The sequence below is a fragment of the Trachemys scripta genome, chromosome 7 (assembly GCF_013100865.1).
Source record: "Trachemys scripta elegans isolate TJP31775 chromosome 7, CAS_Tse_1.0, whole genome shotgun sequence".
Taxonomy (NCBI): domain Eukaryota; kingdom Metazoa; phylum Chordata; order Testudines; family Emydidae; genus Trachemys; species Trachemys scripta.
The window spans coordinates 83922518-84066696 of record NC_048304.1 but is presented as its reverse complement, the minus strand read 5'-3'; the positions used below and the strand labels follow the sequence as shown (position 1 = coordinate 84066696).

The following is a 144179-nucleotide window of genomic DNA, read 5'->3' as shown; positions in this document are numbered from 1 at the left end:
ATGGTGTCTGCTGGCTGCCTGCAGAGCTCAGTGTGGATACGAGGTTGCTGGGAAGTGACCCTCTCCCCTTTATTAACACTTTAGTTGGCTAAAATAAAATAAGACAAGGGAGGCAATATTTTCTTTAATTCCACAGACCCAACTTGACTTTACGTGTGTGGTTGAAACCCTTTCATGGCCAGAGCCTAAATTCACTGGTGACAATCAAGGGAGCTACATGCCCCAGAGCCCTACCAACTCCCACTTGAGAAGCCAATGCAAGGTCTTGCCTTTTTATCCTGATGTGAGTGCCTCATTTCTCACTGCTTGGTGCTAGCAAACCTCCTTTGGAAAATATCCTGACCCCCTTTTTCTCCCCCTCTCTCTCTTATAGGAGAATTTGTAATCTCTCCGGTGGAGGGGGAGCTGCGAGTTCGGAAGGACGCCGAGCTAGATCGAGAGAACATTGCATTCTATAATCTCACCATTGCTGCCAAGGATAGGGGGATACCTCCTCTCAGCTCCACGGTGAGTCCTGTTGGCAGGTCATGAGGCTGGGATCATAGTGGGGCCTTCCTGACATGTCTCACTCCCAGCATGCTTTGTACACCAAATGGGAAAAGTGAGGGGACGGAGAACAAAAAGGAATCCCTGATCCTCCCTCCTTCCTCCGCTCGCCTTTTCCATTCTTTTCCTGTCAGGTGACAACCACCAGCCTTTTCTTTTCCTCCACTAGGCCTCAAATTGAAGCTGGAAGAAGTTCTTCCTACTCGAACCTGTGTCACCTAAAAAAGTGCTGGCGTATACTGAAATTGGGCACAGGAAGCCCACTAGTTAGTGAACTAGAGGTTGTTGAGGCTTGTGATTCGGGGCATGCCAGTAGCTTCATAATTATGGCATCAGTCTGGTCATTGCATTGCAGGAGACCCCTCCTCCCACATCATAGGAGACATGTCCTGTCCCAAGCGGGGCTCAGGAGGCCACATTTATAGAGCTGGGCTCACCACTTGATTACTCTATTCCTATTTAGGTTTATCCTTTGGTGCTCTGCTGTTTCTGTTATTTATCATTAGGCCAAATCCCAGGCTCCTCAGGCACAGTCCAGGAGTATGTGAAGGAGATGAAGGAAGCTCTCAGGAGAGAAGCTTAGACAGAGTCTGGGATGGGATATTTTTGAAGGAGATAAGAGATGTTGGTGGGGCAGAGTTATGGATGCTTTGAAATGGATGAGAAGCAGATTTATCATTATTTATTGAATACCCTCCGTGTACTAGGCAAAAATAGATAAATACAGATGCTCCCCGGGTTATGCAAACCCGTCTTACGCAAATCCGCACTTACAGAAAAAGTTCTGTAAGTTTTTCTTTCGGTTTGGTTTGGTATTTTTGCGTAATTGTCGGGTACATGTTCCCAACTTAGGCAAGGCGTTCCGGAACAGAACGTTTTGCATAAGTCAGGGAGCGTCTGTATGCAGGCAGAGTTGCTGATCCGAAGAGCTTGCAATCTAACTAGCAAAAGGGCTAAGGGGATATGCTACCGCAATGACTGAGTGGTGGGGTTAGCATGTTCCTTGTAAATTCCATGATTTTTATTTAGAGGTTGATTTCTGTTTTATTTATTTGTGTATTCCATTTTCTCTCACTGTCCTTCTGTGTTAAGGAGTGACTTGAAGCAGGTGAGGGAGGAGATCATGGCAGGTCACGTAGCAAATTCCTGGCATATGAGGCTACATGGAAGGAAGCACAAAGCTTGAATGTAATATGGAAGAAGAGTGAGAGTCCATTCAGGAATTCAAAGAGTGAGGAGACATTGAAATGCAGTTGGTGTTTGCCTTGCTACCCAGAATCCTCTTCTCCATATTTCAGGTCATGGTGGGAGTGTGCGTTCTGGACATTAACGATAATGATCCTGAGCTCCTCAACCTGCCGATGAATCTCACACTCAGCGAGAACACCCCCATCTCCAGCTTTGTGACCCGCATTCTTGCCCACGATGCCGACAGTGGGCGGAATGGTCTCCTGACCTTTAACATAACAGCCGGCAATGCAGAAAACGTCTTTTACATCAATGGCACTGTAAGTCTCCTGGTTTCATTCCTTCTACACGTAGCAACTCACATGACTGTGTATAGGCCTTCCCACACTACGTGTATGGGTACAAAAATGCATTATGCAGAGGGCTTTATTCGCTACATACAGTGACAGGTGTTCCCACATGCTGTGTCATATGCCCTACACGCAGTGGTGCAAACATAACTGCATACAGAATAGAGATGCAGATGTGTTCTGCATGCAGATACTGCCATGCATTGGCTAGAGAACCACATACCAACCCAAACCATGCAGACCTACATGTTGCCTACATGACACACCAGCAGTTCATTCAGAGCTTGATTCTGCACAGCACGGGGTTTGAGTGTTGCATGTATGAGTGCAAGGCCAAAAGTGATTAGCAAGCAGGGTATGCAAGAGACCCAGATCCTACATTACTGAGAGTGACACTACTCATACATCAAGGAAGGTACTCCTTCCCAGTAGCAGCTGAGAGGCCTAGGAGGGGAGAGAATAGCTAAACAACTTATTTGCATGTCGAATATGGCACTTGCTCTAGTTTCTCTTCAGAAATGCTCATGTAACACTGACAGACCCCGGTTGTCAGGATCAAACCTGGGGCCTCTGGAGCTTAGTGCATGAGCCTCTACCATATGAGCTAAAGCCAACTGGCTGTTAGCTAAGGCTGTAGAGCAGACACATTAATTGCTCTTTAAGTCATCTTGGTGCCACTAGATGGGACAAGTATCAGAGGGGTAGCCATGTTAGTCTGGATTTGTAAAAAGCGACAAAGAGTCCTGTGGCACCTTATAGACTAACAGAAGTATTGGAGCATAAGCTTCTGTGGGTGAAAGAACACCACACCCAGAAGGTGTGTGGGTTACACTCACACCTGCTTCTTTTTTACCTTGACCTCTTGAAAGTAAGGGAGTTGGTGAGCAAAGGCTTGAGACTGACTTCCACTCAGTGCAGGGCACTGTGCACATTATCTGCACCAATTTGCACTGGAGCACAACAAACTGGTGCTTCCTGCTTTGCACTGCACAAGAATTGGCATGTTTTAAACATTAACAAGCTACAGATTACAGGCATAGTGTGCACTGCATGCCAGTCATCACATGCTGTGGCTGGAGAGAGAGACAACTCTTTGACACAAACCTCCATCTCTTAATTATTTATAACAAGAATATTTAAGGGGCATACCACATAATAATGCCTTCCAAAATGGGGAACTGACTGTTTCTCTAGACCAGTGATTCTCAACCTTTCCAGATTACTGTACCCCTTTCAGGAGTCTGATTTGCCTTGCGTACCCCAATTTTCACCTCACTTAAAAACTCAGACTTTGGCTTCAGTCCTATGCAGTGAGGCTTGGGCTTTGGATTTCTGTCCTGGGCCCTAGCGAGTCCAAAACTGGCTCTGGTGACCCCATTAAAATGAAATCACGGTTTGAGAACTACTGATATAGTATATAGAACAGTATAAACAGGTCATTGTCTGAATAAAATGTAAGGCCATGTCTACACTAGCACTTATGTCGGCAAAACTTTTGTCACTCAGGGGTGTGAAAAAACACACCCCTGAGTGGTATAAGCACTCATGTGCGCAGCGGCGGGAGACACTCTCCAGCTGACATAGCAATGACCGTTCGTTGAGCTGGTTTTATTATCTTGACAGGAAAGCTCTCTCCGGTGTCAGTATAGCTGTGCCGCTCTAAGCTTGTAAGTGTAGACGTGGCCTTCGTTTGTACTGACTTCGCTAGTGCTTTTTATGTGCCTGTTGTAAAACTAGGCAAATACCTGGATGAGTGGATGTACCCCCTGGAAGACCTCTGCGTACCCTCAGGGGTAAAAGTCCTCCTGGTTGAGGACCACTACTCTAGACCACACCCTGTCCTCCCTGCAGAAAAATTTCCCAAAAGAACCTCAGTATGGAAATGCCCAAAGGCGGGAGAGAAAGCATGTACCAACCATGGTAACAGTAACAACACACACAGTCGGGGCACAGCCTGACCACAGAGAAACTTACTGCATGAAAATTCAAACCTGGCATGGTCATTTAGGGCTAGGGTTGCCAACAGTCCCTTATTTCTTCATCTCTGTACAAAAAGATTGGGAGTTGCTGAGTGCTGCAAAAAGCAGCAAGAAATACCCCTGGCGAATGCAGGTGAGTACTGCTTATTATTAATAATAATGATTAATAATATCGAGAGGAGGAGTGGATCAGGGGTGCTAAGAAGAAAGTCCATTATTTTTTAAATACAATGTTGGCAACCCTATTTAGGGCCAAATTTTCCAAGCAGCCCATCATTCAGGATGCCCCAGTTGTTGGTCTTAATGCATGGTTTTCCCAAGGCAACAAGCATCCACAATTCTAGCTTCAGTCAGTTCAAGTGGTAGTGTTCAGTATCTCTGAGAATAAGGCTCTGTTGGGACCCAAAAGTCGAGTGTTTCATGAAAATGTTGGCCTTGTTACCATTCACACACATACAGTTCCACTTTTGCATGTGCATTATTTACAATGGGCCAGATTCCAACTAGTCTTGTCTGGGTGCACAAGCGGGGATAGACAGAGCAAAGAGCAGTTTTCCCTATCTCTTGCTGCTGCTCCAGTCACACTAGAGGGTGCAGGACAGTGTGATTGTCTAGCACCACTGCTGGCAGTAGATTGCTGCTCTTGAGAGGGGCCGTGGTGAAGCCATGGTATACCAAACCTCTGTGCACACTGGTCAGCACAGCTGGACTGGTATGGAGGGGACCGTGCATTGTGCCTTTTCAAAAGGTGACCTAGCTCCAGCTCTGGTGTGCACTCCTCTTGTGGAATTTCAACTGAGCCAGCCAGAATTCCTCTGGAGAGTCCCACTGACTGCTGTGGCCTGACCATGTGGCAAGTCACTTAGAGACTCAATGTGGCCCATGTACTGAACCTGTAGAGCTCCGCGTTGTCCGCTCCTCATCCATAGCTGGTTCTTCTCATCAGTTTGGCATGGGGAGACCCATCTCTATTTGATCTTTCTCCTTCCTTTTCTCTCACCAGACTGGCATCGTCTATGTAAGCCGTCCCTTGGATAGGGAGCAGGTGGCTGAGTACAGACTGACTGTCACAGTGAAGGACAATCCTGAGAACACGCGCAATGCCAGGCGGGTAATTATGGACAATGCTGGGGTTCTCCATTGAAGCAGCAGGGGTGAAGGCTTCTTATGTTATCAGGGGATGGGTGGACTATTCACTGAAAACACTTATATGACAAACTCCTCTCCCAAATTAACTTCTGAATTCCAGAGGCAAATGGCCCAAGCCCACGCATTTCTCTGTGATTTCCCACCTAGGTCAGAAAACCAGGCCAACATTTTTTCTTGCAGGATAGAATTTTCTTAATAGACCTTTACCCAGCCTTTACTTCAGTAATGGTGTCCCAGCGACAACTCGCTTCACCTGGCCTTTCTGAAATACAGTGAGATACAGCACAATGGCAGTACCAGAGAGAACTAGGTGCTAAGTTACTAGAAGAGATAATGCAGCAATTCTGTGCTATGAATTCCTGGGCATCATTCTGGAACATGATGCAGGTGATATACTAGCATGTGGCTCTGTAGTCTGTGGCTCTGTAGTTCCAGGATTCTGTGCTGTAACATACCGGGGGTTTTGCAATTGTGGCTGAGTAACATGGTTTACTGGACCCACTGTTGTGTTATAACAGAACAGACGTGGTATGGCCTGTGTGTCCAGGTTCTCCTGTAGAAGGTATCTTTAGGGTGGAGGCTTCTAGGGGGGCCAGCCCCCTCTCCTTTCTAGAAAGAAGGAGTGGAAACTGCAAGTGGCCTGCTGCCATCTCTGGAAGCAGCACATTCCTCCACCTGATTGACCTCACAATCTCCCAGTCTCCCTTAAAGGGGCACAATGTATAATTCTGCTCTTATTGTTTAAGTGGAGGAATATATTGTTACATAAGAGTATCTGTCTGAAGGTAGCAAGGCTATGGCTTTGCATTGCAGACTACGTTACACAGTACTGCAGTATGGCAGCAGTAATGGAGTCAGACCAAATGGAGTGGTATCATAGGATTGCAGATGGCATCTGTTTGCTGCCTGCAGAGTTCAGAGTGTGTACGAGGTTGCTGGGAGGTCACGCTTTCCCCTTTATTAACTCTTTAACTGCCTGAAATAAAATAGGACATAGGAGACAATATTTTCTTTAAATCCACAGACTCTGTGTATATGGTTTAAACCCTTTCATGGCGAGAGCATAAATTCCCTGGTGCAAAGCCTATATTCCAAATGGCATGGTATGATAGTAATGCAGAATCTGGGCTGGCCATGTTCAGCTATGGAACTGCATTTACAGAATGATACCATAGGATGTGTAATTCCCCTACCCTGCTGTCCCAGACCTCATATTGCTATATGATATTGGGAATGAAGCCCAGGCATCTGGGTAAAGGCATTACAGATCCTATGGTATGTTCTGGTGATGCGGTTCCATGGTTGCACATGGCTTAGGTTCTCCATGGTGCTGAATTGGAATAGGTGCTATGTGTCAGACACTGATGCAGGAAGTGAGTTGAGGATTGGGTAACGTAGTCACTGTCCCCTTTTCTTTGTTTTATTCATACACCCTTAGGATTTTGACCTGCTGGTGATTTCAATAGCAGATGAAAATGATAACCGGCCGCTTTTCACTCAGAGCTCTTATGAGGCAGAGGTGATGGAGAACTCTCCAGCAGGTGCGTTTGTCCTCCCTTTAATACATGATTCTAAACTTGCAGGAATTTTCTTTGATTCCCAACCCATCCCAGTTACCTCCAGCTAGATGAAGGGGATGGCCATTAGGGAAAAAAGTCCCTCCTTCAAGAGCTGTCCTATATAACATCGTTAACTGAACGCCAACAATGTCACTGAGCAGTGAAACATTTTAGATCACCCAGAGAGGGTATTGATGTGGGCTAGGATGTTGTTACAGGGTGATGAAGATAAACATGGAGAGAAGGCTGGGTCATAGAATCACAGAAGAATCATAGAAGATTAGGGATAGAAGAGACCTCAGGAGGTCATCTAGTCCAACCCCCTGCACAGAGCAGGACCAACACCAACTAAATCATCCCAGCCAGGGCTTTGTCAGGGTCAATTTATACAAGTGGATATTTTTCCCACCAAAGTAACACTTTGGTCAGCTGCTTGTCCCACAACAAGACAATGCCTTTAGAAATCATACGTCTGGGTGGCATTAGGCAAATGTGCTGTTCTGTTATCTAGCCGATGAACTCCATGTCCTGAAGTCACAGACTGTGGTGCAAAGCCTGCTGTGTGTTCTGAACTGAAGCTAATTGCCCTAGTACAACCAAACTGCCCAACTGTCTATTGTCATGTTTTGCTGAAATATGGCAGCATTTTGTTCTTGTTATTTCAGACTAAGTGAGTTCTGTCTGCCATAAAGTAGGAGAAGTCGAGCAGCTTTATGTTTCATTAGTGTAGGGAATAGCCTTCTGTAACCCTCGCTGCTGGAACTGTGTTTGCTCTTAGAGGTAGTCTAGTAAAATGTCTGGCTTCTGCAGTTTATACCAGATAACTATTTTGTTCATCTCCCCCAGTCGCTAGTAATATTCCCCCGTTTTCCCCTTAAAATAACTCCCACTCTGAGATCACAAGTGTCTTTGTTTGGCTTGGAACATAAACTCCTTCAAGGCTCTTGTACACTGGTAACAACTTGGCTGATCAGTGCATTTGCAAAAATACTCTTTGAGACTAACATGCATCCAAAATAGCTAGCAAACTCCAACAAGCCCCAATCCATGTCCCTGCCACACATGCTCACACACAGACATGTATATTAGGATGAGTTCAGGGACAAATCAAGTAAACAAGACCCTGCTGCAAAGCATGCTGGGAAGCACCTTTCAAATCACCGTGGTCGGTTCAAAGGGTCTGATGGCTTTGTTTGTTTGTTTTTAGCAGGGTGTTAGACTTCTCCCTACGGGCTTCTTGAGTCAGTCTGCCAAGGCTGCAACAGCCATTATTTCACTGTCTCATGTCGCCTCACTCTGTTTGCCTCATTCATTTGTTGCTATCAGTCACAAGTCACTGTGGGGGGGGGGGAGAGAGAGGAGGTGTCCATGAAGGGCTCGCCACCAGTTGCTAACACTTCTTGTTTGATTCAGGAACTCCCATCACAGTGCTCAATGGTCCAGTTCTAGCTTTGGACAATGATCAGGGCATCAATGCACTGGTGAGGTACCAGCTGCTGGGGATGCCAACGGACCTCTTCATTGTCAACAACAGAACAGGTAAGCTAGCCACGTGCACCCTGGTTATAAGGTGCCCTGTCAAAACAGGCTCTGTCTGAAATATAGAGCTACTGGGTAGCATTGTCAGTTCCAAGGCACAGATGTTTCCAGCGTGTGAAAGTTGTTGGATTACACCTGAGTCCAGTCTGCACCCTCTCTTGAAGTTGCCTCTTGGTGGTTGTTTTTTTCCTGGCTGACTTTTACTATCCTCCAGGTGTCATTTTGGTAAAACCTGGCAGAGTGATTGACAGGGAAGCTTTCCTGAACCCACGCCTTGAGCTCACACTGGTGGCAGAGGATGTTGGCAAGCTGAACAGCACTGCTAGGCTCACTGTGACCATACTGGATGATAATGACAACAGGCCATCATTTAACCCAGCGGTGGTGACAGTGCAACTGCAGGAAAACAGCCCCCCAGGTCAGACTGATACCACTGTGTGGGAAGGAAATGGGACAGAGATGGAGATGGGGACTGGGATGGAGAAACCAGCTGTGGGGACATCAAAAGGACAGAAGATATCAGGGCTGGGAGGATTCAGAGTTTCAGCCTGTGAGGGTGAAGGGATTTTGCATAAAGGGAGTTTGGGGACTTGTGGGCTATGTTAGCAGTGCCCCGCCAGTAGCATAACAGCTTACAGGTGAGGGGAGAAAGTCTCTTCTGTCCATAGTAATAATCATGGGCTACAAGACTTCAACTCCATCAAGGAGCTGACCTACCAGAGTGAAGCTCAATTTTATTTTTTTCAAGGGTTGCATGTTTCCTCATTTCATAATGTAGGTGTGATGTGTTTGCATTGTGCACAGTCTGACTGCACACTCCAGACCACTGATGTCACCATTGGCATAATGGGGTTATGCACAGTAGGGCACTTCTCCATACTTCCAGTGACACCGAGAACATGATGTTCCTGTTGCCATCTGACTAATGTGGATTTGTACAGATAGTTCTGGTACTGCATGTCAAATGTTTACATACATGTATCAGAGTAGCAGCCGTGTTAGTCTGTATCCGCAAAAAGAACAGGAGTACTTGTGGCACCTTAGAGTCTAACAAATTTATTTGAGCATAAGCTTTCATGGGCTACAGCCTACTTCATCAGATGCATAGAATGGAACATATAGTAAGAAGATACAACTTCCACCTTTTCATGTTCTCTGTATGTATATATATCTTCTTACTGTATGTTCCATTCTGTGCATCTGATGAAGTGGGCTGTAGCCCACGAAAGCTTATGCTCAAATAAATTTGTTAGTCTCTAAGGTGACACAAGTATTCCTGTTCTTTTTACAAACATGTATGTTGCTCAGTTTTCTCTCAATATCATGGGTCGGACCCAGTAAGGAGAATTTGCCAATCATCTTTACAAAGTTGTCCAAGTTTTTCTCTTGTTTGTATTACACCAGCAAACTGGGATTTCCCCTCTGCACTTTCCTCTGACACCTGATGAATAAGCCAGACACCAGTTTGATTTTATCTATGCCTTTATTTGCTTTCCTTGCAGCTGTCCCTTGGTTTTTATCTGTGTGCTTGCAAGGGCTATCACTCCTCATGCTTAGGGCATAGCTTAGGGAGGAGGAAATTTCCCTATATGGTAAAGCGTTACACAGTTAGTCTAGTTATAGAGGTACTAGAGCTTCATTTGCAGCCTCCAGCATTGGCCACTCACAGCGAGAGGATGGTGGACTAGATGAATCACTGGACTGTTCCAACCTGGTGGTTCACTTGCTGAAAATGACCTAGGGGAATGAAAAAGCCTCAAATGTCAGAGTATGGGTTTCCTCCCCCCCAGGTTTTTCTGTCCTTCAGGTAATGGCTACAGATGCAGACAGCGGCCTCAACCAGCAGTTGAGCTACCGGATCGAGGGTGGAGCTCAGGATAAGTTCCTGATCAATGCCAACTCCGGAATAATCCGAGTGGCCAACATCACCATAGATAGGGAAGAAAGGGACACCTACAGACTGACAGTGATGGCTGTGGATCGAGGCATGCCCCCTCTCTCTGGCACCGCCACCGTCAACATCCTTGTTGATGACGTCAATGATTATCGGCCGGAATTCATCAACCCGATCCAGACGGTCAGCGTGCTTGAGTCAGCAGTGCCTGGCACCATCATTGCTGAGGTCACAGCAATAGACAGAGATCTCAATCCCCGGCTAGAATATTACATCATTGAGATTCTGGCCAAGGATGACACCAATGCTCTAGTGCTGGGCCAGCAAGGAGCATTTGCCGTGGATTTTAAAACAGGTACAAGAACAAGAGAAACTGTTTGTATGGCTGTGCCTCTCTCTTCCCCCTTCTACTTCTTCCCATCCCCGTCTGCTCTCTCTCTCCCCCCTCCCCCCCTCATGCTTTCTCTCTCTTTTTGTCTTTCCTTAGCCCTTTCTTGCTCTTGCCACCCTTCTCTGCCTTTTTCTTCCTTTCTCTTAAGTCTTTCTCACTCTCCTTGTCCTCTCTCTCAGCTGCACTTTGACAGCACTGCACTGCCAACTAACTAACTAACTAAGCCTTTTCTTTTCCTTATGGCTCCCAGCCTGGCAGGTTTGAGCTCTCTGTTTGTGTGTCAATCTCAGTCAGTCCTCTGTCCGCTTCATCCATTGTCTCCCTTCCATCTCAGTCATAACCATGATCACTCTCATCACTGCCTGGGTGCTTGGCTGTCTCACGCTGTGAGGGAGCAGCCCTGACATATGCAGCTGACTGTTGTTTAGCCTTCGCAAACTGAACACAGACACCCCCTCAGCAGTGTCTTGCTGGTGGGTGGGGGGAATCTTTCGGGTAAGTGATCTCTTGCTTGCCATGTTTTGGTGTGTAGAGCGGTGGGCGTAAGGGACGTCTCACTTGCCGGTGAGACCGCAGTCCCAGATCGCACGCCTCCGGTCTCTTTGTGACGCAGGGCCTTGTGCTATGGAACAACAGGACTGACTCAGGTGTGGAAAGCTGACTCATAAAAAAGGCAGAAGAGACCTGCACGTCTCACCCCCATGGCCATGACGAGGGCTTTGAGTGAAATAAAGGGCTAGATCCCCATCAGTGTGAAGCAGTGTCACTCTGATGGCTTCAGTGGAGCTACACAATTGACACCAGCTGAAGATCTGGCCCCAAAGTTCAGAATTCACTTCCCGTCCCCAGCACAAACACACCAGTTGCTAAAACAGACTGATGTCTACTTAGCTCCATCCTGAGGCAGGGTGGTGTGGGGATGCTTTTAGCAGAGAGCTGGATTTTTGCCTGTTGACTTTTTTCCTTTTAATCTATAAATGACATAGGGAAAGGCAGGAGGCCACCACACAGGGGCAGAGAGGCTTGTGGGGTAATAGAAGGCGTCCTGGGGTTGGTGCTCTGTGCCCCTCTGCCTAGAGGAATCCGACAGGGCCGCTGCGGAGTTTACTATCTATATAAGTGGTGGTTTTCTTTCCTTTTCTGCTTTGCAGGAGCTGTGAAGGTTAAGTCCTCCCTAAACAGGGAGCTAGTGGCCACGTATGAAGTCACCATCTCTGTCCATGATAATGCCAGCGATGTCATTGACCGTTCCGTCAGCGTGCCAAATGGTAAGAGAACTCCTACTGCAGACAAGCCCAGCCAGCTCACACTCCAGTGTGAGAGTCGGGCTAGGCCGCAGTCAGTTCGGCATTGGCATTTTTTGGCTAAGGACCTAGCTTCAAACCCTGTTGGTGGTTATGCTAGAAGGAAGTGATGGATTCTCAGGCACGGCCCCCAATGGTTGTATTTCCACATTATCAAACCAGGCTGCAGTTTGGCATGATTGCAGCCTCTGCTAAAGGAGATCCCAGGAATAGAGTAAAAGTGGGTGTGCAGGCCAGGGCAAAGCGGGGACCCAGAACTAGAAAAGCAATGAATGCTGCATGAGGGAGATGATCTGATGGAGAGCAGGATTGAGGGACCAAAACCTGGAATAGCAGAGGATGCTTCCTCCATTTTATAGCTGCATTATTCCTCCTGCTGATCCCCGTGGGTTTATTTTTGTAATCTATTTTTTCACTAACAAAACAGCCCCCTGCTATATTGCAGGCCCCATGCTGAAAGAAAGCTCACATGTGCTATAACAGCAGTAGGTGTTTTGTGACTATGAGCAAAGTGCTGTTAGCCGGAAGGGTATATTGTGATCCGAGGGTATGCTTCATTGCGTCTCTATTTCTACAGGCTGCTGGGAGGTCTGCTATTGGTAAGATACATGCTTATAATTGATCAGGCTGGATATCCCACCCCATTCTAGCACTGCCTTAATCATGGCTTTCTTAGATTTTGAGTACGACTGAACTGGTATTTAATTTTGTATAAATAATGTACCACACCTAGTAACGCCCATTACTGAGGTCACTGGTCCTGAGTTCTTGGATGCCTTAATGACCTACTACCTGTTGGGTAGTAAGACTCAGGCTCACCAACAGGGGGGCGGCAAAGGGGGCAATTGCCAAGGGGCCTGGACGATTTAAAAAGGCCCGGGGGCCCCTGGCCACTGCCAACAGCGCAGTGGGATTAAGGCAGGCTTCCTGCCCACCCATGCGCTGCACCACTCCCAGAAGCAGCCAGCACAACACATCCCTGCAGCCCCTGGTGGGGGTCTCCGCATGCTGCATACGCCCCGAGCGCTGACTCTGCAGCTCCCATTGACCAGAAACTGTGACCAATGGGAGCTGCAGGGGCAGTGATGTGCAGAGACCCTCTGGCCCTCCCACCTAGGAACTGCTACTAGAGGGGTGTGCCAGTCACTTTCGGAGCCACCTGAGGTAAGCGCCAACCCTCTGACCACCTTCTGCACCCCAGCCTAGAGCCTGCACCCTGCACCCCCTCTCGCATCTCATCCCAGAGCCCGTTCCCTGCACCCAAACTCCTTCCCAGAGCCCAACCCCTCACCCCCTCCCACACCCAAACTCCCTCCCAGAGCTTGCACCCTCTCCCACACCCTAACCCCCTGCCCCAGCCTGGTGAAAATGAATGAGGGTGGGGGAGAGCGAGCAATAGAGGGAGGGGGGATGGAGTGAGCAGCGGCGGGGCCTTGGAGAAGTGGCAGAACAGGGGAGTGGCCTCAGGGCAGGGGCGGGGTAGAATCTTTGGGTTTTCACAATTAGACAGTTGGCAACCTTACCAGATGGGCATGTGGAAACCCTGGCCATACCGGCAGCTCACTGGGCAAAAACAGCGCAGCCAGCAGCTCGCTGGGCACCAGCCAACACAGGCGCAGCACCGTTCAAATATCAGACGGACCACATCCGCGCGGGCACTGCTTATGTGTGCTTGGGGGCCCATTGACTGTTCTGCCCTAGGGCCTGGAATTGCTGTCAGTGGGCCTGGGAAGCCTCCATTGTTCTGTCTAACAGTAGCTCTTTGAGAAAGCTGTCAGTGATGGCAGCATTGCAAAATTCTTACAAGAGTTTACCAGCCCAGGCCCAAGTGCCTTTACCAGGATCATGGTGATGGAAAAACTACTCCTCTTTCACTTTCCTATCAGAGAAAATTACTTGCCCTGTGGCATGTGAATGACTAGAATTTTTCAAGTCTGCTGTAGGGTCTTTGAATAAGTCAGGCCCATCTTATTTCTGGAAGCAGCTGGTGGAACTTCCCTTCCCTTCTCCCAGTAATGAGCTAGGCATCAAAAACAGGCAAAGCGAGGGCTTCAGGCTGTGGGTAGAACAGCTCCTGCAAAAGCCCGGAGCTCTCCATGAAGGAATGAATATTAAACTGAAACTTTCTGGCCAGGTCCTCAAATCAACTGAGCTCCGTTGACTATAGTGGAGCTGCATAATTACTTACCTTCCCTCCTTTCTTTCTCTCTCTCCCATTCTCCACTTGCTTCTCTTTCATCCTGTCTCTTTTTCATCTGGTCCCCATCCATCTACTCTCACCCCCCATCTCTGCCTCCCCTGCCCTCGCAGCTAAGCTGACAGTGAACGTGCTGGACGTCAATGACAACACTCCCCGATTCCGTCCATTTGGGGCCACCTATTTCACTGAGAGGATCGTGGAAGGAGCCACGCCGGGGACCACCCTGATTTCCTTGTCTGCGGTGGACCCAGACAAAGGTGCCAATGGACAGATCACCTATGAGTTGCTGAACCTTTCACCTGAAGGGTATGCCCGACTTGAAGACCTCTCAGCAGGTAGGTGGGAGTCCCTCTTCTCACCTGTGAGCCTCTAAATCTTATCAAAGGGACAGCAGGGAGGGGATGAATGCAGATGCTGAGGTGAATTCTAATCTGTCGGTAACTTTTTTACAATTCTGACACAGCCCATTTCACAGAGGACCAGATCACAGCCGTCCTTACTCACATTGCATGGTTCCTTATTTCACATGCCAAGAGATCACTGAAGGCATGACACTAATCACCAAGGCTGTCTCCTTACAGCTGTCAGCACCAGCATTGAACAGCTAGCACGTTCTTAGACCAACTCTCCCTGTTCTCCCCCACCCCCGGCCCCCACAGTGGCTCTGCTCAGAGAGTCTTGGTCAGCCTTGTTGACCCTGATCCCACCAGTGATGGTGAGGAAGTGATTGTCTCAAGCAGTGGAACCCATCCTATGCGAGTTTTTATGATCCATGCATATGTAGAACTATGGGAACGTCCTCTCCCTCCCTCCATAATGGACATTATAAAAATGAGATGACAGTTATCGGCCTCAAGTATCAGAGGGGTAGCCTTGTTAGTTTGAATCTGTAAAAAGTAACAGAGGGTCCTGTGGCACCTTTAAGACTAACAAAAGTATTGGGCGCATAAGCTTTCATGGTCTTGTATGGCCAGGCCAGCGGTGAAAGGGCTCAGAGGGGTTTTCATTTCAGAGTCTGTTCTCTCTAGGAAAGGTTATTGCAAATAGCACGGTGGACTATGAAGAGGTGCAATGGCTGAATTTCACTGTCCGGGCCTCAGACAACGGCTCTCCTCGGAGATCAGCTGAGATCCCGGTGTATCTCCAGATAGTGGATATCAATGACAATAATCCCATCTTCAGCCAGACGTCTTACCAGGTGAATGGGATTTAACAGTCAGAATGTGTGTATGTTGCTGGGGGGTGACAGGGTGGGAGGGGCACATACCTGGCCATTGTGGCAGGCTGGATGTTTGCAGGCCAAAATGTTGTGTACTACACAGTGCTTGCTAGTTAAAATCCCATGAGAACCATACACAGAGGAGAGCAAAACACTAATAAAACCAAGGGCAAAGCTGCTGATTAGACACTTCTTAAGGGGTCTTTGTGCAAATGACAATCAGACCCTGAATGTTTAGCTAAGATTCAATTGGCAGAATGTTAACTGTATGCTTCTGCTAAAATGGTAAGAAGTGAAGTAGATAATAATGTTGATATTTACCTTGTCATCATTAGGTTCCAGAGTGAGCACCTAGTGAGGTGTGTATTTCATTTCCCACCTATCTCAGGGCCATTATTTCAGGCTCTCTCTCTGCAGACCAGGATTAATAGGTGCTGCATTGAGTTCAGTTTTGGGGGGTTTGTTCCCATACAGAAGGGTTGAATGTTCATAGCATTTAAATGAAATCTTAAAATTTTAAATGAAAGCTTAAAATTTGCAGAATCTGGTGGTTAAAATTCGGAGAGCGTTTTAGACTCCACCCTCAAGCCCCAGAGCAGGAGCTCCCCTGCATAAAAAGAACAGAGGCCATTCACTCATCCTCCAAACACACTGATTTTTCTGAATGCTTTGCTGGTTTTAGTGGTGTGTGGGTGGGTCAAACCCTAACTCACCTGCCCTCACTCTCCTCTTCTTTCTGCACTTGCAGAAGCCAGTCTTTGAGGATGTCCCACTGGGTACGGTCATCCTGAGGGTCAGGGCCACTGATGCAGACTCCGGGCGCTTTGCCCTCATCCAGTACAACCTGGGAGATGGAGAGGGCAAGTTTGGGATAAACCCCAACACGGTAAGAGGTGAAGAATGGAGCTGTACTGCACTAACAACAGGGATATGGGACAGGAGCACTTTAAATGGGAGGGGACTGCTGCTGACAGAATGCCCTCTGGGGTCAAAATCTCATTATATATCGTGGGAAACTGGGGAGGAGGAACTCTTAAAGCCCCCCTCCCCTTTTAGGGAAGAGGAGTCAAGCCTGAAGAAGGGGATTCTCCCCCTCCCTTCTGTCCTTCTCCTATTTCTGTTAAACTAATCACCTGGTATTAACCAGCAGTCAACTTACCACAGAAATGGCATGCAAACAGCCACTCGCTTTCTGAAGGTCTGTGTATTGCAGGGTGATATCTATGTCCTGTCGGCCCTGGACCGAGAGAAGAAGGATCACTACACGCTGACTGCTGTAGCAAGGGACAACCCTGGGGACATTTCTAGTAACCGTCGAGAGAACTCTGTGCAGGTACTGCACCACAACACTGGGATGGGTTTAAGATGCATCTTTATGCCATAGGTTTGTGTGCATTCTTCGGACTGTAGAAAGGCCTTTGCAGAGTACAGAATATGGGAAAAGAGAGCAGCAAAGTGTGTGTGTAAGAGAGAGAAAGAGAGAGCGAGCGAGAGAGAGAGCATATGAGTCCAAGAAGGAAGTGGCAAAAGAAAAATCAGAGAGCAAGTGAATAAGGGAAATAGCACAGAAGCCCGAGGGGAAAAAAAACAGTATAAAAGAGGAAGCGCCCACAAGAAAGTGCCAGCAGTTCAAGATGGGATCTCTTGGTGTTACCTTGGGGCAGAGTCATTGGTATGTTATACTGTAAGGGGACAATGTAGCATTTGAAGTGGTTGCATGTCAGTGTCCAGACAAGCCCAGCAGTGCAGTTGTGATAAATGGATGCAGCTGTGATCATATCACATCTACTCTCTAGCAATATGACTTTGCAAGTTTACTGCAGTCTTTATTTTAAACAACCCCAGAAGATACAGTGTAGCCAAGAGATAGGAGCATGCAGAGTGCAGATCCCTCTGGGCTATGTAGTGAGTGTAGTAAGATACAGATCTCGGCTGTAATGAATATAAAGAGGGTTTTTTTTTTTTGACACAGTCAGACCCTGGACACAGACAGACCCTGTAGTTCTCTCAGGATCTCTAGCTCCCAGAACTGAATACAGCCAAAGCTGCCTAGAGTCACTGCACAGACTCTCTCTAAGTCCTGACCTTGGATCATGAAAGAGACTGCTGACCATGCTACAGGCTGCAGCTTCTTGGAAGTCAGGCATGGTAGAAAAGAAACTCAGCGGCTCTGAGCTCTCAGTTCTGCCCTTTCACGCCAGTGCCAGAGCACTTGCCACAATATCTGGAGCTAGCTCCTCTACCCTTTTCTGCTGACATAACTGCCTGCGAAGCAGTTATATGTGCAGCAGTTTCAGCTGGTTATAGGGACAAGGCAGTTTCTGAAGGGCCTGTAAGGAGCAATGGGTTTCAAGTTTTCTGGGCAGGGACTTCTGCCAAGGCCCCCTGCTTTTCTATTAACTAGTAAAATTATCTCGCCTGGTTGTCTCTGAGCAATAATTCACCACCTGACCCATCACTGGAGAAGTCTGTCGTGCCCCCTACACCATTGCGAAAGCACAGTTTTCCTTAGTGTGAGTAGAGAGGCTGCCTCTCAGCTTGGGGAGAAGCCCCTGATGAGGGGCTGGGCTGTCTGGTAACTAGCAGGCAGCTTCTGTTGAAGCAACTATTTCCCTTCCTGCTAGGTGTGGGCTGCTGTAATCATTGTTCCTAGTGGTGCTTGGAGACATGGCAATGGCCATTGTTATTGCTGGAGTCAGTCAGCATTTTGTTTAACAAAATTAAATAGACAGCAAGAAGGGGGATAAAAGTATTATGGAAGAGGAGGTATTATTGTCTGATAGGGTCACTGCAGGTTCTCTGCCCCTTTATGTGCCTTTATCCACATGACCAGTTTGCTTTCACTTAAGGTGTTGATTACGGTTCTGGACATCAATGACTTCAGGCCCCAGTTTGCCAAGCGACAGTTCAGCACCAGTATGTATGAAAATGAGCCAGCGGGGACGTCTGTGATCACCATGACAGCCACGGACCTCGATGAGGGTGACAATGGAGTGGTGACCTACAGCATCGAGGGTCCTGGAGTGGGTATGCAGCCCCACTAGCAAAACTAGGCATTTAGGGGATGGGAGAGGCACAAAGGATGTTTCCAGAGAGATATGGAAAATACAGAAACACAGAGTTAAAATTGGGGAGATCTAAGAGGACACAAAGACCAAATCATTTTTCCCATTTCACATGCTAATAAGTTAGCATTGGGGCCATATGCACACACAACAGCTGCACCACAGAATATTCTGTTCCCTTCGAGGTCGTGCATTGCAGCCCTGCAGACCTTTCCACTTCTGCTCAGTCTCCGATTCTCTCTTGTCCACCACACCCAAGGCTGCCACTTCCCAGACTTCCTAGTTACACAAATGTAAACTGTTTCCCGAGTTCCTGCTCCTGGAGTGGGCCCACTATACATCCTCTTACATAAATAAAAACCAGGAAAGGGTGGAGGGCAGGTTGTTTTTTTGAGGTGGATACTGACAGAGCATGAATTCCAGAGTATTAAGTATCACTGGGGGGTGGTAGGTACAAGGTCAAAGCCTGCATATGTATATAGCAAAGGGAGGGAAAACCCCACTTTTCTGAAACCTGTGAGTTCACCCCCAATTTGCCGCAGTATCAAGAGGGTTGCAAGTGAAATAGAGGAGAAATTGAAAATAACATGAGAACACCTATGAGCTTTAAATCTTTCAGTGAGATCAGCCACAGCCTCTCTGCGGCTTTAAGGGATTCTCTGAAACTCCAACATGCCACTAGGATGTCAGCACTTCAGAGCATATGTACTTGGAACAGGGATAGCAGTGGGAAGTGTTTGTGCTCCGTAAACAATATACTCATGGTTGTAGGGTCCTGAAGCCTACAGTGATTCACATTTAGTGGGTTGATATGACCGAGGGTGCTGCAGCCAATGATTTTCAACCAGTGAACTATGGTGTATTCAGCTGTCTGATAGAATCCTTTAGCGGGCTAAACTGCTTCATTCTCCCAGCCTGGTTCCTAATTTATACCATACAATAATTTATAATACTGTCTTTCCTGCAGAGAGCCCAGAGTGATAGATTTGTCTCTTCTGTCCCCAGAGGCCTTCAAGATTGATAAAAACTCCGGGCTCATCACATCCCGAAGACACCTGCAGTCTTATGAGAGGTTCAACCTGACAGTGGTGGCAACAGACAAAGGCAGGCCACCTCTGTGGGGAACCACCATGCTCCAGGTGGAGGTCATTGACATTAATGATAACCGGCCAGTGTTTGTCCGGCCACCCAATGGCACTATCCTGCATATTAAAGAGGTAAACTCTGCTAACATGGTGCAGTGGTGTAGATGCACTGGTGATTACTGGCACTATGTCATTAAGATGTCAACAGAGGGGCTTGTACTGGAAGATGCAAAACCAGGAGAAGCAACTGTGTCCCCACTAACTTGGACAGTAATGTCATTTAACAAACCAGATTTCCAAAGGAGCAATCCATTAGCTATTGTGGTCCTAGTTTTGACTGACTCTTTGATCAGATATCTCACTCCCTGGTTTGGCTAGCACTGGGCATGATGCCAAGGTAGCTCTCTAGCCCAGATGAGGCACTGGAAAGAAAATTGGAGAGAATCCCCTCACCTCCCTCAGCAACACCCCCAAAGGCTAATCAGTGCACAGCATACACAGGTTTTTAAGGAAGCCCTGCCCAGTCCTCCTTAGCCCAGAATTGGTGGCTATATCTGCATCTGTGACACTCCTGGATTGTACTTTTGAAAGTTGCTGTTTTGCACAATAGACAAAGGAGTGAGAGAGGGAGATAATGGCTACCAGCCTCAGGAAAAGAGGAGACTGAAAAGTCCCATTTGTCAACACCAGGATGCCTTTCTCTACCTCAGGTTGTTAGTCACTGCTGTGGGGGTGGCCTCATGCAAGAGCACCCAAAAGCACAGGAGCACTACCAAACCCTTCATTCTTACCCCTGGTGGACAGCTCGCGCTCACCTTAAGCAAAGGGGCTTCATCCTATAGTCAGAAGAAGTCCCCACTCAGCCATCTTGAGAGGCTCCACTGTTAAGGACCCAAATCTGCGGTTGGCCTCCACCTCCCCTAAAAATGAGGTCCTCCTTTCTCTAAAGACCTTTACTTGAAATATTGGAAAAATATATCACTGTAGCCTGCTAGAACCTGTCCCTATCACAGGGTCTCATGAGGGGTTCAAGGAGAGCAAATTAATGGGGACTCTCAGGGTAGCTTTAGAGAACTGAAACTTCAGGAGACAAGTAAAATAAAGAAACCACTGATCAGAGTGTGCCAAGTGTATTTATAAATGAGGTCTTCAATCTGGGGACTGAAACACTGATATTTTAAACAGTTTCTTGTCTACGTGAAGCTCTGCTTAGCTCATACAGAGCCCAGATAGACAATGAGGCTGTTTTTCAGGTGTAGAAAATGATGCCTTTGTTTGTGTTCCCGGACTCCTTTGGAAGCTGTCCCGTATACTCCTGCATGTCTGAAGCTGTAACAGCAGTCTTGGCCACCAGATAGAAGCATTGCAAACAGACAAGAGATCTAGGGATATTGTCAGCAGTGCAGCTGTACAGTGGAGATGTGCATGAATTTTACTGGTGTGATTTAAGCCAGCATTTTGTCCTGGATCACCTTACAGTTCATAGCAGGGACTCTCTTGAAATGTTTGTGGGTGCTTACAGAAACGGACAGGGTTCCCATTAAGTAGTTTGCAGGCCACTCTTCTTGTCATGGTCTGTAGAGAGGGGAGTTGAGATTTATTGGTGTGTGTTCCCCCTGTACATGGATTGATATTCTGCTTGTGTGTGTGAATAGGAAATACCTCTCCGGTCCAATGTGTATGAAGTCTATGCCACAGATAAGGATGAGGGTCTCAATGGAGCTGTACAGTACAACTTATTGAAAACTGGAGCAGGGAATAAAGACTGGGAGTACTTCAGCATCGACTCCAGCAGTGGACTCATCCAGACAGCAAGGAGGCTCGACCGAGAAAAACAAGCAGTGTACAGTGTAAGTCTGGGAAAAGGAGTGGTGGCTGGGACATGGATTTAGTTCACATGCTTGTTTGTCCATATCACAAAACTGTTACCAAGTTTGGCCTTCTCTGTCTCAGACCTGGCATCACAGGGAATGAAACATATTATGATTGAGGGAGAGTTGTATGGAAGCTCAGGAGTGGTCATTCAGCAGAAAAGGACAGGGGTACACTGGCAGATCTGTGGGTGGAGACAGGACTGCGATAGCCGGGGTTGTTAGCAGGTCAGGATGGAAACCTTCCCCCGAGTGGTATGGGTGAGTCCTGCACAGTGTTTGATCTCACTGTGTTAGACTCTGTCTCTGTGCATTTCCCACTTTTACAATTAAAATCTCACCTCTCAAATAATAAAAATAGCAGGAAGCAGTAACTTAGAAACTGCAAGTCCTGATGATGAACTGTTTCTTTGACACTTTGGTGTATTCCTCCCAACCCTTGTCCTTGTCCAACTGCGGTCATGGGCTGCTGTGTGCCATTGCAACTCCCCCGCAAAGAAATCAGCTGCAATCCAGCTACCTTTAGGGTGATACGCATGCCGCACTCAGGCCTTCGGAGGGGGGCGTTAAATGTTGGGGCTGTACGTTTTTCAACTTGTAGTAATTTTAGGTCTACAGCTCACCCCAGGCTGCTGAGCACAAACCTCCCTAGTTTATCAAATGTATCAAAAGATTTACCAGCCTGACAGCTGAGGGGAACATGATATTAATACGTTCTCCGATACCACTCCGTTTGCTCCAAGACATAGGGTCACTGTTATCTTTCATTTGCTATACCTAGCCCAGAAAAAACCTCTTCTATCAGCCTTCACCTTTTTCTCAGTCCCTAACTGTCCCCATGCCTCAGTGGGTGACAGCCGAAAAAGCCAAATTCAGGACAAAGTGCTGAGAAATAGGGCAGACTCACCCCAAAGTGGTGGGTATTCTATCATTAGTTAGATTATACCAAGCCAGTAACAAAAGTGAACTTTTGTCTCACCACATTGGTTAGCAAGAAGCCAAAGATGCAGTCTCCTTAGGCAGGGCCGGTGCTTCCGCTAGGCGACCCTAGACGGTCGCCTAGGGCGGCAGGATTTGGGGGGTGGCATTTTGCCGTCCTCGGCGGAAATTCGGCGGCAGGGGGTCCTTCCGCTCCGGGTCTTCAGCGGAAATTCAGCGGCGGGTCCTTCACTCGCTCCGGGACCCGCCGCCGAATGCTCAGAGGAGGAGCACTGCCGCCTAGGGTGGCAAAAACCCTGGCACCGCTCCTGTCCTTAGGCATTCCAGCCCTTGTCTCACCACCCAGACACTGGACTCTATGATGATGGTTACTGAAAAGCAGTTTAATCACATACAGGGTCCTTCTAATCCCAAGAGATCAGCCACATAGACAGGTCAATATATAACTCAGATCTTACTCTATAATCACGCTAATGCCAATCCTTTTAGTAACTAAAACTAAAGGTTTAAAAGAAGAGAGTTAATAATGGCTAACAGATCATATACATACAAATAGTTGCAAAGTCCTGACATCAGGTTTGTAGCAGTGATGGAATAAACTGCTAACTTGTGAAGTCTCTCTGGTAATTTCCAGAAGATTGGAAGGTCCTCAGTCCATATTTCAAAATGATCCTTTTAGTTGTAAGTCCATAGTCCACAGAATCAGGGCAGGAAAGGGCAAAATGGAGATATCTCAGGGATCTTATATATCCTCTACCATGTGCCTGGAAATTTATTGTCTCAAGATGGAGTCCAGGGTCACCTGAGCATATCACATGTCCTTACAGGGCTTGATGATTCACAGGGTGTAGCCATTGCCCATATTCTTGCTGAGGCATCCACAGGAAGATCTATCTGGGCAGAATGAGGTTCTTCTATGGCCCATTGTGAGGGCCAAGTGTCTTTGATGGGCCATCAATACATTACTCTCTGGCCTTAATGTAAATTTTACCTGGTGGGTGTTACCCAGGAATACAATACATATGTATGATGTCACTACATAGCCAATATTCATAACTTCAGATACAAAAATGATACTTGCATATAGGATAATCATACTTAGTGAACCATAACTTTTCCATTGACACCTTACATGACATACTTTGTACAAGATTTGTTGCAATTGTCTAACAGTGATAATATCAATGATATAAATGTTCATATTCAATCATACAGCATCACGCTAACTTCTTGGCTTGCAGTAGGGCCCCCCCATTTGCTAGTGTTTTGCAAAGTCTTAAAAGGCAAGCGTGTGACTAAAGTTGCGTGTGTGTTTCTCCTGCAGCTGATCATCGTGGCATGTGACCAGGGCCAGCCCGCGTATGAGACCATGCAGCCTCTCCAGGTGGCACTGGATGACATTGATGACAATGAACCCATCTTTCTGAGACCACCTGTAAGCAGAGCTATCTTGTCCCCTTGCATTGGACAGTTCTAGGTGAAGGGATATGGACTATCCGAGTACGTCTACACAGAGATAAAAGACCATGGCTGGCCTGGATCAGCTGACTTGGGCTCGGGCTGCTGAGCTAAAAATTGCTGTGTAGATATTCAGGATCAGGCTGGAGCCCAAGCTCTAATACCCGCCACCTCCAAGGGTCCCAGAGCTTGGGCTCCAGCCCAAGCCCGAGCATCTACACAGCGGTTTTCACCCCCGGAGCTCAAGCCCCGCAAGCCCAAGTCAGCTGACTCAGGCCAGCCGTGTGTCGACATAGGACACGCTGAAGTTAGTGAGACAGCAGACAGTTAATGTGCTAAGTGAAAATGAACATTAGCCACAAAAACAGAAATTCTCATCTCAATCCAGCTGCCAATCCTGAGCCTTCCCTATGGTGCCTGGGGGGTGCAGTGTGTAGTATATGTGATAAGTAATGCGGTCCCTGGGGATTAACTGAGGAGCTTGGTGTTACTTGAATGAAGTTTATGATTTGTCTATTATTAGCATTTTAAGGCAAAGAGAGAAAAAGTCTCCAATCCGTGAGGTCAGAGTGAGCTCTATAACATCATGATCATTGTTTATTCTTACTACTCTACTGCCTTTCCCTGTAACGCTCCTTCTCTTCTCCCTGGGCCACGCTGGCAGAGAGGTAGACCTCAGTATCAAGCTCTGTCTGTTCCTGAACATTCCCGCCCTGGTACCATTGTGGGGAATGTCACTGGTGCTGTGGATGCAGATGAGGGCTCCAATGCTATCGTCTATTACTTCATAGCAGGTAGAGTTGCTTCCCTTCTCAGTTTCTCTGTGGGGTTGTTTGTTTTGTGCTGCTGCTTTAATTTTGGATGAATTAAGAGCTTGTCTACACTTAAAACGCCACCGTGGCACAGCTGCACCGCTGTAGCACTTCAGTGTAGATGCTACTTATGCCGATGGGAGGGGTTCTCCCATCGGCGCAGGTAATCCATCTCCCCAAGAGGCGATAGCTAGGTCAATGGAAGAATTGTTCTGCTGACCAACACTGCCTACACGGGGACTTAGGTCGGTTTAACAAGGCTGCTCAGGGGTGGGGATTTTTTACATCCCGACCGACATAGTTAAACTGACCTAATTTTCTAGTGTAGACCAGGCCTCAGTGTTGGTGAAGGTGCAGGACAGAGAGCAATACCTTGAGCCAGGTATAATCACAGCTGCTGTGCAAGCTTCCTCAACACCTCTCTGTCACAGCACCTACATCCTGACCTTCATCAGCCCCTGGCTATTCCAGCCTTGTGACTCCTAAACTCTGCTATTGCATCACAATCTTGGCTGGGAGCAAAGCTGCTATTCTAGCCCTTGGACCATCACACAGCCCTGAAGATACTCCTGGATCTTAACTTGCAACTCTGCTGCTATTCCAGGGGTGATTTAAAATAGCTTAAAATCGAGGTGACTGGGCAATCATGTCAACTCACTGCCTTTAGAAACTTGCAGCATGTGTGTCCAGGTTTCTACCTAGATCTCTTCAGATGGGCCCCACAGACTCCCCTCCTCCCCCATTTCCTGCTTCATGGGGGCTGTACTGTTATTTTAGCTATTGCAGAGGCAGAGGGCATCCATGGTCCTAAAATAAAATCCATAAGGTATTGCTTTGCCCTAGCATGAACACAACATTGCTTCTGTAAATGCAGTAGTGGCAGTGCCTGCTCTCCTTACCCTGTGAAAAATGCAGCTGTCACACAGAGCAGGTTGCTAGCGGCACAGTATCACATTCCATCTGGCAATGTGACACTCCGTATCAAGGACCCCAACACATCTTACCAGGCATATGGTATGAAGCTGCATCGCTAAGCCAGAGAAACACCATCCTGCTGTTTCATGGGTTAATTAGGAGCTGAAAAAAGGGGATGTCAGGAAAGTTGCTTGTAGCAGGGTGCCATAATAAGGCAACCGGTGCGTGTGTGTGTGTGTGTGCGCACGCGCATTGACAGCTGTTTAAACCTTTGGTAGGGAGATGTCAGACCTTACGTGAACTCAGTGATGTTTCACACAGTGACAGCCTATTCTGGTGAGCACTCTTCTTGGGGGATAGTTTTTAAACCTCTTTCATAAGATGAGAAACTCAGCTCATGAGTTGAATTAAAGAAAATGAAACAATTAAACTGAAAGGCCAGTTCAGCTGGGAGGAAGGAGAAGAAAGGGACAGGGAAAGTTGGGTGGGAGAAAGAGACAGACAGACATCTACTTTATAGGCTTGGCATTCATGGAATAGACACACACACACACACACACACACACACACACACACACACACAGAGACACAAACCTGCACAGCTTGTGAGCCCTTACCCCGCACCCTCCATGCCACACAGGAACATCCCAAGCGAGAGCTGTGATATCAGTTGTGTGGCCTTCATGTGTGCATCCATGGGGGACTTGTTGACCCCTCCCATCTGCTTTTTCCTAGCAGGTTTAGAGGTATTTATGCAGAGGACTATTCATACATAAGAGGCTATCCAAAGAGGGACATTACCAGTGGATGTGAGGTAGTGTGGTAAGGGGAACACGAGGAGCCATTGTCATGGCATCAGTGGGGCTAATTCTAGGAGATACAGAAATGGATCCAGAGTGTTCCATTTATATCCTGCATGTGTTAAAATATCATATGATTTCGTAAGAACTGGTGATGTTTTAGAGCTCAAGATTCCTTCGCGTTAGCAGAACCAGAATCAGGATTCATGAGCAGACTCAGTGAGCTGGTCAGGGCAGGGAATGTATCTTACTGGGTGTTTGTAAAAGATCTGTAAATGTATGGAACTAGATACATTATTTTGAAATGTTTTCCTCTGAGGACAAGGAGACCTGGACACCATTTCTGGGCCTGCCTGGAGTGGACCCAGTGTAATCCTGTGGGAAGGGAGGGCAATCTGGAGAAAGGCAGGGAAAGGCCAGGTTTAGGGTCTGAACTGGATTTCTGTGCCCATCTGTTCTCCTCATCTATGTACCAGATCCAAAAGGGAAGTTTTAGGGCACAGGTAAGACTGACCTGCATTCTGTTTACCCTTCCTAGCTGGTAACAAGGAGAACAATTTCAAGTTAAGCCAGGAGGGGAAGCTGCAGGTGCTACGAGACCTGGATCGAGAGACAGAGCCCTATTACTCCATCATTGTCAAAGCCTCCAGTAACAGGAACTGGACACCTCCTAGAGGTCACAGGGCAGCCAGAATCCAGGCCTTGGACCCCAGCACAGACACCACGCTGCAGGAAGTCCGGATCTTTCTGGATGATATTAATGATCAGCCTCCCCGATTCTCTAAGTCAGAATACACGGCAGGTAAGAGAGGTGGTGTTACGAGAAGATGGCCAGCTGGTTGGTTGACTGTTTTCCCTGGGGTAAAAACAGAGGTTGCCATTCCAGAATACAAGCTCAGGTCCTAAGCATCCTGGGCTGGTGAGGGCTGAGATCTCCATGGCCTGGGATGGGGACTATTGGAAGGAAAACTGTACAAGGGGAGAAACCCAAACTTCTCCAAGGAGATAGTGAAGGGGACCTGGATTAACCCACCAACCTAAGCTCCATTCCCAAAACCTGCCATACTGCACAGCCAATTACAATCTACCAGCAAAGCCCTGGACAGCAGCAGGCGGTTATACTGTCAGATGCAAGCTTCCCAGGGAGGTTCACTTGCTGATGAAGACTATTTGACACAAGAGTCTGGCTGTGCAGCTCCATAATAGCCCTGGTTCTTTCCCTCTTTGGGAGGGTTACTGGCAAAGCCAGGCAAACTGAATGGGGTCAGGGGTCAAATGGGCATATTGTCTACAGGACTGGTAAGGAAACTTCTTGGTGAGGGGTTATTTTGGTGGGCTGCAGGGGTGAGGGATCCCTCTTTGCCACGATGGCAATTGGCATTTTCAGGGGAAACTCTTCCTTACAGTACCTCCTCATTCCGGGGTGTGGCCCGAGATTCGTGTTACATACCCTACTCCATTTCCTTCTCTTCCTTTCTTGCCCCCCACCTCCAAAAGGGGTTGCGACAGATGCCAAGGTGGGTTCAGAGCTGATCAGGGTAGTGGCACTGGACTCCGATGTGGGGAACAATAGCCTGGTCTTGTACAACATCCTGGGAATCCGTTACATCAAGCAGCACTCCAATGACTCGGAGGAGGCGGCCAGCATCTTCAGTATTGGTAAGTACCCATTTGTCACCACAGGAGCCTCAAGCAGAGATGTTCTCACTAGACAGCACAGAGATCCATAGGTTCTCATTCCCCTCCCTCCCACCAATAAGCAGGGACCGAAATGACAGTTAGCTAGTCTGAGTGGGGAAGTTTAAGGGTGCCATATGTTTACAGCCAGACCTCCCATCTCAGATCTCTTTGGTCCCACGTGTGATCCTCCCACAGCAGTGGCTGAAATTGATGCACTGTTTCTGTGGCTCAGAGTGGGTACACAGTGCTGTCCATCACACAGATAGGGAGCACCTTTTTCTTTTTCTCATTTCTTCTGCTGTGGCTTCAACAGTCCCTTGCTGGGGAGCCATTTGAAGTAGGAGTAGGTTTACGTGAGGAGGCAACAGCCTTCAAGGCACAAGGAGAGGAATAACATTCACACTGGAGATGATGTTATGGGCCAGGTTGTCTGCTATGGATAAATCCCCACCCAGCCCAAAAAGCACAAAGGAAGCTGAGAGTCTATTTATTTACTGATGGTCATCTAAAATTATTGGGCTAATTCTTGACTTGGGATTGGCTCTCCCCAAAGGTAACTTGGATGGGATCCTGCGAACCTTTGACCTTTTCACAGCCTACAACCCTGGCTACTTTGTGGTGGACATCATGGCTTCAGACCTAGCAGGGCATAATGACACTGCCGTTGTCGGAATCTACATCTTGCGGGATGACCAGCGGGTGAAAATCATCATCAACGAGATCCCAGACAAGGTGCGGCAGTTTGAGGAAGAGTTCATCAGACTGTTGTCCAACATCACAGGAGCCATTGTCAACACGGATGATGTGCAGGTAATAACAGCTCCTGGGCTATGCATATACCCTGATGTGCCATAACATGGCTCACACTGCTCAGAATCTGGGACTAGATGATGGAGGATAGATCACTTGAAATTACCCTGTTCTGTTCATTCACTCTGAGGAATCTGGCCACTGTCGAAAGACAGGATACAGGGTTAGATGGACCATTGGTCTGACCCCCTGTGGCCATTTTTATGACTTACAACATAAATCCAGCCACAAAGTGATTGATCTACCACTGATGGTTCAAGAACCCCCCTTGTTTTATTTTTAACTGGTCTCTCCTGAAACAGGAGCAGAATATGTGCCTTGTTCCTCCACCACCCACCATCATGAACTCTAGTGGCAGCAGAGAGGGATCCAGTCTTCTGCAGCATTTTTGACTGACATCTAATGTCTGTGTTTAGAAGGTTAGCATGTTGGGATATAGCCAGACTGGGGACACTTGATCATTGTGATTTGTTAGAATGTATCAGCTCAGTGGGAACACTGCAGGATAGAGCTAACAAAAATATCAGTTTATCATTGTTCTGGAAAGAGGAGAGTGCTTATGTGAGAGGTTCCACGTCCCCACCACCACCATCACCACACACACACTTCTCTGCTGGTCTATTATATGAATAATTCTTAGCAGTTACATAAAGTATGGGCATCTTCAAAGTGCCTTACAGACTAATTCAATCTCTTAGCACGGCTGTATGGGAGGTAAGTAATATTGTCCCCATTTTACACATGGAGAAACTGATACGCAAAGGGGTTGTGACTAGTCCAAGCTCACACAAGAAGTCAGTAGAAGATCTGGGATTAGAGCTCAACAGCTCCTGGCTTCCTCCTCAACCTAAATGTCTGTGCTGCCCGTGCATGCAGGGGCAATGACAGCAGGCCTTTCTGGGACAGCAGTTCATGTCTTTGTGGAGCAGGAAAGGAGGCTTAACAGTTGAATAAAGGAAGAGGGCCTCAGCCATTTATTTCAAACCCAAAGTGGCCTTAGTTTGCTGGCTAATGGTATAGGACCTCCTGACTAAGGTGAATGGCCAAAGCAGTAGACGAGCAAATTGCAGAGATGGGCCCAAAATGAAAACTTTAAAAAGACTAATGGGGCATCGCAAGAAGCCCTGGCTTACAGTCTCCTATTAGTGAGATCTTTTCTGGGATGTGTTCTGAACTGGGGTTTCAGCCCCATCTCTGAATTCCTGACAAACTGTGCCATGAAAGAACCAATATGGGCATGGCCTGATAGCGTGCACAAAGCCCTTTGGTGCGCTAGAACCTGGGGTGGCTGCCCTAGAAGGTGACATGTTCCCTGTGGCTATACAATGAGCATCTGTTTTCTCTCTCTTAGTTCCACGTGGACAAAAAGGGCCGTGTGAACTCTGCCCAGACAGAGTTGCTGATCCACGTGGTGAATAGAGAAACCAATAGGATTCTGGATGTGGAGCGGTAAGCTATTGTCTCTCTGTATGCATAGATGGGAGAGGGAAGGAAGCAGGAGGAGGGGCATTCATGCTTTTGGAAACAATAAGGAAGTTTTATATCTCAGTTGCTTCATTTCAAAGCACTGGAAGGTTGATGCCAGTAACACTAGGTCGAATGCGTCTTTCTGTGTGGATGGGCTTGTCCTCCCAAAGAAATCTTACTGTGTTTAAACATGCATTAGTGGACCCAAGTCTGATCATGACTGACTGGTCGGTGTATACAAGGTGAAGTCATATTCGGCATTGTTTCCAACTTAGGCATCCTGTCCCCATCTCTAGAGCAGCGAAGACAATGAAATAACACCTGCACATACCCCACTTTGCCCCAACTGTTCTTGACGGCTGCCTTAGCTCCACCAGCAAAGTTTATTGCCAGCACCAGAACAAGTGGCTATCACATTCCAATACTGAATTTTTAAGAAACATCTGCTAGCCTTGAAATCTGGTTCGCTTGCTACACAGCCTTGCTGATCAAGTCATTTACAAAGACGCTTCTGGTACCATCCAAGCTGCCCAAAGCAATGTGCACTTCTGCCTCCCAATGCCATTGTGCCCTGGACTATCTGGAGGAGGGTTCAGGATCTCCTGGGCTAAACTCTTAAAAGGTATTTTTGGTGGTCAGGAAATGAAAGGAGCCCCTGTTCAAACATCCGCTCTCTTTCCTTTCTTCCTAGAGTGATCCAGATGATTGATGAGAATAAGGAGCAGCTGCGGAATCTCTTCAGGAATTACAATGTGTTGGACGTGCAGCCTGCCATCACTGCCAGGGCCCCAGATGACCTCTCAGCGCTGCAGGTAAAGGAGAGGGGCATCTTTTATTCCCTACCTGCCTGTGCCATCAACCCTTTCACTTCCCTGAGAATCACTTGGCATGGCTGTCCAGCCCACCCACTGGGTGACACTAAAGGAAAGTGCCTCTTGCATGATTGCCTCCAAGTGCCTTTTTTTAAAACAGGAAAGTGATATTTACAGCTGCTGACATGTAGCAGAAGGAATTATTTCTCCAGGAATCTACTGTTACCCAGTGGAGTGGGATGAGTTGACAGCAGGACATGTTAAACCTAGAGGCTAAGGATATGTCTACATTACCCGCCGGATTGGCGGGCAGCGATCGATCCAGCGGGAGTCGATTTATCATGTCTAGTCTAGATGCGATAAATCGACCCCCGAGCGCTCTCCTGTCGACTCCTGTACTCCACTGCCGCAAGAGGCGCAGGCATAGTCGACGGGGGAGCGGCAGCAGTCGACTCACCGCAGTGAAGACACCGCGCTGAGTAGGTCTAAGTACATCAACTTCAGCTATGTTATTCACGTAGCTGAAATTGCGTAACTTTGATCAATCCCTTCCCCTCCCCCATGTAGACAAGGCCTCAGCTGCTTTACTGCATCCACTAGCAGGTGATGGACTGTCCCTTCTCTACAGTATGTACTTTCTTCCTGTGGGCCCAGGCTTGTCTAAAACTTGGAAACGTTTCCTCTTGTTTGCTCTCCATCTACAGGTTTAAAAGTGCTCACATTTGTTACAAATAACTTGTTATCTTTTCTAGATGGCAATTATCATCTTGGCTATTCTCCTCTTCCTGGCTGCCATGCTCTTCATCCTCATGAACTGGTACTACAGAACAGTGTGAGTAGCCCTAAGCGCCTGGGACTGCAGGACAATGCAAGTATATGGATAAACCTAACTGTTTGGATATTATAGAGCAGAGTAAATGACAACAATAACCTGAAATGATAGAACATCATGAGTAACCCATGCAACCTGGGAACGATAAACCAGAATGGCTAATCTAAGATCCTGGGTACTGCAGAGTGAAATGATGGGCACCAATTTTAAATGCAGCTAGTCTTTCAATGGAATTCAGGCTCCCAGCTCACATATGCTGAAAATATTACCTAAGCGCCCAAGAAGCACAATCCTTTGAGTAGTCCTGACGTAAAGGATCTTTCTGCAGTGACTGGAATAATATACCTACAGCAAGAGACTTCAAATGTTAGAACTCGAGCCAAGAGAAGAAGGCACCACCTGAGCTAATAGATTGTTTTTGAGAATGTCCTGAAACCATAGGCCATGTCCTTGCTGTCTAGTGACCTATGACTGTACATGGGAAGAGATTTATTTGCAAGCACTGTCCCATTTCACATGATTGTTCCTCACACTCCTCACTTTAAGTCTTTCTTTCTTTCAATTGACTTAATTTTTTTCATTTTTTTCCCAGACACAAAAGGAAATTAAAAGCTATCGTGGCCGGCTCAACAGGTGGGAGACCTTGGTGGTTTTTTTTTTTTTTGTTGATATAACAATATGAGATTCTTCTTAAAGACATGCAGGCTAATAAATATGGGGGAAATAGTGTGGAACACAGATATTGGGCAGTGGGGAGAAACCCAGGAATCTGTTGAAAGAGATTTTGGGCTGCTAGTGGGCAATATATTAGAAATGAGTTTGCCTCGTTATTGGTAATAGATGCATAGATATGACATTGGGAGAATTTTGTTAGTTGTCAGAGCTTTGAGCTATCAGCCCCATAATATCCCCCCCCCCCATTGGCATTGCAGTTGTTTCCTTCAAGATCTAGGGTGCTGGGCTGTCCATTCCCGATCTCTCCCTCCAAATAGAAGTGTGGATTTGTGCCCACAGCCATGCTGTTGTCTGTTACTTAGCCTATATAAATGTCAGTCTAACCTACACCTGCTGCCTTCCGCAGGAAATCGAGGCTTCATGGACATCATGGACATGCCAAACACAAATAAATATTCCTTTGATGGGTGAGTTCACAATACTTTTTTTGCTTTTCACAGTTCATTCTACATGACACAGCAGGGGGAATCTCTGATATTCCATGGGCAGAACAAGTGTTTTAGCACCACCACTGGCTTCTGCTAGCACCTGCAACACAAATCATCTCTGTAGTCACTTGCCACTGAAAGCTAGGATTCCACAGCCTGGTAGTATCAGGAGACACCATAACATTACTTAGACCTGGACCTCTCTTGCAAGTCACCCTTCGTATTAATCCAGCACCTAAGCAGTGCAGACTTGTGGCACCTACTGATGAACGGCAGACACAACAGAACTTTGAAAATCACCTGCAGGTAGATGTTACAATTCTACAGTTTATCACCTATAGATTCTTACAGGAAGAATCTGGGTCTGGGCCAGGTAGTTTTTGCTTGAAGTTGTTGTTTAAATGCCTAATCCAGGCTTCTAGAATTAATCGTACAGAAATGCCTCTTAATTTAACTACAGCTTGAAGGCAAATGGAGGATTGAAGCAAATTCATATTTTGTTTGTGATGGAAGGAGGAGATACGACCTTGTCAGAGTCTGGTTTTTGGAAGGAGTGATTACAGTGCATAAATCCCTAGAGTAGAACAATGTGTTATTTTCAGAGAAGCAGCTATAGCGGGCCCCGTCTTACTGTCTCCCTTCATTCACTTCGGCCCTTTGTGTGTCTGTGTAGGGCTAACCCTGTGTGGCTAGATCCTTTCTGCAGGAATATGGAGCTAGCAGCGCAGGCAGAGCATGAAGATGACCTGCCTGAGAACCTGAGTGAAATCACAGACCTATGGAACAGCCCAGCCAGGACTCACGTGAGATACTGCCAACTTATTCTTACCTTGGGTGGGGGAAGTGACAGTTCAGTCAGGATTCAGATGGACTGAGTTCGCATCTCACTTATACCAGTGCAAATCAGGAGTAATTCCATTGTAGTTAATAGAGCTACCCCAGCCCAGCCCGCCCCTTCTGCCTGAAGCCCCGCCCCTTCTTCCCAAGGCCCTGCCCTTCCCACCCCTCTTCCCCCACCGGAGCCCGAGGGCGCACACACCCCTAGGCTGCCCAAGCATCCCTGGCCCCTGAGTGCACAGCGTGGCCCCCAGCCCCAGAGCACAGGGAGAGTGGGCAGCATGGCCCCCAGCGCCAGAGCTCAGGGAGGGTGGGTAGGTGGCACGAGTACAGCTCCAGGGCTCTGGGGGAAAAAGCCAGCCCGCAGCCCCGCAGAGCACCAGTGGGAAGCAGGAGGGGGCCTGAGGGCAGAGCATGGGCAGGACCACACAGGGCTGTTTGGGGAGGCACAACCTCCCCCAGCCTTTGATACCCGCCGCCCATGGTTCTGCCCCATTTTTGCTGAGGTTTTGTTTTCAGAAACTCCCGTCCATTGTAGGGAACATTTGGAAGAGAGCCCTCTGCTGCCAAACCCGACGATGACCGTTACCTGCGAGCAGCCATCCAGGAATATGACAACATTGCCAAACTAGGTCAGATCATGCGGGAAGGGCCCATCAAGGTGAGTGGAGCTGGCTTCCTCCATTTCTGTCCAATAGCCTTCACGTTTCGGTCCTACGCCATCTTAGTCATTGTCCTTCTTCGTGAAAGGAGCAGGAGAAGGCGAGGTTTCCAAATAGCTCCAGATTCACCGCAGCTGAGAAGAACATTGCCCTGACACAATCCAGTGCAGACTAGTCTTTGCTGTGTGTACCTATCGGAAACCTAACAGGAACACAGCTCTGAAATTCACCCAACTAGACACAGCACAATCTTTGAGCAGAAAACCAGCCTTGGCATCTAACCGTTGGGACAGCCATAGCAAATGCACTATGGCAAATTCCATGTTTAAAACGTGATGGCACTCGAGTGACGTGAAAGCACATAGTTTCTTTTGAGATCATTTTTTGTTTAGGGGAAAGTGTCTGCCTGGTTCCTCTTGGATGGGGTGAGCTTCACACCTGGACTCCCTCACTGAGGTAGTTTCAGAGTTTGGGGCTGGTGGGGAGAAGCCCCTGTATAATCTCTCCTGTTGCCCCCTCCATCCAGGGCTCTCTCTTGAAGGTGGTCTTGGACGATTACATGCGGCTGAAAAAACTGCTTGCCCAGAGGATGGTGCATAAAGCCACCACCAGTCAGGGGGACCAGTCCTCGGTTACCGAGGTAGAAAGCGTGTGCATGGACATGAGAGGAAATGCTTGCTGTGCCCTCTGGAATGGAGTGTCTGTTTCCATGCCTTTGACCTCTCTAAACTCTGCTGGGTGACCTTTTTGCCCCCTAAAGCTGTGTGAGCTGATGGCTGCCAGTTTAACCAGACACAGGGGAGGGGTCTCCCTCCACCTTTTACTGGAGGCCATACTCACAAAAACACTCTGACTTGGCACAAAGAGAGATTCCAGCCGTAGTCACATTCCTGGCCATCTCATCACCACGGTGCAGAATGGAAGGGTGCTGGAATACAGTGGAGTTGATGACATGCCACTCACCAGAGTATGTCTCCCCCAGGATGGGTCTGACAGCAAGATAGTGTCTTTCTTTCCTCTCTAAATGTCCACACTGACCCTTCTTTTCATCCCCCAATTAATGTGACATCCCACCATTCACCAGTTCTCCCTTTATCCTGTTTTGCTTGGACCATTTGCTCTTTGGAACAAGCCTTTAGAATATATCATTCCAATAATAATACACCTCTACCCCGATATAACGCTGTCTCGGGAATAAAAAAATCTTACCACTTTATAGGTGAAACCGCGTTATATCGAACTTGCTTTGATCCGCCGGAGTGCACACACACACACACACACACACCCCCCCCGGAGCACTGCTTTACCGCATTATATCCGAATTCGTGTTATATCGGGGTAGAGGTGTAGTTAGATGATCAGCCTTTCTGTTTCTCCATCGCTCTGTTCTCCTGGGTCTCCGACATAGCTGCCTGCTCATTCAGCATTTCATTTGGTTGCTCTCCTCCTCTTGGCCCCACACATGTTGGTGTGACTCAGAATTGTGTCCCCTTCTCTCGTGGCAGCGTCTTCGACTTTCTCCGCTTCTAGCTCTGTCTCTGTGAAGGATTCCCAGGCCTGCCTCTCTCTGGGTCTAGTCTCACATCTCCTCCTGCACTTCCAACCAAAATCTCAAACGGTCACTCCAAAGCACAGGTTTTTGTTTTTCCTCTCCATGCATGGCCATTTCATTTCCTATGCCCTCTATGCTCCCGTCTGCCAGGCTGGCCACCTCTCTCAGTCAGCTCCTCTTCTTCCGCCTTCAGGCCAGACTTCGACTCCTCCCTGGTGTTTGTTCGGTAGAATATTGTCAAATATCCATCCTTCCTCCTTTGTGCTCACAGCTAAACCATGGCCAGTGGCAGCTAATGCCTCCAGTTAATGGTGGGGTTGCAGGTAGCAAAGCCCACTCCAAAGCTTTTTTCTATCCCCTCACCATCCCCTCCACCATTGTAGGGTAAGCAGATTTTCAGAGTGGAAAAACTGAGACATGGTTGTGGGGGTTATGGGAAAGGGTTTGGGGGATGGGGGTTGATGGAGAGGTGAGAGGAAAAGAGGCCCCTCTTCTACCACCTTCCCCCTTTCAGAATGAAAATCTGAGAGCCCTCCTCTCCCTCCCCACAGACCCCCAGCTCAGAGCCAGTTCTTACTTTCCTAGCTCCCTTTAATCTCTTTTCCCACAACTCTGAACCCTCATTCACACACAGCACCATTTCCCTGACACAGCCCCATTCCCTCCACTCAGAATCCCACTCGCTTATACTCAGTCATGTTGGCAAACCCACCCCTCCCACGTAAGCCGCCTCCATTCCCAAAGTCCCCTCAGCTCCCTTCAACCCAACCCCGGATTGTGCAAAAAGCTCCTTCCTCCTGGCCTCCCCTGCCTTCGTTGGCCTTCGCTCCCCCGTCTGCCCCCAGCCCTGATACTCTAAAACTAGTGGAGTCTCTTTCAAGCTACTTAGAAGAAAAAAGTATCTGAAAATCTACTGTTGAAATCTCCCACTTGAACTCACCCCATTTGCACTCTCCACTGCACAGTATTTTGCTTCAAGACCAACACAGCTTAAAAACCAATTCCATGATCTTACTGTAATACAAAAAATAAATACTTCATAATTTACATTGCAGCTCCTTCTGGGCAGGGACTATCTCAGTCTATATTTCTGTACAGCCTCTAGCACAACTTAGCCTGGTCCCAGCTGAAGCCTCTGGGTGCCACTGAGGAGGAGTAGAAGAGTTCATAGTTACAGATTTTGTGTTAATGCTCATAGACCATGTAGGATCTACCTCAGATTCCAGTTTAGCTTTAAGATGTAACAAAGAAAATACTTCTGTGAAGCTGCCTACAAATATAACTAGTGGAACCTGCCCCTCATGCTGACCCCTGCTTCAGGAAAAGCTGTCTAGGGCCTTCAAGGGGACAGCTGGTAACCGGCAATGATGCTAAGGGAGGCAGGGGAGGGAAAGGGACACAGGTATTGGAACCCATGTTGTTGATTTGTGCTTGGGCTTCTTGCAGCTGATCCAGAATGACCTGGATGAAGAGGAGGAGCAAAGCCCAAGCCAGGGGAGCCTTCGGTTCCGGCACAAGCAACCTGTAGAGCTCAAAGGCCCAGATGGTATCCATGTGGTGCATGGCAGCACAGGCACTCTGCTAACTTCTGATATCAACAGCCTGCCGGAGGATGACCAGAAAGTGCTGGGTCGATCCCTGGAGACACTGAACTCAGACTGTGGAGGCTATAATGACCGCAATGCTCGCACCGAGTCTGCCAAATCCACCCCCATGCACAAGATGAGGGAGGTGATTATGGAGAGCCCACTGGAGATCACAGAGTTATGACTAGAAGTGGCGTCACTTGTCTAGCATTCCAAGAAAGTGTGGCCAAGCAGATAGTCACTGCAAAAAGAAAACACAGATTCGGGGCAAGAGGGTAGAAGAGAACCTGGTGGCCTAATCACAGCCCCAAAAACTAATCCTACAGAGATAGCCAACTGTTTTGTTTTGATACAGCAGCCTTGGGGAGCCTTACCTTGGTGGAAGGCTCTCAGGACTGTGCTTTCCTAGAAGCGCACATCATTTGATCATTAAATTCATATTTTTTTATTTTTTTAAAAAATATGAAAGATTCAAAGTTTCAAAACAGAAGAAGGGAAGCCCTGTGGAATCGAGACATGAACTACTAATGTTTAGGGTTGCAAAAAACCTGCACCACGTGGGTACAAAGACTCAAGACTTGCATATTTCCTGGCTCCTCAACTCGCCCGTGGCTGCATCAGTGCATCCTCCTACTGTGCATGGGACGGGAGCACATCACACCAGGGTGGGGGAAGGAGGTTCTGGGGCTGATGTGGCATTCCAGGAAGCCTATAAAGGGAGTCTGAATCTGTTTGGCATTAATCTGTGTCATCACCTTTACAGGAAGAGAAAACAAACCGAAGACATTTCTCCATTTTGCTGGCTTACCAAATCATATACGACGTCAACCAGAAACAGACTGGCATTAACTTGGGTTTTGAATGTAGAGTGTTCGTGTGTAATTTTTTTTGTTTGTTTGTTCCGTTTCTAATAGTAACTTGTTGAGAGTTTTGGGAATGGTCTGTTAAATGAACCAGAAATACAATATGGATTTGGTTAACCTGTCCATTGTTGTTTCTTTCTCACTACCAAGGGGCACTTCACTGGGGAAGATGTTGGGTTTACCTAGCTCTCAGTGTGCACTCATCCTTGCATACCCTGCTATATATCAGCAAAGAACTGTTGTGACTGAATGTCTTGTTGTGGATTAAACACAGAACAGTTTGTGGCCTCACTCAGTTCCTCTGCTCACCATTTCTATAGTGTCTGAATGCCCAATCTGCAACCCTACATGAAGTGGCAAGCATACTTTAATCTCTGCCCCCACAGAACCCTACCAATACTACCCAAAGAGGCGCCTTTCTAACAGACTTCTAGCAAAGGAATGTAATCCCTTGGGAAAAGTCAGTGTTATTCCCCAGTCCTGCAGGCATGCTGCTGACCAATACCGTGCAAACTGGAGCTATCGGTGTAGCATGGCATTGGCTTTGATGTGGGAATCACCTGGTGAAGTTCTATGGCCTATGTTATGCAGGAGGTCAGACTCGATTATCATAATGGTCCTTTCTGACTTTCAAAATCTCTGAACACATTAATCTGTAGGACACATGGTAAGATTCAGCTTTAGCTGAAGTCAGGCCATAACGGGGACATCTAGCAGAAGAACATGGTGATCACAATAGATGCAAGCCAGAAAGAACTTCTACTACTACTGCATATGACTTGGGGGGAAGGAAGCACAAAGCTTGTCCCTCTTGCAAGAAGTTTTTATTGGTAGAGAAGTTTTTTTTTGCAAAATCAAGAGACTGTAGAAAGCAACTGCATCTCCCTCCCCACTTCCCGGCCCCCATATCTAAAGCTGGGAAGCAGCTACTGGAAAAGACTGATCTTGAAGGGTCCTGACTTTTGAGTTAAAGTGCACCAGCTCACAAATAAGTTCTGAATCCACCTTATCTACACAGGTGCACCTCACTGTGGTATCTGAGTGCCACTGGTGTGGTATCCCTGGCACAAACCGGTACAAGAAGGCAGGAAAATTGAAACCTCCCCTCAGTATGATTCTGTCCAATCATAATGAAAAAAGACAATGGGGGAGAGGAGCAAAGCCTGATCCCTGTGAAGGCAATCATGAAACTGACTCACTTAAGGCATCAGGTTTCAGCCTATAGTCTATAAGATTTACTTTCTAGACAAATGTCATACACAACACTAGAGTTACTGGATGACAGATAAGGAAAGTTGGATGTTTTCTATACCTTTTCCCCCATGCCGCAAAGGCAAACCCCTCATGAGGCAGCCATTGCAGTCTCTGCCCAATGTGCAGAGAAAAACTGCAATTGCTTTGAACACAATCACTATTTTCTGTCCCAATTGATGTAAATACTAATGTAAATATCACCTAAATATCTAAGACACTAGAAAAAGTAACAAAACTAAGGAAAGCTACGCCTTAACCTGAATAAAGAGTTTGCATATGGCTAAATTGTATAAATGAAAATTACATTCTCCAGAAAAACAAATACACAAGACAACAGTCAATAGCAACTAATTCTGAATTAGCTGTGTCTTTAGATTCTCTGCACCTTGGTTATAATGTGAAGCAATTAAAAAATTAAGGTATTTGTGACGTGAGTGTCTTGGCAAGTTTAAGGCAAAACACTCTACCATCACCAGTTATCCTAAGGAAAACATTTAAATGTCCTCTTGGTTTTGAGCTTTTTAATTACTTTTTTTAAATATCAGATGCCAGGCTGTTTGTTCACATTGAAGAGGTGTGTGGGGGGAGAATATACATTTTGCCCTTTTCAATTTCACTGCCACTTCCCCTACATAATGATTTGTCATGCTCATGCTCAGAATCCACCACATAATTCAACTGCCAATCAAAAAGAGCTTTATGTCATGTCTCCACTGCAGACCAGATCCTCCAAGAGCAGCAACATTGCAACAGCAATTAAGCTAAAGGAACATTTGAGAAGACGACAGGGGAGAGACAATTCCCTTCTTTGATGTAGGCAACCTACCTTGAAATGCCAGAATATTCATAAAATCCACAGTCAGAAGGTTTTCTTCTAGTTCCACCAGAGGCTAAGAGTCTAGGAGACAGTAGAAGTGAGACTTTTATAGTAAGTCAGATGGCATCCTTTGTGACTTTCTGTGAGCAACTGGGAGTGCCAACTGCAGTCAGGATTTCAGATAATCAGCCCAAAGTATGACCAGTATCCAGAGATCCCTCTTGGTCTAATTTTGTGCCCTAAACTGATGCTCACTGAAGTTAATAGCAAAGCTCTCATTGACATCAATGGGGTAGGACCAGGCCTTTAATGAGCATCATCTGGTGCTTCACAAGACTATATTGGAACAGATGGACACACAAATGTAGGGACCTTGGTCTGAGTTATGGTCCTAAACCCCAAGTCTCCATTTTGGTTGGTATTGGGAGTGCTGCCAAGGATTGCAGCACCAAGGCAGGCTAGGAGGGAACAGTAATTCCTCCAGCTGTTTAATGGATGGCATTTAGTGACACCAAGAAGGCCCTGTGGTTGATTTGCATTGGCTTCTGGACTGATTTATACCTTAACAAAAATGCAATTATGGTAAATTGGCCTCCCCACAGTATCATGTTATATATTAGCATAGCTATATAATTGGTTATTTACTAATCTTTGTTGCATTAATCCCCTCAACTGGGGTTTGCTCTGTGAATCCTCTCCCTCCAAAGTGCTCTCTATTCAGTGCCAGATTCTCTATCACACCCCATGCTAACATGTCTTCCTTTATGATACAGCCCCCACACACACTTCAGTCTTGAGCTGTTGGACTCTCTTACCTCAGGACAGTGCTTTACATGGCCAAACCACGTGAGCCCACACTTCCTCGTTTCATGTATGGGTTAGGTCAGGCCCATGAAATCTGACAGGGAGGGGCAGGGCTGGGGGCACCCCACCCAGGACTCCTACCAGGCTCCGGCTGTTAACCCTGTGACACTGAGGAGAAATGGGACTTCCTCTTCTCCTGCAGGAGTTGCTCCTGGGGTCAAGTCAGCCCCACCTCCGGAACCTCCCCCCAGCCACAGGAAGCTCCACACCCCTGCTCCATTTCCTGTTCGCATCACTCCCCAGGCATGGGGGAGAGGTGTCACTGTACAGGGAGGTTCCTGGAGGTGGGTGTGCCCTGGCCCCTACAGGAGAAGAGGAAGTCCTAACCCAGCCTGGCCGGGACTAATAGCTGGAGCCCAGCGCACCATAAGAGCCCCCAGCAGGAGTGCGAGAACTAGGGGTGGGAGGGCCAAGGGTGTAGTTGTGGGGGTGGCATGGAAAACCAAACGTGGGCAATCAAAGGTTGATGGCCTTTACCAGAAAAAGCCCCATTTTCAGTAGGCTCAGTCACATGCTGTCCAAGTTCATGCAGCATCATTCAGCATTGTGGCTGAATTTGTCACTTGATAGAATGAAAGAGAAACTTATTTAACAGTTGATTATGCAACTGACATAGTTTTCTAGCTAGCCACTGAGCAGCTGGACTTCAAGCATCTGCAGCATTAGCTTGCCAAGCTGCCTCACACTATGTCCCAAGCCATGGAATTGCCTGCGTTGCATGGTGCTCATCCTTTTAGGCTACGCTTTTAACCAAAGTCTTCTGAATTAGCATTTGTGGGGTCCCTTACAAAAAAAGCTATTAGATATTACAGACCATTGGCATGGATTGGTCACAGCTGCCCAACCTCTCTCTCTTTTACACTGATTCTGCATTGTCATATGGCGCTCCTCTTCCCCAGCCTCTCTGCTAATACAGCGCCTCCTGACAGGAAGCAGGAGATGAGTTGTTAGCCCTAAAGGGATTGAGGCTGAGCCCACTAACTTTCACCCCGGGAAGCATGGAGACAGCATGCGCTTTGTTTCTCTGCATAAAAAAAGAATGAAAGTGAAGCAAGGACAGGAACACAGTGAAACCCTTAGAAAAGGACAGGAGAGTCTGCAAGCCTGGGGACAATTAGCTGCTTCATCTCAGGATATAGTTGCAAGGGTGGCATCAGCCTTGCTTTCCTGTCCATGTAGGACAAGTAGCTATCACTAGGTCTGTCTGTCTGGCCTCATGGGTTCCTCCTTGCCTCACAGTGGGGGCCCCTCTCTATGTATACACCTAGAGGCCTTCCTCCTTGACCCCCCCTCAGGGTATTGTCCTATTTTCCAGCCAGCCTTATGACCACTCAGGGACTGTGTTTCCTTTCAGGAGAGCATCATACATCTACTGGGCTTTTTTGTGTCCTGAGTGGACCTTGTCAGCACCTTCCTGTATGCCTACAGAGTATGGGCTGCTCGCCCAGGGACACTGGGTAGAGGCTGTTCTTTTTTGTGCAGGTTTCGCACACCTGGCGACTTCAGTACTTTTGGCCACGTGAGATTTCAGTCCCCAGAGTCCTACTCTCTTAAAGAACTACAGCCACTGCACCCTCTCATGAATTGCCTATATTTGCCATCAAACACCCAAGTAGCAAACCAAAGTAGCTAAGTTATTTGGAAAGCAGTGGTATGGTGTTGACGCAAAGTAGAAACTCAAGCCTTATAAGCTGATGACATTTTGACTGTTCCTGTGCTGGTCAGTCCACACCAACTGGTGAACCTGATAATTAGCTGCGAGGTTTCTGAGGTGACAGTTGAACATCACAGCTGCAAGTTGCCTGATGGGCACCAGCCCAATCATCATTAACAACATGAAATGTGTATTTCCTCATGGTGGCAACACAAACGTGGAAGCTCTTGTGAACGTAATCAGAAACAACAGTTCAACCAATGTGTACAAAGTGGGGAGAAGGGATGTAATCATCACACAAGCCACCACTGCTGTGAAAGTGGTAGGTATTGACCAGGGAATGAATCAATCAGCCCAACTCTGACCATGCTCTATGGGTGGCTGTAAAAACTACTTGCCCTTGACCAGGGTAAATGCCCTGGGACACCAGTTGCATCTCCCCCCGTGTCAGCAGAAGTAAATTACACCATCAATCAAACCCTCTTTAGGGCACCTTCCCCCCAGCCTTATAGCAGAACACCATAGGAAAATGTGTACTTAGGCTTGGTAGGTCATTTAGCCTTGCCACATAAATTATGAGCCAGTTTAGAAGCTATAGTCGAATTACAAGAGAAACTTGAGTCACCATTAAGTGGGGGAGCAGGATGGCCCTTAGGAATGATTCTGGATAAAAGCTGGTTACAGTAGCAGAGAGCCAGTGTCCTCATTGTAAACACAAGTCCAGTTAGAGTGCAACATTTGTCCTTTTGTTTTGTAAACTGACCATCACCAAAATGATGGAGAAGATGCAGGAGGCCCACGGGCCAGAGCAGCTGTTCATGGCAGTTGCCTTAGTAGGGCTGCAGCAGCTATGAAAGTGAAGTGGTGGGAGCACTGCTAAGGAGGCCTCAGCTTTGGCGCTGAAATAGTTCAGCTCACTGATGTGGGAGACTGAACCACAGGAGGGGGTTGGTGACAAACGGAACCATAGACTCAGGCGCACAGAGGCAGTGAGGAGGCCAAGAGCACAGCAACCAGTAGGAGTGGTGTGGCTGCTAGATACAAACTGAAATGAACAGCATTTGGAAACCTTCCCCAGGGACCACACCCAATCCCTAGGGTGCACTTTGTCTTGTTGCAACAGCCATGAGTAGTGTCCATCAACGATTGGGGACTGTGCTTAATAAATTCAAATAGCACCACCTGGCTGTCCAGGTGCCCTCACGGCTGCCAGGTCAGTCTCCATGTTTCTAGTGGGCCCACCTCGCCTTAAAAATCTGTGAATCAATCAGTTTGGCCACAGCCTATGATGGTACCTGCAGCTACAGTCGCAGGTAAAATTTGGCACAGTGACGAGCAGCAAACAACGCTCTAGAGCCAGAAGGAACCATTTTGACTCACCCCAGTGGCCAGAGCGGAACAGGCCTTGGTTCCAGAAACTGCCTGCTTATTTAGTTACTACCATGTTCAAAAGCAGTGTATTGCTTGTCGCTCTGACCCACATACACTGCGGGGGCTGAGCTTGTGCTTCATCTACAACACCAACAGAATGGCTAGGGGTGGGGGTTGGGGAGAATCCTGTGCGTGTGCTTTCTATTTAATTACATTTGTTCTGAGGAGACACCCTTTTGTTTGCTTGAGTAATTTTTTCATCTGTGCCTTAAAAACTGCTGCTACATGACCTTACCTGGTTGGTGCCCATTTAGAACGTAAGAATGGCCATACTGGGTCAGACCAAAGGTCCACCCAGCCCAGTATCCTGTCTGCCGACAGTGGCCAATGCCAGGTGCACCAGAGGGAGTGAATCTAACAGGTAACGATCAAGTGATCTCTCTCCTGCCATCCATCTCCACCCTCTGACACACAGCGTCTAGGGACACCATTTCTTACCCAGCCTGCCTAATAGCCATTAATGGACTTAACCTCCATGAATTTATCTAGTTCTCTTTTAAACCCTGTTATGGTCCTAGCCTTTACTACCTCCTCAGGCAAGGCGTTCCACAGGTTGACTGTGCGCTGTATGAAGAAAATGTCCTTTTATTTGTTTTAAACCTGCTGCCCATTCATTTCATTTGATGGCCCCTAGTTCTTATATTATGGGAACAAGTAAATAACTATTCCTTATTCACGGTCTCCACACCAATCATGATTTTATATACCTCTATCATATCCCCCCTTAGGGTACATCTTCACTACCCGCCGTATTGGCAGGTAGCAATCGATTTATCCGGGATCGATATATCGCGTCTCGTTAAGATGCAATATATCACTCCCCGAACACGCTCACCGTCGACTCCGGAACTCCACCAGAGCGAGCGATGGTAGCGCAGTCGACGGGAGAGCCGCGGCTGTCGATCCCGCGCCGTGAGGACCCCAGGTAATTCGATCTTAGATACTTCGACTTCAGCTACGCTATTCACGTAGCTGAAGTTGCGTATCTTAGATCGATCCCGCCCCAGTGTAGACCAGCCCTTAGTCTCCTCTTTTCCAAGCTGAAAAATCCTACCCTCTTTAATCTCTCCTCATATGGGACCCGTTCCAAACCCCTAATCATTTTAGTTGCCCTTCTCTGAACCTTTTATAATGCCAATATATCTTTTTTGAGATGGGCGACCACATCTGTATGCAGTATTCAAGATGTGGGCGTACCATGGATTTATATACGAGCAATAAGATATTCTCTGTCTTATGCTCTATCCCTTTTTTAATAATTCCTAACATCCTGATTGCTTTTTTGACTGCCACTGCACACAGCGTGGATGTCTTCAGAGACTCATCCACAATGATGCCAAGATCTCTTTCCTGATTAGTTGTAGCTAAATTAACCCTCTTCATATTGTATGTATAGTTGGGGTTATTTTTTCCAGTGTGCATTACTTTACATTTATCTACATTAAATTTCATTTGCCATTTTGTTGCCCAATCACTTAGTTTTGTGAGATCTTTTTGAAGTTCTTCGCAGTCTACTTTGGTCTTCAGCAGTTTAGTATCATCTGCAAACTTTGCCACCTCAGTGTTTACCCCTTTCTCCAGCTCATTTATGAAGAAGTTGAATAGGATTGGGCCTAGGACTGACCCTTGGGGAACACCACTAGTTACCCCTCTCCATTCTGAAAAGGTACCATGCATGCCTACCCTTTGTTCCCTGGCTTTTAACCAGTTCTCCATGAAAGGCTCGTCCCTCTTATCCCATGACAACTTAATTTATGTAAGAGCCTTTGATGAGGGACCTTGTCAAAGGCTTTTTGGAAATCTAAGTACAGTATGTCCACTGGATCACCCTTGTCCACATGTTTGTTGACCTCCTTCAAAGAACTCTAATAGATTAGTAAAATATGATTTCCTTTACAGAAACCATGTTGACTTTTTCCCAACAATTTATGTTCTTCTACATGTCTGACAATTTTATTCTTTACTATTGTTTCAACTAATTTGCCTGGTACTGACGTTACCAGTATGTAATTGCCAGGATCACCTCTAGAGGCCTTTTTAAATATTGGCATTACATTAGCTATCTTCAGGTCAATGGGTAGAGAGGCTGATTTAAAGGACAGGTTACAAACCATAGTTAACAGTTCCGCAATTTCACATTTGAGTTCTTTCAGAACTCTTGGGTGAATGCCATCTGGGCCCGGTGACTTGTTACTGTTAAGTTTATCAATTAATTCCAAAACCTCCTCTATTGACACTTCAATCTGTAACAATTCCTCAGATTTGTCACCTACAAAGGACGGCTCAGATTTGGGAATCTCCCTAACATCCTCAGCTGTAAAGACTGAAGCAAAGAATTAATTTAGTTACTCCGCAATTACTTTATCGTCTTTAAGCGCTCCTTTTGTATCTCGATCGTCCAGGGGCCCCACTGGTTGTTTAGCAGGCTTCCTGCTTCTGATGTACTTAAAAAACATTTTATTACCACCTTTTGAGTTTTTGGCTAGCTGTTCTTCAAACGTCTTTTGGGCTTTTCTTATTACATTTAGCCTCAGAACCTTTGTTTGCCTCAGGTGCTGCTGGTGCCTAAGTGTCACTCCCAATAGCAACTACACCTCTACCTCAATATAATGCTGTCCTCAGGAGCCAAAAAATCTTACCGCATTATAGGTGAAACCGCGTTATCTCGAACTTGCTTTGATCCGCCTGAGTGCGCAGCCTCCCTCCCCCCCCCCCCCCCCGGAGCACTGCTTTACCGCATTATTTCAGAATTCATGTTATTTTGGGTTGCGTTATGTCGGGGTAGAGGTGTAGTTTGAGCAACTGAGCTTGATCTTTCACTCTCTGCCGCATTGGGAGGAGCTGAGCCATAGCTCGTTGTAGTGCTATGTAATGTGTAGCCTGCCTTCTGGGGGTGGCATTGTAATGCTCGACACACCTTGCCTGGCCCTTTACAAATGGTCACATGTGCTTTCACTGTTAGCACTAGTGGCTTAGAGTGCAGCATTATAAATAGCCTCAGCCAGCACCTGGGGAAGAGCACCAGAGTCATCAGCGATGTCTTCAGCAATGCTCCCCACACAATGGCAAGGCTGCTGATCATCTAGATATCAAAGCTCTGAGGCAACCCAACTGCCCCTCTCCTACTTGACCAGCAAAGTAAACCAAGGCTAGCATACGAACTTGCCACGCCATCCATTTCCTCCTCTACCGGAGAAAATGCAGAAAAAGAGACTTGTCGTCTACGCTGCTCATTACTTGATGAGGATCTTACAGTCCCGACACCCCCATCTCTCTGTCTCCAGGTCAGGGACTTCAGCTGGCTGAACTCCTTTGGGAGTGTCAGCAAGGATAACAGTCCCATCTTCAAATGTGATTCAACCTTCCAGGGGTGCACTGGCCACTCCTGCATGACATGAGCATGCACATGCCTCCAGTCTCAGTGGTCACTGTAGAGCTGAGACACATTTATTAATCCTTACAGCCCTTTTAAAAATGGACACTGTAATATTGAAACATGAGTTATGTTCTCCTGAAGGCTGGGTGTGAACACTGCAGACACCTCATGGGTCAAGCAGAGAAGGGCATTAGACAGTAAAAGAGATGGGCGGGGGATGTCAAAGACATTCAGAGGGCTGAGTGTGAGAAGCTGAAAATACTGTGTTAAGCACTGGAGTAAAATTGTTCCATAAAGTGTGATTTGAGTGGTTAATCCTGGCTAAAGCCACTTATGACATGTTTAAGGTGAGCTCTGGAAGGCATAGCCACTGTTCTGGTTAAGTCTAATGAGCCGCCTTCTCTAACCTCTTGACTCCCTGATATACAGGAAGCACATATATGAGTCTTCTTTGTGACATGTATGATGGGTACATAGGGTATGGCCTGTTATTATCCAGTTGAATCAACACGTCTGGCATGGGTGCCAAGGTGAAGAACTCGGCCATGTGGATGGACGTGTGAACCACAGCTGAACCCAGTTACAGACTCCAAGACCCTGAAGTCATTTATATTATAAATAGAACTTGTCAAAAAAAAATGGGGTGTCCCTCTCACCCAAACAAGGTCAATTTTCAGCAAAAATTCAAATTCAGAAATATTAAGGCTGAAAAGCAAACTCATTTGATTTGGAAAGGCTGGTATGGTGGTGCCCCATGCTCCTAGGCTCTTCTGGAGGCAGGGCTCCCTAGTTGGATTACGTCTCATCGTCTCCTATGACGAAACATGATTTCCTCTGTTGGTGAGGGGATGCAGTTGACCAGGGGGAGACCCCTCGCCACAATGTGTTATGGGAGAACTAGTCCAACCAGGTTCCTCCACCCCATAGAGGAAAATGAGGCTACAAGATAACTGAATGACACCTCTCAAGGAACTGCAGCAGCCATGGTTTTGGCCAAAATATTTTGACCAAAAAATTGAATTGTTCCGTCGAAAGCAGATATTTTTGTGAAAAAAAATTAAATTAATCGAAAACCTCAATTCTCCATCGAAAAACAGCCTGGACTATAAACCTGTTGGGACGTCAGACCTCATGTGGGAGCGAGGCCACCACTCAGTAGGAATAACCTGCTTCAGCAGAATAAAGGCTGCAAGAGGAAATGGCCAACCACAGGTTTTCACTGTAATAAGGTAAGTGGGACAGCCCCTTCCCTACCACGGCCAGGCCCACAGAAGCTCCTTGAAATGGAACCCCCAAAAATGATTTTTTTCAAGTTGCAAGCCTATATCTAGGTTTTGCAGTGTCGGGGCCCTGAACACTAGCATTAGGGACATTGGCAAGATGCACCTCACCAGTGATATGCACCCTCATTCTCCAAAATGGAGGAAAATGAGGCTGAGAGGACTGTTTCTTTCCCCCAAAATAATGCTCACGAAAAGAGATATCCTTATTGTTAATGGAACACCTCCATGTTTCAATCTTTATCCTATTGGCTTTACTGTCCCATTGTCTTAGACCATGGCTCTGCTCCTCAAGCCTCGTAGAGTCCCTCAAAGCAGTGTCTGTGAGCCTCACCTCTTCACTGCACTGTCTCTTTAAACATGAGAATGGCCATACTGGGGCAGATCAATGGTCCATCTAGCCCAATATTCTGTCTTCTAACAGTGGCCAGTGCTCAATGCCTCATAGGGAATGAACAGACCAGGGCAATTATCAAGTGATCCATCCCCTGTCATCCACTCCCAGCTTCTGGCAGTCAGCGGTTCTGGCAGGCAGGGACACACACACCCCACCCCCCAGAGAATGAGGTTGCATCCTTGACCATCTTGGCTAATAGCCATTGATGGACCTATCCTCCATAAATGTATTTAATTCTTTTTTGAAACCAGCTATACATATGGCCTTCACAACAGCCCCTGGCGGATTGTTGACTGTTCAGAAAACTATTCACGATGACTCCCAGATCTTTTTTCTTCAGTGTTAACAGCTAATTTAGATCCCATCATTTGGTATGTATAGTCGGGATTATGTTTTCCAATGTGCATTACTTTGCACTTATCAACACTGAATTTCATCTGCCAACCTCATCTGTGCCTGTTATAGGAGGCAAGAGTGAGGGAGAGTCCACTAGTGCCTACATAGTTATGATTAGAAGTTCCAAGCAAATATGGTTCAAGCATACAGGCAGTACAATGGGAAAACACAGACTATTTGGATTTGTTCAGGGCAATCCCAAGCTGCCTTATTAGAGCAGAACAGTGCAATTCCATCCAAACACGCTAGGTCTACTGTTTAGTTTGTTTATTTAATACAAAGTTTTAACAGGGTTACAAATCCTTGCCAAGTAAATATCAGAATCGAAAAAAGAGTCATTACAACACTCGGCTTCTCTTTAGAGCAGGGGTCTCAAACTCCCAGCCCGCGGGCCATCTGCAGCCTGAGAACCTCCCCAATGTGGCCCGCGGGGCTCCAGCAATTTTGGGGCCGGGTCTCTCCCTTGGCCCCGCTGCGGCCTCCGGGCGCTCCCACAACCTGCATGTTGCCCGGGGGCCCTGCCCACCACCGGCAGCGCAGTGGAGCTGAGTGGCTTCCTGCACGCTCGCTCCAGTGGCTGCCAGCCCCTCCCTGCGGCCCCAGGGCAGGGCTGTGCCTCCACGTGCTGCCCCCACCCCAAGGGCCCCTGCAGGCAATAGGAAGCTGCGGGAGCGGTGCCTGTGGGCAGCAGCATGTGGAGGCCCCCTGGCCTGCCCCGCCTTGGATCCCCAGGTAATCGCCACAATCCCAGACCCTCTCCCAGAGCCTGAACCCCCACCCCCTTCCCACACACCCCCAGCTTTTTTTTGTTTCCTAATAGCCAAGATACCATCACTTCTATTCAAGTTAGCTTTTGGTACGAAACCAGTTTTTCTAGAAAGTTGAGAAACAATGCCTGACTTGAAAGTACTGGTACCATGTTAAGTTAAAGTTAGCTTTGATCTCTAAATAAATTAGAAAAGTTTCTTTACTGGATTGTTGGCCAACTGTATGTATTCAACAGTCTACACTTCTTTGAGCAACACCCTGGGGTCAGTGCTACCCTATGTTCATGCAGATTTGCTGCCAAGCAGTAGAAAACACACCCTTCATGTTCAAGCCACCTGTATAACACGTTCAGCCTTTAGGGGTTTATGGGATGGTTTGACTTTTATCTAAATTCAGATGATAATGAGGACTTGCAGCAGAAGAGTGTATAATGGATGGATCACCCACACATGAAAGCCAGTGAGAGACTTCAAGACTATGTACAAAGGAAAAGAGCACAAAGATGTCAGGTTTACAGGAAGTCTTTATTTTTAATTACAGAAACTTTCGTGCACCATTAAGACCATGTTCTATTGAAAGCAGCTGCACGTTTTCCCCTCACATCTATAGCCGGGCAGAAGGGAAGATCAGGAATTCTGCCTGCTGAGTTAAAATGGCTCCTCTCACAAATTTATACCGAGCTTGCCATAATAGAATCTGAATGACTTGAAGGAGCATCCTTGCCCAAGTTTTTTATGCCAATCATTCCTGACAAGAAGGAGGAACATTTTAAAAACTCACTGACTTCAGTGAGACCAGGATTGGGGCTTGGATCTAGTTTAATAGACATGCGGCTGCGCTATCAGGGTAAATGTCATGCAGCCAGTAATGCTAGGGGAAAGATGCTACAGCTAAGGAGAGCTGGATGTTCTCCCCACTGATGCACAGGGAAAAACCCCATATAAGGCAGATGCTTTGGTAGCCACTACAAACTTTCATCACATGGAGTGAAAAACTGCAGCTGCTTTGTATCTTTCTATGCTTTTTGAACACGAAGTACTTTCAGATCCTGCACTAATTCCAACAGAAAAGCTATACATCATGGTTTTGTATCTCATTCAACTTAAAAAAACCCAATATCGAGGCTGTACCACTGGAGAAAGTAATGGAAAGGTAAGAATTACAGTTAAATTTAATCAAGTTAGTTTCCTAAGATGTCTACCCAAAAGCACCCCCAACAAAACAGGAACATGTCCACATTGAGACAGCTTCTGCAGCTCTTGCCACACAAGCTGTGCTTTTAGATTGCCCTTTTCTTTGCTACGATGACGAGGGACTTAGGACCAGATCGTCAGCTGGTAAAAATCAACATCGCTCCACTGACTTCAGTTGAGCTATACCGATTTACACCAGATGAGGATCTGGCTCTTAAAAAACTTATTTCCAGTTGCAAGTAGAGTCAAACCCCAAGCCTTCCTTCTCTGGATTATACAAGAAACATTTCAAAAAGGCAGTTTTACTCTTCACTTACAAGTCAGTAAAATTTAGGGTGGGATGCTTAAATAAACCCAAGGGACTGAGGCGCCCAGGTCACATTCACTTGCAATCCCTAAATCTCTCAGACTGCTTTAAAAATCTGAGCCTTTATTGTCTTGCCCCAAGTAAGGGCAGAGTGCTCAAGAACACTGCAGGAAAGTCAAAACCAACCAACCATGGAATTTCAGTTTAGTAAGCCTATTCTGGTTTATTTATTTTACAATTAGACACAAGGCCGTTAATTCACAATAGAACAAACCCCACACTACACCACTCCCCACCCAACAACTCCTCTGCTCCAAATGCACAAAGAACGGTAGAGTTTTAAGGCTTTTGTTGAGTCAGCATTGCAGAGGAGTTCCCAGCAGCACTCCGAACAAACCTGAAGGCACAGGACCTTCAGAAGGGAGAGGAGAGACACAGTTCTTGAACCGACCTGGACCTCTCACCCGTCCCCACCCAAACAAATCCAGGATGCTTAATCAAAACCATGGCAAACATTTTCAGCTGGAAAGGTTTCTTCTAGTACCATATATGACGTGTGCAGTGCTCAACAGCCTAGGAGAAAGAGGAAGAGAGGTGTGAAAGAGAGGCCTGTATTGTCATATTATAACATAGACAGCGTCAATTTGCACAAATAGTTTGGAGCCCCAGCACCATTCAGGCTTTAAGGGCAAACTAATATTAAATTTGCAGCCTATATAGGCATCTGTATGCACCAGCAACCATTCTGGGACTGAAACAGTCATCCAGTATGAGGGAGGAGCTGGGAAAAGAGTAGAGACTTGATCATACAAATATTCAGTAACTGAGAGACTTTCTGTCTAGCTAGTGAAGAAGGGAGGCTCATGGAGCTGCAGCATTAACTTGTCATGCTACCTCATCCAGTACTCCCAACCCTGGTTAGGGCAGGGCAAAACTCTGCTCTCCATAAAACCTCCACCCTTGCTTTTTCCTGGGCAGAGCCAGACAATTGGCACAGGTCATGAAGATGCTTTATACTGTGGACTGTCCTTTAGACAAGTAAGAGTTCAAGTTCTAGAGGAAATGGCCAAGCCAGACATGGGCTAATCTAGCTCCTTCTATTTCATTTAGGGATGTGACCAACCTTCTTCCCAGCTGATCTCATTCCTTTTGGATGTATTTTTAGTCCCATAGTCAAAACTCTAATCTAACTCCTCTGATAAGATAAGATTAGCATGTGTGGATTTCTCCGAAATAATCTCAGTTTCCTGGCCTCCAAGGGGTTAAAAAGCATTCGAGTGGGCCGGTTACAGCTTCTGAGCCTCTCAGCTCAGAGTCAGCTCTTCGAAATTGCACCAGTGAATTGTTAACAGTGAAGCCTCAGGTTTTAGAGGCAGAAGAGTCCCATTAGGTCAATCTCACTGCCAGCACAGGATGGTCACTCCAGTAGAACATCTAATCCTTTGGCCAGCGTAATTGTAAGTGTTCTAGCAGTGGCACATTTACACTTCTTCTGAAAGGACCTGAGAGGTAAGCAAGAGCTGACAAGCCTCCATTCCCACCAGGTAAACCTCCCTTTCCCAACAACCGGCGGCCAGGCATTTGTAGTTCTTTCTCACAAAGGTGGCCTGATTCTCCTCTCATTTACGCCAACATTACAATGATGATAATTCACTTCATTTAATGGAGTTACTCCTCATTTAGGCCAGTGTAAGTGGAAGGAGAATCAGGTTCAATATTTGTAAAGCACTTTAGTTTGTTGCCCATTAATTTAATGGCATCTCAGACTCTCCCCTCTGGGGGAATCTTTGGTGACTTACATTGCACTGAGCTGCAGTCTCCATGTTCTTACACCAGTAGCTTGGGCCCCACACACATGGATCTTCACCCATGAGATCCTCTTTGGATGATACACAAGCTCCTATTTTCTGTGCAGTGAAAGAAGAGAGAGAACAAAAGGTGCAGTTATGTCTTCCTGATTACCATGGACATCAGTGAACTCACTTCTCCCTCCCCACCCACCCCCATGATTCAGTGCCTCCTGCACAGCAATGCCTATTTCCAGTGGGAGTTGGAGTGTGTAGACAAAGCAGAGGCAGTGCTGGGAGTTTCCAACACCACAGTGCTAGACTGCTATGGACAGTTGGGTCTATAGCTGAATGAACAGACTTGTGAGAAGTCCCTTGAGAGGACACCAAATTTCAGACTCTAGACAATTTCAGCTTCAATGCTGGCTGCAGATTTGTGGATCTAATATTGAAGATCCCATTTGAAGCAGGGACATGCACCTCACACTGCATTACACGACAGTTACATTTCCTGCATTTGAATCACAGGGCAGGGAGGAGAATAAAGATTTGCATGTTTAATCTTTGCAAAAAGGTAAATTCTGCAAATCTATTTCTTCTTTCCTGGCCAAAAACCCAATAGTCTATGAACAGCTTTCGTGAGACCATGCAATTGGACAGCTAAACTGATAGTATACTTCCACCATCGCATATGCCAGCAGAACTACTTACAGTGCACACAAAAGAAGGATCCATTATCTGTACCAGGAGTCGTAGGGCGTCTGGTTCATACTGCAGCACAATCTCATCACACTGTAACAAGAAGAGATGACATGAGACTGAATGCTCTGCTAGACCATCACAAGACGAAGACAAAGAACCTGATTCAAACAGGGGAACCCCAGACTGTCTTGTGCTTTATAGATGAACACATTTCCATTGAGATTGGGGAAGAGGTGGTGCTTGGGGAGAGTAGTTCAGTACTTCAGAAATGTGCAGTGCATTACTACAGATCAGGAAGATTGCCCAAGAAATATACGAGCTATCGCTTTCCCTCCTTCCCCACCACACACTCTGTATGCAGTGAGGCAGGTAGGAGAAGGGGAGGAAGCTCCTATGACCTTATGCTGAAACACAAAGACTTGCACTCCTGTGCAGGAGCTGGCCAAATGGTGGCTCTGCCCTGCACTCACATGCTATGAATGTGTCTCTCAGTTACTCTCAGCAGCAGTGCCAAAGTACTGAGGCAGCCAAATGCTCTTAGGCAGCTAGTCTGTAGTTCTGGTATGACTTTTCCCCCCAGAGGTAACACTGCGGCACCAAGGCTGCAGCCATGACAGGTTTTACCCAGACAGCAGACAGAAAAAGCATCCACAAACTCATATTGCTACATAAAGGTGGATTTTTAGACTGCTGACAGCTCAGGATGGGAAGGCGCTAACTCCTTTAACCCTCAAGAGAAGGGCTTGAAACTCCACCACACGTCCCTCTGACTGTTATTGCAAATGACCGAACAGCTCAGATACGGCACAGTGCCAATAAAGGACAGTATACGATACATTTCCAGGACATGACGACATACACCTGAGTTAGCACATGAGGCGTCTATCTCTAGAACAGTTCTGCTGTGAGGCTGGACTAGGTGGCTTTACACCTTTGTCCATTTTGTATTACGCTCTGATTCTGATTGAGAGGCAGCCTGCCACATATCCAGGGACAGGTGCCGCCATCTGATCTGCCAGAGATCAACTTGCTCTGTGCACATGCAGTTTATTTTGAACAAAAAGAAAGGCTATTTTATTTGGTGCTGAGTAAGAGGAGAGAAATCCCAGCAGGGACTTAGAACTAATACACATTCCAGAGTCTCAGCTGCACTGTGACCAGTTTCAAAGCAGAGTCACCAGCCCATGAACCTTCCCATGATTCACCTGCTGGAGATGGAGGCAATCAGCCATTTCAAGCACAGAAGCCACTGCAAAGACTCGGACATTAATGTCCAGCCTCAGTGCATGTGAATTTGTTCCCATTTGGATTTTAGAAAGGAAAATCTAAAATATGTAGGTCTAAAGCATTAAGGGTGGGGGGAAGCAGCAGATAGGTGACAGGCACTGTGGATGGGCACAACAGTGGTTCTCAACCAGCAGTACAAGTACCCTGAGATTAACGCAAAGCTCTTCCAGGGGACACACCAACTCATCTAGATATTTGCCTAGTTTACAATAGGCTACATAAAAAGCACTCGCAAAGTCAGTACAAACTAAAATTTCATACAGACAATGACATGTTTATACTGCTCTATGTTCTGTACACTGAAATGTAAGTACAATATTTATATTCCAATTGATCTATAATTATATGGCAAAAATGAGAAAGTCAGGAATTTTTCAGTAATAGTGTGCTGTGACACTTTTATATTTTTATGCCTGATTTTGTAAGCAGGTAGTTTTTAAGCAAGGTGAAACTTGGGGATACGCAAGACAAATAAGACTCCTGAAAGGGGTACAGTAGTCTGGAAAGGTTGAGAGCCACTGGGGCACAGGACATATGTTTTAGCCAGCTGGGTAGGGGACATCAGATCTTCCATCCCCACAATAACTACTTGCAGTTACCTTGTCTGTCAAGGGTTTTGGCAGTAAATGACAGCCTTTCACAAGCAGAGTCCCAATTTCAGCCTGTGTCTCGTTCTCCTCCAGCTCATTGTCAATATAAGTTACAACAATCTGACACACGTTGCAGAACTCGCCAGCATTTACTGGTAACGGCTCCAGAGCACTTCTCTCTAGCAGACACACAGAACATTGGAATGTTAGATATCCAGCTTTCTAGTGAGAGTTCTCAGTAGCTTAGTGTGCTCGAGTCCCAGACCTAGGAACCAGTGAAAGGCTCCTTTCCTCCAACCCCAGCAAGAGGCCTCAGGTGAATACTGCACTAGTGCCATATACAGTCATAGATTGGACTCTTCACAAGTAAACAAGCATGCATTGGACAGGATACTGGTCACCCAGTGCTTACCGGTGTGTGAAGGGCTACTCTTGGGGCAGCATTTCAGCATGATGCATACAACTTCGGGATTAGTTGCTTCCAACAACATGACAACGACAGCCTTGCCATAGGAGTCCACAAAGTCCTTACACTGCCCTAAGACACCATGAGGTAGCATGTAGCAGACCTTCTCCATGTCATGGACTATTTGCTCCTGGAAAACAAAAGCAGCAGGTGTCAGGAGAAGAGAGAATAAATCTATGCAATCTATCCTCGATAGTACCTCAGTAGGGGGCAGATAGATCTCAATCTTCTGTGCTATTCTTCCCTCTGCTGCAGACAAATGTTTTACTGTGTTAATTCACCCACTAACCCTAAAAAGTGTCTAAGCCAAGGCCTGTCCCCCACCAAGCCTTGGGAGGAGCTTGCAAGCAGCATTTAGCCATTTACAGAATTCCCTCTCCCCCTAACAACCCCTAAACGACGAAAATGAGAATACAGGGCACTATTAGGGCTATTGCCAGGGCTACATACCAACTTTCTTGCACCTAGGGTGACCAGATGTCCCAATTGTATAGGCACAGTCCTGATTTGGGGTCTTTTTCTTATGTAGGCTCCTATTACCCCCACCCCCATCCTGATTTTTCACATTTGCTGTCTGATCACCCTATTTGCACCCCCATAGCAGCAGCAGGACATGTTCCAAGCTGGGAGCTGCACTTGTAAATAGCCTATGCAAGCTCTGCATCACTGAACAAAAGGCCACATACCTCTGTCATGTTGTTGTTCAGCAGGCTCTCTGCTGCCTTTACCGCAATCTCACACATACCGCACAGGGAAGCTTTATTTTCTGGTCCCAGGTTTTCCTGCTTATTACAGCACAACAGAACGTTCATGTAAAACAATGATCATATGGGGTGGGAGATACCTTCATTTCTAGGGAACCCTATTGCTTTCATCCCTATTAAATTCTGTATGGTGTGTTCCCCAGAGATCTGAAAGACACTGCTTTTGCACTGAAATCTCTCAAATGATAAATTGGAGAATTGGTCTTGCATCAACAGGATGAAATTCAATACAGACAAGTGTAAAGTACTACACCTAGGAGGGAAAAATCAAATGTACAACTACAAAATGGGGAACAACTGGGTAGGTGATACAGCTGAAACGGATCTGGGGGTGACAGTTGATCACAAACTGAATATGATTCAACGACGTGATGCAGTTGTGAAAAAGGCTAATAGCACACTGGGGTGTGTTAACAGGAGTGTCATCTGTAAGACATGGGAGGTAATTGTCCCACTCTGCTCAGCACTAGTGAGGTCTCAGGGGGAGTACCGTGTCCAGTTTTGGACACCACAGTTTAGGAAAGATGGGGACAAATAGGTCAGAGTCCAGAGGAGAGCAACAAAAATGATAAAAGCTTTAGAAAACCTGTTCTATGAGGAAAGGTTAAAAAAACTGGGTACATTTAATCTAGAGATGAGAAGGCTCAGGAGATGTGATAACAGTCTTCAATTATGGCTGTTACAAGAGGACTGTGATCAATTGTTCTCCATGTCCACTGTGGGTAGAACAAGAAGTAATGGGCTTAATCTGCAGCAAGGGAGGTTAGATATTAGGGAAAACTTTCTAGCTATAAGGATAGTTAAGTACAGGAAGAGTCTTCCAAGGGAGGTTCTGGAATCTCCGTCATTGGGATGTCAGGGATGTTTTAAGTTACTTGGCCCTGCCTCAGTGCAGGGAGCTGGGCCAGATGACTTCTCAAGATTTCTTCCAGCCCTACTTTTCTATGATTCTAAAATATAAGCTGATCTGACTGAGTTATGTGCATATGAACACTGTACATTTACAAAAAGGTGCTTCTGGGGTTCTGACAACTGCAAACTCAGACTAAATTTCAATCTTACCAGAGATTAGCCCTTACTAAGGGCTAGTTCCTCTGATGATGGTGTAGAATTGTATATCACAGACAACGTTTGAAGCAGCTGAAAGTGATGTCCTGACTAGAGCTGGGGAAGTATGTGGGGGGAGGGGGGGTAAGAGAAAGCATTTTGGCAAAACAAATCAAAGATCAAAATTTGTAAAATTTGAAAGTTTTGATCAGTTCTAATCCTGACCAGGCCCTAGTTCTGTATTGCATTTCATACCACCTCTACAAAGAGAAGCTGTTTCGCAATCTAACCCCAGAACAGTGAGATCTCTACTTTATACCAGAGATTCAGGCTGTTCAGTACACATGGAAGTCTGTATTTATTACCTGAGTTTGATCCTTCCTCCAGTTTAGTGCTTCTCAAACTTTTGTATTGGTTATAAATGCTGGAGTTAAAGCAGGGTTTGGGGGAGGAGGCTGACATAATAACCTCGCAACCTCCTGAGGGGTCACGCCCCCCCCCTCCGCTCGAGAACCCCTGCTCCAGCTCATGTGGGTAATACGCAAGCCTTGATCTTTCTTCAGCAAAACAGTAGAGGGCGCTAAAGACTCATTTTACCTCCACAGGCTCCTTCATATTGGACATATGCATCACTTTAGCTGGTCCCAGAGACTGGAGGGGCACAGATTTCAGGGAAGGACAGAATCCAACTCTGCCACAAATATCCTTCGGTTGCTGGAGAGAGATACACAAATCAAGTAAGGACAAGCTCTATCCCGTTATACCGGCTCTATGAAGAATTCCCTAAAGAGGGAGGAGACAACCCAAATAAAGGTTTCAATAGACCTGGCAACTGTAGTTTCTATACACTCTTGGAGGAAATGGTGGTTGAAGGTAGGTTACCAGGCCAACGGTCTGATCAGATTTCCTTTGTAATATACTGTCAAGATGACACTGGATCTGTAGCTAGTCTGGATTTAAGGCTAGCTCTTAGGTACTATGTGCAGCTTTGCAAAATGTCTGTTTTCAGTCCCCACATCAGTGCACCAGCAGAGCTATGTAGTCCCTGCTGCATCCTCCCGATTAATATCTTATTTCTCAAAGTATAAGACATCCTTGTCATAGAGAAGCTTGTGCAACCCTCAGCTAAATAATAGGCAAGTTACCCAGACTCCATAGACGGTGCATAGAGAGAAGCAATACCTCCAAGATGTAGCCCAATTTCTGACTACATGGCCAAGCACTGTCTTTCCCTGGGTCACACAGTGGGATAAGCATTTCAAGAATTAATTCTGCAGCAGCAGCACCATGTCCCTGCAACATGATCCAATGCTGCACCATGACAGACACCCTGGTTTTGCCCCAGTGTAACCCCACTAAGTTCCATGGTGTTATTCTTCATTTACTCTTTGTAAGTGAGAGCAGAACAAGGCCAAGGGCTCCCAGGAAATTACTAGCTATAAAACAAAGGCACTGGGAAAGCTGGAACCTAAAGGCCCCATTTTTAATTCTCAATTCAGACTCTCACGCTACCCATATTATTGCTCTTAGCCATAAAGGTTACCCTAGAGGAGAGCCGGTCAAAGTTTTCAAACATGAAAGTGAAACAAAAATGTCAACTCCAATGTTATATATACCATCATGTGCCAGCAATGCCCCTCTGCTATGTACATTGGCCAAACTGGACAGTCACTACGCAAGAGGATAAATGGACACAAGTCAGATATCAGGAATGGCAATATATAAAAACCTGTAGGAGAACACTTCAACCTCCCTGGCCACACAATAGCAGATGTAAAGGTAGCCATCTTACAGCAAAAAAAACTTCAGGACCAGACTCCAAAGAGAAACTGCTGAGCTCCAGTTCATTTGCAAATTTGACACCATCAGATCAGGATTAAACAAAGACTGTGAATGGCTATCCAACTACAGAAGCAGTTTCTCCTCCCTTGGTGTTCACACCTCAACTGCTAGCAGAGCACCTCACCCTCCCTGATTGAACTAACCTCGTTATCTCCATACTGATTTATACCTGCCTCTGGAAATTTCCATTATTTGCATCTGAAGAAGTGAGGTTCTTACCGATGAAAGCTTATGCTCCCAATACTTCTGTTAGTCTTAAAGGTGCCACAGGACCCTCTGACACCTTTCTAGAGTGCTTTGAGATCTTGGGTGAAAAGTGCTGTGTAAGTGCAAAGTGCTACTTTGAACAATGATTTTCATCTCGCAGCGGACGGCAAGGCCTCACCATCACTGCCATGACGTGTTTCTCCTCTTTTCTCCATAACTTTCAATCCAACCCACACCACCCACAGTCAGATTTCAGCTGCCTCAAAGCCTCCAAGGCTGTGAAGTATTTTTGGGGATGTGCCACAGCAGCTCCATTTATCATTTGTTCCATTGGGAGGGACTTACTCAGGTACATGTGTAAAACTCTCTGTTTGCCTAGAGAGCTGAAAGTGTGTAAAATATAGGAGATGAAGTCTACAGAGTGGGAAATTTAAAAGCCACACTAGATGCAACTCTGACAACACAAGAAGGTGCATTCTGCACCCAGAGTGACGGAGCTACCTAGAATTGAGACCGTGGCAAAACTAGACTTTTTTTTTTTTTTTTTTTTTTAAGGCTGCTAAATAAAAAAACTTCAGTTGTTATTCTTTCCAAAATCCACAAGCATTCCTGCATGGCCTAAAAGGATCCGTAGGACATTTACCATGTAGTTTTCACACTACCTTAGGATTCCTCAAGGTTCATTCTGAAGGCTTAAAGGTAATAAGGTAACTTTTTCCAGAACAAGCTCTGATGAAGAACCAGCACCAAGAATAGAAAAGATCTAAAGAAGATGTATTTAACATCATATTCAGCTTACCATGTGCATCATAAACTGGATGGCAAACTCTGAGTATTCAGAAATATAGCTCTTGCACTGTGGGAGAGACAGACATCCCAGTAAATACCAACAAACCATTCTTGCCCACATCACTGTTAATGCCACATTAGGAAGGAGATTACATGTATGTGGGAAAATTCAAAACAATGGTTCCCACAGAAGCTAGCATGACCTCAAGGTGCATTTTGAATTTGAATGGTATTTTGAATTATTCTATGTGTTACCTTTCAAACCTTATCAGAAGTGTGCAGTGTGAAAGAGACACAGTCACAGGGCGGGGGGGGGGGGGGGGGTCAGAAATGAAGTGCCAAACTTCTGCATGTAATGTTGCATTTTTGGGCCTAGCTTCTGCAAGAATCCCTAGCATTACTTCACCTGGCTCTGGAATTAATTGCCACTCCCCTCTAAAATGTATCCAGCATTTTAGATGCTTTCCATGTAGAGCAATGACATAGGGGGGAGGGATAGCTCAGTGGTTTGAGCATTGGCCTACTAAACCCACAGTTGTAAGTTCAATCCTTGAGGGGGCCATTTAGGGAACTGGGGTAAAAGTCTGTCTGGGGATTGGTCCTGCTTTGAGCAGGGGGTTGGACTAGATGACCTCCTGAGGTCCCTTCCAACCCTGATATTCTATTATTCTAATGGCGATATTTTAGGAGTGGGGAGGGAGAAGGAAGAGGAAACTAAGACCTTTCAGAGCCTATGGGAATCAGGTGACCAATTCTGACAGTGCTGACCTCTTACCAAGGACCAAAGGAGTTGGGCACTAGCTCCCTCAGATGCCTTTGAAGATCCCAGTCTTAACCATTTAGAACCCAAAGCCTTGTGTCTGATAAGTTGGCTCAGTAAATAAAATGGTATCATGTTACAAATAAATAATAATACTGTTGAGAGTGTAGGTAGCATCAGTAGCATCTTGTGCAAAGCACTGTCCTCACACACGAAGACACAGCCTCTACCCCAGAGAGCCCCAATCTATGAACATAAGCAAGCAGGCAGGATGGTGGAGAGGGATAACACACCGTCAGTGTATACACAATTTCTTTAAAACCAATCATTTTCGTCTCTCCCCAGTTCGCCCTCAGCCTAGCTAATGTTAATTGGTTAACTTCTTGTCGGGGTCTCGGCAGAAGTGGGTGGAGGAAGGAATTGAAGGAGGAGAGGACAGAGGCCTTACAGATGTTTCATCAAGGACATTGTTCAGCATTTTCATTAAGGACAAATCCAGCCACAAACGTTCTGTCCACATGGAAGAGCAGGAAGGGAATGGATGCAGACTGTGAAGAAAGCAGGGCCGACTCCAGGTACCAGTTTGCCAAGCAGGTGCTTTGGGTGGCCACTCCGGAGAGGAGCGGCACGTCCAGCTATTCGGCGGCAATTCGGCGGACGGTCCCTCACTCCTGCTAGGAGCAAAGGACCTCCCACTGAATTGCCGCCGCAGATCGCGATCGCGGCTTTTTTTTTTTTTGGCGCCGCTTGGGGCAGCAAAAACCCTAGAGCCGGCTCTGGAAGAAAGACTCCAGAGCAGAGCACTTTTGGTCTCTACCAAGCAAACAGCTGCTCAGTACCACCCTGGACACCACTGGAGGCAGTTCAATTATCTTAGTGAAATCAAAATTCTGTTACCCCATCAGCCATGTTAGGTCCCAAGTGTTCACACAGTTGCTTGGCAGTAGCAACTAAGGACTCAGTGAAGAAAGGCCCGGTTCTCGCTTTCTCCTGAATGTCAGCAACCAGCTGAACACAGTCTCCACACAAGTGTCCTCCCTCCTGATGAAAGATAAGGGGAAAGCCAAAAATTAAAACACATGGCCATGCACTAGTGGCACTACTATATCCTCACTACTAACAGAGGAAGCATTCACTGCAGTTTTGTTGTCAACGCTATTTATAACATAGCTAATTTTCACAGCACTACAAGGAGGCGGGTATTATCCCATTTGACAAGTGATGAAAGGCAGAGAGGTTAAGTCATTTGCCCAGGAAACAGAGAGAGGCCAAGTCAGAGCATTAAGGCTGTGTCTACACTGCCACTTTCAGCGCTAAAACGTTAGTCGTTCAGAGGTGTGAAAAAACACACCCTCTAAGCGACAAATGAAAAGCGCCGATATAAACACTGCTTTATCGTCAGGAGCCACGCTCCCAGCAATAAAGCTACCATCCCTCGCTTGGGGTGGTTATTTTTTTTTTTTTATCACTGGGAGAGCTCTGGCTACACTGGAAAGCATGACTACACTGCCCACGTCACAACGCTGCCATGGCCACGCTGTAACGTGGCAGTGTAGACATACCCTAAAACTCAGCAATCCTACCTTCCACTCCTGTGCTCAACCCATGTATCTCTCCAAGGAACAGCCCCCTCAGAAGACTCAGGTAAGACACAGACTCTGCTCCCAGGCTTCCCTCCCGTCCAATTTAAATTCCACCGCTGCCTTGCCTGGGCACATACGGGGCATGCCAGCTGAGCCCTGACATTCCTGATTTTAACAAGCTGCTGACTTCCATCTAGCATTCTGTGCACAGGGTGGAATCTTACCTTTCACATGCTGCCTGCGTATTGCCCCTCACCCCAGTGGGAGCACTGAGAATTATACCTGACTAGATACTCTCATTTTTAGATAGCACAAATGATCATAACACTTGAGTGAATAGAATCATAAAAAATTGAGGCATGTGCAACACAAAAGAGCTAGTAAAAGGTACTGTGTAATTATACACTGGGAGGGAATAAGAGAGTCAGAGACAGAAAGCAGGGTACAAGTTCTAGGAGTGGAGGAGGAAGAGTAAAAAAACATTAGCATAAGCCAGGAATGGTCCCATATCTAATCAAACTAGCCCTTGTTACTTGCTAATCGGTACATTGTTACTGTTTAACATTGATATGGTGGCAGCATGTAGAAACCAACCATTGTGCTAGGCCTGTATAAACATATAGTAAATGACAATCCCTGCCCAAAAGAACATTACTCAAACAATCCAAATTATTGTATGACCAGCAATGTTGCTAATTTTCTCTATTACTGACACCACCTTAGCTGTTGATTTTATTTATTTTTAAATACCCACTAATGTGCATTTTAAAGTCTGTTTGTGGACAGTCACATACTCTACCATTGGCCACTGCAAAGGGAAGGGAAGAGACCCCATTAATTCAAAGGGCTGCCGTTCATTCTAAACCAAAATTGGAACAGTATTTCAGCCAGCGTCAATCAGTGTGGCTCCATTGCCTTCAGCGAGGCTATGCCAACGTACAGCAGCTCAGGAACTGGCCCAATATGTTTCTGAAGTCCAACTGGCAACTTGCAACCTAAGTGGGCTTCCTGCTCTCTTGCATTCTAAAGCCATGTGTTTGTGCTCCCAAGTGTAATCAGGTTGGTATGTGTTATTGAGAAGCACTGTGACACTGAAACAGAACACAGCATGCTTCCTTTGTGTGCAGCTGATTAACTGAGGAAGCTAATCTGTCCATATTGCATCCTCACCAAGGTCTCTTGCTGGGTTTTGTCCTGGGGGTAAAGGAGAAGAGGGACATTAGCAAGGAAGGGAGACACCATTTCAGGGAAGTCCATTACAGGTATCTCATTGGACTGCAGTGGCTTCTGAATCTTCAGAGCGTCCTCATGAGTCTCCATGGATTTGCACAAGGTGATGGCACGGCATACTACGTCAGGGTTGGACTAAAAAGAACAAAGGAAGGCCAAGTCATTGATCAGTACTAATCAAAGTTAGCCTTGCACCTTGGGGGAGGAGATAGATACAAATAAAAAGCAGCACCCATCCCTGCTACTTAGTCAGAGCAGCAAAAATCTAAGTGAACAAAGCAACAGTTGCTAAGATACCCAGCAAGGAAATTGTTTACAGAATGGAAAGGTTTATTTTCCCCTAGCAATCCTCACGCCCCACTTGTGTACACTGGAACCTGTTTCATTATTCCATTGTAGTCCTGGTGCAGTCCTATACAGCCCCCTGGCTTTCTTCTGTATAAAAAGTGACAACTAGAAGATATGCAGCCAGCCAAGCTAAGTGCTTTAAAGATGAATGGAAATGAAATTTTAAACACCATACAATGGGAAAAGGCTGGTGCAGGCATCAAATTGTTGTGCAGAAATAAACACTGGAGACAGAGGGAAAATTAAGTTAAAGACTTTTCACCACTAGACCCTGAGTCAGGACATCTGGTCTCTGTGTTGCTCTTGCAGTGGGCTGATAGAAATATGTTAAGTATTTTCTATGAAAAATTTTTAACCAAAAAATTGATTTCGTCTGAAATTTTACTAAATTTTCTGGTGGCTTTTTTTTAACTAAACAAAATAGATTTTTTTTGTTTCAGGGGTTTTTGTTTGGGGCTTTTTGTGGCGGGGCAGGCTGGAAAATAAAAACAAATAAAATTTTCAAATTGAAATTAAAGTAAATGAACATTTTTGTTTCACTGGAGAAAAAAAACTAAAGATGTCAAAGGAATCAGAAATGTCCTTTTCCTACAAAAGGGCATTTTTCATCACAAAACTTATTGACCAGCTGTAAAGATAAGTGACCTCACTAACACAAAGAAAACCTGCAAAGAGGGAAAGGAGGCATTTGTGCCCCTTTTTGTTTCATTATGATGTATGAAGAGGCCTGGGAAGTTTGTTTTTTTAATATTAGAAATGCTGGTGTTGTCTACCCTGGAAGTCTCCATGGTAGCTGGAGAACATAGTGACATCACAAGTACCGAGGACATGAAACCTGACTAACTGAGAGGGGGAGTTTCTTTAGACTGTTAAAAAACTTAAATGACTGAGAAGCACTTTGAGAAGGAAGTTTGGAAAATTCAACACCCCTCTTACCCTCCAGCTAAGGTCCAAGAAAGTTCTACATCTACATTCCTGAGACCTCCAATATGACTCTGCAAAATCAGAGAAGGCCTTGACACTCCTGATATTTCTAGTGTTAAAAACAAGCAGAAGTTATTTTGTTTTGTAAAAATCTTTTCAGAACCTCTGTATACATCTTAAGAAGCCAAAAATGGAGCAAACCTATGTTTTATTTTCCTTTGGAGGTCACTTTTAAGGCTCCATTCCTTAAGTAATTTAGGTTTTAATGGTGTCATCAATTGCTGCAGGTCAAATAGGATCCTGAATTCAAATCTTAGCAGGTAAGTGAAGAATTTGTTTATCAGCTATCTAAAGTTTTTGGTTTTTTATTACAGAAATTAATGTATTGGACTGGAATCTGCTTATATGCTCTCTCAGAAGCCTATTACCGTATTATTTATTATTATTGTCCTAAAAGGGACAAAAAATGCAGAAAGTCAACCTAGTAGTTTTACACCATAAATCTGTACCATTGTTTTTCCCCCAACCAATTACCAATACTTGTTTGCTCAGCTCTACGATCATTATCATGCCAGTGTCCACCATCTTCTTGCACTTGACTGACCAGTCCTGGAAAGGAAGGTACTGGCATGACTTCTCCAAGAAAGCACGGATCCTTTCCTAGGAGACAAGAGAAGAGGGGAGTGTTATGGGCTGTGTTCACATACACCATGGCAAAAAGCTTTGTACGTTCTTCACATTCTTAGGAGAGACTATAGAAAATCTGGGCAAATTCTTAAGCTCCACACTGGGGGAAGACAGACTTTCAGCAGAACTGGAGCATGGATGGATGAAATATGTTTATTTCTCCAATCTCAAATTTAAAAACAGACAATCCCAGATCTTCTGGTGCCGGAGTTGGCACCTACTACACTGTGGTAAGAGGAAGATTTCTTGCAAGACCTGTCACTATAAGAAAGAATTTCTATAGGTTTAAAGGCTTCATATGAAGCAAGCTCTCTAGCTTATAAAATACAATCCAGGAGATCCACTATCTGTTCTCTTTGTTTCATAGACACCCAAATTCCAACTAGAGATAAGAAAGGAGGCTAAAAAAAGCTGACTAGATGGATGGACTGCTGACCAGATAGAATGGCACTTGCATCAAAGGGAAAGAGGGGAGAGTGACACATAGCTGCTCCAAAATCCCCTTGTCACATCACACACCAGATCTTTGTGGCTTCTTCAGAGACTGCACAGTAACCCACCATCCTACCCAAAGCTAAATGAGTGCTCCAAGAGGATAAGGGAAGAAAGCACAAACATTCAAACAACAGTGTTTTACAGCAAGTCAGTGGCATATCAGGGGTAAGTAAGCCCTCTAAATTCCCAATGGGAGAGACAGGGAAAGGGACCCCCTTTGCTAGAGATGCTGAAGCCCAAACCCCCTCCCTGTATCCCATGATTCTCACCTTACACCAATTCCCTTTTTAGGCACCTTTCCTCTGCAGTGTAACCATTTGCACTGCCAGAGACAGCACAATGTAAAGGGGCCTTTACGTACATGACACTCTTGACCAACATCTGCATGGAAATTCCTGACTAGCAGGTAGGTAATAATAGGGTTAATCTACTTCCAACCCCCAAGTCATTCTCAGGTTTTGTGACCATCCTGATCATACACCAGACAGAAGATCTTACAGTGCTTTCCTTTTCCTCCCTCTGTGAAACTCAGGTAACAAAAAACACTCATGATATTCTTCCCCTTCCTTGCCCCTCCCTGGGTCACCACTATAGTTGTAAAGGCATCTAGTGCCCAAAGCCAAAAAGGTTGCTGGGTTCTTCAAGCTACTTACATCTGTGCGATTGTCCTGCAAGATCTTCCCAAGCATTGATACCACCACTTTACACATATGGCAAGGGATGCTTTTCTGAGGATAGAAAAGAGAAAAGAGTTACTTGAGAGGGACCTGCATGTTGGTATATAAATGAAAAATTTCCTTTCCCTTTCTTGTCTTTGTATCATATAGTGAGGGAGGAAACTAGTTTCACATAAACCCAAGTTTCAACCTCTGCTCCCCCAATTTCTAAAAAAAAAACCCTATTCCCCTGAAATCTCACATGCCCCATCTCATCCCAGGATAGAATTTTTCTGGGAAGGTTTGTTATGTAGGTTTTTGAGGAGAGGGGGGCAGAAAAGGAGTTTTAAAGCTACCATGCTTTCAAAAATTCCTGTTATCATTTAATCCAAGAAAGTTTTCTTAACATCTTTTTGTCCTCCCATCTCCAAACTCATGTTTACTTTGCCTGTTAGTGGGGTCTTTGGAGTAGGGGTCCAGTTGGGGGAATGACAAGAACTGGTTTTATCTCCATACAGAGATGAATGTTATACAACATGAACATTTGTAAATATAAAACCCTTTACAGTACACTGACCTGCTGCTGGCAGAGGTGGAAAGGCATAGGTGGGCATGGAGAGAGGTGTAAATAAGAAGGGGCAGGCGATTGGGTGGGGTAAAGAGATGGAGGCACCGAGAGGGGAGATTGGGGACTGGAGATAGAAGGGGTGGCACGTGGAGCCATGCTTCTCGGTCTCAGATGGGGTGTGGGCAGGGAAGAGGAGCTTCATGGAGAGGGGACAGAAGACTGAAAAGGGGGGAAATATAAAGGGGTATAAGGTACCTGGTGATGGGGCTAGGAGAGGGAGCATGAGACAGAGGCAGAAAACAAGTGGCATGGAGTGAGCCTAGGTGACTGCAGGAGACAAAGATGGAGTCTAACCCCGTTAAACACTTTGAATTCCTAGACATTTTAGATATAGAAAACTTCAAGCACTTAAGTTTTACAGAATGAATAACAGACTCCCCGTCTCATCTGCCATCCCCATGCCCCCAGCTTTCTACCACTCCCAGACCCCACCCAGGTGTCACCACCCCTCCTCCACATGACTTGCCTGGACTAGCTAACACCTGCAAGGGGGAGCCCAGCTCTGACGGGCCTTGTGAAATCTGTCAGAACAGGGATCCTGCCTGCAGACTTTATACACCAACCTAGCTTGCACTTCTGGTAATACAAAAAACCCCAACAACCCACAGAGAAACTCTGAATCAAAAAGGCTCATTATTTAAAAACAGCACAGGACAAAAGTGCACCTCAAAAGAAGCATGCTAACCCTCCAAAACGGTATCAGACTTCCTTTACTAAAGTCCTACACCTTCACAAAATACAGCCCAATATGTTAACAAGTCTAGCAATGACCAGGTAAGGCCTCCAGCCAGCGCTAACTGCTTCTATGGGAGAGTTTGGGGGTTTTAGTGCATTTCCCATTTAGGAAGGAGGTGGAAAAGAAACTGTCTCTTGGCCTGACTGACTGGTGTGCAATGTGACATTCAGCATGGAAAGAGGAAGGAGGGAATTAAACACAAGGTTCGGATGAGTCATAATGTTATAGAAAAGCAGATTTTCCCCACACCAGGCTGAGGGAAGAGAACAACTGGTGTGGGAGGGTCATCACTCTTTGCAAACCAGTTTTTATAGTTCAAAGTGACCTTTACACTTGTTGCCTGTTTCCCCACACTTAGCCAGATGGTGTCCCCCTTCTCTTTAACCAACTGATGTACACAGGGCCCAATTCCCAATTACACCAAGGCCTCTCGACACTACTCTAGCGGCAGAAAGAGACTTTAAAGGAGACTGACAGACAGGGGGTCCCTACTGACATAGAACTGGTCTAACGACTCTTTGCCAGCCCTGCTCCCAGCCCCCAGTATAGGGGAACTTTGGGGGCATGTCAGTGCAGGCCGGGGACATGACTGGAGTGTACTGCTTTTCAGCTAAACTTTGGGAGGCAGAGAAAAGGAGCCATGGGAAGCAGAGTGTAACTTAGAGCAGCCCCAAGGCTAACTCTAGCTTACACCAGAGACTGAGCAGTGCCCTGAACATCCCCACAATATGGAGGACATACAGGTAGCTTAAAAGACACCTTAACCATCCACCCTGTTCCTGCCCCAAGTGCAAGGATGTGGCAACTGAGAATCAGACCCTCACTCATTATGTGCACAGAAGCCAATACATTTTATTGACCATAGCAAGTTGCAGTTTTTCAGTACACACAGTGATAATTGTGTAGTTAGAGAGATCTAGGCTAGTCCAACAATTATCTTCAGTTTCTACAGAAAAGTTCCATACATGGGAACTCTTGGGAAAATGCATAGGCATCTGTACATACAAGCTTTTTATTTTTATTGGAAGGCCTGTAAATTCTCCAGCATACGTTTTACAGTGGCCTAATGTGATCTCTGGAATTATGCATTGTTTTGAACAGGTGAGAGAGTTACATGTTCATTCCTATAAACGTCAAAGAAATAGGGCTGTCTGTTAGATTGGTGGCAGCCTGTCGTAGAAAGGGTATGAACCATGCAGAGCAAAGCGACTGAAAGAGAGAAGTCAGCCAGTCACTCTCTCCCTTTAGTTCATTCACATTGTGCAGTCCTATTGGTATCAAAGAAAGACGTGATACAAAATTTTTGGAGGACACAAACTGTTACAGAAAAGTGCAATTCAGATGTCAGCTCATTCCTGTAAGTAGGGCCTGAACTGCATGTGGGAATACAAGGGCTCTGACAGAAGAGAACAAGCCTGTTCAGACTACACACTCACCACAGGAAGCTTGTTCCAAACAGTCTGCTGGCAGTGCTCCACAGCCCCACACCGCAAAGCCGTCTGCAAATCCTGACACCAGTTCTCAGGCCCCTCCGTGCACTCTTTCTGCCAGGAGAGGGGGCTCGCCACAGCTGCCAATGAGAGAGAGAGTCCATTTTCAAACTGCACAATTCAGAGGATATTCAACCTTTGAAGAAGAGTTACCACACACTGTCCCATATGGAGGCCTTGCCCATATGTCTCCATTCTAAGACATTTGTATTACATTTTATCCTGAGGTGTTAGACAGCAGTGTAGGCCAATTCAGCATGTCTGGATGTAGGCTGCCCCACGTAGCTCTGTAGGTCCTATTAAGCCCCAAGCCTCAAACACTGATTTGTTTCCTTCTCCAATTGCTAGATTAAATTATACCTCCAGCACACAAGAAACGCCTGGCTCTAATATGCTAAAAACCATGTAAGGCATCAACGAGATAAATTAGGTGAACTTTAGGAAGAGGATTCCAGAAACGTAAGCCCCAAAATTCCTCCATTAGATCTCAGTCTCCCAGGACTCCCTGCCACTGCCTTCCTTCACACAAAGGATGCCTTGAAAAGGAAGAATATTAAAGACTTTTCACTATTATTGAAGGGCTAACATTCCTGGCTGGTATGCATTTCAGCACTGAACTAGCTAACTAGAGTACTAGTACTAGAGTAACTTCAGGGAAGTTTCCCTGATATTTTCCTGTGCAATGTATCATTTTCTCATAAGGAGGGAATGAAACCAATGCAGGCTAGTTCATTTCAGGACAAAGAGTGCACATTGCATGTGGATAGCATCTGAACAGCAGCGTGGGAAACTCAGCCATTGTATAAGATACAAGCTTGAGCACTTGCCTTCAGAAACTGCTCTTTAACCTCTTTAGGGTTTATCCAAAGCCCATTAGCAACCAAACCCTACCAGACAGGACTTCCACTCCCTCAGGCTGACTTGAAATCAAGTTTTGCAGTGGGAAGCAGTTCAGGACTGTGGATAAGTGGATTAGCAGGAAGTTTCACATGAGTGATGAGCAATGAAACTGTGAAAAAAAATTCATTTAAATAGGCATCTTTAAGCTTCAGGGTGATCATTCTCTCGGAGCTCTTGGTTCAGACTTTCTGCAGACTCAGGAAGACATAACCAGAACAAAGGCCTCATTTACTGTTGTAAGATGTTTCCCCTGTACACAGAACATTAAACTCTGAGTCCAACTGGCTAAGGAAAACCCACACTTTGATGCCTCAAACCTACTTTTTACCTTCCCTTCTAGTTGAAAAACCCACCTCCTCTCACTCACAATTAGCACCTTAATGTGTTATTCACAAAAGGCTAGTGAGGAATGTTTATTAACAATTGGCCCCTTTAGGGTGTGTCTCATTAAGTCCGCTGAAGAATTACCAACCCAGTTTTAACACAAATACCAAAAGCGTGTGCCAAATGCTGTGGTGAGATCTCTGGGTCCTACGCACTCTGCTGCAGCACATTGGAAATTCTATTAAAGTTTCATTTTAAAAATGAGTTTTTTAATTAATTACATAAATAATGAGATCCAGGCCACGCTCCCTGAGTTATTCATTTGATTGCATCCGGCATACTTTATGCTCTCCAGACATTTTTGTATTGGCAACCTATAACTGCATTACAGAAGTTGTTGGGGAGAGACAGGAGATTTCTGCAGCTAGGTAGAGGACAGAACAGTTGGAGCTTTTTGCAGCCAAGACGCAGTGGGAAGCAGTTCAGGACAGTGGAATACGCATGTAAACTGGAAGTTTCGGATAAGTGATCAGCAGTGAAACCGTGAACAATTTTTCATTTAAATAGTCGCCTTTAAGCTTCGGGGTGATCACCTTCTCAGAGCTCTTGGTTCAGACTTTCTGCCAACACAGGAAGACATCACTGCATCCAGTTTTGCAAATTTTTACCTTAATCTCACTGTGCCTCAGGTCCCAATCTGTAAAATGAGAATAACAACTCCTAGCTCGCAGGAGCGTTGTGAAGATAAATCTATTAATGTTTATAAAGTATTCATATACAATGGTGATCAAACACCACAGAAAAGCCCATGAAGAAATTAGTAATTACATATTCAGTGTATACTGTGGATGGTGTCCAGTAAGTAACACATGGGGCCATTCATTGAATGAAGATAAAAGAAAATATTGAACTACCTCATTCTCTGAGCACTGAATGAGGCAGGGCTCCTGTAGAGAAAAATACTATATGATCATGAAGACTCTCTTATAAAGCATTACGGAAGGGGGCAGAACTAAGGTTATGTAGGCAACCACAAATCTGGCAATTCCTAACTTGAGTGATTGCCTTTCCAACCTTAAAAATGTTTTTTTAATATACTTTATTTGTATGGAACATGTGCATAGAACCATGTAAATGTTCAGTAGATGAGCTGTACTAAGTTGGTAGCATAGGCTTTGATCTAAAAGACTCCTGCCAAAGGCAAAGAACAGGAACTGGAAAATCAGAAGTTACAGGAAATTGGGGAATTTAAGACTCTCCCATACTCCAAGGAGAGGAGGTGATGGAGGACAGAAGACACCTCCCATCCTGCCTCTTGGCTCTTCTGTGGTGGTATTATAAATAATTGTCAAATAAACTACTCAGTTAACTTGATCCTCCTCTTAGTCACATCTTGTTTTCCCTGGCCCTCTCAACATTCAGGACCTGTTTTAATATTACAACTCAACCTACGCTGTTGGCTAAGAACAGGAAGTAAGTCCAGAATATACAAAGTGAGGTTTGCTAAAGCCAGAGTGGGACTGGCACATAGCAAATTTCATGTTAAACACAACAGTGACAACAAGTCAAGGAGAAAATTCCACTTGACCCAAATATATGCTAGAGCTCAATTACCAGGGTTTGGTCCACATCGCAACTTCCTTGCGGAAAGCAAAGAGGGTTAGAGCTATTGACACATTACTGAGCCCTGACACAAGCAGTAATTCATACAGGTGAGTTCTAGATGAGCTAGGTATTATTATTATTACAGCTACTACCCCTGCTTTTATTAGATATAATGGGAGGGACAGAATTGTGAGTTTATTCCAAAATGGAGGGTATGATAAGCTATAATTCTTCCAGGCTAGAGTGAATGACAGTCGAGTTATTGTTTTATTCCTTTATTTTAGGAGTGCAGGACAATGACTCAAATCCTTAGGTACCAGATTTTGTAGGTATCTAATGGAGAGTCTTCTTGACCTACTAAGGTACAACCGAATTTGCTCCAACCCCTCAGACAGAGACAAACACCTACAAGATCTTTATCAAGCATTCTTAAAACTACAATACCCACCTGGGGAAGTGAGGAAACAGATTGACAGAGCAAGACGGGTACCCAGAAATCACCTACTACAGGACAGGCCCAACAAGGACAATAACAGAACACCACTGGCCATCACATACAACCCCCAGCTAAAACCTCTCCAGCGCATTATCCACGATGTACAACCTATCCTGGAAAATGATCCCTCACTCTCACAGACCTTGGGAGGCAGGCCAGTCCTCGCTTACAGACAACCCCCCAACCTGAAGCAAATACTCACCAGCACCTACACACCACACCACAGAAACACCAACCCAGGAATCAATCCCTATAGCAAACCTCGTTGCCTACTCTGTCCCCATATCTACTCTGGCGACACCATCAGAGGACCCAACCACATCAGCCACACCATCAAGGGCTCATTCACCTGCACATCTACTAATGTGATATATGCCATCATGTGCCAGCAATGCCCCTCTGCCATGTACATTGGCCAAACCGGACAGTCCCTCCGCAAAAGAAGAAATGGACACAAATCGGACATCAGGAATGGTAACATACAAAAGCCAGTAAGTGAACACTTCAATCTCCCTGGTCATTCTATTACAGATTTAAAGTCACTATCATTGAACAAAAAAACTTCAGAAACAGACTTCAAAGAGAAACAACAGAACTAAAATTCATTTGCAAATTTAACACCATTAATCTGGGCTTGAATAGGGACTGGGAGTGGCTGGCTCATTACAGAAGCAGCTTTTCCTCTCCTGGAATTGACGCCTCCTCATCTATTATTGGGAGTGGACTACATCCACCCTGATTGAATTGGCCCTGTCAACACTGGTTCTTCACTTGTGAAGTAACTCCCTGCTCTCCATGTGTCAGTATATAATGCCTGCATCTGTAACTTACACTCTATGCATCCGAAGAAGTGAGGTTTTTACCCACGAAAGCTTATGCCCAAATAAATCTGTTAGTCTTTAAGGTGCCACCGGACTCCTTGTTGTTTTTCTTGACCTACTGTGACAGTGGCTGTAGCATGAGTCTCTGTTCCCCAGATCAATCCAGGTATGGTAAACATACAAGATACCCCGTTGCACATCACTGAATAATCTGTTCAGAGGGCATTGCTGTCTAAAGCAAGATTAAGTAGACTGTGGAGAACCAAGTTAAAAATCCTGGCCCAACTGAAGTCAAGGGCAAAACTCCCAGTGACTTCAATGGGGCTAGAACGTCACACCAAATGTGCTGCTGGTTACTTCTGATTTAAGTCTCATGCTTGTACCAACTCCATCCTCTCTAGTTTGTCTGCCCAAGTACCAGTGATGTTTGCTTGTTAGCTTTCTATCTTAGAGACTGGATGCTGAATCTACTTTGAAAGCCAAAGGGAGTGTTAACATCTGCCTAGAAATAGCCCAATTCATTTAGGCCCAGTCAGAAAGTTAAATGCAAGTTGGGACAAAGACAAAAAATTAGGTACAGAAGGAAGATTTAGAGTGAAACTAAGAGGAAACAAACTGATATCACATGCCAACACAACCAGGTCCTGGGTACAGAGAACTATGGGAAGCAGATGGTGTTTAATATAGATAATGGGCATCAGTCACTGGTTCACCCCAATGGAATTGCTGCCAGTTTAGCACCATCCCTAGGGGATTCTTCTGTGTCCCACCAACATTCACATAAGACAGAAATTTAAAACATGGCGTGAAGTCCTGGCCCCACAGAAGTCAATGGGAATTTTGCCATTGACTTCATAGTGGCCAAAAATTGATTTAATTGGGGCCAGAATTTCACCCCTTGTATTTACTGTGTTAAACTCTGACAGGGTGCTCAGTGCTGTACAGAATGGGAAGGAGACAAAGACCCTGCCCTCAGAGTTTACAATCCAATGAGCACAGAAAAGGTACAGTGTGAAGAAAACATACTTCCCGCATGTAGCTTTAATTAAATCCACCCAATGTGCATTACTATCAGAGGCAGTGGAAAGTCAGGAGGCAAGTAGTAGGAATAAATAAATCCCACAATTTTAATGTCTGCAGCAATTTTTGCTTCTTTCCACAGAATCTGTTCTCATTTATTAAAATCTGATACTCCAGAGATCACCTTCCCAGTTTAAACCATTCCCTTGCTAACGTAGCCTACAAGAAAACCATATTGATCTACACAGCAGAAGGAAAAGCCTCTGTTCTACTCCCTACACTCAGCAGGTCCTTTGCCTCAATAAGGTGTCACCTCACAAGCCTAGTTAGGACCCTCACAATGTGCTATTGCATAGAACTTTAACGGCCTCCAGGTTCTTTTCCATACCCTGTGTGTTGCTCAACAGGAGGCATTCTTTGGTGACTCATTCCCCATAGTAAGCATTTCCTGTCACAATAGCAATGCTGGCAAAGAGATTACAGGCCTGCACATGTTTATGTCATTTGCCCCACCTTGGTTTTCCAATCTGCTGTGTAGCAATTGGAGTGAAGGCTGGGCACACAGCCAGCCCCTGCATCTTAACCCGAAGAAGACTCAGTGAAACTGGTACTGCTTCCCAGGTCTTCAGGAATGGACATGGCAGAGTCCAGAACCAAGGCTGGGCCTCACTCTTTACTGCCTGCTCAAGCTTCCGCTAACTGCTACATGTGCTGATCTGCTGTAGGGATTGCGTATGCCATTTTGAAAAGAGTGTCATGTAAGTAACCCTCATAAGGCCAAATTCATCCCTGATTTCATTCTACTGACTCTGATGGGCTTCTACTACGGATAAATTTGGCCCACAACATTTAACATTTAACCTGCCTCCTTAGTTATTCCACTGGTACCAGCAACATGAGCAACTGACACAGCCGCACCAATTGACTGAGAAGACGACTCAGAGCAGAGAGGTAACAGAGCGTTTGGAAAGTGGCTCCAGTACTCTTTGCAGAACCCAGGTCTTCACCTTGCCAGGAGAAGAGAGTCAGGAATTCAGATCAGAGCTAGTCCCAGGCTGTCTCCTTTGCTGCGATCTCTACAAAAGACTTGACAATGGTTAAGGCAGCCGACGTGCTGAGACCCCTGCCCATCATGCTGATCAGTAACGTCTCAGTGTTTTCTTTGGCTCCCCACATCTGCCTGGCTGTATCCACTCAGTGCCTCGTGTCTTATACTTAGTTGGCAAGCTCGCTGGGACAAGGACTATCTTTTTGCTCTGTGTTTGTGCATCGCCTAACACAATGATGCCCCAGTCACTGGCTGAGTCTCCTAGGTGCTACCGCATTACAAGTAAATAAATAGTAAGTATAGCTGTGTGCTAAATTCTGTCTGACAGCAAGGGGCAGAAGGCACTGAGCAAATGATTGTAAACCAAACTTTAAGAAGGTCATGTCACATTCCCAACCAAATCTCACCAGCCGGCTCTATTGTGATGGCCCATATGCATTTTTGTGATGCCAGGCTACTGTGAAGTCTAATGAAGCAGTAGTTGACCAAAGGTGCCAAAGACAAGAGACAGTTTTAGTTTACAGTGAAGTTTGAAAAAGATTTAAGTATGTTGTTCCCATGAGTGAAATATGAAAAAAAATCTTAAATAAACAAACTCCTGTGAAATGAACCTTTTCCCTGGAGCCTCTGTGGACCATTTCCATTGCTCCAGCAGAGTTCCTAGTAATTGTGACAACAGCGAAAGATGGCCAACACAGTGCATGGGGTGACAAGCTCCTTTTGTTCACGAGTTATTTGCTCAGTGAACTCCACCTTTTGCTGTTAGGGCAGAGGTGGGCAAACTACGGCTCGCGGGACCCTCTTGCCTGGCCCCTGAGCCCCGGGCCCGAGAGGCGAGCCCCCGGCCCCTCCCCTGCTGTCCTCCCTCCCCCGCAGCCTGGGCTCACTGTGCCGCTGGCGCGATGCTCTGGGCGGCGGGGCTACGATCTCCTGGAGCAGCGCAGCTGCAGAGCTGGGGCCTGACCCGGTGCTCTGCGCTGCACGGTGCGTGGCTGGTTGCAGTACCAAGCAGCGCAGGTACCTGTCCTGGTGCAGCCGCGCCACCAACCACTGGTGCTCCAGGGAGCACGGTAAGGGGGCAGGGGGCTGGATAGAGGGCAGGAGAGTTCGCCGTTGTGGTGGTCAGGGGGCGGAGAGGGATGGATAGGGGTCAGGGCAGTCAAAGGGCGGGGAACGGGGGATGAATGGGGGCAGGGGTCCCGGGGGCGAGGGCAGTCAGGAAGGAGAGGGGAGATTGGATGGGGTGGCGGAGGGCAGTCGGGGTGGGGATTCCAGGGGCAGTCAGGGGACAGGGAGAAGGAGTGGTTGGATGGGACAGGGGTCCCGTGGGGAGCAGTCAGGAAGGAGAGGGGTTGGATGGGGCGGCGGAGGAACAATTAGAGGCAGGGGGTGGTCAGGGAGAAGGGGTGGTTGAATGGGGCAGGGGTCCTGGGGGGCAGTCAGGAAGGGGGGGCTGGATGGGGCAGTTAGGAGCGGGGGTTCCAGGGTCGGTCAGGGGGGTGGATGGGGCAGGAGTCCCGGGGGGACTGTCAGGGGGTGAGAAGCAGGAGGGGTCAGATATGGGACGGGGGCTGAGCCACGCGTGGCTGTTTGGGGTGGCACAGCCCAGCACAGAAACCTGATGTGGCCCTCAGGCCAAAAAGCTTGCCCGCTCCTGTGTTAGGGGCTCAGCATACAACTCACAGCTGTCATTTCCCCACCAAGACATTATGGATCTCGCCTGTTGTGTACCATACACAGTGAACTGTCTATAACTAGACCAAAAGCTGCACAAGCCAGTGAGCCTGTTCACAAAGATCTCAGGGGATCAACTGTGCTGTGAACATAATACATTCCTCCGTGTAGAGCAACCAGCCTGTTCCTGGGAAACATTTACTCTCCTGAGACTTCAGTATCAAGTGGGCAATTGCCTATTACTGATGCCATCCCCATAAGCCCCTCAGAAAGAGGAGGCTCAGACCAACCAATAATTGGAAACAAAAATGCTGTGAAATAAAGACAATGTCCTTCCGTAGGTCTTGCTATTAAAGCATGCTGAAAGTAATGAATGCTGTAGAAATGGTATCGTAGGCTTCCATGTCTCTCCCATTAGCTTCCTTGTAAGATACATGCAATGTATAGTAAATATATATATATTCCTTCACCCCCCCCCCCCCCCCCCCGTTTGTCGGTCTTGCCAACTCACGCTGGGCTCTGAAAGGCAAGCTGGGTTCTTTTTCTCTCTCACATTTTATCTATCACCATTACTAAAAGGGTCTGCAGACCAAGCAATACCCTCAGTTATGCTTATGCAAACCTATTGCCTGCATTTGGTTTGCACAGGCCCTGTAACTGGAACTTAGTAAATAATTCTGTTGATGACACACAAAGAGGAGAAAGTCCAGATCACTCTGTATTAGGTGTGCTGATAGCAGATATGTTGAGTCAGATGGTTGTTTTTATATAGGCACTTTTCACAGTAAAGTGCCATTAACATTCTGCCATCACCTCCTCTCTCCCCCACAGTGTTGCCAGGAATTTGCCAGAAATGCCTGTTTGATTCATTTTAGGACCTGAGTTTCATTTACAGACACTGCCTGTAAATTCATCTCTTGCTCACTCCTATAAGTCTCCCTCAGTCTCTTCCTGAGGGAGCAGCAACCCCTTCCTTTTGTTTCTCTCTCCTGAATGCCCCTCTTCTCTTCCATGATCCCCCATGGCTCCCCTTCCATTCTTGTGATTTTCATTTGTGCCCTCCACTTGTCTCTCTGCTCCGTCACCTCTCAATCCGTTCTGCTTTTTGGATACTTCAAAGAGAAACCTACCAGTGACACGCATAAAGCAGAACAGGAGTGGGAGAGAGAAGAAGAAGAAGAAAATCTCAGCAGAGCTGCAAGAGTAATTCTGTAAATGAGGTGGGAGAGGACAGATGTACCGAGTTAGGTAACCTTCTGAGCAATAATATTTTAAGAGCACCTATATTTGCATTGCAGACCTGCCCTGGGACATGCAATAGGAATTTCAAGCCTTGCTCTAATTTTATTTGGTTCTCTTTAAAATGGCTGGTGTGCACCCAAGGGTTGCAGTCTGTGTAGTTCAAATAGTCCACCCAATTACTTTACACTCCACCACCAGGGCCATTAAATAATCTTCCAAGTAGCAGGTGCAACGTGTTTTAAAAGCCATCACCCAACACTATCCACAGGAGTAGGCAGACTGTCAGGGACTGCCTATCAGATGTTGCAACGCTGAACTAAACCCAGATGGATCTATCCAGGACAGGAGGGTGCAGATTGCAATTAATGGCTTCAGCAAGACTCACATGTATCAGCCCAGAGCTCTGACTGATACTGACATGCTATTACAAGAGAAAAACAGGTTTAGCAACAAGACTCCTTTGCTGTCCTAGATGGGAGCATACGCCCTGAGCTTTTAGAGTCAGCCACTGGTCTAGTTACAAAGAGGCTCCATACAAACATGGATTTAGCTGTAGTTGCCTAAGGGCTGCAAAGTGACAGAAACCCTCCGAAACAAATTTCTGACCACTACTTAAAGTTATAAGGATTTGGAAGTGTAGTTTTCAAAACCAATAAAACTAGCCAGGGCCAGTCTGCATATGGCAACCTTTCTTTACTCTTGCAGTTCCTTGTAGTACCGACCCCCCACAATGCCAAGATCTCTCATCATTATTCCCTTTCCCTCTACACTCCTCAGCCATCTATTAGTTGCACGTCAGGTGGGGATGGCTCCTAAAGGAGCATTGCCTGACTGTCTCTTAAAGATGATCTGCTCCAGTCCTCTACGTCTTTGCAAGATTTTAGTTATCCACTCCCCTACTCAAGCATTAGAGCTGCAGCTTTAAATCAATTTCTGGGATTTACTGTTTGCTTTTCAATTGCATGTTTATATTAGGCAAATTATGGTACATTTGCAAGCTGTATATTTCAATATCTAAAACCTATTAAAAGGTAAAAGCTAAGCGGGATTTTTGGGAGATATGAATGTATTTGCAAAACTTACATCAACATTCTAGTTCAAATATTCATGCCGCCTATAATTTTTACACACACAAAAAAAAGATATAAATGTTTCCTTAGAAATAGCCCTCTGCTGCTCTTAATGTATTAGTGTCTCAAAAACGAATCAGAAGACAAAATCCAAAAACGGAAAAAGTCAAGAGTGGGGCAGAGGGGAGAAAAAATTCCAAATAGCAATTAAAAAAAACTTCCCAGTGTTTATGTTCAAAATGCTGCATTGTGGAAATTGGCTTTGGATTAGCTTTAACAGTGCCTAGCACAATGAGACCTGGGTTCTGGGATGAAGCCTCAAGACACTACTGTAAATACAATTAAAATAGTTCTGATAATATTAACAAACCACAAGCTAGAAAGTCTAGTCAAAATGTTCAGGCTTTGGATGCCTAAAGTGAGATGCCCTAAATCCATATTTAGGAATCTACATTTATGACTTGATCTTTAAGAGGTGCTGAACACCTACAAGACCTAGAGAAGTCATATTTGTAGTCAGTGAGCACATTTGAAAAACCAAGCCACTGACCAGGCCTGTAAGCACCTAACTTTAGCACCCATGTTGGAAATTGTTTCTTCACTACTTTTATTCTCTAACATCTGGTAGATTTTAAATCAGAATGAATTGCACCATAGCTCATACTGGAGCATCAATGGTAGGATTAAGGCTCCAGGCTGGAATTAGTAATTCAGGTTTCTCACAGAAGACCTCCCACACACTTTTCCAATGAGTGGCGTATTTAAGTCTAATCAACTGAGATGTCTGCCAGGTCCCCAGTGCTGGGGGAAAAAATTGACAGGAACAGTGAAAACGTTAACGATTTCAGAACACCTGGAAGAAAAAAAAAGTAAACAGCAGGAAGGAGAAGAGGGGAGAAAAGGAGCTATGGTTTGTTTTTTAAATTTAATTGAGATCTCACTCTGGAAGAGGCAGTAGTACATACCACTGTTCAGTCTGGTTACAAATATTCATCTGCAAGGATGACACCCTTATTCATCTCTTTCTCCATCAGTTATGCAAGCGAAGGGCAAAGTAGCTAATCATTGTTGCCCATTCGTTTTCAACCCAGCCAGCCCTACAAGCTGGGTGCTGCAATCTGTCCCATGATCAAGTTGTCCTCCTTAAAGCCTAATCATAAGTCTGCCCTGGCTTACCTAAGCAGTCCATATTTTCAAAATGCTCATTTTGCCTAGAATAGACAAGGTTCCTAGCTAGGATGGAAACAGTAATCCAGGTCTAGTCCTATGATCATAGACTAAGACTTTAAGGCCAGAATGGACCACCATGGTCATCTAATCTGACCTCCTGCATATCACAGGCCATCAGAACCTCACCCACCCACTCTTGTCATAGACCCCTAACTCTGGCTCTCATCTTGTATTTCGTTTGGAAGTACCTGTGCCATTTGACAGTTCCACAACAAATAATACAACAAGCTCTGCATTAGTACCAAGGGTCTGTTACATTTACAGATGGAGGGACAGACCCTCGGCCGCGTCAGAGTCTTTCTTGGCACAGCAGGGGGAAGAGGGTTGAGCAAAGGCCAATTTAAACCACCTTTGTGCTCTCTCCATCACAAGGGCCAGTCCGGCTTCAGTGTTATTTAGAACAACTCTACGGGCCCTTAAACCAGCTGAGTATCACCAGAGCACTGCACTCTACCATCACATCCCCTTTGCTTTGGGTTGGGGTCAGGAGGAAGCTGAGGGGTGGCTTTATAGCAGCTGGGATTTCCTCACACCAGGGGAATCCTCAACCTGCCTTGCTAGGGCACTTTTCCAGCCATCTTTGCACTAGTAAAGTAGCAACCAGAATCTGTCCTTAGATCATGCTTTTGTTACACTTCTACGGAATATCCATGTCTGCCTTTGTGGGAGTAAGTTATTTTTAAACTATGCAGGGTGATATCCTGGTTCCACTGAGGTTAGTGGCAAAACTCCCACCGACTTCAGAGGGGCTATAATTTCACCCATACTATGTACATTTTATGACTTCTAATGGTTTAGGGCTTTGTGCTGCAAATGCTGCACTGATTGTTGTGCTTCCTACCTGTTAGAGGTCCTAGACCTCGAAATTCCTTACTCACAGGGGCAACCCTGAGTAAACTTAGTAGGAAGTGTCTGCAGGAAGGGGTGGTTACTTCCATTCCATTTGTTAAAGACACAGGGCAGTTCACTTAAATTTGGTTAGTGTTAGAGCTAGTCAAAATACAGGAGAACCTTTCTGCAAAAGTTTTAGAAACATCAAGTTCCCATTTCACAGGCTATGGAATGGACCCCTTTTCCATGAAATTTTCTGAGATTGATTTAATTAATTACAATTTTTCTTTTACTTGGAAACTCAGTTTTTGGTAAGAAAATGCACCTGTTGATAAACAAAAAGTTGAGAATGAATGCAATAAAATGATAGAAGAATTCCCCAAAAAACATTTCAATCGTGTTGACAATTTTTGCACAAAGTTATATTGGAAGAGGCAGGTTTCTACAAAAATCTTGTGCAAAAAAACTTGACCAGCTGTAGTTAAATTCTGTAAGAGGATGAGAGATGGCTTGCGACTGATACTGCCATGATCCTTGTCAATCTAGTGCCCACGGGAAGGCTCTGAGCTACACAGCAGACACATTGGGACAACTTCCTGGCAGAGCAGGATCCAAGAATATGGAGGCTGGGGAGTAACAGAAACCTCCTCCAGCTCTCAGGGGTGGGGAAAAGCAATGAGAACAGAGAGAGAAATAGTTCAGTGGCCAAACGCAACTTCTCAACAATATCTTGTTTTAGTGTTCACACAATTTTCATTTTGTAGATTCTGAATGTCAAGACCATAAATTCAAAGAAACTGCCTGATGACACCTTGTCACTGCTGAACATTTTGAAATGTGTGTCAATTACCAACCCACTTCAGATTTTGAAGTGAAATGATGGTGAAAGCAATTTAATTGAATTTCAATTATATTTTAATTAAAGCTTCATGCTAATATTTTGTTAGGGAACATAATTAGCTAGCAAGTATATATGTTAGGTCTGTATTAGCAGTATACCCTGCTAGTACCCGTCTCTCGTCTTCCCCTCCCACCTCTTCCAAACCAAGAGGCAAGGTATATTTTTCTTATACTCTCAGCATGCTTATGACAAAGTCTTACATATTCACTCATGAGAATTAATTTTCAAATATTGGATAATTATAGCCAGTAACAGATTATAAACCGAAACACATGGGGAGCAGTGTTTTTCTTTTACCTTTTGTTTTCTTTTTATGCTTCTCACATTGCTTACTTTCCATGCCAGCTATTACTACCTACTTGCAGTTTGCAGCTTCTTTACTCCTCATTCGGTATGTGTGTTTGGTTTATCTTTGACAAGAATTTGATTAGAATAATACGGGCATGTTGAATCTGTTTTTGTGATATATTTTTACAAAAATATGGTAGAGAGTGTACTGAGATGCACTTACAACTTTCAAATCTTGTGATTGATTTTTTCAGAAACATAGAAGAGTGGTTTTTCAAATGGATATTCAATTGCCAGCCTGATCCTCAAAACATAACTGAGAATAAAGATAGAATAAAGTGCAGTGAGAATAAAGACAAACCTCAAACATAAGGACTTTGGTCGGTGATAGTATATGTGAGTGACTCCACGCATGACTTGATGCCGATAGATAGCACTCTCACAATATAATGTCACAGAAAGTGTGTCTAATTACACATCATCCTTAAAAGTAGAGAGGCACCTCAAAAGACAGGGACAAGAAAAGAGCCCCATCCCACCAAACAAGCAATGGCATTCTGTCATCTCTGACTTCATCTTCCTACAGCACTGCCTCTTGACATCAAGAATATTTTGGTTGACATCAAGAACACTGGTAGTCTGATAAGTTGACATCAAAAATATTTTGTCACGCGTTGGCTCCTGTACCAACCACAGTGTTCACAGACTCTGGTGACATGAGGATTGCCAAGGCAACAGCTGCAGACAGAGTTATCAACTAGAGCTACTTCACAGAAAGTCATCTGCACGGTCATTGATGGTTCCGCAGGTCTTTGGGTAGTACGCTGGCCAACAAATGGTATCATCAAGAACTTTGCGACCAGTTTCAGAGTCTATGCTGAACACAAGTTAGCAGCACATGATGTATTCCTTGTCTTAGACAGGTACAAAGACTTGAGCACAAAGACTGCCACAATATCTAGCAGAGCTACAATGGCAAGCAGAGTGCATCAGTTGACAATATGTACACAGCTGCCTCCACATAAAGTTGTCTTGACAGTTACTGAAAATAAGAAACAGTTGATTGACATCATTTGTACAGCACTCGTTCAAGGCAAGACGTTTCCCTATCAACACACACTAAAGCACTGACCACACACAGACAGCACCCCAGCTGAAATAAACCTGTGAGATGTAGTGATCAAAGATATGGCCACCTCGTATGAGCAAGCCAACAGCCTTATACAGTAAATGGTGATGGTTGCAAAAGAGAAACCGGTAGGTGTAGCAGTATTATCAGATGACACTGACATTCATCTTACTCTTGCACCATTCTCTGGAACACGGCCTAATACCTTTAGTGATTATGAAACCCTCAGCCCGAGAGAGCTGTAATAGACATCGTGCTGCTGCAGAGCAGCACAGGAACATTGTACCAGGACTGTTAGTTGCCCCTGGACTCTCAGGCTGGGATACAATAGCAATGTACCTTGTAAATCTATGAGCTGTGAATGCAAGAGTGCCAAACTGCCATGTATCATATTGTATGCATGCTGAGGTGTGGTGTGTTGCAATGACGTGACAAAATCAGCGTTCGCATTTGCAGATGAAAATAGTAATGACAAGTAGTAACCTGTATTACTCATATATTAAGGCACTCAACTTACTTTGAATGGGGAAAAACATTAGTAATCATTTATAATGATTCCAAGATGAAGTATTTGGTTAAAAATTATAATTATAAAACTTTGTTGAATACATATATTTATGATTTGTTGAATTATTTCACATTAAAAATAGTGGTCACTATCAAATGAAAATTGAGGTCTGTGCTATACCCCAAACCACACTCCTCATATACTCCTATTCAAATATGTATCGTTATTGATTGATGTTGCAAACCTTCAATATATTCATTTCATGTATTAGAACTCTTCTGCTTTGATTTTGTTTGACCCAAATCATGAGAACTCTTACTGATTATGGGTGGGAGTGGTGAAGATGCGATGAAATTTCGACATGCTCAACAGTGGTAACGTGTCATTAGGCTGATTCTTAAAGTATATGATCTTGCAATACAGAATCCACACACACAAAAAATACAACCTCATATGGACCCTAAAGCGAGGTTGATCAGAGTAGCTGCTGAATTAAAAGCCCCTTGTCCCTTACAATAGACAGGGTGAAGTCTTACATCGATCAGATATCTAGTAGCCAGAGATGGATATGAACGATTGAATCTGGTCTGGGGATAAGGACAGCACCATTGCTGGATGCCAGTATCCTCACCTTCCAGCAGATGGAGGAGGTAGTGGAGATGGGATTCTTACCAGGCAATACTAGTGGGGCCTTTTCCTCATCTTTTATCTTGGCCTCAGTGGGGTTACCTCTCAGTTGTGTAGGTGTCACCTTTTTTGAAGCCTTAGCTTTGAATTTCATGCTATACACCCACTCTCAATGAAGCAATTGTTCATGTTGCTACATTACAGGCCAGAATGTATTGCATCTTACACGTAGGGAAGCTATACAAGTCTCATACTAAAATGGATGCCTTTGTTCTAGTTTCAAAGCCTTGTCCTAGCAACAAGCTATCACATACTAGCCTATGGCAAGGCCATAGAAATTCAGGGGCATTTCCCTGATGAGAAGTCTGCCCCTCAACCCATTTCCAGCTGCTGGGAAGGACGAGAGTGCTGGGATTCCTGTCAGGCAGGGTGGATAAAAATCTATGATTTAAAAAACAAAATTGGATTTTTTATTTAAATGAGTTTTTATTTATTTAATTTAAACTTTTTTTTTTTAAATGATTTTTTTTTAAATTAAATTCAAAATGACAACCTATGTTAAAGCCTAAACTTATTACAATCTGTTAAAATCACTTAAATGCAAAAACTAATACTGAGAAGAACATGTTTGGCACCAAGTTTTAAAGCAAGTCAGACCACTGAACTGGAGGAAGTCATTGGCTAAGCACCTGGAATCAGAGTTTGTTGAAGTGCTAACCAAGCTTTGGACAGCAGTAGCCTCTTCTGTAGGTGCAGAGAGAATAATTCCTTCATTTCAGTATATACAACTAGTTCAGTTCAGTGACTACTTAATTCAATGGTAAGACGCCAACTGGGAGCTGAAAAAGCAGCAAAGCTTGTTTTCCTCTTCCAGTCTAGGAATAAAAACTAGGTAAAAGGAGGATCTGCTCGTTCTAAAATCTTGAAGGACGGTGACCAGAAATAATCAGTTCAATTCACTAACTACAGATAATATTCCTTTTGTCTAGTAAATAAGTTAACGTTAAATGCTGAACCTGTTTTGGTGAACTATTTGATAAACAGATTTCAGAGTGGTAGCCGAGTTAGTCTGTATCAGCAAAAACAATGAGGAGTCTTTGTGGCATCTTAGAGACTAACAAATTTATTTGGGCATAAGATAGCCCAGGAAAGCTTATACCCAAATAAATTTGTTCGTCTCTAAGGTGCCTCAAGGACTCCTCGTTTTTATTTGCTAAATTTTTTTCTTATGTATCCAACACATTTAAGATAGTTTTAATAAAAAATTAAAACGCTGGTTTTGTGCATTTTAACTGAATTTGAATTTCTACCCAAATAGAGCTCGAGAGAAATCACAAGTAAAAATTAATAATCTAGTACATAAGTATATCATTCACCATTTTCTCACATAATAAAGAGAAAACTAAAAATGATGTAGAACTATATAATTGTTTAAGTAAATGCATATCGGTATGGTGTATCCTCGTGGTTAGCAAAAAGCAGCACCACATTTAGTGTAAAGATATTTAGTTGCAAATCAACAATGAGAATCAACCTTTCTTTAGGAAAATAATGAGAAAGTATGAATGCAAAACACAATTAAAACTGCTGATTTTAATGAAGGTTTCCTGCTTGCTGATTTAAATTGCTTTGATTCAAATTAATCCACCCTCCTGCCTGGGTGATGATCCTGACACCTGCTAAAGAGCTAACATCTTGCATATCAGCCTCTTGTTGGTGAGTGACATTTGATTTCCCTTCTCTTCCAAGCTGCAAGAAGGAAGGACGGACTGATCTCTCTCTCACACACTCTTTACTCTTCCTTTCTTACCTAGAGCCCCTGACAGTTCACAGGTCTCTGCTACTCTACCCCTTCTGACTACGAGAGGGGAACCTCCAGTGCTCTATCCCTCCCCTCACCTCTATTTGTTGGGACTTCTTCCCCTATGACTAGGTCCAGCACCGGCCGCAGGAAGATGGTACACCTAGCTGCGTAACTGAGGCTATGCTGAATCCACTGCTTATAACACTACTCATAATCCTCTCCCTGTTCCCTTGTGCTCCCTGTTTATCATATCCATCTGTTGTCTCTCCATGTAACTTTATTACATACAAACGAGATATTGCTCTTAGGGTCAGGAACCATTTTTTTCATTATTTAGGAGCATTGCACCTAGCACAAGGAGGCCCTGCTGCCTAGTGGCCCCAGTACAAATAATGCTGAAGTTACCATTGGGAAGGTTCTTTTTGCAGCCATAAAGCCTACATAATTTAATTATTTTTTTTTAAATGAAAAGTCAGTTCCTCAGTTCAGGGCCTGCACTCACCAGGGAAAGTTCCCACTCGCGAATGGATTTTCCAAGCCTTGTCTATAGATTTGTTATAAAGCCAATGGTCTGTGGTCAAAAAGAAGAAGTAGCAAATATTAACTAGTTCATTGGGCCAAACTCCTTGGCCGAAGATTTGAAGTCCTTCCTTCCCCATACCCCCACTCAGAATCATTTGGATTGGAAGGAACATCAAGTGTATCATTGCATTCCTCCCTCTATATTGTGGGGAGATCTAATCCACTGTTCCTATCCTAGCCAGGCCTAATACATGGTGCCTAGCATAACCCTAACTTTCCTCTAATAGTGGAGACTCCAGTCTCCACTGGCAGTTTGTTCCTTTGCCTAATTGTCCTCACAACATTCCCCCTGGTATTTAACACTACATGCCAAGGAGGATTTAGGAAGACTGCTGACCCTCTTATTCCCAGATTTCTGGGCACTGACTTTCAGATTTGCCAACCATCCACAGCTACCATTCATTTCCAGGGGAGTTGTAGGTACTCAGTAATTATGAAAGTCAGGCCCATGGCATCTCCTTGCCTGTTGAGGTAGGAGATCACTGTAGCATTATCCAACAAAGCCTTAACCACTCTGTCTCTTCAATGGAACAAAGCACCATGAACAACCTGGTAATTTATTTTATCCAGTGGAAACTGTAGTTAATAGCAACTGGATGTGTGCTATTACTGATTTAATCATGTGATTGGTGAGCAAACCAAGCCTCTTCACCCTAGTTAAAATAAATTGAGCACATCCCTACTCTAATATTACTGTGCATTTAAGTGGGATGCCTTAAGCAGCACCCTGCCTCCTCGGTATTAGCCAACATGGACAAATTGGTCTTACACCAACAACAGAGCACAGCCCAGTTTGTCAGGCTACATGATCCATCAGCGACATTATTGGGGAGAATATACTTGACCACCAGGAATTTGTATTGCTCCTCTCCCCCCTCCCCGCAAACACACGGCCCTCCCACCAATCTGTGGGTTCATCAGTACTTTTTTCCCCTCACCCCCCCCCCCCCCTCCCAGGACACTTAGGCCTGGTCTGCACTTGAAAGACTTACCCTGTAACAAATAGTTTTACTGGTGTGATTTTTTTTTTTTAAACCAAAAATAGTTATATTGGTACAAATCCTAGTGTGGACGCAGTATGACAATGACAAACTAGTATAACTTATTCTCTTATGGGAACAGCTATACCAGTATTAGAACCTTTATGCTGGCCAGGGGCGCCGGAATAGAATCCAGGGTGGCAGGGGAGGGGGATGGCCATAACTTTTTACTCACTCTTACGGCTGGTGACAGGAGGGAGGGGGCGGAGAGCAGGGTCTTGGGGCAGGGGGAGAAGAGAGGCAGCGCGACATGAGGGCAGGGCCACAGTTCAGGTGCCGTTGACACCCCCACTTTTAGGGAGCTTCCGGCCACTCCTGATGCAGGCATAACTGCATCCACATTAGTAGTTAAAGAGTGTCGCTTTCTACAGTCGCTTAGACAAGCCCTTAGCGTTTGATAGCCAAAGCAGTTTTACAATCCTGCATCAGCCCTAACAGTGAGTCAGTATGTTCTTGTCAGTAAATCAATGACGCTATGTCGATTTACATCTGCCAAAGATCTGGCCCTTTAAAAAAAAAAAAGGCAAGTATTTGCTATGAAAGATTTGAGAAGGTGACTAATACAACCCCAAACCACCCTCAAACTAAGAAATCCAGAATAAAGCATTTCAGAGGGATAACAAAAGCCAAAGCTATTTTCATCAATGCAGTGAGGGCAAAATTCAGCTCCCTGAATAAGACAGGAGCTCAGAGCAGCATTCAGACGTGACTAAGGCTGTGTCCACACCAGGATTGCTTTACCAGGATAGGAATGCCAGTAGTCTATACCAGCGAAGCGTCCCTAGTGTGGGCATAGCTAGACTAGCAAAGCTATGCTTTGTACTTGTCTAGTAAAACCTCAGCTTATGAGCAGAGCAAGCTACATTGGCAGGACCGGCTTTGGCTTTTTTGCCGCCCCAAGCAAAAAAAAAAAAAAAAATCCAAACTTGCGGCGCGGCCGGAGCCAGGGTGCAGGGGGACTCCCTGCGCTGGTGTCCCGGCTCGCGGGGGGGAGGGGGAGGGAGCAGGGGGAGAGAGAGAAGGGGGCGGCCAGGGTTTCAGTGGGGCGCTGCCAGCGGCCCCAACCGCCGAGCTGCCTGCTGGGAGGGCTCCGCGCCGCGGTCAGCTGGGAGGGAAGGACGCAGGCTGCCCTGCCGGGCTTGCTGCAGGGCGCTCCCGTCCTCCTCACTGCTGCCCCCTACAGGGCAGCTGGAGCAGAACAACAACAACAAAAAAAGCGGCCATGCTGCCCTAGGATTGTGCCGAATGCCGCCTCATACAATCTGCCACCCCAAGCACGAGCTTGCTCGGCTGGTGCCTGGAGCCGGCCCTGTACATTGGGAAAGATGCAGTTTTGCTAGTATAGCTGCATCTACACTAGGGACTTCTGCCAACACAGCTATGACAGTTGGGGATCACCCCTCTTCATACCCCTGACCCACATACTTATGCTGGCAGAAGTCTGTAGTGTAGACCTGACCTGAGTATATGCTTCCTCCATTCACCATGGGTGCCTGGAACAACACTGCAGTTACATCAACCCAGAAAATTATGCTTTGATAGCAGTTTTGATTAGTGAGGTCTCAACACCACTCTTTTGATCTTCCGTGTTTGGTATTGTATTTGACTAAATAATACTAGGTTCCTCAAGGCAAGGACGCGTCTGTTCAGCTTGCAAAAGCATTGTGGGCATGTCTGATGCAATCTTGTGATGATGGTAGTGTGGTTTATGCAGTTCAGAATCGTCAGCTAATCTTCAGTCTTATAGACTCAAGGAGCTCAATATATTTAGCTTCTCAAAGAGATGTTCCAGGGGTGGCTTAATTAGTCTATACATAACTAGATGGGGAACAAATATTGGATACTAGATAACCTCATCTAATGGCTGGAAGTTGAAGCTAGACCCAATAAGGTGTAAATTTTTGACAGTGAGGGTAATTAACAATTGGAACAACTTACCGTGGGTCGTGGTGGATTCTCCATCACGGGCAATGTTTAAATCAAGCTTGGATTTCATAAAAAAAAAAGATCTGCTCTAGGAATTATTTGGGGGAGGGGGAAAGAGTCCTATAGCATGTGTTACACAGGAGGTCAGACTAGATGATCACAGTGGTTCCTTCTGGCCTTAGAATCTATGAATATGGATAATCAGATCACACTCCCCACAGATGGCTCTGTATAAACTCCCTCCACAGACACCCATCCCAAATCAATCTGTGCACATAGAGCCATGCTTCCTGTTATCTCAACTAGAGGTTGTAAAAATGATCCCAAATAGCCCCATCTTGGGGTGATGTTGGAGGCAGAGATGGGATATTTAGGTTCTCTCACTTAAGAGTAAGCCTGACTCCCCACTACGAGAGCTGGAGGAGAGGGCGCAGCTGATCAGGCTCTCAGACCTTAAACTACAGAGAACTCAAGGTTTATCTATATTACCTTAAATGGCTGATCGGGTGCAAATACCTACAGTACTGAATAAACCTGTGAGTTCAGAGATTTCTTTGGGTTACAGACCTGATGCTTAGGATCTAGCAGAGACACCAGGTACCCAAACATAAGATATACCCAATACCTTATTTGACCTACCACTACCCCACAGTATGGCATTTACCCAGTATATAGAGGTGGGATCTCAAGAGCACAGATAAATCCCCAAGGAGTTCTAGGGGATCAAACACCTCCCCCTTTCCTTAGTTCCATGTCTGGCATCTACACTGCACCAAGTGCCTAGCTCCCCAGTCTTCTTTACGTAGGCACTCAGAAAGAGCCGTAAATGCAGATAACCTAATCTACCTATGCGTTCGTAAAGGTGCCAGCTAAGGCTTGTCTACACACACACGTTATTCTAGAGTAAGATTGAATTCACACCCTAAGTGCAATAGCTATTGTGCAATAACTTCCTGTGCAAATTTATGGGACTGGTCTATACATGGACAACCAAAAAAATTAATCCAAATTAACTAAAAGGAGTGATTTTAAAGCGGATTAGGTAAACTGCATTAAACACCTGTGTAGATCCTGTCATTCAGAATTAGAATGGCCTTAATTTGGTTTAGCTTAACTCACTTCCTGACTCGGAGTATCCTGCATAGTTGTGTGTTACACACCCTGCTGCCTTGCATCACCCCACTGGCCAGACTAGCACAGGAGGTTGAAAAGCACTCTAGCTCTGGCGGCTGGCTTTGCAGGCACTGACATGCTAGCTGCTGACAACCTTTCCTGAATTTCCCTGCTAGCTGCTTCTGACTCTGCTTTTGATATTTTTATTCCCTGTTCCTCAAACCAGGGGAGGTGCTCTTGGCACTTGTCCTGCTCTAAAGGTCAGTGTTTCGGCAGATTGCCCGATATCTGGGGTGTGCCAATCTGACAGACAGGACCAAGGAAGTTGGAGGTGGGCTGGGAAAGGATTTTCGGCTCCATTTTAAACAAGTATTTCTGCCTACACAGAGTAAAACAGATTGCCAGCTTTGGGACTGGATGCGATTTTCCCTTGGGGAATTTGGTGTTTCTTTGCCTCTCCCTAATGCTGCAACAGGGAAGACATGTTCAGATCAGATAAGCATATCTCACAATCACTTTCCTAGTATTACAAGGAGTATGGTGGATTTGGGGTTCTCTCATAGTCCAAGTCTATTTACTGGTAAGTTGCACTGAAAATTAAAGTTGTAGGACTTTACTAGCAAATATCCAAAGCTGCAGATATGAGATTTCTCTATAGCCAGTGAAGTTCTGGAGATGCCACACGAGATAGTAACACTAACAAGAACTCACCCAAACACCCGCTGAAGTTTGGCAGCATGACCAGCATTAACCTATATGCAAGTATTCATAACCTTATCAGGAGAAAAGCTTCAGAGTTGATGGTTCAGCATTTTTTTTTTTTTTTAAATAAAAACTAGGGAGCAGACTGTTCATGGACCAATGCAAAGGCAGCTCTGAATGATGTTCTACCCACTCACAGAATCAATCAGAAGTGACATCTCTTAATATTCCTACGTACACACCACCTCCGCAGGAATGAGACACAAATCGAGCAGCTCTCTAGATGGCAGGGAAAGTCTGCTATGAACTCAGATGCCATTGTCCCTGCTCTGCAGCTCTGGGAACAAACCAAGTACATCCTTCCCGTAGAATACAGGGCAAATGTGCTGTGTTCACTTCCTAGCTGGGCCAGGGTTAACCCACAAATAGAAGCTATAGAATACTGCACACCTCAGTATCTCAGTGCATGATTAGGGGGCCCGGGGAGGGGTCAGAAAGCAAACACTCATCTTTCTTCTAAGAGCTGACAATAGCAGATACAAAAAGAGGGGAGGTTTTTTTGGTGCTCTTTTGAGGAGAGAAAAAACAGCCTGACCTTACCTTGGGAGGAAGCCAAGTAGAGAGCGATTAGCAGCACCCAGCCTTTCCACACGCGGTCCATGCTGTTTCTGGGTTAAAAATCCTTCAGTGGCTGGAATCAGAGCTAAAGCTTCTCCAGGGCTTTACCCTCTGCTGTGCCTCTCCAACACTGAGCAACCCCGAGATAGGCAGCGAGGACTGAGCTGACACCCACAAGTTCATCGCCACACCCATTCCCCTGCACATCACTGTAATAATTACCAAAATTATGCTGAGGAAAGAGCGAGAACTGAGCAAGTCCCCAGGAGAGCTAAAGAAAAACCTGATACTGCTCAGCACAACAGCCTGTTCCCTGCAGGTGGAAGGAGACTGTCCTACTCCTGTCATGGTTCCTGCAATCAGCAGGGATGTGGAGAAACAGCAGCTAAAACCAACTGGCTATTTCATACTGAAAACAGCGGCACACAAGCCTCTCCCGCCTCACCCCATATTGATAGGTCACTCTCCATACTATTTTTGTTGTTGGGTGCAGAGCAAGCAGATCCTTGGTGGTGAAAAGTTATGAGGCAGTCAACTTGCTACTTCCCAGATGACTAAAGACATTTCCCCCCCTGCAGTGCCTATGAAAACCCAGTTCAAATGTTTGAGACTAAGAGCATCCCTCTGACCAGGACACATCCAGGTAAGAGACAGCAAGGGTGGAGGGCAAGAAGGGGAGTCATTTGAAATGACCTGTAGATTGATATTGCCTTGTGTCTCCAGCAGACTCCCCACTCCACCCCCAGAGGACAGCAAAGGCATTGTACCACCTTAATGTTGCTTTGGGGTCCTGTGACACAACATGCACTAGACCAGGGGTATCAAACTCAAATGACCACGAGGGCCACATGAAGACTAGTGCATTGAACCGAGGGCCGCTTCACTGACACCCCCCCTCACTGCCTCTGGCCCCACCCCCACTCCACCCTTTCCATTAGGCCCCGCCCCACCTCTTCCCACCCCTTCCCCTGAAGTCCCCACCCCAATGCTGCCCCCGGGGGTGCAGAAAGGGTGCAGGGTGTGGCAGGGGCTCAGGGCAGGGAGTTGGTGGGTGGGGTGCAAGTGGGTGAAGGGTGCGGCAGGGGGCTCAGGGCAGGGAGTGCAGGAGGGGTGTGGGATGTGGCAGGTGTCTCAGGACAGGGGATTGGGGTGCACGAGGACCGCGTGTTTGAGACCCCTGCACTAGACGCATGTTGGCAATAATGGTTGAGCCTGCTAATCTACAGGCATCTCCTGCTCAGTATGGAAGACCTGACTGGCCCATGTGACACAGTGGACTCCTGCCAGCCAATCGCAGTGTCTGGAACCCTTGTACTGGAGCACAGAGGAAAGGACAGCATATATAGACTCCTCACTACTTTTGTCCCTGGAGAAGAGTCTTCCATCCTATTGTGAATGGATACAATAGGTCCATAGTTTGAGATCTCAAGAACGTGATTTATACCATAACCCTTTCAATTCAGCTACAAGCTTTGAATACCTCCCACCCAAGATTTGGGCTGTTTCTGTCCTTCCTCGCCCTACCTCAGTGCCCTATATCTCTCAAACTGAATTAAGACAGTGACTAGATAGTTGGCACTTGTACTGGTGCACATCAGTTGCTGTGCCAGGTCTCCGCTTAGAAAATACTTCCAATCACTAGGAGATGTGATGTAGAGAACAGCTATGGAGGTCACAACAGGAAGCACCATGCCCCCAGGTCTCTGTTTGCTCACTAGAATGGTAGACATGCTTGGAATAGTTAACCTACCTATGGCCATGTGACCTTTCTTTATATTGCAACATGGCACTCCAGCATGGAAGGTGCGGGATTTGCATAGCGCTCAATCCTTTGTTGTTCAAGTATATGCTACTTAGTTAACAAAGAACCAGGCTCAGTGGCTTTAAGGTCTAAGGTGTTAGTTAAGCAATTACTGGAAAAGAAGTCCAGCCACACTGAATTCCTCCACTCAACAGTACATAAATCCCCATTCCATGGGCCTTGTGTTCCAGATAAAGTCACAAGAAAACTTCGATCTCTAAACCATGACACCACTCAAATAGGTTGATGTGTATCCTTCCGACAAGGATGGAAACCCCAACAAAAAGTGTCAATGCTGTTCTATGTTCCAACAGTTTTGGTGAGAAGCTATAGCATGTACTCCCCTTCATGCAAAGGGAGCTCTAGCAAGACATCTAACTCTTAGGGGCATATGGCAAGATCTGATCTCAAAATTCAGGCCCTCCTGTAAACTTCCAGCAGAGGAATGTCGTACACGATGTTTGGATCATCAACGGACCAAAGCCAGTAAAAAGATTTCAGGAACTACTATACTATAGAAAAGCAAAAAAGCACAAAGATGTCAGGTTTTCAGGAAGTCTTTATTGTTAATTACAGCTTTAGTGCAAAATCAAGACAATGGTTCTACAAAAAGCAACTGCATGTTTTTCTCCTCCAGTCTAGAATAGGACAATGCTATCATTCTACAGGAGAAACAAAAACTAAAGGTTCCTAACACCAGAATTGAAACACTACATAGAACAGCTCCCAATTCACCTTGTGCCAAGTGTGACTATGTTAATCATTTGCTTCCCAAAAAAAAGCAAGACAATTAAAACCTTGTCACCTATAGAAAACTAGCGTGTTACCCCCAGCCACAATAAAAAGGATGCCATGTAGTTTAAAAGATGTAAAGTTGCAGTATCACACATCCTATAATTCTAGGGTAGAGATGCTACTGTTAAGGAGAGCCCACTGTTTCTGAAAACCTCTCTTCCCCCAATTCTGGGCAGGGAAACTCCAGATGAGACTGAAGCCACTGAAGCCACTGCACAAACCTGCCATCATGGAGAAAAACTGCAAATGCTTAGTATTTTTACAGCACTTTTTTGATAAACAAGAACTTTCGGAGTTCTATACAGATCCAAACAAAAATACATAAATCACTGATCTCAGTCAACTAGGATGTACAACTAGAGAAAGTAAAGCTGCAGGAAAGCTGCAACTGAGTGGTTTTAAGTTAACTCAAATCATTAGTTTGCTTGTTCCTGAAGTGCGCTGCTAGAACTGCCCCCCACTCCACACTCCCACCCCAAAAGAATGCCCTGACAGAGAAGCAGACTATCACTGGCAGCTCTCTGAATAAGTTGAAACTGGAATTTTCAAAGTTCAAGCTACGCCTACTTTGAGAGTTATGTGCTCAGCTGTAATCTTCTCTTCTCCAGAAACATTTTCAACATTGATTTTAGATGCCTCTTTTTGACAAATTCTGTTCAGAATTATGCACTCAAATCTGGTAATTAGTTGTGTGGTCCAAAGCCAAGTGTTTGGGGAGCCAGTCAATGTCCACATAAGTGGGATTTTTCCAGTGGTTTATGACAGTTGTCTATTCTCTAGAAAAACAGAAGGCTGAGGTGCTCTGTGCCTGTTTGTTCCTCACTGCATGCTAAGGGAATGTATGCCATTGGATTTGTTATGTGCTCTAAAGAAATGAATATGAAAAAATGCTCAAGAAACGTTACAAATAAAAGGAATGTATTACCACATTTTCTAGGGTTTAATGTACCTTGACATTCTTGAAATGTCTTTCCCATTATTCTAATGCTCAGGCTATAGAAAGGACCCCATTTCTTTGGTGGGCAAAGAACCACTGCTCTAATATGGTACTATTACATTATCCAGGTTCTGTGTTGCATGAACCCAGGCAGGAATGTGGTCTTCTGCGTAGGCTCAGTATTAACACAAAAGTTTTTTTCCTCGCAAGCTAACAGAGCTGCCAGAAACAGATCTATAGTACAAGTGTCTCCTATTATTTTCAGTGCATCTTCCACAGGCAGAGCACTTCTGTATATTAATGGGTGTCCTGCAGAGCTTCTCCTGGTGCATTGGTGATGCTGACAGATTGAGGGGTGGATGAAAGTGAGTGGCAGCTCTGGGCAAAGCCAGGGAGCCTGGTGGCTGTTCTGGAGTCCTGGACCACTGAAAAACATACCATCTTAACACCAGCTGTCTGGGTGAACCTCAAAACAAGGTTGAAATAAAACCTTACCACTCTGTTCCCACCCTTTAGATTAATCACTGCCCTCTTTTCTCATCCCTCTTTCATACATTCCCTCTAGCAAAATGGGCTAGATCCACTGATTTAGCTTACTGGGACCATTTTGTACATAGATATGGGTGCTACAAGGCTGGTGAAAAGAAGCAACAACAACAACAAAAGAACTAGTTTAGAGTCTTCCAATGAGAGTGGGATGACCTGTGCCTTAAACCTTTGCCTATTGCCTGTGGCGTGGGACACTCTAAACTGGAGCCTCTAGAATGAGGTCCAGAGGAAATGGTCAGGATGCTCCAAGCTCACGCAGGTTGATTTTTCCACCCATGTAAGGTCCAGCACTTCACCATCAGGCAGCTTGGAGGATATACAAAGGAGGCAGGCACATACGCACTCCTGAGTAGTCCAGCAAGTCCCCCTCTTGGTAGTGATGGCACCACAATGCCCCAGATCATTACCATTTCCAGACTTCACAAGGTGAGCAGACACCTCTGCTTGCGCAGCAGATGAGGAGAGCTTCTTAAGTCACCAAGGCCCTCATCATGGACCCATGGAAGCAAACATGAGCTCTGCTCATCCGCAGGGCATTTGTGTATGAAGACCTAACCTCAATCCCTCCTCTCTCTCTTCCCTCACACATTTTTAGCTAGAGCTCACTTTCATAGCACACAGCTTTGCTTTTGTTGTCTCACATTAACCCTCCTTTCCTCCCCCAACAGATCATAAAATATATTTGAAATTCCCCACAGGCAGTCTCTGTAGCACTGGCCAGGTCCAAGGAGAACCCTCTGCCCAGGCATGGTCTGGGATTTCTGAACTTTTCACTGCATAAAGCCTTTTATGTGGCCCATCTCACTCCCACAACTTGTTTGGATCAGGCCTTAAGTCTCAAAGTCTACATAAATCAATGATCTGTTTACACTGGATCACATCTTTAAAACTTGGCCATGAGCACAACACAAAAGCTGCCCCACCCCACACAAAGACCTTACACACACTTATTACTGAACATTTTCTAGGTGCATATTCTTTACATAACTATAAAGCTTTGAAGATTCCAGCCCAAGGGATTTGTGGACTTATTTACCTTAACAGTTCCCTCTGAAGATTACACAAGGAAAATGTAACTTTACAATTAGTGTATAATTTAATATTCTTGCCAGATGTTTATGCAGAGCACTCGAGAGCGCATATGGAGGTCTTCCCAACCAGTGACTACAAAAACATTTAAAATTTAGACACTATCCTGATCCTTTTTAGAATTGACACAAGAAGGTTTTGTCTTCATTTTACTTTCACTGTATGCCACTCCTCCCAGGACTGTCAATACTCCACCCTACTGGTCAAAATCCACAGTGTAATGCATATTCTTTTAGCATATAATCAACTAAACTGTATGATCAGAAATAGCCTCTGTTAAGTCAACATTGCAGATCAGAACCTTCCACAGCACTACTACAAAAGAATGACAATAAAGGAACTTCAGGGATGGGAAGTTAAGAAGACAAGGAGAGGAGGGAGATTCAGCTCCTTATCCCACAATTTAAAAAACAAACAAAAACCCTGCGCAGACATTTTCAGAATTAAAGATTTCTTCTAGTTCCACACGTGACGTTTGCAGTGCTCGACAGCCTAGGAGAGAGAAAGCAGTAGTAGTAGAATTGCAGAAGACAGTTTGCTAGCTTTAAATGAAACCTCCCCCATCATGAACTTGCATGAACAGCTTGGGGCCTCTCCACAACACCCAGGACTCTGGGGGCAAAGACTGTTTGGTATTGAATCAAATTCATTGTGGGGGGCTTCACAAGGAAAGACTGGGGGACAGGAACTCAAACATTAGAGGCCTCTAACTTCGATTTCAGCTGCTGATTCTTCAGTCATTTTCTCATCAGGGCCCAGAGATTGCACCTTGCCAGAGGAAACATCCTCTATCAATGAACAGCAATACCTCCTGTCTGTTTTTGTTGCCAGTTGAATCCATCCATTAAGGAGTCATGTTAAATCCTCCTTAGCTAAAAGAATACATGGCTAAATACAAGGCTCATTTTGTACCACATGAAGGGTTGGGGGTGGGAAATGAAGGTGATAAGACACATTTCTGCTGTAATTCAACAACAGGTAAGAAAGAGCCTATAATTAAACCCAGGGGACCCTGGTCTAATGGGACCCCTTGTTTACTTTCTGAAACTGGAATTTAGGATTTGAAGGATGTGTTACAGAAGCCAGAACATTGTATTTGTAGAACTTCTAACAAAAGCAGTTGTATTTCTCTTCAACTTTCTGCACATTAGTTTTCCAGCACCCCCTCAGAGTGGTTATTGAAGAGGAAATCCCTAATGACTTACATTGCACTGAGCTGCAGTCTCCATGTTCTTACACCAGTAGCCTGGGCCCCACACACATTCTTCTGACCCTAAGAGATGCTGTTTAGTCGACACACAGACTCCTAGTTTCTGTGCAGTGAAAGAGGGGAGAGAAAGGTGAGTTGTGTCTTCCCATTTACATTCACTTCCTCTCCCTTGATTCAGTCCCTCCTGTACAACTATGACTGTTGCCAACAGGGGCTGGAATACGTAGCCAAAGCAGAGGCAGTGATAGGAGCTTCCACACCCGCAGTGCCAGAATGCTACTGACAATTCAGTCTGTAGCTGAATGAACAGACTTCTGAGACACCCTTGAGAGGACACCAGGTCTCAGACAGACAATTTCAGTTTCTATGCTATTTTCTGGTCTCAACTTAATACACAAGATCCTACCAGAAGCAGGAGACTTCACATGAGCGAGTGAGTTATTCATTTAAGGTAAAATTCTTGTACTTAAGATTTTGGAAACCGATCTGATCATTTCACTTATGCAAAGGGGAGATACTGAAACCCCCTGCTCTCCTTCACCCTTGCCAAAGACCAGAAGACTACAGTCTTGCAAGGCCCAGTGCACTCTGCTGATGGTGTACTTATTATGGGTATTACAGCGGAGCCTGTGCATGTACACACACACAAAGGTCCAGCCCAGTCCCTGCCTTGGAGAGCTTATTCTACACAGAAACTTTGTTAGCTGCATGCACTACTTACACTGCACACAAAAGTTGGATCCATGATCTCTGTCAAGAGCGTCACAAGCATTGGCTCATATTGGTCCACAAACTGAACACACTGTAACAAGACACAGGTGGTTGAGACATTTTGTATTAATTTAGATGGAATATGTGAGCTAAAGGTGTTAAGACCCTGTCACTGTAACATTCAATTGTGTAAACAAGATTTGGGGTTTGATGTCTAGAGACTTTAGCCCAGTGGTTCTCAAACTTTTGTACTGGTGACTCCTTTCACATAGCAAGCCTCTGAGTGCGACCCCCCTTACCAATTAAAAACACTTGTTTATATATTTAACACCATTATAAATGCTGGAGGCAAAGCGGGGTTTGGGGTGGAGGCTGACAGCTCCGGACCTTTCCCCCGCCCCCCCAATGTAAGAACCTCACGACACCCAGGGGTCCCAACCCCCAGTTGGAGAACCCTTGCTTTAGCCTATTTAGTACCATGGTAAATAGCTTTCTTTTTTAAGTTACAGAAAAGAAGGAAAAATGGTTAAAGCATTTGAAATGCAAAGTATTAAGTAAGGCTTTTATTGTAACAACATTGCTGGTTGTTCCTTTTCCCTTCAGCTGGAGAGAGTTTATAGAAGGAAATCTCCCCTTGTTCGACTGTCGTTTAGATAGTACTAAGATGGCAATAACTGTTCTTTTGAGGAAAGGAGAAGAAATTAGTCGAGATTGGCTGGAGCTGTTGTTGCTGAAGTCCAATCCACTTTCTTTAAGACGAAGCCAAAAGGGAAGAGAAAAGAACAACAAAGACAGAAAATGCAGCTTGTGTCTCTGATGTTAACTTTCAACCTCGCTGCTGAAAGACACACACGTATAGCGCAGTCTTATCAGTCACCCTGAGACCTGACAAACTCATACCAGCATCGGGCTGTTTGGGGCATTCCATTTTATCTTTTTTGTTTAGAGGCCTAGAGCCAGACTTATTAGACAGAAGGAAAAAGGAAGAGATAGGAAACAGAAGAAACAAGGCAGGGAAGGAAAAGGATACATGGGGACAGTGGGAAGAGACAAAGGTTATGTCTACATTATAAAGGTAAGTTGACATATTTAGGTCAATTTAAAACCACCGCATTAATTACTGCAGTGGCCGACGTGCACTCTACCCTCCATGGATCAGTGGTATGCGTCCTCACCAGGAGCGCTTCCACCGACCTAAGAAGGGCAGCGTGGGAGCCGGGTCTCAGCTCTATTGGCAGCTCCCTACCCCGCAGGAGCTTTGCTGCCCCTCCAGAGCCACAAAATTAACAAGACAACCAATGTTCCCCAGTAGGAGCAGGATCCAGCAACCCTGGGACTCCCCACTGGGAGCAGAGGGTCGCTGGACTCTAGCTGCCCGGCTTTCTTGTCAATTTCACAGTGAGCGGTGAAATTGACAAGAATGACAGCGAACAGCCAATGTAGGGAACATGGTGTCTACACGGACACTGCATTGCCCTAATTATACAGACATAAGCCCTACGCCTGATGTTGAGGTTGTTTTACGATGTTGGCATAGCAGGGGAGTTACATCAGCATTTCAGCATGTACACCGCCACTGTTTTGTCAATGAAAGCTGACTTTTGTCGACAAAAAACAGCGTAGTCGAGACAAAGCCAAAGTTTCACATCCCAGATGGTGTTCACAATTCAGCCAGAATTGGTGGAGGCAGCAATGTGATCTGGTTCCTCACTTTGACCTGGTCAGGACACCTCTTGGGACTGGAATAACAAATGCTGGGGGTGCAGGAGATGGTGGGGGAGGCAACCAGGATGGTGAGGCTTGCACCTGTAGCCAATTTTCTCCCAAAAACTTTTTCTTTAAGGACCCAAACGCGGAGTGATGTGCAGACTAGCCCATCCTTTTGTTATTCTGTCCACCAAACAGGCCTCATTTTTGACACACCAATGTTGGTGTATTGATTTCTGCTTGATTTTGGTTTATTAATATAACACAAGGACTGTTAAAATTACAATTAACAGAACTTTTTTTTGTCTAATTTAAAGTCTCCCCCCCCACCACTCCCAACCTTTTTTTTTTTTTTTTTTAATATAACTAACATTTGTTGTCTTAGATTGTGATATGTGAAGGGATTTATTGAAAAAAAATTTACAAGATACGCCTTCCCCTCCTCCAAACAGCGTTCACTAAGGCAATAAGTTTTACCATCATAGTGTTTGCCATTAGATATCTGTATGTTATTTGGAAGGAGCACCAAATCAGATCTGCCACTGAAGCTAAATCTCAGAGCAGCAACTTAGAATACAATCACAAGCATGGAAGAACTGAGAAGGGTGGAGGAGAGGCAGAGTACACACAAAAATATTGAAAGGACAATCACAGCACTATGAAGAGAAAAGGCTGCTCAACTTTAAAGCAAATTTTAGTGTAATTGACGAGATTATGCCAGTATCTGAAATGGAAACTCAACAGATTGAACATAGGCAGCAGCAGGGCAAGCTCCACTGCACCAGTACCCCTCAGCCTTCTACTGGAGATACCATCTTTAAAGGTGAGAAGATAATCAGTCTCCATGACCAATAAGTCTAGGATTTCTGCTGAGAATTCCAACAAAGTTGCCAATTGTGACTTGGACTGATTACCAGCTCACTTTACAGGAGTCACTAGACAGCGAACAACTTATAACTGCTTTTAGTCACAGGTTACCAGTCCAAATCCATTACAGGGTCTATGTGAAAGACTATAACCCATTAGCACTCTTCAACCATCCAATCAAGGTTTACCAGAATATCTTCAGCTGTGTACTACCACATGTTGCCTTTTGCTAACTCACAAGCCAGTATACTACCAACAATTTTGTTAATCCCCTAAACTGTACCAAAAGGCTGAGGCAGTCTAACATGTGATCTATTCCAACCCCTCCACCTCAGATACAGGGCATCACAAACTGCAGTCATGACAAGTTTCCCAAGAAAGCTAACAGAGAAACAATCCAGCAATTTGCGTCTCAATGTACAAGGTGTTTTTTTAAACTGCACCCAGTTCAGGATGGGACAGCAGACAATGCCCCAGCTCCTTTACCCTCCAGCGAAGGGACAAAATTCCTTCACTGTAACCATTATACTTACTGCAATTGACGGATCATCAATAATTGCTTTAGCATGACAATGGGCTGTATTTTCATACAAGTCAACGTGTGAATTCTGTCTGTCTTTCTACCGTTTTGCTGGGCTAGTTGGTTTTATACATTTATCCAATTTGTACGGCTCTTTTTTCTGATTGTAAGGCAGGTGCTGCCACCTGATCTGCCAGAGATCAAGCTTCCTCCTCACTCGTGCAGTTTACTATGAACAAAAATGAAGCTTACACTCTTTGATACCAAGCATCCGAGAAATCCCAACAGGGATCAGGCTGCCAATTTGGGGCAATTTAGAACCACACACACTCCAGAGTCTCCGTTGTACTGTGGCTAGTTTCAAAGCAGTCAGCAGTCCGTGAGCCCTTCCATAATATTTCAAATATCACCTGCCACAGATGGAGGCAGTGAGCCATCTCAAGCACAGAAGTCACTGTGAAGGCTTGGACATTAATATCCAGGCACAGTGCACAAGAATTTGGTCCCAGCTGGGTTTCAGAAAGGATAATCTATTGGAAGGTAAAGGATCAGGGTAGAGAAAAGCACTCTGATAGGTGACAGGGCATAGATTTTAGCCCTCAGATCCTCTAGCCTCATAATGGCTAAGTTATCACTTATGTCTATTTACCCTCCCCGCATGAGGTACTTTACCTCCTCGCTGATAGATTTTGGTAGGAAGTGACAGACTTTTTCAAGTGCAGCCTCAATTTCAGCTCCTGTAGCATTCTTCTCCAGTTGCTTCTCTAAGTAATGTACAACCATCTTGCACACGTCACAGAAGTCACCAGCCTGTAATGGCTCCGAAGCAATTCTCACTAATCAAAAATAGACAGACTGACAATTAGCATTTTTTGTTAGAATGATTATATTGAAAACTTCTCATCTTGCCGCTGGTCCAGTTCTTAGACTAAAGAGTAGCCAAGAGGCTAACAATTGAGGTCCAGGTAAATAGTATAGTAAAAGATAGTCCCTACAAGGGAATCTGATCACACATTAAACAAGTGTGTTTTATACTCAATACGGGTTACCCAGTGCTTACCTTCAGGAGAAGGCTTGCGGCTTGTGCAGCATTTCAGCATGATGCATACAGTTTCGGGACTAGTTGCCTCCAACAACATGTCAATGACAGCTTTGCCATAGGTTTCCACAAAGTCCTTACACTGGTCTTTGATACTTTGAGGGAACACGAAGCAGAGCTTCTCCATTTCAAACACTATTTCCTCCTGGAATAAGAGAGTGGGAGACGTGGTGAGAAGGAAGAACTCATGGAATCAATCCCAGTAGTACCCATCTATGCCCTTGATCCCACTTAGGAGGGGGACAGAGATCTCACTGTTCCAGGAGCATGAGGAACCCAGAGAGTACTATTAGGGCAATACAAGTTACCACATACCAACTCTCCCTCCAACCCTGTAACAGCAGCGGTACATGCTCCAAGCAAGGAGCTGCATCATTCCAGCAAGTATTTAGTACAAGTTCTATTTCAAAACATCAAAGTATAAGAATTGTCCTTTGCACCAACACCACACCTCTGTCCTGTTGTTCTCCAGCAGGTTGGTCACCTCTTTCACCATTGTCTCACATATATCGCAGACAGAGAAGGTTTCCGCTGGCACCAGGTTTTTCTGCATCTGAGCATAAGGCAATATTTATAGAAGATGATTATGGCATTAATATTTTAAAGTTAAAATTATCCAGAAAAGACTATCACCAACCAAATGTGAAATTTGTTCAGGTGCAGCATGACAGCTTGTTTCCTATATTAGACTTTCATGCGCTGACAAAGTAAATGGAAACTAACACTAATTACTACTGATAAATTGCTGGAAAGTGAGTTGCATATGATGGAGCCAGTATGGACAAAGAGCCACAGGTGAACTGAAATTTATAGTCTATTTGTAAGTTCCAAAAGGGTCTTCAAAAGAAAGGAATGGCTCTTGGAAAGGTCACTTCTTGCCCAGTTTAATACTGGATGAAAAGTTTATGTGAAGTGGACTGAAACCTGTAAAGGCAGGGGAATATAGGTCTATCTAGGCCAGGGGTTCTCAAACATCATTGCACTGTGATCCCCTTCTGACAACAAAAATTACATGACCCCAGGAGGAGGGGGGGGGAGAGGACACAGAAGCCTGAGCCCGTCCAAGCCCCGCTGCCCTTGACGGGGGGGGGGGGGGGGGAAAAGCCTGGGCCCCACTGCTCAAGGGGAAGGGAGGGGAGGGGAGGGGAGAGCAGGCGGCGCACTAAAGCTGAAGCCCAAGGGCTTCAGCCCCTGGCAGTGGGGCTTGGGCTTCAGTCCAGGGCCCCAGCAAGTCTAAGCCAGTCCACGTGACTCCATTAAAATAGGGTCCCGACCCACTCTGGGGTCCTGACCTACAGTTTGAGAACCACTGATCTAGGTGACTTTTCCCCATTCCAATTACTTTGATTCTATTAATCGGCACTGATTTTTAAAAAGCTACAGAGCTCACTGGGATCTTCAGGACCAAATCAATTTGAGCTACAAGCATCCTCCAGTTTCCTGTACCAGAGAGAATACTGTCAAAGACATGCTTTTCAAAATCCTCATTTCCAGTGCATTGTAACTATCTGAAAAGACTTCCTTTTGGGCTCAAGTTTCTCATCCTTCATCTCAGACAAAAGGTGATGGGGAACTGATTTTCAGAAAGTTTGAACAAAATATAAATTGAGCTGATTGAGTTACACGTATGAATACTGTCTTTTTTAAAAAGGTAAAAACATCAAAAGCATCCAACACCAAACATAGGCTAAGCTTCAATTTTATCAAAGGTTTAGTCTTCAATAAAGCCTAGTGCCTCTAATAATGTTTGAAGAAAGGTTGTTCAAAATTCAAGCTATAAGCAACTGAAAGATGTTCTAGGCATAGTCTAGTACTGTACTACAACTCATACTTGACTAAAGGTTAAAATGGTACCTCATAGCTTTATTCTGTGCCCGCCTCAAAATGCAACTCTCCAAAAGGAAGCAGCTTTGTAAACTAAAACACCAACCAGTGATGGTCAATAGTTTAATATGCTAGGAGACGTGTTATTCTGTGCACCGAAATGGAAGTCTGAAAGTCTGCATGCATCTATATAGCTTTACTTCATCATCTGGCTCAGGTAGCCTTGGTCCTTTTACAAAAAAGCAGCAGATAGTGTTGAAAGCCCCATCTTACCTCCTCCACAGACTCCATCTTCACTTCATGCATCACTTTTGCAGGCACTAGAGTCAGGAGGGGCACAGATTTCAGGGAAGGACAGAATCCAACCATGGCACAGATAGCCTTTGGTTGCTGGAGAGAGAGACACACACACATCAGCTAAAGTCAGGATTTAAGAGATCCTACACAGATTCTATTTAACCTCACAGACTCCATCAAAGGGAGAATTGAAAAAGCAGTAATACAACTAGGAGCTTTAAAAGTGCAAGAAGATTGTTCTCAAATTCAAATATTGTGGAAGGAAACAAAAGTTTTGGCCATTACAGTTATAGGCAGGACAAACTGATCAGGTTTAGTCATTTTTAATCTGAAACTAGTGGGGATTTAGGGCTAGTTCTTAGGCATTTGCAAATGACCAATCCCTTAAAAGACATGCATCTTCTTCAGTAGCCAACGTGACCACAGTAGAGAGGATATTCTGCTATCCCCCCTTTAATCTTATGAAGGTTTGAGTGAAGAACACATTTTATCTGGACTCTATGGAGTTTGTGCAAGATCCAAGAAATGCTGGGAAGTTCAAGACTGATTGACATCCACAAAATCAACTATTTTCTGTAAAAGCATCTGTTACTTTCATTAGATGTCATGTTATGTGATTAATTCTGTAAATAAAAGTGTTGGCATGAAGAGATGCTTTCAACAAGATCACTTTTATGCAGTTATAATGTACTATCCCTACAGTAGCAGGGAACGTAGCCCGTACTTCTCTAATTTATCAAGAAATGCAAAAAAACCCCAAAAGCTGGCAGAAACCAGTTATTTGTACACAAGGCTTTGGGTTTTATAGTATAAATCTTACAGATACTCAAGTTACTAATCAAATCATACAAAGGAAGGAGCAAACCAAACAGAAGCAAAAGCTCTTGATCATCAGCAAACATGGCTCTGCAAATGTAGGTTCTTGTATTGCGCCCCGCCCTGTGGTACAGGACCATTCTGCTACAGCTCTTTGCAACAGTGCAATTATTCCAGATCAGCAATATCAGTGATGGTGAATAGATTACAGCTATCTGCTCCAAACCTGCTGCAGTACAGGGCAGCAAAGGTATTCAAATGGGCACACCAACCTTTTAAAGAGAAGTCACTCCCCTACCTAAATTTTAGTTACTATTATAGTGGACACTTAATAGTGCTATAACAAAGATTAGAGGAAAAAAAATTATTTCATTTCTTCTGTTTATTTTTGTGCATTTTACAACTCTTACCAACATCCTATTTGTGTTGATTCTTCACAAAGCACTAAAGGACAGCATTTTTCTTTAGACTGACTAAATTTCAAAGTGATGGTGCTCCCTTAAGAACTTGCACCTACATGACAGCAACCAAGTGACTGAACATAGTTTAGCTGATTCTGTGACCTTCGTGCTCAGACCACCACTGGGGGGGATGGGGGGAGGGGGGGCAGAAGTCAGCAAGACTGGAGCTATTGTATCCGTAGTTCTACCCACCACAAGCAATGAACTATAAATAGACACTAGAACTGGAGAGCTTATTGCATAAAAGGGACTGCATTCTTTCCCACCCATCCCCTTCATGGACGTTTCCCACATACCTGGAATCCAGAAAGAAGTGTTTGTGAAGGGTTGGGGGAAGGAGCAGTGAGATGAGAGGGGAAGAAGGATGGACGGGCCTCTTAGGCTGATGTCCCATAATGAACTGGGCTGAAATTCTTAAAGACTAGTTTATTCTCTGAACTAAGACACTTCCTGCCCCACTCTTCTCTCAAGGTAGGTTTACTACAGTTTGCTCCATCCTGTGTATGGTTAATACAGGATTAGGGAAGAGTCAGGAGGAAGTGCTATCTAAACTTTAGTAGAACTCAGGACCCTATGGCCTGCCGTACTAGAACACTCATGGCCATAATGCTCTTTATGATGCTATAAAAGTGTGTTAGAAACATGTCCAAAATATTTTCCCCCTTCAGAAGGGGAGGTTTTTAGAAGCAGATTTCCTGTGACACCCACAGATGTAACTAGAAGTCCTGAGTCCTTTGAAACTGGTGGTACTACTAACTACAAAAAAAAAAAACAAACCCTAATGCCAGACATGTGAAACAGGGAACAATTGTTCAAATAGGATACCTCGTGCCAACACAGTGAAAATAGACAGCACTTACAACAGCATAGGGTACAAAGCTAGAGGGTTGTGTTTCCAAATAGGTTTTTGGCAAACTCTTGTCAGCACCAGAGGCTAGCAGAAAAAGCAGTCTAGATTAGATGTGGTCAGACTCACAGACTGCCCTCTTCCCCCCACTACATGAACAGTCTGACTATCAAGTAGTAATGGCAAAACACTATCTCCCTTCTATCTCCATCCTCTAACAAGTCAAACAATTTCAGACAATGGAGGTTTACTGTAATGCCATACAGTTTTATTTATCATGCCCCTCGCCTATAAGACTTCCATGCACAGGTAGAAGCAATACCTCAGACAGAGAGCACCGCTTCAGACTACACAGATTCAGGTCAGCCAGGCACTGCCTTTAGTTGAGTTCCCTGGTTCATGCACTATAATAAGCGTTTCAAGGTATTAATGCTACAGCAGCACCACATACATGCAACATGTTCTCATTGAAACATGACAGACACAAGGTCTCCCCCAGGACTTTTCTAAATAGGAAACTAGGAGACACTGGAGGAATGGAAATTTGAAGGCCCCCCCCTGTATCTTCTTCCCAATTCACATGCTGTGGCTGTCTACAACTATTGCCCTGGCCTATAAAGGTTATCCTAGAAGAAAGCCAGTCACAGCACTGACTTCATCTTAGAGCTCGAGGACTCAAGAGTGAAATCAGAAACTGATTAGAGGCAGCGTCAAGATTTTCCTACATCTTCACCTCTACCCCAGGAAAAGCAATCTGCTCCACTGGCGGTTCCACCATTAGGTTGAAATCTTAATGAAGAGCTGATATCAGGAGCAGGAACCATGACCTATTCATTGGAGATCTCTCTCACCCTTCTCTTTTTCACTCCACCCCCAAACATCCCTTGTATCTGTCAAAGCTGAGGGCAGTCACAGCACATACACAACTAATTAGCAAGAGGTGAACTACAGCCCTGTAGCTGAAAAGCACCACCACAGGCAAGTTTCTCACATACCTGGTCCTGCTGTTGATAGAGGAGATTGGCGACAGAGAAAGAAAAAAAAAGAAATGAAAGACACAACAGTTTGATAAAGGAAAAAACCTCAAGCAGTTGAGCTGTGCATATGGTTTTTACAAAAAAATCATCTTGCTAGTGCCCCAACCTCTATGCATGAGGTAGGCAGTGCAAGGACAACCCTTCATTTAGTTAATTGCTCACTCCAGAATAGCTCATAGCACATTTTTCAAGCTATCACATTGATAAAGCACCCTAGGAAAGATTACATCCATACAATATGTGAACACTGCTCAGAGCAAACCAGAATGTTAAATGTGTTCATGTTCCAATTTTGAAGTACTGTCAAGATGCAATAGTTACAATTGAAAATTTGAAGCCAACTTTAATTGGAAAGAACATTTTAATTTTCTTTTTTGCATAAAGTGTGCCCTTAACTCCTGAAAGTCATTTCTAACTGACAAACTCCAAAACAAGAGGCCCACAATATACTGTCAAGTTCAAGCCTTTGAGACACACTGAAAACAATTTAAGTAAGGCTATTTAAAGCGAAATAGCATGTCTATTGATTAGAACAAGTGTTCAAGTCAGTCATGGGCTCTATTCACAGATCTACCTTGCCAGTGAATGTGTTACTTTGGACACATCCCAGTATCTCAATTCCTCTGTTTTTAAAAACAGAGATAATAGTGCTTACCAGTCTTTGTAAAGTGCTTTGCAATCCCTGGTTGAAAAAGTGCTATGTAAGCAGTTGCAAACAAAATTTATGCATTTTTGTACACAATATCCGTATCAATGGAACAAAAAATTTATTCTCCACTGCATACGCCCCAACCTCAGATGCATTAGAACTTCAGCTATCTGAAACCCCACTCTTCTGACAATGCTTACTACCGTGGGGATGTGCCACATCCATGCCATCAACCAGGTTTTGTTATCAAGTCAGGTCCCTGGGAAGGACCAGCTCAGGTATCTGTAAGAAGCATTTTTGGCATAGAGTTGAAAAAGTAGCCACGTTCGAGAGAGTATACACAATGGAAGATTTAAAAGCCATTTATTGCATGCACTCCGAGGTCTGCAAGAACAAAGATGTCTATGTATCCTTAGAATGGCTGTGGCAGATACATAGGGGAAACAGCGAAAGAATGAATTCAGACTTTAGTCGCCAAGTATACTAATATGACTGGATTAAGGATCTCAAGACCTCAGCTATGAAGTTTACACACTTCAAAATGAATCTGGAGGAGTCCTGATGACCTTTAGAAGACTTAGTGTATTAACATTCTCCAGAATAAGTTAAGAGGAAGCTACACAAAACAGAGAAGTTATACCAAGAGGAGATTTGAGGTCATGTGATCTTACCATGTGCATCATCATTTGAATAGCCAAGTCTGAATACTGGGAGATGTAGTCCTTGCACTGTGGGAGAGAAATACAGGCCAGTAAACAAAACCACTTTACCCATACACGCAACTGTTAATGCCACATTATGGTGAAATTACATACATCTTGTAAAATTCAAAGCAATGTTTCCCACAACAATTAATTTGTCCCCAGCATATTTGTACTATTTTGCCATGTTATGCAGTTATCTGTGTGTACTTACAGTTTCTTGAATGTGGCACTTTTGGACACAGTCAAACAAAATTACTTGTGTACATCATGTGTTTCCCATCACCCCATTTTGTTATTTAATGAAAGAAAAATATATTAAACTATTGCAGCATTACCTCACCCAGTAATTGCTATTAGCTCTGAGATTACTTGCCACAATCCTCCAGGTTTTTCAAAACATTAAGACGCTCACCTTAGAGTGAGGATTTAATTTTGAGAGAAGGAAGGAGGTAGAAAGCTTTTTTGGATCAGAAACCTTATGGTTTGTAAATGCTGGGCCAGCAAATTAAGTCCAAGAGCCGCACCTAACATTATCTACCTTGTTTCTACCAAATATAAATCCCATTGAAAACCGACATTTACAGAGGTAATTTCATGTCTTCACTATGGACAATTTCCTTAAACAATCAACAGAAGATTATTTTGTTACCAGGTCAGCTGTGGCAGGTCCCAAGCGTTCACACTCCTCCTTGGCATGAGCAATTAAGGAAGTCACAAAAGAGGAGTTGGTCCTTACAGCTTCCTGAACATCAGTGACTAGCTGAACACAGTCTTTGCACACGTCCCCAGCCCCCTGAAAAGGGAGAAAAGGAAAATACTACCTTTAAGCTTGTTATGCAGGAACATCTGCCAGACTTGTGTTGCTGGTATCAATTACCACTTCTACGATAAGAACTTTAACACTTCTTCTAAAGAGTACTTTATAAAATCATAAGTTCTACTAATGCACTTGAGCTAATGGAGTAACTGACAGGAATAGTCTGTTGTCCTCATTGAGTGTTCCAGCCATTTGAGGGGAGATGAGGTATACACTGTCAGCAGGTGTCATAGCTATTTGCTGACAGCTCAGGAATACTGAGACTCCTGGCTCTGGAGAGGAACGTTCGGATAGTCACAGGCCATTCTGCCTGAGGCCCTTCCAGTCTGTCCTCTGCAGCTCCCGGTCTACTCCCTATACAACACATCTTGTTCCTTTCCTGCAAGGCAGTTCTTGTTGCCTCAGCATTGGACTCAGGTTACTTCCTCTTCCACAAGGTATCAGCAGGGAGATTCTTTCCTGGGGTCTCAGTAATCTCCTTGCTTTCAGGTCTAGTGCCACTGGGAGAAGCAGTTACAGGGAAAGTCCTGCTCAGCTCCTGCAGGCCTGGGCTGCAGCATGCTCAATACAGACAGAATCTTCAGCGAATTTAGTTGCTAAACTCTAACAAGGTTCTATTGAGCATTGCAAATTTAAGATTTTTCAGAGGCTTATAACTTGGTCAGATATGGGTGGGTTTTTTTTTTTACTGCAACAGCAAAAATAGCACTTCCCTGACAAATTTCAAGCCTTTGTTCGAAAGCCTGGAGAGGTACTAAAACTTCACTAAAAAACAGAAAGTTTTGTTTTTGGTTTGTTTGTTTTTTAAAACAGGCAAAACATTTTCCCCTCATCCCATTCTCTGAAACAGCTGGACCCTTTTTGTTGAAGCTTTCAAAGAGAACAATTCTGATACCTGGCCTGGAAGAGTTTCATCCCAAAGAATTAAAAGTTTGGCAAAGTTATAAGCAACTAAAAAGCAGGATCCTGTAATGGAAAGTGTCAGGCAATCCTAATTATAGGCAGTATCATTACCTCGGACTATAACAATGCAGAAGACAAATCATAACAAATATTGCATAGCCAGCAAAACGGCTATTTCACACTCATATGTATAACACAATTTATTTGTAGTGCGGCATTCACTTAGTTAAATGCATGCTGGCTTTCCAAACTTCTAAAGTTGCCTGTTAACCCAAATTATCAATAAACTGTTATAAAGACCACTGAGGTACTTGAATGGAACACACATTCACTTCTCCTGTGCCCAGAGATATGCTGCATCCTTACCTGAGACTCTTGCTTGGGCTTGTCCTGAGGGTAAAGGAGAAGAGGCACATTAGCCATGAAGGGAGATGCCAGTTCTGAGAAGTCCAGTTCAGGTATCTTGTTGGACTGGAGCTGTTTCTGAAGTTTCATTGTAGCAAGGTGCTTCTGAAGGGATTGGCACAAGCAGAGGGCACTGCACAGTACTTCAGGATTATCCTGAATACGAGAGAGAAAAAAATTAGAAAAACAAAGCACTAGTCTGATGCCATCCATATTCAATCTCACAGGTTGAATGCACCTTAAAAGTGAGCAAAGATTCACTGCAAGAAAGTGGCTTTAGAATTTAAACTGGTAATTGTTTCCTTGTAATCCCTAATCTGCACCTTCATGAAATGGAAACACTTCCATTAGATTTATAATGCAACATTGTATAGGCAAGTAAACAGAACTTTTCTGGCTGTGATTTCTATTATTGTATTAACACAATTTATATCAAAGACATTTCAGGACATCGGGAACATTTATATTATCAGGAGCAGTGAAATGAGAGATTGAGGACAAAATTTAAGAACAGGGAGTTTTGGATGACAGGAGTTCACAAAGACAAGAAGATCTGGACATACACCACTACTTAAGATTTGTTTTCTTTTATTGTAATGACTTAACAGTCTGCACATTAGGGAAGTTAGTAAATCTCATTTGTATCTGCTTAAAGGATTAGACCCACCCACCACTTACCCTACAAGGGACAAAACTCAGAGACATGGCATAGTTTTTCAATTTAAGATTTTCAAAAATTTACAGTCAACTTACTAACTCTTCTTTGATCAGGTCCATGACAACTGGTAGGTAAGCATCCACGGTCTCCTTACACTCAGATACCAGGCCTTGGTCAGGAAGGAACTCACATATCTTCTCGATATAAGAACGGATCTCACCCTATGAGATAAGAGGAGGGTTATTGGCTGTGTTCATGCATGCAGCAGCAGAAAGATGTGCCAGTTCTTCATTCTCAGAAAATGATTATACGCAATCTGGAAACACTTGAACTCTGAAGTGGGGTGGGGTGTGATGATACACGTCTTTGCTCTCCAGTATGAGATCTTCTCAGAGCCACCAGTGGTGATACTCACTGCACTAATACTTCTTTCAACACTAGTTTTTAAAAGCGTTAAGCCCCATTTGGAGATCACTCCCCCTCTCCTTGGGGGATCACCACTACTACAATGAAGTCACATAGTGCCCTTAAGCTTACCTCTGTACTATTGTCCTTCAAGAGATTCCCAGCCACTGTTACAACCTCTTTACATAAGTCACATGGGATGCTTTTCTGAGGAAAATAGAGTAAACAAAGGTTACTTCAGAGGGACCTAAAAGTTAGTAAACACACTAAGCTTTCCTTGTGCATTGCATTTTTCAAGCTTTTTGTGCTTTATTTCCTCTCTTCCAAAAACAGGCCAATTCTCTTCCTGTTTGAGCCCAAAGTCAAGGCCATTTCAAAGTTCCAGTTTCTAGGATAGACTGATGTCAGATACAAAACCAACATATGTGGGTTGAAGAAAGCAAAGCAATAGCACATCTACTGCAGTAAGAAATATCACTAATACAACATGTTCTCTTTCACATATGACTGTGTGAAAGTTTGCTTTTGATATGCCCATCTTAGAGGGACTTTCCTGTTCCACCTTCCCCTTCAAGACATTAAGGCTCCAGAGATTGTTTTTGGCTGCTCTGTTTAGGAATTAGGTGGAAAGCATGCCACCATTTGATTTTGTGTTGAGGAAGGAGAATAATAGAAAGAAGATCATAATGACTCAAAAACTGTAGTCCAAAACTAGCAAGAGTGGGGGGTCAGACGGCCAAATCTTCCCATAACCAATTTTTTAATCAAGCTAAAACACTGCCTCTGGGGGCATGGTATTCAATCAATTTTTGGTCCTGTCTGTAGCAAAAAGAGTAAAACAAGGTGGTAGGAGGTGGGACCAGATGGTCTAGTAGAACTAGCCAGTCTTGTACCCTCCAACACATTTCCCGATGCATTTATACACCAATGTTTTAATATGGTTAACATACTTTCTGAAGCACACAGATTTGGAAGGTGCACTGATTATACCATTATGGAGATGAAGGCCATTGCCACAACATAAGTTTCCACAGAAAATGCAGTACATGGTACGTTTTAGGAAACGCTGCAGGCATATATACAATTACAATTTTACTTATTTTTCCATTGTGACACCTTCAAATTTAGTGTGGCTCAATGAGATCTCTGCAGCCATAATGGATGTTAGACAACAGGCATTAAGTTTATAGGATTCACTCCTGGAAGCATAAAAGGAATAAGTTTACACAGCTCATTCAGTTTCTGTCCAGGATGGTCTCTAGGTTATTCTTCCCTCTCCTGCTACCCTACAAAACAGTGACTGGATGGACATAGGCAGAAGTTAGCAGAGTGCTCTTCCTTTCCCTCCATAGCTTGCATGAGAAAATCCTATTTCTTTTTAAGATCTAAGTTAACACATTGTAGCCAAATCTTTGATGCAAAAATTTTGGCTGGCCTGAACATCTAGAAAAAAAGTGCGATTCAAATGGCACCTTCCTTCTCCAAGTCAGACACAAACTTTAGAAACAGTTAAACAGCACATGAAAATACAGATGAGCTGAATGTCAGAGTGGAACAAGTCTCAATTACACTCACCACAGAAGGCTTGTTCCAGACAGTTTGCTGACAGTGTTTCACAGCTCCACATTGTGATGCAGTCCGCAAATTCTGACACCATATCTCAGGACCCTTCACGCAGTCTCTCTCCCACAAGAGGGGGCTTGCCACAGCTGCTGAAGAGAAGTACATTTTCAAAATTGCACATCTGAAGGTCTCTCATACCCTAAGTAGTTACTCCTAAAGAAGTTCATGTGAAGTTCAATTAGCTTTTTAAAATAGATTTAAGACACTGATGCCCTTACATTTTAGGGTAGGAACTTACGCAGCTTGTAGTCAGATTTATACACAGATATCGCCCGCCCACCTACTACCAGTCCCTACCCATACTTCCAACACAAACAAAATGCTAAGTTCTAATACATACATATTTTTGAATATTTAATATGCAATCAGATCAATTAAGCACTTCTTCAACGAGCTTTCTAAAGTGTGGGCTTCTGAAGAACCACAATGCTCCGACTGGGCTGCTTTATTTCCCCTACTTCCCCACCTTTCCTAAAAGCAAATTAGACTTGGAAAACTGGTATGGAAGAGCGACGATCGAACTGGTTAGGGGCAGTATTAACATTTGGGAAGCGGCCCCAATACTTAACCTCTGTGATCTATAGTCTTCTCATAAGGAGACCATGACACCAATGTAAACAAGCTAGTTTCATACTAAGGCAGAGGTGGGCAAACTTTTTGGCCCGAGGGCCACATTGGGGTTGCAAAACTGGATGGAGGGCCGGGTAGGGAGGGCTATGCCTCCACAAACAGCCTGGCCCCCGCCCCCTCCCACTTCCCACCCCCTGACTGTCTCTTCCCCCCCGCCCCAGAATCCCCGACCCATCCACCCCCCCCCCCCCGCTCCTTGTCCCCTAACCGCCCCCTGGAACCCCATCCACATCCCTGCCCCGACAAGTCCCCTTGGACCCCACCCCCATCCAACCCCCCTGTTCCCCATCCCCAACAAAAAAAAATTTCCAAAACAGACTCCAACAAGAAACTGCAGAATTGGAATTAAATTCGCAAACTAGACACCATTAAATTAGGCTTGAATAAAGACTGGGAGTGGATGGGTCATTATACAAAGTAAAAACTTTTTGCCCACGCTAATTCTTTCCCCCCCCCCCTTCTGTTACTCACACCTGCTTGTCAACTGTTGGAAATGGGCCATTCTGATTATCACTACAAGTTTTTTTTTTAATAGCTCACCTTAATTAATTACTCTTGTTACAGTTGGTATGGCAACGTGTGTGTGTGTGTGTGTGTGTGTATCTTCCTACTGTATTTTCCACTGCATGCATCCTATGAAGTGGGTTCTAGCCCACGAAAGCTTATGCTCAAATAAATATTAGTTTCTAAGGCCTGGTCTACACTACAAGTTTAGGTCGAATTTAGCAGTGTTAAATTGAATTAACCCTGCGCCCAGTCCACACAACGAAGACATTTTTGTTGACATAAAGGGCTCTTAAAAACGATTTCTGTACTCCTCCCTGATGAGGGGAGTAGCGCTGAAATTGACATTGCCAGTTCGAATTAGGGTTAGTGTGGACGCAATTCGACGGTATTGGCCTCCGGGAGCTATCCCACAGTGCACCATTGTGACCGCTCTGGACAGCAATCTGAAACTCTGATGCATTGGCCAGGTAGACAGGAAAAGCCCTGTGAACTTTTGAATTTCATTTCCTGTTTTCCCAGCGTGGAGCGCTGATCAGCACAGGTGACCATGCATTCCCAGAATCGAAAAAGAACTCCAGCATGGACAGTACAGGAGGTACTGGATCTGATCATTGTATGGGGAGACAAATCCGTGCTATCAGAACTCCGTTCCAAAAGACAGAATGCCAAAACATTTGAAAAAAAAATCTCCAAGGCCATGCTGGACAGAGGCCACAACAGGGACTCAACACAGTGCTGTGTGAAATTTAATGAGCGGAGACAAGCGTACCAGAAAGCCAAAGAATCAAATGGACGCTCCAGGACAGAGCTGCAGACATGCCGCTTCTACGCTGAGCTGCAGGCAATTCTGGGGGAGCCGCCACCACTACCCCACCCCTCTCCGTAGACTCCGATGATGGGGTACTCTCAATTGCAATGCCTGAGGATTTTGCAGACGGGGAAGATGAGGAGGACGACGACAGCGACGTTGAGGAGAGCACACAGCACACCGTTCTCCCCGACAGCCAGGATCTTTTTCTCACCCTGACTGAAATACCCTCCCAACCCTCCCAAGGCGGTATCCCGGACCATGAAGCCATATAAGGGACCTCTGGTGAGCGTACCTTTGTAAATATAAAACATGGTTTAAAAGCAAGTGTTTTAATGATTAATTTGCCCTGAGGGCTTGGGATGGATTTGTGGCCAGTACAGCTACTGGAAAAGTCTGTTAACATGTCTGGGGATGGAGTGGAAATCCTGCAGGGACATCTCCATGAAGCTCTCCTGGAATTACTCCAATATCCTTTGCAGAAGGTTTCTGGGGAGAGCAGCCTTATTCCGTCCTCCATGGTAGGACACTTTACCATGCTATGCTAGTAGCAAGTAATCTGGTATCATTGCATGACAAAGCTTGGCAGTGTACGGTCCCGGTGTTTGCTGGCATTCAAGCAACATCTGTTCTTTATCTCTCTGTGTTATCCTCAGGAGAGTGATATCGTTCATGGTAACCTGGTTGAAATATGGGAATTTAATTAAGGGGACATTCATAGGTGGCCCTTCCTACTGGGCCATTTGCCTGTGGCTGAAAAGAAATTCTCCCTGCTGTTAGCCAAGCGGGAGGGGAGGGGGGGGAGGAGAGAGAGACATTGGCGCTGAGCTGTTCACGTTTGGCTAGCAGGGAACTTTCCTGATATCAGCCACGCGGTGCGGTGGGGAGGAGGTTAAAGCCATCATCCCAGAGAAAAGGATGGGGGGGGTTGTTAGTTTGGTTTCCGTTGCTGCATGTTAACAGCCCTAAATGGACAACTCAATGGGCTTTGCTTGGTATGGGAAAGGAGGGCACTGCTGTTATCAAGGTTGCAGAAGCCAAAAGACTATGGCTTACCATGGCCGCCTGCAAGCCGAATTCTGTTGCCCGGCGTGTTTGATCTCTAATACCAAAGCCGCAGGCACGCTATACAAGATGCAAAAAATGACCTTGTACCGAAATCACATGTGCTATGTAATGTGAATAGTGTTGTTCACCATGAAAGAGTATACCCATTGTTCTGTAAAATGTATCTTTTAAAATACTTCTCTCCTTTTTTCCCCCCTGCAGCTGCAAATGTTTCAACCCTCCCTCTTCCATTCCAAAGGCTCTCTCAGATAAGGCGGTGAAAAAAAAAACCACCACGTACACGCGATGAAACGTTCTCTGAGCTCATGCAAGCGTCCCACACTGAAAGAGCTCAGCAGAAAGCGTGGAGGGACACAATAGCACAGGACAGGAAAGTGGCCAGTGAACATGAGGAGAGGTGGCGGCAAGAAGATCTGCGGGAACAAACTGACATGATCCGGCATCTGGTGGAGGTTCAGGAACGTAAGCTGGAGAGACTGCCGCTGCAGCCCGTTTAATTGCCCTCCCTCCTCCCCAAGTTCCATAGTCGCCTCCTCACCCAGATGCCCAACAACGCGGCGGGAGGGAGGCTCTGGGCACCCAACCACCCCAGTGGACAGAAGGCTGTCATTCAACAAGTATTGAAGTGGCCTTTTCCTTCCCTCCACCTCTACCCCACCAGGGCTACCTTGTGAGTTATCTCCCTATTTTTATAATCAATTAATAAAGAATACATGGTTTTTAAACGATAGTGACTTTATTTCCAAGCTGTGATCGAAGGGGGGAGGGTAGTTGGCTTACAGGGAATTAGAATCAACCAAGGGGGCGGATTTTCATCAAGGAGAAACAAATAGAACTGTCACACGGTACCCTGGCCAGTCATGAAACTGGTTTTCAAAGCTTCTCTGATGTGCAGCACTTCCTGATGTGCTCTTCTAATTGCCCTGGTGTCTGGCTGCGCATAATCAGCAGCCAGGTGATTTGCCTCAACCTCCCACCCCGCCATAAACGTCTCCCCCTTACTCTCACAGAGATTGTGGAGCACACAGCAACAACAATGGGGATATTGGTTTCGCTGAGGTCTGCGCGAGTCAATAAACTGCGCCAGCGACTCTTCAAATGTTCAAATGCACATTCTACCACCATTTTGCACTTGCTCAGCCTATAGTTGAACAGCTCCTTACTACTGTCCAGGGTGCCTGTGTACGGCTTCATGAGCCAGGGCATTAAGGGGTAGGCTGGGTCCCCAAGGATAACTAGAGGCATTTCAAAATCCAACAGTTATTTTCTGGTCTGGGAAGTAAATCCCTTCCTGCAGCTGTTTAAACAGACCAGAGTTCCTGAAGAAGCGAGCATCATGAACCTTTCCCGGCCATCCCACGTTGATGTTGGTGAAACGTCCCTTGTGATCCACCAGTGCTTGCAGCACCATTGAAAAGTACCCCTTGCGGTTTATGTACTGGCTGCCTTGGTGGTCCAGTCCTAAGATAGGGATATGGGTTCTGTCTATCGCCCCACCACAGTTAGGGAATCCCATTGCAGCAAAGCCATCTGCTATGACCTGCACATTTCCCAGAGTCATTACCTTTGATAGCAGCAGCTCAGTGATTGCGTTGGCTACTTGCATGACAGCAACCCCCACAGTAGATTTGCCCACTCCAAATTGATTCCCAACTGACCGGTAGCTGTCTGGCGTTGCAAGCTTCCAGAGGGCTATCGCCACTTGCTTGTGAACTGTGAGGGCTGCTCTCATCTTGGTATTCTTGCAGTTCAGGGCAGGGGAAAGCAAGTCAAAGTTCCATGAAAGTGCCCTTACGCATGCAAAAGTTTCGGAGCCATTGGGAATCATCCCAGACCTGCAACACTATGCGATCCCACCAGTCTGTGCTTGTTTCCCGGGCCCAGAATCGGCGTTCCACTGCATGAACCTGCCCCATTAACACCATGATGTCCATATTGTCGGGGCCCACGCTTTGAGAGAAGTCTGTGTCCATGTCCTCATCACTCATCATCGTGCTGCCATCGCCTCCTCGCCTGGTTTTTCAGCTTTTGGTTCTGCATAAACTGCACGATAATGTGCGAGGTGTTTACAATGCTCATAACTGCTGCGGTATGCTGAACGGGCTCCATGCTTGCCGTGCTATGGCGTCTGCTTGGGCAATCCAGGGAAAAGGGCGCGAAATGATTGTCTGCTGTTGCTTTCACGGAGGGAGGGTTGACTGACTACATTTACCCATAACCACCAGCAACAAATTTTTGGCCCCATCAGACATAGGGAGCTCAACCCAGAATTTCAATGGGCAGCGTGGACTGCAGGAACTGTGGGAGAGCTACCACAGTGCACCGCTCGGAATGTCAACCCTTGCCACAGTTCTATGGACACACACTGCTGAATTAATGTGCTTAGTGTGGACGCATTCACTCGACTTTATACAATCTGTTTCCAAAAATTGATTTCTGTAAAATCGGAGTAATTTCATAGGTAGACATACCCTCAGGTGCCACAAGTACTCCTCATTCTTTTTGCTGATACAGACTAACACGGCTACTATTCTGAAACCTGTCACTGTGTATTCTACTTTCAGTATGATGTGTAAATTATGTTTTGCAATACATTTTCGCCTAGTTACCACCAGCCTCTCACCCACACCCTCTCCAAAACACTCTTGTTTGCTCTAGCTCAATTGCTTTAAGTCTTTACAGAACCAAATAGATTAAGGAAAAGCCATACTTTAGCTTCAAGGTTCTCTTCAGTTAAAAAACCCCAGCCACCATCATGGCAACCAATGCTAGCTAAACAAGCTATTCATTCATGAGCAAGATCTCTTAAAAGAGGTTAATTGTGAAGTACTGGAGAGACTTCATCAGGAATTATTAATCCAGTATTTACAAAAAAATGCAGAGTGCCTGCTGATCAAGAATCTGGAATTTCATTCTGCTTATTCATTTTAAAGGGACACCCCCACCTGTAACATCCAACAACATGTTGAAGTATCTCCACACAATGTGTTTTCCCTCACAGGACACTGAAAAATAGGGGACAGGCTAAGCTAAAGGGTTAAATACGCATCCTGAAGGGAAAGCAGCAGTTTTCACAAGGGGGCACTGTCAATCCACCCAACCTTTTTGGGTTCATTGCCAACATTTGCCAAGGCTCCTGCTACAATTCATTTGCACACACCACATCTAGCTTCCATCTCACGTACTTTACAGCACCTCTAGACCTGTACAGCTGCATTGCAACACCTTCTTTGAGAATGGTTTCAGGGCTTTCTTTGAGAATTGTATTAGATAGTGAAAGCCCTGAAACCAAAAGAATGCTCACATCTTTTACCGGAATCTGCTAAAAATCTGTATTACAGATATAATGGCACTGTTGCCCGTACCGGTGGCCCATCATGGGACACCACAATGACACAGTCTTCCTGATCAATTTTACTCTACAGATTAGAATATTAAAAGGTACTTACTGAAAAGCCAGCTGTAAACACTGGTAGAGAGCAATGGCGATTCTCAACATTACGTCAGGCCAAGTCCACTCTCTCCAAATCCATCCAGCCTGAGAGCAGACAGCAACTCTAGCACTTAGCCTACATGCCCTGGATTACAAAACTCTAATCCAGGCAGAAGCAGGATTTTCATTTGAGGAACCAGAGCTATGTGCATGTGCTCACATACACCTCCTTCTAGAGAAATATAGCTCTGGCTACAGCCTGAACTATGAAGTGATCTCGACCCAAATTCTGCAGCACCTGGTGAAAGATCAAACTATGTAGCAGCTTCAGATTATACTAAATAAAAACCTTTTACAAAAATTAAATTTGTATATCATCCTTTATTTGTACACTGATTTCAATTTTTTTTTTTTTTAATAAATTCTCCCAGATTTTTTGCACATTGCAGCAGGTTGCACTGAAAACACACAACTGTACAGAAGCCATTCAGGGCAAGGGCCAAGAAGGTTTCGTAGCTACATAGGGGCCATCTGTGGTTTTGGCAAAGAGGAAGGGATGACACTCTTCTTTCCCTCCTCCTCGAGGCTAGGACAGGAGTGGGCTGGGTTTTTTTTGTTTTAAGTTAAATTTCCAATCCAGTTAACGGCTACTCAATGACCTAATATATAATCAGTCAATTATTACAGTTACAAATTTGTACTTATCGCAACTGTGATTTTTTTTTAAAGCAATGTTTGCATTAGATTTCAGAATGGACATTCCCTTGAGTAGAATGGGGAACAGTTCACACCTATCAACTATAGTTTGAGGCTGTCTACAGACTCAGAAAAACAATTTTAAATAACTTTACACCAATGACTGTCTGGAAGATTATGTTTACAACCATAAGATCTAAAAAACAAGTTTTTGGAAAAAACAAAAACTTATATTCAGAGTATGATTCTGCAGAAGTTCATAATGTTTTCACCTCTCCACAGGCCCTTGCTTATAGGCAGACTGTTTGGATCAGAGAATCTTTAAGACCAGTAAGATATTCACAAGACTTACTAAGAAAGTCTTGTGAAACTGCTTGCTCCAGCGGTCACGAGATTCATATTGTTGAGACTTGGGAATAATAAGAGTGGATTAAGTTTTTGGTTGGACTTTACTTTTTGAGTCACTAGTGGATAGTTACTGACCTCTATAGATGAGTTATCAGAAGGTGCATGTTTCTCTTCTGCCCACTGATTAGTAAGGGGAGCTGTCCTCATTTTGCTCTGTAGTCATTGTTGCTAAAGCCCCCCCATGTCTATTTGTTTGCAGAATGTTACCTGTCGAATTTCTATTGATGTTTTAGTCAAACTGGCATAATGGGCTATTAAAACTCAGGCCCAACTGCTCCCATCTACTCAAATTATACTTTCAAATAGATACAACCCTCTGCTAAAGCTACAGCCTTTTCTTTGACACAGACTTGATTAGTTTTCCTTGTAATGTTTTTATGAACAGTCTGATGTTCCCTCATGCATTTATTATGAGAGTCAGGTCTAGCATATGGCGTCCCATTTACATGTCTAATGAAACTCTGAACTTTACTGGCTGACTTAAAAAAAAAAAAAAAATCATTCAACTGCAGTATACTTCTACTAGGTGTAAGTTTCCTTGGGAAAGGATCTCAGGTGGCTTATAGGATGATAATCTACAGTGAGGCATTTTTTCTCCCATTTGTTTAGCAAAATCTTTGATTTGGCAGCTGATTTGGTAGAGGCATCAGCTCCTGGATGTGAATACAGTGCAACGGAATGGTTAATTATGACATCCCTCTTCCTTGCTTGTGCTGTTCCTATGTTTTTTGAGGAAATCAGAGTCTTAGTACAAGGCAAAGCATAGCAACTGCTGCTATGGAGCATGACGAGACAAGTGATATCTGTTACAGATATTTTACTAATTCTTCAGTATGATCGATGTAGGTTTTGTGAGGAAAATATGAGGAGGGAAGTCTGAAGGAGACCAGCACCCTTTAGAGTAGTTTCAGGAACTATTAGATGGCATGTTATTTTAATGGCATTAGATTTTAATGAGATATTATAAAGTTATTACTAGATAAATTCATGGAGGATAGGTCCATCAATGGCTAATAGCCAGGATGGGTAGGAATGGATCACTTGAAGATTACCCGTTCTGTTCATTTCCTCTGGGACACCTGGCATTGGCCACTGTCGGAAGACTGGGCTAGACGGACCTTTGGTCTGACCCAGTATGGCCGTTCTTCTTCTTCTCTCTCACAATCCTGATTTCCCTAAACTTTAGTTGGCTCCAATCATTATTGTAGTTACCAAGCCTCAGCCACAGACACTGCTAAAAGGCTCCCCATATCCTATGGAACTGAAGTACAACTTGTATTTGGGAATCCTTTCATGGCAGGAAAAACTCAGTTCAGCAGAAGCCAGGTGACAAACAAGGCCGTCTACTGGTCCATACTACTGAAACAACATTTAAAGTAATGAATTCAGAAGTTTTTTGAAAAGCACAAATGTAGTAGTGGATCAGTTTAACTAGACAGGGATGATGGCAACACAGTGAACAAGAGCCCTAGATTAACGGCCAGTATTTAACCTATTGTGTTATGTCAGTGCGATCTTCTGTGCAGACTTTTAGTTTTAAAACCAGGCTTGCTATGGTTTAGCTTATATCAATTAGATTATTATTAGTTTAAAAAAAATAATAATAAAGTGCAATGAGCCTGCTTTAAACCAAAAATAAGGCAGAGGGGTTTGCACAGGTTTGTTTGGTTTTAAAAACCACCTTTTGTTAAACCAGGATAATTGTGTTCGAGTTGTATCTAGATAAGAACTTAAGTACAAGTCCAACAGAGCTGTTTCACAAACTTCTTTCTGCAGGAAGGTTAACAGTCAGTTCTATTCTTTTTGTGCCTATGTTGCTTATGTGGCCACTAGACTCTTGACAGAACAAACATTTATTAACCACACATATTAATTGTTATCAATTTTCAGCTTCATGCCTTTAATATAAATTTCTGCTCCTTGGCTCTATATTGGACACAGATTCATAAAATGGGAGCAGCGTGGACTGCTCTATTTGCCAGCAAGGCATGTAAGTAATGAGCAACCTTTGATTAGAAAGAGTGGGAATAATATGCTTTTTTCAGGTTACCAGGTTGGTATAGAGAACACCAACAGTGTGATGCAAGTCTTGTACTTCTTACAGTGAGCAGGACCCAGCTGGAATAAGATTTTTAAAGGAACACCATCCAATAATTTTATGGTGCAAGTAATAACAGAAGACTTACAATAATACAAAATATGGTTTTCAGTGTATCCTATGCATTTGACAGCACTACTTCCTTTTTAGCAAGTTCTCGTTTGCTTGGAAAGTCCCCAAAATTTGGAAATACGATTATAAAAAAAATCCACAGAAACTGGTAGGTAAAGTACCCAAAAATACATTTAGCTCATTTTCTAATGTTGTATAGATTAGGAGTTTGCTGCAGTGCTTTTACCAATAGTCTGTACGGACACTCAAATTGAGCCTCTAGGTCACAACAAAGCATCCCCACACATCTTTCCACCAGTAGCTTTAAAAAAAAAAAGTGAACTTGGTTTAGTATCTGCTCTTCACTCCTGAATGCAGCAGCAGAGTAATGCAATGCCACGCGAGAGGGGCTATAATCAAGTGCCAGTCAAGTCAATCATGGCACACAGAACTTTCCTGCAGAAGAACAATCCTCCTCAGGTATCAGGAGAAGCCACAAGCTTTAGAAGGTGAATGAATAAGACGCTCATGTGGGGAAGATGAGGCAGGTGGACAGTCAGCTGATTAACAGTATCCTTTCAACTGTAAAGAACAAAAACAGGAAAGCACAGGATGGAAGGCGAGATTAATAATGAAGATATGAACTACAGAACCAGTCACTCATAGTGGCTATAGGGATGGTGACTAACCAAATGAGTTCTTTGTGGGCACAGATCATTGGTTTATTCTAGTTCTACCAATCTCACTCTAGCACAGCAATCAGCCTTTAGCTCAGGGGTTGCAGTGGCTCGGTAAACTGCAGGCGCCGCCTCCCGCAGTTCCCATCGGCTGGGGGAGAGGAACAGAGATACCACCACTAGTCACCAGGCAGAGTTAGCCATGGAGACAGCGTCATTTTTCCCCCCCCCCCCCCCCCCCCCCCCCGTGAATATAAACAAGTCAAAATACCGAACACAACTATCTGATGCACACCTTGCTGCAATCCTGAAGGTTTCAACTGCTCAGTCACTGAGGCCAAATATCAACTGACAGAACTGAAGTGTTGCCAGGTGTCTGGCAAACACTAAAAACTCTCTGGCAGGTGACGAATTGTATAGTTTGTGATACCGGAGAGCCAGGGAGCAGTGGTAGAGTATTCAAGGGGAAATATATAAGCCCAAGGCTAATTAAGGTGTGGCTCCCTGTAGACTAGGGAGGGTGGCTACAAGTTAATTGGAGCACCTGCAGTCAATTAAGGCCCTGTCAGGAACCTAATAAAANAGGGCCTTAACCATATGACTATTGTTCCTCTTAATTTAGCTTGAAAATATATACTTTAGCCATACATACATGAGACAAGCCTTCTAATATACCAGTATATATTAAACTAAGTAAAAATAACAACTGATCTGCTAGACTTTTTAAACGCAAAACTGATGTGACTTCAATGGAAGCTGTGTACACATAAGGACTAAATGGATGATATTAACTTTCTTTAGAAAAAAAGCAAAGATACTGAATCTAATAACAATACTTTTTTGTTTATAATGCATTTCATCTCAAAGATTTCCACAGTACTTTACAAACTATGACAAACATTTTCAGAGGTTGAAGCCTAAGGTTTGGCACCTAAATCCATAGGGAAGTACCTAAGTGAGAGGCCTGATATTCAGGGCTTGAGCATTCACAGATCCAACTGAAACCTAAGTTTAGGAACTCAGGTCTGAAATATTGGGCTGTGAACATCCAGTACCACTAAAATGCAGACATCTCTGGTGTGGAAGGTATGAGACAATAGTATAACGCAAAACAGCAAAGAAAGAAGACAATTTAGGCAAAAACACCTGGGCAAACTTCTACTCTTTTAAAAAGAGCTGTGGGATCTTTAATATCCACACACAGCAGAGAGGACTTAAGCCAGTCTTAAGAGTCTCATCCCAAAGAACCTTTCACTGTAAAGTGGGTGGCACTCAGTTTGTCTATACTGAAAGGATAGTTTCCAGAGAGCTCACCCTGCAAGACTATCTGTGAAACAGAGACCCCTTGGCAAAGGGTTCCCTGTTCCTTGCACACAGCTCTCAGCTAAGACCTGGCATACTCACTATACCAAACACATGTCTTACAAGATACTTATCCATAAAGAGTAACACATAAGGTATTATAGAAAGCTCAGAATTTTTCAAGACTCAATCATTGTGAGATGTATGTATGGATAATATTTAAGGAACAATGTATTTATATTAAAAGCATGTTTATGGATTTGGAGTAGAAATTAGTCACTAGTACAGAGGTGGGCAAACTATGGCCCGCAGGCCACATCCGGCCTGCGGGGCCATCCTGCCTGGCCCCTGAGCTCCCAGCTGGCCCCGGCCCCTCCCCTGCTGTCCCCCAACCCCCACAACCTCAGCTCGCCATGCCAGCAGTGTGGCGGCGTGGCTGGCTCTGGCAGGATGGCGTGGCTCAGGGGCAGATTTAAAAGTGAACACAGGGTGCCCTGGCATGGGCCCCCCCAACAACAGGGGGACCAGGCACTCGGGCAGCTCAGCACTGGTCACCCCCCGTGGGGGGGAGGGGCTGCACTGCACGGGCAGGGGAGCAGGCGGGCAGTGCGGGTGACGGGAGTGCGGGGAACGTGGGCAGAGGACTTAGGAGGAGCACTGGGCAGCCGCACAGGCGGCCAGAGAGAAGTGGCGCTTTGAAGGGGAACCCGCTGCTTCTCTCCAGCTGTGCGGCTGCCCCTGGTCCTCATGAGTCCTCCGTCCATGTTGGCAGGGCCACATTCCGAAAGGGGCTGAGAGGGGGGTTGGCTGGGGGTTGGGTCCTGGGGGGCGGTTAGGGGCAGGGGGTCCCGGGAGGGGGCGGTCGGGGGACAGGGAGCGGGGGGGGTGGATAAGGGTTGGAGTCCCAGGGGGCAGTTAGGGGCGGGGATCCCAGGAGGGGGCGGTCAGGGGACAAGAAGCAGGGGGGGTTGGATGGGTTGGAGGTTCTGAGGGGGACAACCAGGGGGAGGGAAGTGGGAGGGGGTGGATAGAGGGCTGGAGGCAGGCTGTTTGGGGGCGGCACAGCCTTCCCTACCTGGCCTCCATACCGTTTCACAACCCCGATGTGGCCCTCGGGCCAAAAAGTTTTCCCATCCCTGCACTAGTAGGTGATGTGCCTCTGTGATGACCCATTCAAGCAAAAGTCCATTGTCACCCCTCCCAAATCAGCTGGAGAGGTAATGCAAGATTCTATTGTCTACTCTTGTCACAGCTAAGGGAAAATCATCAGAGAAAATGTGAAACAATCCAACCACTTAAACTCTACAACAAGGCAGGGGTTCTCCCTGTCTGTGAATAGGCACAAAAAACTGTTTTCAGTATAACAGAGCATAGGGAAAGGCACTCTGGATGCATTCACTGAGGAAACCCCAGTTGAACGGGGTGCTTTCCTGAACATTTGGCTCCTTGTTCTAGTCTAGAGAAACCAGCCAGCTCTGCAACAGATTGAACTTTGGGGGTGGGGAATCTACTTTATTAGACAGGAAAGATAACTATTGATAAGTGTAGACCTAGTTTCATGTTTTATGTTTTTGGTTTGTATTGTAACCACTTGTTTCATTAATTTTTATTCTTTCTTAAAATTAAACAAAAGAAGGTTTATTTAAGTGCTCAAAAGTGATGTGTGGTTTACAGGACTGGGGATTTAAGGTAAAACTGGTAAACTGGGATATGCTGCACGTATGGGTGTAGATGTTCTGTGAGAAGCAAATGTCAGGGGCTGCATATCACAGGGGAACTATTCAAAGGGACTCAAGAATTGGCATGCAGCTAGTGTTAACCTCTCTGGCAAAGAAAGGGCTGGCATAAGCCCAGAGGAGGGTACTTGAGTGGCCAAAGCACTGGCAGTGTGAGAGAGTTGACACCCAGATACCACAAGAAAGACTCACTCTCATTGGAGATAGAGGGGTAACAAAGTGAATCATAGTCCTGGGTACCCCAACAACTGATACACTACCCTTCCTGTGGCGTGTGAAGAATCCTCAAATTACACACTTGACTTTATTCTGAAAAACATCTGCATGAAAATGGATCTCACTGGATCTGCGCCTTGTGTGTCAATTCAGAGTCACATCTGCTGATTCTAGTGTCAAACGTACATTTTTAGTACCTTTAGTTAGCCCTGCAGAGCCAACATAGCTAAGAAGGAGTGAGCTGGATTCTGTTCCATCTGTGCATCATCAACAAAACTGGCTGCTAAATTCTAGTGATAGATATAAAGTTACCTCAGTGCAGCCCCAAAGAAGGCAAACAGAGATTCCACAGTTGTCTGTGAAGGTACAATCTAAAGTTAATGGGGTTACATAAATATCATTTGGCCTCCAAAATCTTTATTACTGATGATGATATATAAGAAGAAAAGAAACTGTTTGGTTCTCAGATCCCAGGGTGAGTTTGTAGGGTTGGCAATTAGAAAAGGAAATGTATTTTATTGCAAATGGAGAACATTTGATATGGAAATTATTGAGAGACAGTAAACCTGGAACCCCATGCTGGTACTTTTAATGAGTCGCTTTTCAGAGCAGAACTGCACTTTAAACTTAAACATGTTAAGTTCTTCTTTTCCTTCATTCTGACCAGAATTGAAATTGGATGTCTATCATTTCCATATCCATAAGCTTCTCTACCATACAAAGAAAGACAAGTCTTCATCCTATTACTGAGAACAGATCAGCATTGAAAGATAGCTATCATGGACTGTGCACAAAAATGTGCTTGTCTAGTTTGCTCCTGCCACTATCACAGTTATGCACACAAATGGTGAGTTAGGTGTCTAATTGGTCATTTGCACATGGATTTGTGGTAATCAGCTCTTTGCTGCTGAACTTTTGAAAATCCAGTATAGCTAATATGTCTTGGTTAAGCCACTAATGAATTTCAATTTTCAGTGCATATTATGAAAGGCTATAAATCAGAAGAAAATTGACATATTTGTACCATTTGGTCCCAGTTATTTTTTCCATCACCAATATGTCCTAAACTCTGATACACCACTCTGAAATGTTTGCTGCAGACACCTGTGTCCATCATGAGGAACACTGAACTGTTTCATCTGAACTTTGTATGCCATCCTTCTGAACTGCTGTGAGCCTATGATGTGTGAGTCTTATACTTTCTTCTGTGTGAATGCCACAAATTCCGTTATGTGTGTGGAACACAAGCAAACCTTGCTCACCAAATTAAGTTTCAGAAACACAGGGTTAGTGTTATTTTTACTCACCTAAATCATCAGGTTGTTTTCAACCATGTAATTTTGAGCCTAGCTGAGTTTTTCCCCACAGACTGACTCACAGCCATGGTGAGTTTGCTTCTGTGTCACATGGCTTTCCAGTGTTCCTGATGAGCTGTTAAACTGTCAACCACTGATGCAAACTAGGGGAGCACATACGGAATAAAAAAATTCAATGAATTTTCAATGAATAGCTTGAAAACAAAGTACCCAACTGGCAGCTCTGAAATCCTCTATTTATCCACCAAAATGTATAGTACAGGGAGCAACCATGGAGCATGACCCTACACTTCAGGGGTGAAGCAGGTTTGAAAACTTGATCTGGACAGAACTCCCCTAAGGATAAGACAATAGTTCCCTTCTGTCTTCATTCACTTTTTGAGCTCTTTGATGAAACTGCCAATAAGGCAGTCAGCTGTGATGTGGACAGCTCTCCACTAGGAGGAGAACGGAGATCACCAACTAATTTCATCATCTCAGGCATTGGCACCCTAACATCAGGCTTGTCTGGTTACGTGGACTCTCTCCTCAGACCCTACGCTACCAGCGCTACCAGCTATCTTCGAGACACCACTGACTTCCTGAGGAAACTACAATCCATCGGTGATCTTCCAGAAAACACCATCCTGGCCACTATGGACGTAGAAGCCCTCTACACCAATATTCCACACAAAGATGGACTACAAGCTATCAGGAACAGTATCCCCGATAATGTCACAGCTAACCTGGTGGCTGAACTTTGTGACTTTGTCCTCACCCGCAACTGGGGACAATATATACCTTCAAGTCAGCGGCACTGCTATGGGTACCCGCATGGCCCCACAGTATGCCAGCATTTTTATGGCTGACTTAGAACAATGCTTCCTTAGCTCTCGTCCCCTAACGCCCCTACTCTACTTGTGCTACGTTGATGACATCTTCATCATCTGGACCCATGGAAAAGAAGCCCTTGAGGAATTCCACCATGATTTCAATAATTTCCATCCCACCATCAACCTCAGCCTAGATCAATCCACACAAGCGATCCATTTCCTGGACACTACTGTGCTAATAAGCGATGGTCACATAAATACCACCCTATACCGGAAACCTACTGACCGCTACACTTACCTACATGCCTCCAGCTTCCAACCAGGACACACCACACGATCCATTGTCTACAGCCAAGCTCTAAGATATAACCGCATTTGCTCCAATCCCTCGGATAGAGACAAGCACCTACAAGATCTCTATCAAGCATTCTTAAAACTACAATACCTACCTGCTGAAGTGAAAAAACAGATTGACATAGCCAGACCAGTACCCAGAAGTCACCTCCTACAAGACAGGCCCAACAAAGAAAATAACAGAACACCACTAGCTGTCACCTTCAGCCCCCAACTAAAACCTCTCCAGCGCATCATCAGAGATCTACAACCTATCCTGAAAGATGATCCTTTACTCTCACAGATCTTGGGAGACAGACCTGTCCTCGCTTACGGACAACCCCCCAACCTAAAGTAAATACTCACCAGCTACCACACATCACTGAACAGAAACACTGACCCAGGAACCTTTCCTTGTAACAAAGCCCGATGCCAACTCTGTCCACATATCTATTCAAGTGACATCATCATAGGACCTAATCACATCAGCCATACCATCAGGGGCTCGTTCACCTGCACATCTACCAATGTGATATATGCCATCATGTGCCAGCAATGCCCCTCTGCCATGTACATTGGCCAAACCGGACAGTCTCTCTGCAAAAGAATTAATGGACACAAATCTGACATCAGGAATCATAATACTCAAAAACCAGTGGGAGAACACTTTAACCTGTCTGGCCATTCAATGACAGACCTGCGGGTGGCTATCTTACAACAGAAAAACTTCAAAAACGGACTCCAATGAGAGACTGCTGAGCTGGAATTGATATGCAAACTAGATACAATCAACTCAGGATTGAATAAGGACTGGGAATGGCTGAGCCATTACAAACATTGAATCTATCTCCCCTTGTAAGTATTCTCAGACTTCTTATTAAACAGTCTGTACTGGGCTATCTTGATTATCACTTCAAAAGTTTTTTTCTCTTACTTAATTGGCCTCTCAGAGTTGGTAAGACAACTCCCACCTGTTCATGCTCTCTGTATGTGTGTATATATATCTCCTCAATATATGTTTCACGCTATATGCATCCGAAGAAGTGGGCTGTAGTCCACGAAAGCTTATGCTCTAATAAATGTGTTAGTCTCTAAGGTGCCACAAGTACTCCTGTTCTTTTTGCGGATACAGACTAACACAGCTGCTACTCTGAAACCAACTAATTTTAAACAGCCCACTGAGCAGCCATGAAATGCTAAATGATTTGATGTCACCACTGATTTGGGCTGAGTTTGGAGTTGTGACAGGTCCTATAGCTCATTAAAAAATCCCAGCTATCTGGCCTGACTTTTTCCAAGTGGCTATCTCCATAGCCAGACTACCATCCACCATAAATATAAAAGCCAAAAGTGACCACATGCTCAGGACAACCATAAACTTCAGTGACAGAAGCCAGGAGGGAAGCTGGGTGGATTACTCCAACTGCCCTGTTCTGTACATTACCCTGAAGTTCTGGCATTCGCCACTGTCACAGACAGGATACTGGGCTAGATGGACCATTGGTCTGACCCAGTGTGGCCATTCTTATGTTCTTATGACTTTAAAATGAATGAAAAAGTGGGAAAGAACTGATTTAATCTATCCTGCATGTTTTATGTATACATTATTTACAAATGCAGTATATTAACCCTGTACTATCATGTGACACCAAAAAGTCTTTTAAGGAAAGTACAGAGTGAAGACTATTTGGATGTATATAAACTGTTGTGCTATCCTATGCAATCGGTAAGGAATACAGGTTCCTGTATCTGGACAAAATTCGTGCAGTAGCTTGGATAGGATTAAATACCAGGTGGGTAAGGGTTAATTTAAAAACAGCCAGCACTTTTAAAAATAAAAGTGAGTGATGTTGCAGACACATCATCAGCTTGGACCAAGTGCAGGTATCCAGAGCTCCAGCTAGATAATTGGAATCAGATGGGGTCCCTCCCCACACAAGCATTCTAGTTTCTATAACAACTTGTTCCCCATGCCTCTCTTCTGATGTCATTCTTGGAGGGCATTGCTTTGGAATGTAGTAGGGACAGTAGCTGGGATAAGGAGGCGTGATGCCTGGAAATAAAGACCGTAAACTTGCTCTCTGGGCTTGGGGGAGATTTTATGTTTGAATCCAGACTCCAAGAAAACAGTTCCTACAGGAACTGAAAGGTGATCACTTTGTCAGGGACACTGAAGGCTCGTCCAGCAGAGTGGAGAGCTGTTGTTGTCATTTGAAGGCTGAGTAGTTTAGGAAAGGAGTATGATGTAGTGGCTAGAATAGGACAGTAGAAATCCAAACTCCTGTGCTCTTTTCCCAGCGCTAGCCCTAATCTACTTTTTGGAAAAATCACTTAAGCCTCCTGGGCTTCAGTTTACTCATCAATAAAATGGGGGAAGTTATCCTTATGTCACGGGGGGATTGTTAGACTTAATACATGTTTGTAAAGTACTATGAGATTCTCAGAAGGAGGGTTCTATAAACGGGAAGAGAATTGTTGTTATATTTGTGACTGAAAATACATTGAGAAGAGGCTTGCTCTCAGTATTTCCATATTAAGTGAGTTGAAATCTGGCAAGCATCATGCAGATTTAAAAGTGAAATAAAGCAAGGGCACGCATTCTGACTTTACAGAACCTGAGTTCCAAAAGATTCTGGCTCTCCTTCAACTCCCCAAGTATATTGCTATTACTGTTGATAGTGTACTAAAAGCCTACACAAGTATCACTCTCAGATAACATGCGTGGCCAATTATAGACCCTCTTCCTTCTGCATTCATTTCAAAATTATAATAATTTTAAAATATATATTTTGATTAGAATCTTCTTTAACCACAACATACACAACATACCCCCTTGTTACAATGGAAATAGTAAGTGAGAAGTTCAAAAATCCTGCAAGCTTAACTATGTCTAGAAATCACATATAAATCCCAATGATGTGCAGTTAGTCCAGATAACCATCATTTTTCACATATATCTAATCTCATTATCTACGTAGACCCAATCCTGCAAGCCTTCTGCATAATTCCCACTTGCTTCAATGGGAACACTATACATAAAAGGCTTACAGGATCAGGCCACGTATGTCTTTCATTCTTTAAATATAAACCCATAAAGATATAGTCCGTCTCTTTCACTCTCCCCACCAGCATTCTGTACAAGACTCTGATGACTGCATAGTGTCCAACCACACCATTACAGTACCAGAATTTTATTTGTGCTACCATATCTAACTGCAATGTCATTCAATACCAACATTTTGGCTCCTTGGTATGAACTGAAGATGAAGAAAGCAAAATAATACAACCAGTAGTAGGTTCACTGGTCCAACAAGGTGGGTGTGACATGAATGAAGAGGCAGGGTCTAAGAAAACAGCACTGGCTGTAATGTAGACAGGAAGGGTAAAGAAGCCAAGCTAAGGAGCAGGTGGTTGTTAGAGGATGTGGAAATATCTTGATGCTTTCCATCTAATACAACAAACCCTTTTCCTAACATGCTCCCCATTACCTGAATCCATTAAACAGCCTTCTTTGTGGAAGACAAGGGTAGTGAGCTGCTAATAACCAACCAGCACTGATAGGTGGAGGCTGTAACCTGACACGCAGTATGCTGAGGCTGTCATATACACACTCTCACGTTCATGTGTATTGCACTCACCAACCCAGACACCCGTGTACACCTCCATGTACAAACACACAAACCTAAACACATACCTAAAGACAAACCTTCATACACAAGTGCACAACACTGTTCCTTAAGGCACACATGCTTACATTAAACACACATACACACACATATAGATTTTATCAGCGTGAGTGTGGGATGGGTACCCTACCCAGAAGTAGCAAAGCCACTAGTAAATTATGCTGGTCATCCCAAATGGAAGCCAGTAAAACCTTTGTTCCACACCACACTATTAGGCACGTGCATTCTGTATATGCCATGTGTTTTAAAGAAAAAATATTTTAGGAATGTTAAAGAGTGCTTAACTTTTTTATTGGGACAATTTGTTGTATCCCTGTCTCTATAAAGCCAGACGCTTTAGTTACCCCGAATCCAACCATACAGGGCTCAGAGGGAGCTTGTTAAACAAGATCTAAAATGCCGTTTTTATACAGACAAACATTGTAGCTTTAAAGTTTGATACTTTGTGGCTCTGCAAGGCTAGAAATGAGTGCTGTGCCCCCCATTAGTAAGCTGGGACTCTCCCTTTCACAAAGATAAATAGCTCACATTTCAAGCCCTGCAATATTTTTATGTACAGACAAGCTGTCACTGGCTCAGGCCTTAATCTAGCCTGTCCTAGGCCTCAGGCTGGAGTACTTTGGGTGGAGGAAGCAGAGAATATTCTTGTGGCACATGGATTTTTTTAAAAAAAGAAGTTGTTAGCAACTGTTCAAGGGGTTGGATGTTGGAATAAATCCTGGGGAAGATAGATTAGTGGGCAGACGGCAGGTAATGCAGTCCTAGGTGAATGATAACTAAATGTATCATGTCTGTGCTATTTATCACATGGAGGGCATGGTATATATTATACCAAAAACACACATTCACATACGCACATATACACACTTGCACAAATACACACACTTGCATACTCATGCACACATACATATGCAGTTACAAACTCGCTTATATATACACACACACCATAACACAGACATATGCTCACACATACATTCACACACATTCCAGGTGCATAATTGTGAACATATACAAAGCCGTGTATGCATATAAAGCTGCATATGCATTAATGCCCACACAAATTCTCAGACAATCTCATTTACAGTGAGAAACTGATGCAGCAATTTCAGAAAAAACATTACCATTACAATATGTTTCGGCAGCTTGCTTAGCTTCTGCCTTTGGAGCCAGAAGCCAATTTAAATAGGAGCTAGGGAGATAAATTGAATTTCCTGACCTCTTGGTGGAGCAGTTTTCCATGTGGGTTATTTATTTATTTATTTGAGGATTTCACCTCATTGTGGGCTTGCAGACTCGGGTTTACAGTGAAAGGAGGGGAGAGTGGCAGCAAGTTTACAAGCTCTGAAGGGTTTTTACAAAAAAATACAAGGAAAAATACAAAAAATACAAAAATCTAAGGCTCATGTGTTTGCTGAATCTTTGCTATACATCCAGCTGTTCCAAAATAACTGCCTTGCTGCAGTGTCACACAAATAAATTCCATCTCACAGGTACTGGTGATCTGAATGCTGCTTTGTGGTTTATAATGTAATCTGAATGCTCAAGTGGAATTAAAGTTGTGTATACATGGTTATATACCTATTAATGTTATCCCCTAAAGTCTTTCAATAAATGGGGTGAATATACACCTTATAGTGCTAGAAGTATAATGTGACAATGCAAGATATTTTTAATAACTACAAGTTTTGGGTCACCACATCAGTAACAACTTAAAATGGCCCTGAATTTAAACCCTGTCTCTAAATGTCCATAACCTCTGGGATGTTTGAAAATCAGATCTGCATCCTGCATCTGCTCCATCCAGGTATTAGACTAAAACCACAACACCTGAGTGCAAGGAAGTGTCCTCTTCCAACAGCAGTTGCTGATCTAACACCTGCCCTCCACTGGAAAAAAGAACTTTCACAGTCCTATATCACATCCCCTTGTTCTGGAATGGAAACAGTGGAAGCATTATTACCATGAATTGCCAAAAGCTGAGCAAGAAGGGCTACAAATTCAGTCCATCATCTATAATCAAAAGAGCCCCAGAGCATTAGAAAATACACAATAATGAAAATACGAAACCCAGCCACACTAGTATGGACACTGTTTAGTCACAAATGCACTTTCCTTAAAAAAAAAAAAAGAGAGATGATATGCACAACTTCCCACTTTTACTTCTATGTAATCTCTTTCCCTTTGTGCATGCTACAGCGAGAAGGGCGTCATATCCCACCCATGATCCGTGTGCAAAATTACCAGTGATACAATTGCAACAAATGGGGTAGACAACGGCCTTGGAATATTCAGATTGAAAAGGAGCTTGAAATCCCTCCTACTACAGTGGGAAGTCACGATCCGAGTGACTTCAGAGATTTGGCTCTCACCGATTCCCTCCTAAATTATTTCCTCGCTTGCAGAGGGGAGGGATAATGAATTCAGAAGTGCGGAGATAACAGAGATGAAGTCTGTTCTGTCCTTTCGCTCCACCCCCCCCCCACCTTGTCGTGTCCCCCCTCCCAAGTTTCCTTTCCTGCTGCCTCTGCCTGTCTGGCCAGATGCGCACTCGGCCACCTCCGCCAGCGCGGAGCGCAGCTTTCCGCCTCGCAAGCACCAAGCGCGGCAAGCGCACGACTTCCCCGAGAGCCTGCAAGCGGCAGAGACGCGAAGGGCGGCGTTGCGCGGAGTGTCTCGAACAAAGCCAACAGAAGGGTCCTTGTTAGCGGGCTGCTCCCAGGAGGGGGCGAGCGGCGAGGGGAGGGGCGGGGCAGGCAGCTCTCCCGTCCCCTGTCTCCTCCTCTAGCCCGGGGCCCGCCGCCCGCCGCCCGGGGACCCGCTGGTGACTTTGGCTCACTTGAGAACTCTCCTGCGCCGCCCGTCGCGGGCTCGGCCGCTGACTCCGACCCAGCAGCGACTTTCCGAGGGGCCAGGAGTCGCTCCGGCGGCGGCGTGAGGCTCTGGTGCCTGTACTGGGGGGAGGCCAGCTCGCTCCTCCGCCCCCGGGGGCTGCTCTGAAACCGACCCGACCCTCTCGTCCATTGCAGCCTCCCGGCATCTAGCCCTGGTGCCTGCCAGGGGGGAGAGCCCGGCCGCCGGCTGGGGGAGGCAGCGAGCCCCAGCCTGGCACGGGGGAAGCAGCGGCGCTTTCCCCGGAGCAGGCGCTGCGCCGCTGGAGGAGCGAGCGCGGATGGTCCCCTGGCCGGAGCCCGTCCCGCCGGGCAGAGCTCCCCGCGGCCGTCCCCGGGAGGAGCGAGCCGGGTAAGGCAACCGGTCGCGTGCACGGTCCCGGCGCCTCGCCGCCGCTGCTTTTGTTCCTTGGCGGGGCGGGGGGACCCTTCGTGCGCTGATGCCCGCGGCGCGCTCAGCCTCAGCCGGGACCGTGCGCGGGGGAGGCGCCGTCCAGCTGCGCCCTGAGGAGGGCAGGAAACGTGCCCCAAGGAGCGCGGCTGGGCCCCGTGCCCCCCCTCCAGACACGCCCCAGGGTCGTGAGAAGAGCGAGCACAGGCCGGGCGCGGTGGGCCGGGGAGAGCCGGGCTGCACCGGCTGGGGGCAGTCCGGGGGGCGCGCTGCCCCTGGTCTGTCTGTAAGTCCCGCGGCACTCCGCCTGCTCCTAGCGTTCCCCTAGTGACTAACCAGTACGGCCAGAAGGAAGGGAGAGAACAGAGCCCAAGAGCAAGCTAGACACGGTGGGTCCCTGGGAGCAACTAGCCGGATTTGGGCTTTGCAAAGGCCACGCTGCAAAAAGGAATAAGCTGCATGAAGCAGAAAGAGGAGAAGATAAAAAGCCGTTCAGCCCAAAGCCCAGGCTGCGATTTGGAGGGTCAGGCTCTCCTGCAAAGCCGGGAGCAGTGGTTGCAACCCTCGCCCGGCAGGAGTCATTACAATGATTGTCCTTCCAACTTTGGGATACAATTCGGGAAAACTTGTGTGTGTGCTGTGCAACGCGGCCTGTTCAGATGGAAGTTTTAGGGAATGATTCATGGAACCTCCTTCCAGAATGTAAATTGCCAGCAGATTTAAAATGAAGCAGCATTGCTGGGAGTGAAAGGCAGTTCAAAGCGCAGGCTAAAATGTGTGTCTTGAATATGCTGGGTCAGCACAGAGGTATGCTAGTTACACCAGCTGAGGATCTGGCCAATTAAGGAAGACCCACACATCCAGGTAGGTGGAAACAAAGAGACCGGTGCTAGGTATGGCTTCTTTTTCCATGACATGAAGAATAGGGAAGTGCAACTATATCAGAAACCCTGCAGTCCATTTATCTACAATAGTCCAAAAAAAGGATATTACACAATGGTCAGATGCTTTAGAGAAAGGTGTAAAACCTCCTTAATGCACCACATAGTGTTATACAGGGAGAGGGAGGAGGGATTTCTTCCTGATCCCAGCAGAAAGGTTGGTGATCTTTGTAACTAGGGTAGCTGAAGATGCGATTCCTATTTAATATCGATAGCTAAAACATTGTATGTTCCCCCGTAGCTCTTTACTTTCTTCAGTTTTTATCATGGGCTCACCCACCCACCTCTGCCAGTTCACTTCAGTCTTTAGTTGCAGCATCTTTCCTGGCTGCTATAGACAGCTTTGACAATCTACGTCAGAAATCCACCTCAGGTAGGCCTGACATGCAGCACCTTCTGATAATTCCTGGGCTTCTCATGGGCAGAGAATGTCAGCTGCCCTAAACCCCGTCTTGGTTTTGTAGACAAATGCCCATTTGCGACTTCATTTCACTACTGGAGTTAGCTAGATCTGAATGCAGTTCTTCAGGAGAGAAGATCTTTTTAGCTCAGGAGCCTCCCACACCATGTAGTTCAGGGGTTCTCAAACTGGGGGGGTCACAAGGTTATTACATGGGGGGTTGCGAGCTGTCTGCCTCCACCCCCAACCCCGCTTTGCCTCCAACATTTATAATAGTGTTATAAATTAAAAACACTTTTTTTTTTGTATTTAAGGGGGGTTGCACTCATGAGTTTGCTGTGTGAAAGGGGTCACCAGTACAAAAGTTTGAGAAACACTGATGTAGTTCTTTTGGTTACTTTGTTAAAAATTAAGGACAGACAGTCCAGTTCTAACTGTGAGCTTCTGTCCAAAAAGAGCAAAGTGTCTGGCTCTAGAAAAGGGGATTTACTCATAAGTTTCTTGGAATTGCATCATTTTTCTTGTCAATCCTGTTTTCTTGCTCAGAAGTGTGGAAAATTCTCCTCACTTACTTCTTTTTCTCCCTGGTGCAGACTGGCGCTGAGCACCAGTCCATGTCTGAAAGTTCCATCCAGAGAGTTCTGATGCAGAGTTGGCATTGGCAGGTCCACCGCAAATCTTGCTAATTCCTCCATTTTAGACTTCAGCCACAGGGATCGGAAGCACTGACTCCTGTTGACTTAGCTGATTGCTGTAGCCAAACTCTGAGATGGAGAAACACATAGGTGTATTCTTCTGTCAGAGCACGTGAGGCTTTCTGTGGATAATTTCTGTTAATATTCCGAGGTCTTATCCACATAAATCCCTCATTCATCAGTGGGAGAATAGATCCCTATATGTATAAACCACAGGATTTCATCTTGACTTAGATCCTTTGGGGAAAGGAGGTAAGTCCCTTTTTGCATTACTCGTCCTTTTCCATTACGAACTGGGGTGATTTATGGGTCCAGAGCAGGGTGATGAAGAGATAATGATGTTAGTCAGTAACGCACACACCTGACTTGTTGCTTTGGGGGGGGGACACTGTTTCCTGGAAATGTGCTATATGCACACAGATGCATTCTGGGATATTCATTCCAATTCCCCAGGAGCACAACAACAGATTTATTTACTAGCTGGAATTCTCTATTTCTTAACACTACTTCTTGCTTCCTGTCCTATCTGCAGGAGTTTGGATAGTGGGATCAGGGTAACATACTGCTTTGTTTACACAATAAAACTGGAGCAAATGCAGGTCTCAGACTAGCCTATTGAGCAGGTACAGTGCTCAGCAGTTTCTCTGTTCTCTCAATGCAGGAATGGGTCAAGGGGATTATGAGAAATAGAAAAGGACATTCCATTCCCATAGAAGCTGGGCGACTGTCTAAAAGGGCATTTTCCTAGAGAGGGAGAGAGGGAACCTGAGTTGTGGGAGGGTTTGAAAGCATACATAAAATACATATCCTTGAGAAAGAACTTACTGAGACAAAGACATACATTCGTTGTTCCAAATGTGTTCTGGGGGCAGAGCGAGAAGAGCGTGCACACACCAGTCAACATTGTATCTTGTGCTAGAGAGAAACAGCAGCAGCCAGGCACAACTCACTCCCTCTTTACCTGCATGTATGCTGGGGTGTAAGCCATAGTTCTCAGGACTACTCTTAGCCCTCCTTGGCAGTCTGCAGAGTGAACCACTTTGGGAACCAAGGAGGCAGTGATTGAGAGTTGGGCTGAGAGCAGAGATAGGTCCAGGAGATGATCTCTCTTACTAAGTAGTCTACAGAATAACTAGTAAACTATATACTGAATCGCTTTTTCCCCTTTCCAAACCATTTCCTGTATCATGCCCTTTTAGAGAAATCACATATCTGGATAATTTCTTCAAGGGCATATGGCCCAAGAGGTGAACAGGAGAAGCAGCCTCCTGCTACCCTTGCTTTCTAATAGATAGAAGAGTAGAAACTGAAGCGTTCATCAAGACTCCTAAACAACTCGCCATCTCATTCCTGGTCCGTCCCTACTGCTCCGTCTGCCCCACAAAGACCTCACAGTTGTAGAGAGTTACATTCTCTGTTACTTGTGTGTTTTTCATTTCTCCTGCTTAAAAGCTATCTGATGGCAGAACCCTTAGCTTGAATGTGTCCAGGGCACTGAAGGGGTGAGGTAGGGTCTAGCCTTTCATATTTGTAAAACAAGGGGAAACCAAAGCCCTTAACTCTGTCTCCCGCATC

At 45.1% G+C, this 144179-nt stretch overlaps 4 protein-coding genes across 12 annotated transcripts in view; 2 read left to right on the top strand and 2 right to left on the bottom strand.

The window, feature by feature from the left end:
* The window catches only part of CDH23 (cadherin related 23), a 544508-nt gene extending 505864 nt beyond the window's left edge, over window positions 1–38644 (top strand). Inside the window, exons 42-70 of one of the 3 annotated variants that reach the window (XM_034775586.1) lie at window positions 374–507; window positions 1845–2054; window positions 5067–5174; window positions 6651–6753; window positions 8185–8310; window positions 8525–8728; window positions 10101–10559; window positions 11747–11863; window positions 14210–14434; window positions 15128–15297; window positions 16067–16204; window positions 16532–16651; window positions 18168–18345; window positions 19389–19600; window positions 21124–21318; window positions 23603–23713; window positions 24401–24530; window positions 26802–27065; window positions 27761–27922; window positions 28497–28753; window positions 30105–30202; window positions 30912–31032; window positions 31785–31864; window positions 32457–32497; window positions 32946–33006; window positions 33701–33830; window positions 34403–34525; window positions 35053–35166; window positions 37525–38644. In XM_034775586.1, coding sequence (XP_034631477.1) covers window positions 374–507; window positions 1845–2054; window positions 5067–5174; window positions 6651–6753; window positions 8185–8310; window positions 8525–8728; window positions 10101–10559; window positions 11747–11863; window positions 14210–14434; window positions 15128–15297; window positions 16067–16204; window positions 16532–16651; window positions 18168–18345; window positions 19389–19600; window positions 21124–21318; window positions 23603–23713; window positions 24401–24530; window positions 26802–27065; window positions 27761–27922; window positions 28497–28753; window positions 30105–30202; window positions 30912–31032; window positions 31785–31864; window positions 32457–32497; window positions 32946–33006; window positions 33701–33830; window positions 34403–34525; window positions 35053–35166; window positions 37525–37848 — 4715 coding nt within the window. In that variant the 3' untranslated portion in view covers window positions 37849–38644. Of the gene's footprint in view, window positions 1–373; window positions 508–1844; window positions 2055–5066; window positions 5175–6650; window positions 6754–8184; window positions 8311–8372; window positions 8729–10100; window positions 10560–11746; window positions 11864–14209; window positions 14435–15127; window positions 15298–16066; window positions 16205–16531; window positions 16652–18167; window positions 18346–19388; window positions 19601–21123; window positions 21319–23602; window positions 23714–24400; window positions 24531–26801; window positions 27066–27760; window positions 27923–28496; window positions 28754–30104; window positions 30203–30911; window positions 31033–31784; window positions 31865–32456; window positions 32498–32945; window positions 33007–33700; window positions 33831–34402; window positions 34526–35052; window positions 35167–37524 lie in introns of those variants that run through there. The other 2 variants (XM_034775587.1, XM_034775588.1) reach the window with 2 other exon arrangements.
* Window positions 38645–51088: 12444 nt separating this feature from the next.
* On the bottom strand, window positions 51089–94938 carry LOC117880967 (prosaposin-like). 2 transcript variants are annotated; one of them, XM_034777617.1, is made up of 14 exons: window positions 94764–94938; window positions 71229–71362; window positions 68426–68500; window positions 67125–67250; window positions 65259–65453; window positions 63403–63546; window positions 61756–61812; window positions 59505–59621; window positions 57783–57881; window positions 57043–57226; window positions 56640–56809; window positions 54763–54843; window positions 54064–54171; window positions 51089–52837 (listed from the first exon to the last, which is right to left on the bottom strand). In XM_034777617.1, exons 1-14 carry the CDS (start codon window positions 94822–94824, stop codon window positions 52802–52804), a joined length of 1587 nt encoding a protein of 528 aa, XP_034633508.1. In that variant the 5' UTR covers window positions 94825–94938; the 3' UTR covers window positions 51089–52801. The 2 variants fall into 2 exon arrangements, with proteins under 2 accessions (XP_034633508.1, XP_034633509.1); XM_034777618.1 differs by having other exon boundaries at window positions 57783–57878.
* Window positions 94939–97123: 2185 nt separating this feature from the next.
* LOC117879787 (prosaposin-like) lies at window positions 97124–117632 on the bottom strand. 3 transcript variants are annotated; one of them, XM_034775083.1, is made up of 14 exons: window positions 117465–117632; window positions 116022–116096; window positions 115580–115705; window positions 114788–114982; window positions 113351–113494; window positions 112669–112725; window positions 111307–111315; window positions 108164–108280; window positions 106518–106619; window positions 106028–106211; window positions 105640–105803; window positions 101884–101964; window positions 101158–101265; window positions 97124–100444 (listed from the first exon to the last, which is right to left on the bottom strand). In XM_034775083.1, exons 1-14 carry the CDS (start codon window positions 117615–117617, stop codon window positions 100409–100411), a joined length of 1551 nt encoding a protein of 516 aa, XP_034630974.1. In that variant the 5' UTR covers window positions 117618–117632; the 3' UTR covers window positions 97124–100408. The 3 variants fall into 3 exon arrangements, with proteins under 3 accessions (XP_034630974.1, XP_034630975.1, XP_034630976.1); XM_034775084.1 differs by having other exon boundaries at window positions 111307–111312; XM_034775085.1 differs by lacking the exon at window positions 111307–111315.
* Window positions 117633–139806: 22174 nt separating this feature from the next.
* Window positions 139807–144179, top strand: part of CHST3 (carbohydrate sulfotransferase 3) — a 40332-nt gene continuing 35959 nt past the window's right edge. For 2 of the 4 annotated variants that reach the window (XM_034775694.1, XM_034775695.1), the window contains exon 1: window positions 139807–140529. The gene's annotated coding sequence lies outside the window, so the exon portion shown is untranslated. Of the gene's footprint in view, window positions 140530–140763; window positions 141433–144179 lie in introns of those variants that run through there. The other 2 variants (XM_034775697.1, XM_034775696.1) reach the window with 1 other exon arrangement.

Excerpts from the sequence above, each read along its gene's own strand:
- LOC117880967 (XM_034777617.1), bottom strand. The coding sequence starts at position 94,824 with ATGGACCGCGTGTGGAAAGGCTGGGTGCTGCTAATCGCTCTCTACTTG. Across the intron at positions 56,810-57,042 it reads GAGTAGCCCTTCACACACCG|AGAGAAGTGCTCTGGAGCCG; the intron begins GTAAGCACTGGG and ends TGTGTCTGCTAG. Across the intron at positions 54,844-56,639 it reads CAAAACCCTTGACAGACAAG|TGTGATGAGATTGTGCTGCA; the intron begins GTAACTGCAAGT and ends TTCTTGTTACAG.
- LOC117879787 (XM_034775083.1), bottom strand. The coding sequence starts at position 117,617 with ATGTACTTCTCTTCAGCAGCTGTGGCAAGCCCCCTCTTGTGGGAGAGA. Across the intron at positions 115,706-116,021 it reads TGAAGGACAATAGTACAGAG|GGTGAGATCCGTTCTTATAT; the intron begins GTAAGCTTAAGG and ends CTTATCTCATAG. Across the intron at positions 100,445-101,157 it reads AGACTGCAGCTCAGTGCAAT|GCTGTCGAGCACTGCAAACG; the intron begins GTAAGTCATTAG and ends TCTCTCTCCTAG.